This window comes from Adiantum capillus-veneris, chromosome 30 (assembly GCF_014529385.1).
Source record: "Adiantum capillus-veneris isolate H3 chromosome 30, ASM1452938v2, whole genome shotgun sequence".
Lineage (NCBI taxonomy): Eukaryota > Viridiplantae > Streptophyta > Polypodiopsida > Polypodiales > Pteridaceae > Adiantum > Adiantum capillus-veneris.
In genome coordinates this window covers 98,824,891-98,969,069 of record NC_140960.1, presented here as the reverse complement: position 1 = coordinate 98,969,069, position 144,179 = coordinate 98,824,891, and the positions used below count along the sequence as shown (strand labels likewise).

The 144,179-nt window shown below is 43.0% G+C and overlaps 2 protein-coding genes across 2 annotated transcripts; both read right to left on the bottom strand.

Moving 5' to 3' along the window:
* Nucleotides 1–3,563: 3,563 nt before the first annotated feature.
* LOC147418490 (pentatricopeptide repeat-containing protein At5g52850, chloroplastic-like) lies at nt 3,564–6,045 on the bottom strand. Its single transcript, XM_086507388.1, has one exon. It carries the CDS (start codon nt 5,780–5,782, stop codon nt 3,659–3,661), a length of 2,124 nt encoding a protein of 707 aa, XP_086363514.1. The 5' UTR covers nt 5,783–6,045; the 3' UTR covers nt 3,564–3,658.
* A 44,538-nt stretch (nt 6,046–50,583) lies between these two features.
* On the bottom strand, nt 50,584–94,060 carry LOC147418489 (large ribosomal subunit protein eL20z-like). Its single transcript, XM_086507584.1, has 4 exons — nt 93,681–94,060; nt 92,968–93,052; nt 58,698–58,812; nt 50,584–50,796 (listed from the first exon to the last, which is right to left on the bottom strand). The coding sequence occupies exons 1-4, from the start codon at nt 93,871–93,873 to the stop codon at nt 50,743–50,745; spliced, it is 447 nt and encodes a 148-aa protein (XP_086363710.1). The 5' UTR covers nt 93,874–94,060; the 3' UTR covers nt 50,584–50,742.
* Nucleotides 94,061–144,179: the final 50,119 nt, after the last annotated feature.

The following is a 144,179-nucleotide window of genomic DNA, read 5'->3' as shown; positions in this document are numbered from 1 at the left end:
TCAGAAGCAACTGACCCATCGGGCCTCCGCAACTGACTGACCTTGGCATGCGAATGCCGAGGTCCCACTGCCTCAAAGAAAGCACCAGTCGCTCTGTCGCCCACCTGTGTCCACTGAGATGCCTGTCGGTGGAAAGCAAACTCATGTCGCCTCTCCTCTGTGCTAACAAGCTCCTGTCGAGCCTGTTGTAGCTGCTCCTCCAACCAAGGACTGTCTGGATACTGCTCCTGCATCCTGTGTAACGAAGCAATGCCTCGTCTCAGACGCTGCTCCTCTCTCGCTACAGCTCGGCGAGCCAAAGACTCCTGGAGAAAGAAACGGCTAATCTGAGCTAGTCCTAAGGCCACTCTGTCGGCAGGAGAATCCTGCCTGTCCAAGCTCTCTGTCCAGAGAGCCTCTACTCGCTCTTTGAGTGCAGAGTCCAACAAGACCCTCTCTGGGATGCGAAGCATTGTGCTCCCTCCTCTGCCTGTCTGCCACTGTGAAAATCACTGGTGCATGGTACGAGAAGGAAGTCCCTGCCAGAATGCCAACTGTCCCTCCCAAGTCACTGAAATGGTCACTAGTGTAGAAGCGATCTATCCGCGATAGATTTACTCCTCCCACTCTGTGGTCCGAACGAGAGAAGGCAAGGTTGTCTGGGGGCCTCACAAAACTAGAGTGCTACCAAACATCCGAGACCCTCAAAGTCATACAAAACCTCTCCCAAGCTGCCAGCTCAACTCCATGCACAGTAGCATGGCTACCACCAATCCTGTCAGAAGGGTCCTTCAACATGTTGAAGTCCCCTCCTATGCACCAATGTTCTGCATGCAGGAGAGACTCAACTATCCGTGACCAAAACTCTGCTCGAGCACTCGTCACATTGGACGCATAGATGTTCAGAAAGCCCACAAGGCAACCCTGAACCTGCATAGTCATCTAGTGAGCCCTGCCTGGCACAATAATCCCTCTGCCCACAATGGCCTGCTGCGAAGAGTCTGCAATAGTCATACATACCCCACCCTGGATGCCTCCAAGTCCAAAAGCAACTGACCAAACAGTATCATATCGTCCACGCAAGAGCTGACCACAACGTCTAATGCGGCTCTCACACAGATGGTGCTCCTGAAGCATAAAGAGATCAATCTCTCCTCCCACAAGGAAGCTCCTGACACAGTCGGCCCCGCTGACACTCAAACTGAGGCTCACCAAGTCCCTGCACGTTCCATGAGACGATCCTCATGGGGAGCGAGAGAGAACAGATGCTGCCGCAGCAGCTAAACGGGCTATCTTCGAGGCTGGCTTGAATGGGGAGTAATCCGCATCCAAGCGTCCTCTAGATAGGCGTGACTGCAACGAGTGCCTGGCCCAAGCCAAAGCAGAGCGAGCCGTACATAAAGCAATCTCCTCTGTCCAAGAGTCCTCATGAATGTGTACATAGCATGGCAAGCACTGTGTATCGGCAAAGAAGTAACCACAATGTGTCTACATCCTGCTGTATCTGGAGGTGTCACCGCAAACTTGGCAATGGCCACAAAGTCTGAAGCATGTCTGTAACTCCTAGTTCTCCCATGTGGTGAGAGAACTCTGAGACCTGTGTGTACAACCATCCCAACACTGAGTCGAGAGTCCACTCAGTCTGGTCCCTGCCGCAAAGGGGAAAAGAGAAGCCAACTGCTGAGTCCAAGACCTCTGTCCCCCTAGCTGCAAGGAACAGAACATGGACCCTAAAGCAGACTGCCTCATGGTCTGCTAAGGGATCACCGAGAAAACGAGTAAAGTCGTAGTCGAAGAAGTCCCATCGGCGCCGGATGTCGATGCTCGTCAGACCACGAGGGATAGTTGCAAGGGGAGACGTCTGTACCTGTAGAGGGGATCGTAAGAAAAGCTGTCCCTCTCTCGCCAAGCAACTCATGGCAAAGGCGCTGCCAAGAGATCTCCTAGTAGTCGGAGAAGGCCCTGCCCCCTGGGTCGACTGTGGAACTGAAGCGGGAGGGGGGGGGAGTAGGAGCAGGGGGGAGCGGTGGAGAAGAGGGGCAGGGGGGAGCGGCAGAGATAGAGGGACAGGGGGAAGAGGCGGCGGGAGCAGGAGGCAGGGGGGAGGATGATGAGAAGGGGGGGAACTCTGGGGGGGGGGGGGGGGGGGGGGGGAGGGGGAGGGACTGTCGAGGGTGAAGCTGGGGTGGGGGCTGGAGTAGGGACCTCATCCTGCTCAAGAGGACCGAACCGGTTCACCGTGGGAACCCACTACTGCTGGGTAGGCGCCTGAGGACCACTCTGAGTGCAAGGCTGTCGCTATGGCCCCTGCCATCGTCGACCACGGACCTGCTACCATCTCTCCTCCGCTGGACCCCCAGGCTCAGAGGGTGACTCTGCATGTGTGCGTTGTGTCTCTGTCTGTGGCTGCTGGCCAGTCCTTGCAGGCTGGGGCTGAGTCTGTGGTGTAGGTCGAGGCCTCCTTCGTGGATAGGCCTTCGCAAGATGGCCAATCTGTCGACAAATGAAGCACTGGTTCGGGAGGCCCGAATACTCCACACTCTGTCTAAACTAACCCCCACTCACCTGAGGCAGAAGAATGACCTTCGGGAGCGTGTGAGTGTCTCTGACCAAAACACGAACTGAGGCAATGTCAGCCGCCTTGGCAGCTACTAAGGATACCGTGCGAGGTGTCTCCAGGACAGTCCCAATGGTTGAGCCTATCCTGGACAAAAGTGGTAAGTACTCCCTCCGCAAACCCAGAAAGCAGACGGAGATGGGGATGTCTGCCTCCTCTACCAGAACATCCGAAGTAGGGTCAAAACCATGTCTCCATTGTCGAAAGGTGGGCTCGTACTGCTCGGATGGTCAATGGACTCATGGCGATGACCTTGGACGTCATCTCGGAGGTCTCAAAATCGATCTGATAGTAACCTCGTCCGAATATCTATACGTCCAAGATCTTGCCCACCTCTGCGAGAAGGCGGGCCTGGAGAAGGTCACACAACTGTCCTCTGCTAGTTCAGGTGCCGAGAATCTTGCAGATGATAGAAATCGCCTGCAAGCGCTCTACCTCTGCGGCTAGGCTCGCTTGCTCTATCGGTGAAAGAGCAAGTCGAATGGTAGGCTCAACGGGGTCGGGCGAGGGGGCTTCGGACGAGTCCCTTTGTAGCGGAGTTGGAGCCTCCATCTGTGTCTACTGCTGCGGCGAAGAAGCGGACGGAGAAAAGACTCTGCAACCGAGCGCGCCGAGCACTGTCCAAAGAACAATGCTGCCAGAGCCAATTGCACGGAAACTTCGGGAAAGAGGAAGGCGGGGGGGGGGATAAGGCGGGCAAGGGGGCGGCAGCTGAAGAGGCAGTGGGCGGGGGGGTAGCGGCGCGAGAGGGCAGCGGGCGAGTAATGCAGCGCGCAGCCCCGGGGGGGAGGGGGGGGGGGGTGTTAGCAGTAGCGAGCACGCTCTCACAATTGTACATTTTAAGGGTTTTTTGTCTTACCTTATAAAAATGAAGTAGCCAATGTGAGAGAGTTCCCTTTACTGTCACACGGGAGATGAACAAGTACACGCATTGGTCACCAACATAATAGAAAAAGACACAGCTATCTCAAAAAAAAAAATCGGTACTCTATATACTCATTAAATTTAAGTATTACACTTTAACTCTGCATTACCTACAATTTCAGTTTACATGAGAGTGCATTACTGTGTAAGCCGTTGAAAGCATTTTTGTCCTAGGTATGCTTCTCCATGAAAATTGCATGCTGTGAGCAATGTTGTCAATACAGGGGGGCAAGACATGCCTTCCACATACTTTTCAGCTTCATACAAATGCCCTGACTTTGCCAGCAGATCCACCATGCATGCATAGTGTTCTACACTAGGAATAAAACCGTGCTTCCCTCTCATCGTGGAAAAGAGCTCTTGACCCTTTACTGTCAGGCGTGCACGACTACATGCAGAAAGAAGACATAAAAATGTGATATCGTCCAACTTTACACCTTCATCCTGCATGCTCTCAAAACACTTAACAGCAGTACATCCCTCGTGGTTCATGCCATATCCCCTTATCATGGTGCTCCAGGAGACAACATCCCTCAAAGGGAGGGCATCAAACACCTTTTGTGCTTCCAAAAGTGAGCCATAGTTTGCATATACATCTACCAAAATGCCGCAAACCAAAAGATCTTGCTCGTATCCTCTTTGAACAATATCACTATGCAGTTCATGGACGATAAACAGCGCTCCAACAGTTTTGAAGGCTTTTAGAAGGCAGACAAACATGCCAGGGTCAGGAGAAATACCCTCGGCTTGCATCTTGGTATAGCAATTTAGTGCCATCAAACAAGATCCACGCTCGGCATACCCGGCAATAAGTGCAGACCAAACCATAACTTGTCGACTAGCCAAGTTGTCAAAGATCTTCTGAGCATCTACAAGCATCCCAACTTTGGCATACATGTCCACCAAGGCACTGCCAACGATCGTATTCTGCTCACATCCTAAAAGAGTCAATCCTCTGTGCAGGTATTGCCCCCTATCTAGAGCTCCTCCCTTGCCATTACATGCCTTCAAAGTACTAATGTAGGTGACTGGATCCGGCGCAACATGATCTTCCTGCATCTTCTCAAGGCATCTAAAAGCTTGCTCACCCAACGCTTCTTCAGCATATCCTAGAATTAGAGCGTTCCATGATACTACATCTCGTGAAGGGAGCTTCACGAGAGCCTGATGTGCATCATCCATCATGCTGCATTTAGCATACATGTCTACCACAGCATTTCCAATAATGTGATCTTCGAGTCCTTTTGCTGTAATATCTGCATGTATTATCTGGCCCACATCTAAAGCTCCCAGGCTGCCGCTTGCTTTCAGTGCACAATTGAGCGTTACTGCATCAGGGGAGACACCCTCAAATTGCATCTGCTCATATGCTTTGAGCACATCTTCACAAAGATCATGTTCAGCATAACCAGTAATCAATGCATTCCAAGAAATGTGATCGTGAAAAAGTAGCTTGTTGAAAATCTCTTGTGCACATGAAAGAGAGCCACATTTGCCGTACAATCCGATCAATGTGTTTCCAACAGCTTGATCTCCTTCAAAGCCGCATAACACAACCTGGGTATGAACTTCAAGACCCTTACAAAGTGAGCCGGTACCTGCAACAGCTCTCAAAATGCAAACAAAGGTCACCGCATTGGGTGAAACACCATCTTCTTGCATCACATCAACGCAATTCACTGCTTCTTCAAACTGCCCATGTTCTACATAGCCAGTTATGACTGCAGTCCAAGTCACAACATCCCGGCCTTGCAATATTCTAAAGGCTCCCAATGCATCCAAGAATGACCCACACTTTGCGTACATGTCAACGAGAGCATTGCCGATAAAAATATCTTTTTCATAACCAGTATATACAATCTCTTTATGAATTTTCTGACCTTTGGCCCAATCTTTCAACCCAGCACAAGCTTTCAGAGCAACAACAAGGGTGAAGGTACTGGGAGTGACATGATTGTGTTGCATTTTTTTGTACAGGGTGAGTGCATGCTGCGGCTCGCTACGGTCAATATAACAGGACATGAGAGCCGTCCAAGAGCGCTCATTCCGGTATGATAAATTGTCAAAAATCTGGCTAGCCTCATCAAGAGCTCCACAGTCTGCAAGCGTGGGGACCAGATGATTTCCAACAGTTGTCTGAGATTCCATGCCATATTTGCGGATATGGGCATACAATTCTTTGGCAGATGCCAAGTCCTTCTCTTTTCTGCACTTTTGCAGAAAAGAAACAAGGCCACCAACGGTTGTGGGCAGCCCAGCCATTGAAGGAGTAAGAAGCTTTCAAGTTTCATTTTTTCACCGAATAGGAAAGGCGAAGGGAGGCTTGGCTACGCCGGCTAAAGATCTGCTAGAAAGATAGACACATACATTGGGCGAGTTGTGCCATCCTCCCTGCCGTGCAAATTCACATGTTCAAGGAGCCAAAGAAACCGCAGGTCGTTGTGTGTCAGAACCCGTCGTTGTCGAAGGCCAACTCATTACCTGCATTTGTATTTGCAGTTGGCTTCAACTTCAAATGCATAAGCCCCTCTCTGAAGAAGGGACATTTGGAATTTTCCTTATTTCTTGGCCTAGTAGTATGTGGTACCCAATCATTTTAAAATTTTTATTAAGAAGAATCGTCAAAGATCCCCGCTGGCAAACATAACTAGGGGTGCTGCAAGGCGGGCTCCCAAGCACAATGCTGCGCAGGAACTGGAAGGAAAGGAAATGGAAAGAGGAGAAGGGGGGGGGGGGGGTCAGTGACGAAGCAAGAGCAGAGGCGGGGATCAGGCAGGGCAAGGAACCCATGTTTTTCTTTTTTTAAATAACGAATCCCCACTCACTGCAACGTCGAGCGCAAAGGCACCTGCGCTCCCATTTTAGATGAGGTTCTCCTTAGGAGGAAAGTATTGGATTCAAGGGAATCTGCTGAAGAAATTGAATATAGTAAAGACGAGCCCGTAGGAGTATACTACATGTGAAATTTTATAATAAAAAATAGCAACCCTGAAATAGCCAATCAAGTTTGGCGTAGTGGTCACTAGCTATATCTCAACCCTCTCCAGCACGAGGGTGAGGGATCAAAGCTCGTCCACAAAAACCCACCTGCATGTTCGGAGGTATGAGGCCCCCTGGTTTTGCATGGGTCCAAAAGCCCGTGCACCTTTTTATCAACCACTTGTTCAGTGCCACCTTAGTGCGTTTCCTTTACGGGCAGTCTTTGGCGTGCAATCTGAATGCCCCTTTCGTAGTAGACTCTTGAACTCTTCGGAGCAATTGTGGGTGGTCTTTGGCGTGCAATCTGAATGCCCATTTAGAAGTAGACTCTTGAACTCTTCGGAGAAATTGTGGGCGGTCTTTGGTGTGCAATTTGAATGCCCCTTTAGTAGTAGACTCTTGAACTCTTCGGAGCAATTGTGGACCATTGGATTGAGCTTGTTGCGAGCAATTTTTCGTGAACTGTTGGATTACACTTGTTGAATTGGACCACATGGCAAAGTCAATGTTTTTTCCTTCTTTTTATAGAGTATTTAAGAGAGGAATTAACTAGGGGCTACACTCTGTCTCTATGTCTTCATTGCTTAATGTTACAAAGGAGTAGGTCATGTGCTTGTGTGCATGAGGCAATAGTGCGCGCACACGAGACAAACAAAAAGAGATGCACACCTCAGTGATGAACAACATTGTTGCCTCGTGCACACAAGCGCATGACCTTTACAAAGAGAAGAATGTGCAATCACTTTGTGTGTGCGCGCACGCGAGAGAGAGAGAGAGAGAGAGAGAGAGAGAGAGAGAGAGAGAGAGAGAGAGAGAGAGAGAGGTGGTCAAAATTGTTATTTTTATAATTATCAACTACAATAACCTTTCACTTTGGAAATGAAAGTATCTTATCCTAATCAAGAAAAATACAAATTAAAGATGTGGGTACCCATTCTCTCTCATCATCTTATGGATTGTTGAAGAGGGGACATTAACTTGGGGGCACACATATTCTCTCTTCATCTTTTTTTACTATTCTTCTTCTATATGTGAGTGGAGCAACCTCAAGAAGTAACTCAAGTGAGTGAGGTGCTCCTTATTCTTATGTATAGAAAGAATAAGGAAGTGTGTATACACAGTGGGTGGGCGATCGGACACCGGACATCCGGCCCCAGGCAAAGACGTAGCGCCTTTATTCCAACAATCTCCCACTTAAAGGCGATGCGCCGATAAGTGAGACCTGCTAGCTAAACTACTAGTATGTACAAGAAACTTTGTGAGAGACTCTCTCAACCTATGCCCATGGGCTCACTCTGTCGATCTGCACGCAGCCGTATCGGCTCTAGTGGTAGGCGAGTGTGCGTACTTATGCTAGAGCCTGCATGTAAATCCTGGAGACAACTTTGTATGGACTGCAAAGCTCCACGAAGCATCATGCTAGTGTCAGCCACCATATGACTCACTATCCCTGCTGCAAATGCTCCCATTGCAGCTGCTAGGTCGGGTCTCAACACAAGTAGGTCGCACATGACGCTCGAACGCTGAAGAAATATGTGCAAACATGGTTGTCCTAGCCTCTCTTGCACTATGTGCATGTACTGCATCATCAGGACTACTCATCGCGTATGGATGTGTCACTGCCGACAGTGGGGTAGCTACGTCCCTCTCATCCATAGGCCGAACTGTGTATCCTGACATCAACTCATCAGCCTCTAGCATGAGCATGTCGAAAAACTCCATATCTTTCATCTGTGTCTATGTCTCAAGGGAGCAGACATGGTCTACCTCTGACTGCACAAACTCTGACAACGCCTATTGTGTCGTGCTAGAGCACTATCGCTCTACCTCTGTCTCTATAGAGTCTACCTGCACATCCTGCACACTATATACTCTGTCTCTTGAGCATGATATAGATCATTGGCAAAGAGAAACGTCTCGTCTCTCAGTGAACGCATGCCAGCAACAAAACTGACTACGCTGTCTCAAACCTCAAACACATGCATAGGATATACCACGCCGCTGCGGGCTCCTCTGGAAATTACTACTGATCCGCAATGTATCTGGAAAGATTGCTCTCTAAGCAATATCTGACAACCAAAAATTGCCAACTGTCTCATTGAGATCAAGCTCTATCTCAGCTGAGGAACGTAGCACACATGTCGTAGCGTGTATGACGCACCACTAGGCAAAGACAAAAAAACGTCTCATGCACCTACAATGTCAAACACGAAACCATCGGCAAGTCGCACACAACCAAGTGTCCCACTAGAAAAAGTGCTAAACCACTCACGACATGGTATGACGTGGAAAGCAACATCGAATCTGGGAAAAATCCAGCAGAGTTTTTCCTAAAAATTAAGCAAAAACTCAAGTACAATCTCTACCACAAACCATAACACTACTCAATGCCAATGAGTAAAAATTCCAAAATGGCTCCACATTTTCACATACAATGGCAATCCGCACTCAACGTACATCAACGGAGTGACCACACATACACAAGCGTTGCAATCCGGAAATTTGATCAATGCGAAAACAATGCTCTTAGGAGAGCTCACCGACACTCGAAAGTGCTCGCCAAAATGCATATACAATAAGCATCAACCTTGTGCCATCACCATATGCAAACCATGCGCAAAGACGATGAATCCAAGCACAAAATCACTACCAAATTATCCTGTGAAAACCTGTGAAAGAAGCTCCACCTGTGTGCTCCAAAAACCGTCTCTCTCAAGAGACCGTTTTGTTAGCGAGTAAACGCCTCCGTACTTCGTTGCCCAAATCTACCAAAAACCCTCAAACCACAAGCTCTGCACAAGCTTAAATTTCATCTTCAGGTCAAAATTTATGCACCCACTTGGAGCATATTTCGTGTTTCCAAAAGTGCATCAAACTTGCACACTATGTGAAAACAGAAAACCTGCAATTTTTGTATACAGTTAGTCTAAGCTGAATATCAGCAAAACGGTAAGGAATTCACAAAAACTTTCTTCTGCAAAGTTGTAGGCCACGTCGAAACAAATGGGAGTAGTGAGTGGAATGCTCAGATCTGCATTCTATAAGGAGAAAACCGAATCAGAAAACAATGCTACTGCGTGCATAATTTTTAGGACAGCACCTTCACTTACACACAATCTTCCACACTCCTTTTTGAGCTTCCACAAGAGCATACATCACTCTCAATTGAGCTCACAAGCTCCCATTGCATTCTCACAAAGCTTCTAAGCTTTCTTGATCTCTCCACTACCGCCAAGCTCAAGCCGCCATAGCCGAGCTCCATCGCTTCCATCTCGTCGGAAAGCCGTTGCGCACGCCGCTCACTATCGTAGCTCTAATACCAATTGTGAGTGCGTGTGTGCGTGGATGCGTGCATGCATGCACGGTGTGGTGCGTGCAAGGAAGGGGAGGAGTACAATTTGGTGGAGCAACCTCGGGAAGTAACTCAAGTGAGTGAGGTGCTCCTTATTCTTATGTATAGAAAGAATAAGGAAGTGTGTATACATAGTGGGCGGGCGGTCGAACACCGGACGTCCAACCCCGGGCAAAGGCGTAGCTCCTTTACCCCAACACTATACTTATTAGACCTACCCTTGCATGTGAAGCATTTAAACGTTCTTTGTTTTTAGGTCAAAACACGAAGAATTTCTTGGTTTTAATACAAATGTTTACAGTTTTAGCGGTTTTAATACAAATGTTTAGAGTTTTAGCGGTTTTACAATTGAAGTAAGAAGATATATATCTTTACGAAAAATTACCAAAATACCCCTCTAATTTTGTGTGAGGGGTATTTTGGAAATTTATGACAAGATATTGGGGGCATTTTGGGAAATTTCCACAAATTAGAGGGGTATTGAGATAAAAAAGAACACTTACATCTAAGATTCTCGTCAGTTTTTCCATATCATGTTTTCAATTATCACTCGACCTTGTGTACTCTTGTCATTTGTCTAAGAATGTTACTTGCTACTTGTTATGTTGTGGGTTTGTTGGTTTGACATTCACCGAGTGTATTTTGAAAAGAAACATAAGGTATGGATTTTATGTTTCTAGGTTCATGGGTTCAAAGGCGATCAAGCAATCATGTGCACTCATAAGGACATTTGTATTGATTTGCATGGAATGTGTGCAGATTTTTACAAAAAAAATGATATGTTTTCCAAGTGTAGAATCCTAGAATATGTATTACTTGTGGAGAGGGACCCGGAGTGGGAAAGAGCGACATCAAAAGTGTACCAATGGTAGCGAGATAGATAGATAGATAGATTTTATTATCGTCCTCGGAGGTCAAATATGAATTATGGGACCAAAGTTACATGTGATGTAGTATGTGTATGGCTGGTGAGAGTCGCAATGAGAGCCCACACTTTGGTTGGGAGAGGAAAGTGTGGAGGTCTAAGTTATGGCTGAAAATGTGAGAGAAACAAGTTCGGATGTGACCAAAAGATGAGCACTCTCGTAGTGTGTGGTACTCAGACTCTCGAACTTGCAGTGAGCATAATGTGCATAGTCGATTTGACTCTTCTCCATTGCCCCAACGCCCTATCTTGCATCGAAGGAATGGGAGCTAAGCCGAATGGCTGTGATAGTGCGTATCGCCGACAAGGGGATAGGCTCAAGCATGTAAGTGTGAGTACGGTTTCCTCTTTCAGCGAAGAACATGGTTTTGTAGTTGGGGGCAATATAGGTGGTGTAATGTATGAAGCGTGACCCACCGGATTTCTCCCAAGCCGTAATACATTGGCGTTGTAGAAAAGCTTCATTCACTTGGGAGTCAATTGAAGCATCATGTAGCAATTGTAATGCATCCCATCTCCCAAACCACTTCTTTATGTCTTGCAATGGTGCTATGGCATCGACGAAAACCCGCTTGTCACTTTGCACGCTTGTCATTATCTTCAGCCCAATCACTCAATTTCATCTCCATTATGCACCCAAACAACTTTGCCATAAGAGACCCAATCATTATAGTCTGGTAGTTGTTTATATTCTTTACATCCCCTCCTTTGTGCAAAGGCTTAACCCAATTAGTACTCCAATCATAAGGCATACCATGTTGAAGTGCAAGGTTGAACATATCACACATCCACTCATGAGTAAAATCTCCCGTCCATTTGATCATCTCCGGCTTGATACCTTGAAGATCTCCCGCTTTACGAGCAGCCAACTTTTCAAGCCCACCACATACATCCTCAATAGTAAAAAAGGAGGACATACATGGGAGTGAACCATAAAATGGCATTTTTTTAGCATTTGTTTGCTCATATAATTGCCTATAATGTGTGTACATATCCACAAGACTCAAGTTACCAAAATTCTCAACTCGCTTGCCCCTCAAGTTTCTCCAAAATCTTCCACATGCACGTGCCTTTTCTTGGACTTGAAAAATTTATTGCTTTACTTCCCATCTTCTTCTCTTCTTTTGAATCAATGCCTTGCATGTATGCAAATGACTTTGATAGTTGTCTTTGTCCATAGTTGCATCAAGCTTTATCAAGGACTTTCGAGCATCTTGACCTTATTTATCAAACCACCTTTTGTGTGATCTATCTTTGTTGATACTATGGAGATGCTTTACAGAAAAGCATTATTTGGCACAAGAACAAATAACTTTCTTGAAAGCTTCTCATTTAGTTTCCAATGGTGCATCATATTGAAGCTTCTTCATCCATAATTTTTGCTCAACCATTTCAATGTACATTGGTGCCCGTTTGAAATCCATACATAGTGATAATTTCTCTTTCCTTTGGCTAAAAAATTATCATGCTTAGTTGCTTCTCCACATGAAAGGTCAATACATAAGGTGCGATGGTCGGATTCCGGGGTCCATTGGCCAAACACAAAACTCTTTATGTGATACATGATAGCTTCGGAGAGTAGCATTCACACTATCCCCATTATGTCTCCTACATGTAAATCCATTGCTTCCACTCCACAAAGATACACCATTGGCAATGAGCATACCCGTGCTATTACACATGTGTAAAAGTAACTTTCTATAGTGATCCGGCTCTTTCTCATCCATTGAAGAACAATCATACAAGTGAACTTCCTATTCATATCCCCAAATACAATAACATCACCTTGACCTTTAAAATAAGCAATGTCCTCTTCTAAATCAAAAAATGGCTGATCTCTATCCATGCAAGTATAAAAGGGAGAATCATGATGAGGAATGTAGCAACCGGCTACAAAAATGGGTGCTCTTTTTGGTGTCATAATTTTTAGCCATACATAACGTTTGTACTTGTCATCTTTCACAATTGATACAAAATCTTCCGATCCTTTCTTAACCATACATACATGCTACCCGTCCTTGTCCTCTTCGTTGCTTAAGGTTCTTTGACCACATCAATGAATATTATAATTCTCCAAGCCGTTAATCCTTTGTGTATCATGCTCCCAAGTTTCAACAAGAAGTACAACATCGGCTTTGCTTGTTAGTTCATCAATGCCAATCCCCGCATTCCATGGGTATCCATTACAATTCCAAAAGCATATTTTCAATTGTAACTCGGTCTCATAGGTCACACATCCCTATTTGCTCGAGGGACTTGCCTCCTCCTTGGACACATTTTCTTCATGAGAGATCTCCTTGTTTTTCTTATTCTTTTCCTCATATGCCTTATGATGCACATTTTGTTGCTTAATAGTGTGATCTTCACATACAAAACATTTTGTATCCCTCAAATAGATCCAACTATTATCAAGGATAATCTTTCGCTTGGTCTCATCCGGCATGGTGCATACAATTGGCCGTTCTCCTGAGCGAGGAGCTCCTTGCTTCCCCACTCTGTGTGCTCCATAGACCATAACTTCGGACATGCCAAAGTGGGTTTTGAAGAGATCTTCAATAACAATGGAAAGAGAAGGACGTGTCTCTAGCTTCTCTTCGGGAATTCCATGAATAACAATGTTCTTGGAATGTCGCTCCCGTTCCTTCAACTCCTCCACATCCACATTCTCAACATTCTTTGTTTTGCATGAGTGAAGAATTAGAAGCCACATTACTACCACATACATCAGCCCAAGACTTGTTTTCTTGTTTTCTTGCATGGGAGAGTAGGCATAGTCAGTCCTTCCCATATTTTATAACACACAGAAGAGATGCATTCCCATAACATAAAGTTTTCAATACATTCGGGCATGGGATTGGCATTTCTGTATCAAAATTTTTGCAAACTTGGGGAATGTCCTTGCAAGTTAAAGATCTTATACTTCTACATAGATTTCGTGAAGTATGTTGTTTTTGGTATTTTGCAAGGCCACCTTGCCTTCAGTTTATAGCAGTGGTATCATAGCTAATGTTACGCACTTGGGAGTTGTGGCAATAACGGATATGGAGAACTTTAACGATCAAAGCTAAGTGTTGCATCGTTTTTCTTTCTCTTTCCCTAATTTTTAATGTTATGTCTTATCGCTAGCATTAAATGTTTATGCTTGCTTTGTATATGTCTGATTGCCGATTCATAGCTAGATATAGCTATTTAAATAGCATAATAGAAAGATTAACTACTTATAGAGAGCAATTGATATATATATAATGTTGATATAGTAAATATATTAGGATCAATTTGTGTGCATGTGATCGCATTACGAGTAGCATATACATAAATGGTCATAAATGCATATAGTAGAAGGAATAGGGAAGAAGAAGAAAAAAAACAAATACAATTTTCTGGCCAAGTTTTATGAATTAGAAGGGGACAAGGCGCATTCGCTTCACCATTGGGGGAAACCCATCCCCAAGGGGGAGGATTAAAGAGTTGTAAAACGAGCATGGCTAAGTTGAGAGAAAAAAAAGAAGAAGGGAATTGCAATTGCAAACGGAGTCGAAGAAGCAGACAGAATGGGTAATGACGTGCGTGAGGCTACTTTGGTTGAAGGCACTGAGACAGTGGCATTATGGCAACCACCTATTACCAGCGGCCAAGCAAAGCGGAGCAATCACCTACCTTGGGCATGGGCTTCTTGAGAGCCTAGTTTGACACTTGAATACCCTTAGCTTGTTAGTTTGATGCCTTCGCACCCTCACCCTCAGTGCACAATAGCGGTTGCAATCGTCAGCTAGCAACTTGTTTGACGCTTTTTTGTGGTGAACAACATTCAACCAACATGCAGTTGCGGCACACCAACCACTGCAAGACACACACACACACACACACACAGAGTTCTACTTGAAGGTTGTGACGTGCAACTACTGCATGCAAAACTTCTACCCCCCACTATCCTCGTCTGCCTACGTAACCTCATGTGCTCACATCTCGCTCTTTTGGCCAAAGCAGGCGAGCTTTTTCTTCTCTACCTTTTGTTAGTGCACACCAACTGGTAGGATAACTCTCTCTCTCTCTCTTTCTCTGGTCGAATAACGACCACACCACAGCCTTGTCTCTTTCCCTCAGTTCTCGCCCACCATGCAACCACACACCCCCGACCTCTGTCACGCTTTGCAACTACCTCCTACCACCGAAAGGCACCCACACATGCATATGATCAATTGCAACCACCGAGTATGTGCCAACTCTCTCTCTCTCTCTCTCTCTCTCTCTCTCTCTCTCTTGCTAGGCCACCTACAACGTCCACAGGTGGTGCATGCACCTCTCACTCTCCCCCCTCTGATCTCACTTAAAAAGCAACTCCAACTCCTGTGGTGTGCTACACACACACACACACACACACACACACACACAAAAACGGCCGTCTTTCTCTACAGCTCGACTAACACTCTCTCCCTTTCTCTCCCTCGTTCTCATGCAACCCCCCTACTCTCTCTCTCTCTCTCTCTCTCTCTCTCTCTCTATATATATATATATATATATATATATATATATATTATTTTTATTTTTTTCTCAACCTTTGATAGACCCCTTTTTTCCGACTCCAACTATCAGTTTCTCTCTCTCTACAGACGTTGCAAGACAATCTCCCTTTGTAGCCATAGAATACGCAACTACAAACTCTCTCTCTCTCTCTCTCTCTCTCTCTCTCTCTCTCTCTCTCATGGAGTTACTGTGGTCAATGGTGGCAAGCTTTCTAGCAAGGATGAACACTCTATCGCATGAAGCCACAATCATTAGATTGTCAAAAGATATGTGGGAGCGTCCTATTGACATCGCAAACACCCTCACGGATGATCACCTCTCAGACATCCTCTTTTTGCACGAACTTTAATCCGACCTCTAATGAGTTGGGGAACAAGAAAATCATATGGGAGCAAAAGTCTGGAGTTGATAAAGAGGACGCATGACTAGCATCACAACACAAGATGCGCCTGATGGTGATCAACTATTCAATTAACTAATTTCATACCATTTCATGTCAACTTCTTGGATGCTGAGAGTCCCTACGTATTTCCCAAGGCCATGTTGCACTCTTTATCCATGCTAGGCCTTGAATTACTCGGTGATGATAATATTGGCAATAAGCGACCTCTGTTGGAAGACAATTGTAGTTGTGCCTACTCACCATGTGCACCTCCTCTTACACTCCTATATAACTTCCACTAGATGTAGTGCTAAGTAGAAGCTTGTGGAAGCTCTGTCCAATCGCGTTGTGAATTGAAGGGGATCGGGGAGCATGACAGACGGAGAGTGAGAGAGAGAGAAGGAGACACACACACGATGTGGGTGGGGAGACTGTGAAGTGGCAGCTCCCCCTATACAGTATACTCACTATAAGTATAGGGTAACAGTGGGCGCCCGCCCATGACCTGGGCGACCGGTCAAAGCACATAGACCTTAACCCCAACAACCTCCCACTTAAAGGCCAATGTGCCTTTAAGCAAGATCTACTAGTGGACAACTAATAGAAGGTGAGATATTCTCTCAACCTATGCCCACTGACTCTCGATGAGCTAGTGCATCCAGCTCTACTGATAGACAAACATCCTGCTGCGGAAGCCACACAGAGCTAGCTCCAAGCTGTGCAAAGAGTCTACAAGATCTCATGCACTCCTGCAAGTATCGTTCCAATACCTGCAAACCTCCCCTATGCTCTATGCCGAGATCAGTCATCGAACAACTAATCAACCATGCTGCAAATGCTCCCACTGCAGCTGCTATGTCGGGCCTCGAGATCAGCATCTCGTACATGAGGACACCAAATGTTGATGCAACCCTGGAAACCTCTGCCACCTCCAACTCAGAACTCAACTCATGGCAATCCTGTCCCCTATCATAGAGACCATGGCACTCTGACTCCGAGCTCTGGAGTGACTCCTCGTGCCTACCACATATCACATGTGTACCAAGAGTATCCATCTGTCCTGAATCTGCATCAAGCTCTGGCATAAGCATATCAAGAAATGACTCCACAATAGCCGACATCTCAACATCCATGTGAGTCATCTCTGTCATCACCTCTGATGACTCATCCTGCTGTGACTCACTAGAGCTGTCCCGCTCTACCTGTGCATCCCGTAGACGCAACCTGCACAACAAGGTCACTGCTTTGCACTCCATGCAAAGCATCCTACAACCCACAAGCAAAAGAGACTCGCCTAGTATCACACTGCAATCTGTGAGCTAATCACCAAGCCCACACTGTGCGGTATCGATGCATACACACGCACAAATCTCCCACCTGCAGAGAACACCGCACGCAAATGCTGAGTGCAACCCGCAATCTCTACCTAGATCGCGTAAATGATACGCATAAAACTCCTTGGAAAATTTTGCCAGAGTTTCGTCAGTAAAACGGCCACAAAACCAGTAACCAAACTGAATGCACACTCAAAACCATGAGCAACCAAAGCGCATCAAACCGCACTCCAAATGCATGCACCAATCTCCACACTTTGCATACATCATTGCAAACACCTGCAAATCTAGTACACAAATATCTGCTCTACCTGTGACTACCAAAAAACATGCTCGAGGCATACATTGCCGAGCTCAAAATGCAATCACATTAGTCTCCCTGAGCATCAAACCACATAAGGCATACATCGTATCCTCCCACCTGTGAGGAAACTTGCAGCAAATATCACTCTCACATCTGAGAGCAAACCATGTGTGGAATCCTCGACACACAATAAATAACTGCTGTTATGCTGCTGCAAAAAATTCAGCGTTCAGAATTTTAAAATTCTGATATGACGAGCGCGTCCGGAGCGTGCCAAAACCCCAAGGTAGATTCCTGGATCACATGTATCCGAGTCCGGGTGTGAAAGCTATGCCAAAAACCTCCGTTTCGACCCAAAAACGCAGCATAAACTGCCAAAAGAGGGCTGAAAAATGCAGCTCCTCAACCGTAGCTCGGATGAGGTTTTTGATGGCTCGAATGGCTTCGAAAGGGGGGGAAAACGCCAGGACATCTACTAGAAACGCTCTCGAAAAGCTGAATTTGCCGATGCCGAAGTCGAAACCCTGTTTGCACTCTTGAAAGTGCGCGCGTGCGGACACGATTTCGGGAATGAAACTGGCTCTCCACTGTCGTCGTGATTGTGCACACATGCGCTCCCTCCGCACCTACGCTCTGATACCAATTGAAGGGGATCGGGGAGCACGACAGACGGAGAGTGAGAGAGAGAGAAGGAGACACACACACGATGTGGGTGGAGAGACTATGAAGTGGCAGCTCCCCCTATACAGTATACTCACTATAAGTATAGGGTAACAGTGGGTGGGCGCCCATGACCTGGGCGACCGGTCAAGGCACATAGGCCTTAACCCCAACATGAATAGCTTGGCTCAAAACTTCTTTCGATGACTACTCCATACTAGTCAATAATATCCTCATGTTTAGTCCAGGCCTTAAATTCACTCACTTCTGATTATTGGAGTACTTTTAACAATTCTATTTGTAGACTTCGTGTATGTATCATCCCTTTTTCCTAATTAAGTTGTGAACAACTTTAATTTGAAATGTACCGATGCTTTCTTTAATTAAAAAAATTGTTGCTCAAAAGTAATGTATCATGTTTTCTTACTGTCTGCTTGTCCATAGATCAAGTTTTTTTTCTTAACTTTAAAATAGCACTCTAAAATTTTCTTAAATCATCTTTTAGCATCAACTTGTGCCATACGATTTTGATGCCCCACCCTCACCATTGATAGCAAGGGGACTTTGGCAAATTGTTCTACTCTCTCTTTGTTCCTCTCTTTTGTGGTTTTCAATAGTTGTGTAAGTGTTGCAACCCACAATAATTGTTGACCCATGGGTCAACATTACGGCATAACTCAATTTTCATACCAAAGTCTTATTTTTTGAGATTATGGAATGATGCAGATTATGGTTAAAGACATCATTTGTAATGAGTAGCTATTCTAGTTGCAGAAGCCAGGGTGTGATGGCACCTCTAGATTGTAAATACAAATCCATTTGTCCCATTGAACTTTATTTTTGGTTTGACTTATGGTAGCCTTAGTATATAAGGTACCTAGGTCATTTTGTAAAGAGAACTTTATCTTAATTAAAGTTTTGAGCTATGATCGACTGTGTGTGTGAGAGAGAAAGAGAGAGAGCGTGAGCTTCATCCTGGCACTACTTCCTGCTCGCTCATCACATTGAAGATTCGACAGCACCATTGTAATAGACTCGGAGAGAGCTATGCATCAACACCAAGCATTCCATGTGAAACGAAGCACATGTGCTAATGCATCTACAAGATATTTGTGGTCGTAAGGGTATCAAATGATGTCTATTTTTTGTGTGCAAGTAGTCATTAGAATTGTGGTGACATAAGCTACGCATGGGTACTCATAGATTTAAGTTTCGGGCACTTACAAAATTTTGCTCTGTCTTCATTCGCATTTTTTGTAGATGGGTTTGGAGTGAGGATTTTGAGTGTAGAGGCTTTGGGGCATGTGTATCCTAGGGGATGGTGTTCCTTGAGTTTCGTATGATTCTGTTATGATTTGGTGAGTTTCCTTTCGTTTGTGTCTATGTAGGTTGGGTGGTGTAGTTGAGAGTAGTGAGATTCCTGATTTTGGTTAAGTTGGCCTTCCAGAGTGTTGTATGTATGGGATGGTCTCAGCCTGACAAGCTATAGAGATTGCCTCCGTGCGCCTATCGTGTCATATGTGTCCTTGATTTACATTATGTTGATCTAGGTAGTGTTGCATGCACTTTATAGGTGGTGTGATTCGCTCCCGCAACAATAGCCAACAACTAGGTAGAGACTCCACAAAAAAAAAAAAAAAAACCAATATTAATGTCTATGAAGAAAGGTAAATATTTTAGCAACCATCATAAACACCTATATAGCAATTCTGATAGAATCTTATTGATTCTTTTATGTTGTCGTTGTACTTATAAATTGTCACTTGTTATAACATGATTTTCATGACCTTTTTCCACTAAGAACGCAACATGAAATTTTTCAATCCTTTGCTCATTTTAGAAATCTTGTCATCATCATAGTCGATGTTGGTTAATGCTTTTGTTTAGGACAAGTGGTTACCTATTAAATACTTGTTTAATTTGCTTACCACCTATACTTTGGTTTATTACATGCATACCATCAAGACTAAGCACACTTGCAGAGAACCAATCCGGTAAGTCCTCTCCTCGCTCTACTTTCTTTCATTTTGTAGAAACAATGTGTTCATAAGGAACCAATCAGAAGGTGCATTGTATACATCTAACAATAGGATTTATATAATACACTATCCTAGTGTTTATTTTACTTTCATATCTCCACATGATCCACCACCTCTTACAACATCTTCTTATACAAAAATCCCCTAGTTCAGTGTACTCACTTGATAAACACCATTGATAAATGCCATACATTTTAGAATACACAACTCTTTTACTTGTCTACATTGTGTTATAAACTACACAATTAATTATTTCTAATGTCATTGCTTGTACTTACATCGGTTGAAATCTTACTGAGATGATTTTTTATACAACCCACTCATATAAGCTCAATTGATTTGGAATGATCATCAACATTTGGTACATACTTCAGCATTCCATCCTAATACAATTTGGTACCAGGTAAATGTTTTGTAATTTTCATGTCTCGTCTAGTCCATTGGTCACTCGCACACAAATTCATCAATTTAGGTAGTGCATAAATGCTCACCTGGTGTAGATTTGCTGATCTAGTCAACACCAGTTATACGTGCACATCCGCTGCCGGTTTAGGCAACACAAGTAAAATTTTTCCGATTTAATCAGCATGTCTCATTGGTGTAGATTCACCGATTGAGGCAACACTGATAAAAAAATCATGCTGTAGTGGCTAGCCACCACTATTCCTAGTATGCTTTTGTTACCCGGGTATATAAAATGAAAGATATTTTGGATTTGGACTTATATAGTCAAATTGACATTGGATTTGGACTTGGTATATAACGATTTTCTGTTGTGACAACGTTTATGAAATTGGAATCAAAATTTCTAAAGATTGATTTTTGAATGATGAGTGTGGTTAATGATATTCCGATTCCTTAGGATATTACATATACTACTTATTCAAGTGTATGGGACACTAGAATATGTAGTATGTGGATGATGGCATGCATAAGCATTGTTGTTTATTTAAATTTTTAAAAATATATGATACTTTTGATACAGAATACTGGCCATTGTTTTTGGCAAGTATGGTTTGCAGATTCTTATCTTTGCAGTTGAGGACAGTTGCTTGCTAACGGAGGGGTATATAATGAATATTTATATTTTGTTATTTACTACAACTCACATGTGGAAAAGCTTGATGAAGTTATGGACTATGCAAAAGGATATACATTTTATTATTCAAGTTCTCTTTATGAGCTATAAATATTATTATGTCCGGCCGAGCAATTTGTACTCACTTTGAGCATTCAAGAAATCTATAAATAAATACGTGCAAGAGGAAAATGCTCACTCTTGCACGGGGGGAGATTGCACCCAGTGCCTGTGTCTTTTTTTCTCTCCTCTCCTCTCTTCTCTCTCTCCATGCTAGTGTAGCACTCCGCTCTAGGAGATGCACCTGCACATGCTGTCTTGCTCTTTGTCTCTCTCTATTCATGCTTGTTACCATATACATGTGGTAGTGATGTGTGTGAACACACTAGGACCGCCGGGGCATTTTTTCCCTCTTTAGGAGGTTTTTTCCCCCGTGCATTGTATATACGCCCATCACTCTAGGGCTAACTATCTTTACATTGCACACTAAGTAACACACTCTCTATTGTGTGCCTTGAGCTTCCTTCGTCTTCTCCAAGCTGTGTGTGTTTCTCTGCGACCCTAATTCCAACAATTGGTATCAGAGCAGGTCACGTCCTCCCGGGCTTAGTCGCCAGCTGCTCCAGCACACGCCTGTTCACTTTCTCCGATTTCAGTGAGCTTTGGCGAGCGTTCGCAGGTCAACGAATATTTTGGGATAGCTCAAAGAGCTAGGTCTGCTCAGAATTTTGATTTGGGCTCATTTCGGCCTCCGTTTCCACTACGGGCAGTACTGCACAAGCTATTTCGTCATTTTGTGCAGATTTTCTGTCAGTGCTGTTTTCTGCATAACAGGTGCCTTATAGTCTTCTACGGTTTGTGCTATATAGCACAAGTTGTTCCCGCTCCATTTCTCCTATTTTCGGGCAGTTTTCACATCAGGTGCAGCATTTACCATGGCTGACAACAACAACACAGATGTGTTCAAGATGTTTGCTGCTGAGGACAGGTTGGATGGGGACAACTACCCTATGTGGGCTTATATGATGCAACATGTTCTTGTGTCAAAAGGTGTCTGGAACATTGTGCAGGGCATTGATGTACGTCCTGGTTCTGAAGATGTAGGCGATATTGAGGATGTTGCAGGTCTTGCTGCAAGGATTGCAGCTGTTAGAGTTGTTTTGCCTACGGCAGAACAAGCTCGTTGGGATGTTAAGGATGCGCAGGCTCATGCATTAATTGCGTTGTCTATGAAGCGCACCATTATTCCTCACATCCGTTCAGCAAAATCTGCAAAACAGGCTTGGGATATTCTAGCAGGTCTTTATGCAAGCCGCAATGAGGCTAAAATTGCTTTGTTGCGTAAAGAGCTAGAGTCGAAGATTATGCATGAGGATGATGATATGGACACTTTCCTTGCTAGTGTCAAGGATATCAATGAGCAACTCATTTCTGCAGGTGAAGTCATTTCGGACAGTTCCCTTGTGCAGACTGTTCTTGATGCCTTACCAGATTCCTACCAGACTTTTGCTAGTACTTGGAGACTGATGACCCAAGGAAATCCTGAAGTCGTCAAGTTTGATGCATTATGCACATTGCTGTTGCAAGAGTCACTTTCTAGAAAAAACAAGACTAGGCAGCGTGCAGTTGAACAGGCTTTTATTGCTTCTCAAAGAAAGGGTGGTAACAGTAATGCAGCCACTTCTTATGGTTCTGCTGCGAGTGGCAAAAATTCTGTTCCTAATGCTTCTGCTGGCAGCACTTCGTCTGGCAATTCTGGTGATAAGGGCAAAAAGAAGATGCGTTGCCATTATTGTAAAGCCAATGATCACTTGATCAAGTCGTGTCCTAAGTTGAAGGCCAAAGAGGCTAAGAAGAAAGAGGATGGTTCCACTACAAATGCTGGATCCACTACAAATGCAGCCATTGTTGAGTCTTCTGTGAAAGGAGATTGTGATGCTGATGTTGATGCAGAATGGGCTTTTAGCACAGAGTGCACTTACAATCCTGCTGTCCATGATGCATGCTTGTCAGTTGCTGCAGATTCACATGTGTGGTATTTCGACAGTGGTGCTACAAAGCACATTACCTCACATCGTGAATTGTTTACCTCTCTCGAGTCTGTCCCTCATCGGAATTCAGTCACTTGTGCCAACAACGCCTCTTATCCAGCTCAGGGAGTTGGAAAGATTGTGCTCACTGCTGCTAATGGCAGTTCCTTCACACTTGTTGATGCACTTTATGTACCTAGGATCAAGAAGAATCTCTTGTCTGTATCCGCACTTGCTAGACTAGGACTTGTAGTCAAATTTGTGGATGACAGATGTACAGTTCATGATCTCAGTTTTGGTGATGAAATTGTTGCATCTGGGCTTTTGTGCCGTGGGCTGTATAAGCTCACTTTGTATGACAAGTGTGGACAAAATTTTGCAAATGCTGTTGCAGATTCAAGGGCTATTTCAGATGCAAAACTTTGGCATGCACGTTTTGGTCATCTGAATTTTGCCAGTTTGCTGCGTTTGCAGAAATCTGATATGGTTGCTTCTTTGCCGCCTCTTGAAGCACCTGTCAAACATGTTTGTGAAGGCTGTATTCTGGGTAAAATGCAGCGTTCTAAGTTTCCAAAGGATGGTTCAGTTAGGGCCACATGCAGGTTGCAGCTTGTGCATAGTGATGTTTGTGGGCCCATGCAAACTCCGTCCTTGGGCAATTACCTGTACTTCATGACTTTCATTGATGATTACTCCAGGCATGCATGGGTATTTCCACTTAAAGCGAAGTCCGAAGTTTTTATGTGCTTCAAACAATTTTTGGCTATGGCTGAAAATGTCTCAAAATGTACTATGGGCACCCTCCATTCCGATCGAGGGGGGGAGTATATGTCTCATGAATTTAATGCATTTCTGGCTAGTCGTGGGATAAAACACCAATGTACAGTGCCTTATACACCTCAGCAAAATGGTGTTGCTGAGAGGAAAAACAGGTCACTAGCGGAAATGGCACGATGTATGGTCAAAAGTCAAGCTTTGCCGCATTCTTTTTGGCTTGAGGCCATCATGTGTGCCACTTATGTACTTAACAGGTGTCCTACGAAAGCTTTGCAGTCTATTACTCCATATGAAGCATGGCATGATAGAAAACCTTCTATTGAGCACATGCGTGTTTTTGGTTGTTTGGCATATGCTTTGGTGCCACAAGTGCAGCGCAAAAAATTGGATGATAAGGCTGTCAAATGTATTTTTGTTGGTTATAGTGCTGAAAGCAAAGGTTACAGGTTGTATCATCCGCAAACAAAACGTATTCTGGTTTCACGGGATGTAGTGTTTGTGGAAGACTCTGTTCAGCCCTTGCTGTCATGTACTAGAGATAGTAATGTAAGCTCACAGGACATTTATGACACTTTGTTGCCTCTTTTCAGTGGTGGAAATACGAATGTAAGTTCCAATGAGGCAAATGTACAGCCTATGGGGGTTTCTGAAAATGTTTTAGAACAGCCTATTACTGATGCAGATGTACATGATGTACTTGATGAGGAAAGGGCTGAAAATGAGCAGGCTAGAGGTATGCCAAAATGGCTGGTGCACACTTTGCGTGACAGTAAATTGGATGCACCTTTATCTAGTCGTACTCGTTCAGGCTCTCGCCATGCATCTTATGCATCAGATTGTTATGCTTTGGCTGTGTCTAGTTTACATGATGTTGAGGAGCCTCTGTCTTTTGATGAACCACAGAATTCAGAAAATTGGATTGCTGCCATGAAATCAGAATATGATGCACTTATGGAGAATGACACATGGACTTTATGTGATTTGCCTCCTGGCAAAAAGGCCATTGGTACGAAGTGGGTTTACAAGTTGAAACGCAAGCCGGATGGTGAGATAGATCGCCATAAGGCTCGACTTGTTGCAAAGGGTTATGCACAACAAAAAGGCATAGATTATGAAGAGACTTTTGCTCCCACTTGTCGTATGACTACTGTGCGTTTTCTATGTGCATTGGCAGCTCATTTTGGTTGGGATGTACATCAATCAGACATTGTTACTGCTTTCTTGAATGGTGACATATTTGAGGAAGTTTATGTAACGCAGCCTCGCGGTTTTGTCATAAAAGGACAAGAGGACAAAGTGTGCAAATGTAAGAAGGCTTTGTATGGGTTGAAGCAATCTCCTCGTGCTTGGTATGAGAAAGCTGACACTCATTTGGTTAAACGAGGCTTTCGTAACAGTCCAACAGAAAGCACATTGTATGTAAAGTGTGAGGATGATGTATTTCTCATTGTGGTTCTTTATGTTGATGATTTGCTGATCACTGGACCAAATGAGAGACATATTGCTGAATTTAAGGCTGATTTGAATGCTACTTTCAAGATGAAAGATTTGGGGCTGTTGCATCATTACTTGGGTATACAGTTTAAGCAGTGTGATGGTGGTATTGCCTTGTGTCAGAAAAGTTACATAGAGACATTGCTATGTAAGTTTGGACTTGAGGATTGCAAACCTATTGCCACTCCCATGGAAACAGGTTTGAAGTTGAGTCTACATGATGTTGGCGATCCTACTCATGTCACTCTTTACCAAACTGCTGTTGGCTGCCTCATTTATGTATGCAACACGAGGCCAGATATTCAGTTTGCAGTCTCGCAGGTCAGCAGATTTATGCATAGCCCAGAGTCTAAGCATTGGCAGGCTGTCAAGAGGATTTTCCGCTACCTTAGTGGCACTTTACATCTTGGCTTGTTTTATCCCAAGGGAGGATCATTGCCGCCAGACTTACATGCTTTTTCGGACTCAGATTGGGCTGGTTGTTTTGACACGCGAGTGTCCACAAGTGGTTTTTGTTTCATGCTTGGCAGTTCATGTATATCATGGTTGAGCAAGAAGCAACCTACTGTGGCCACTTCGAGTTGTGAGGCTGAGTACAGGGCAGTCTTCACAGCTACGGTTGAGTGTGTATGGCTCAGACACCTTATGGCTGACTTGGGTGTTGAACAGGACACTGCCAACACTATCTACACTGACAGTCAGAGCGCATTGGCAGTTGCGAGGAACCCAGTTTTTCATGCTCGCACAAAGCACATTGAGGTGCATTACCACTATGTCAGGGAGAGGCTCTCAGCAGGAGAGATCAGCTTGGCTTATGTGCCAACACAGGACAACCTTGCAAATCTTTTCACAAAGGCATTGTCTCGTGAGAAGCTTGAAGCTTTCCGCAAAGCTTTGGGCTTACTCCCCTTTGTGGACTGATCCTGTCCTCAGGGCATGGCACTTCCCTTTACTCACGTGCCAGCTCTCGTTCACCGCATCACTCCAGGGGGGATTTGTTACCATATACATGTGGTAGTGATGTGTGTGAACACACTAGGACCGCCGGGGCATTTTTTCTCTCTTTAGGAGGTTTTTTCCCCCGTGCATTGTATATACGCCCATCACTCTAGGGCTAACTATCTTTACATTGCACACTAAGTAACACACTCTCTATTGTGTGCCTTGAGCTTCCTTCGTCTTCTCCAAGCTGTGTGTGTTTCTCTACAACCCTAATTCCAACAATGCTCGATTATACGCTCGTGGGTTTCAATCTATAAGTTTATGCCGTGAAGTATGTTGTTTTTGGTATTTTGCAGGGCCACCTTGCCTTCCATTTGTAGCAGTGATATGCACGATGAGACAGACAGTTTGATTGGTAGGTAAGAAATAAATGTGTCGCTTGGAATGTAATAATAACTAATATCTAATTCTCCTAAATGAGTTTCTCATGTTAAACTGATCATTTAATATGGGGAAGTACCAGGGGAGAAAAAGCTAGATTATTAGTAAAGCTAGCAGACTGGTCACAGTAGGGGGCCCACAGTAGGGATCCAAAGGGGTACCATCTGCACAAGAGCAATGTGTAATGTGCAATGAATGGGCTCCAAAGACCTTAGGGTTCAGCCCATTAAGACTTCCAAAAGGTTAAGTTCAAAATTTCAAAGTGTAAAATCCAATGGTCAATTGTAAATGGATTTGGATGCTTTGTGTGGGTGCAAAAGGCCAATAAGTTAGAGGACAAAAGCAAAAACGTTTTGGGAAGATGAAAAAGCTTAATAAGTGACTAGACACACACACACACACACACACACACTATACACCTAAGCTTACCCTTTTCACAAAGTAAAGAGACCCCCAATTCTTGCCTGAATCCTATTGGATGGTCACAGAGGTGGACCAATGAGAAGTTAGCTAGTGTAAACTAAAATTTTATTTTTATAAATTCTCAAAAAAATAACCAATAAGAAATAGTCTCCCTAAAAGACTATTGGACAGTCAAAAGGCGCAATGATAATTAAGCAGTTCCTAAAATTGCTTAATTCCTATTGGCCAAAGGACTAAAAGGTCCAATAGCAAAGAAGATAATTAAATTAATTATTTGGCATTTAAAAAATGGAAAAAAGGATGGACACTTGTCACAAGGCTCTTGACTGGGCCTCTCAAAGGCTATTGGCAAAATTATTTACGGGCCAATAGGAAGCCAGCAAGAGTAAAACTCATACTCAAATACTATTGGCTAGGCTTTTCAAGGGCCAATAGAAATGCATCATGAGTAATTGGCAAGGGGGGTCAACCAAGAGGAGAGAGGGGATTGTTTTGAAGGGCATTATTCCACACACACTCACACAACTCATGTGTAGAGCAAGAAAATCCTTCTCCAAGCTTTAATGGAAAGCTCATCTTCTTCTCCAAGTCTGAGAATGGAGGTCTACACCAACAACTCTTGGATATGGAATACAAATCCAACCAAGAGCTAAGCTTCAATGCCATGCTTCTCTCCTTTATTATCGAATTACTAAGCTAAGCAAAGCACAAGACTAATTAAGTGAGGAAACACTTCTTTCTCGTAAGAATACTCCTTCTTCCTCTAGATCTACTCTCATACCCCGCTAGCTCTCACCATCTTCGAAGGTGTGTGAGGTCTTGGGTCTGAGACCAACGAGTAATTGATGTTATGTGTTATCATGTGTAAGTTTGGTGCATGAAGCTTCCATCTTCATAGCACCGACGAGTTTTTACCAAGGAACACAAAGAATTGTATTGTACAAAGTCTCTCTCTTAATGGGAGAAGTTATAATACAAATGCCTAATGGAGGGGTGATCGGTCCATGTAAATCCGATCCTCAATAGTTGTCAATTGTTCTATTTCTCTCCCTCTTTCAAGTATTGTTATGCCAAACTAATTAGGTGTTATGCTAATGTTGTTATCTCCAACCAAGCACTCTTCTATGCTCATTAGGAATTTGCTCTTAATGAAATTCTCACTATGTTAAGTTATTTTCCGCTATTTACAAGCTTTATAGACCAGTAATTGTTACATTGGTATCAGAGCTATTGGTTTCTGTTTTCTTGCTCAAGAAGAGAGGTCCTCAAGCTTGCTACAAACGGTTGGTATTATTAATTGCATGAGGGTAAGGAGAACAGGGATTTATTATCCTTAAGGTGTGCCTGCTTCGTGCAGTTAACGGGGTATCACCGTCGAGAGCTATGGTCTTAATAATGGAGTCCGAAGGGGCTTGCCTACGGCTTAACCATTATTGAGCTATTAGAAGCTTGACAGGAACCGATACCGAGTGGGCTATGATATACCCTCTCTTCTATTCCTTGCAATTAATGATATTCCGAGCCACGGGTATAGATGCTTGAGTGCTTATCTTTGAAAGTAAAGAGGAGTAGCAACTAGGGCTTGAAGTGCCAAAGTACAAGTAAAAATTTACACCTAAAACTTAGTTATAATGGCTGAAAATAGTAGAGAAAGTGAAATTAATGTTGATGGCTTTGATTTTACTAATGGTCAAGCTACTAATGATGCCCCTATTCTTGTGAACTATCTTGTTACTAGGCTTCAACAAGACATGGGCAACCCATCCCTCCAAGGTGAAGTACAATAGCAATTACGCATCCATGGGATTCTCCAATCTCCTCACCTAGAAGAGGGAGTTCCTATGAAATCTCCTAGTGAGATTTCTAAAAGAGGCCTCTCTACGGTGAGAGAAGAGGAGGACCCATACGAAGGACCCAAAAGCTTACAAGTTGATGGGGCAACTCCCTCACCAAGGAGAGCCCAAATCTAAACAGTAGAGCCCCCACCGAAAGAACGAGAAAGAAGTGAATCTCCCGCCACCTCGGCGGAGATGGCACCACGAAGAAGGTGGGCAAAACGCTCTCCAACACCCCCTAAACGGAGAAGACCATCGGATAGTCCTTCTCACCGTAATTCAAAGAAGGAAGAAAGGAAGTATGAGAAGAAAAAGGCGAGAAAGAGGTCACCCTCTTCTCCATCTTCATCCTCCTCCTCCTCTTCTGAAGGAAGTGATGGTGCGGCTCCCAAAGAATTCAAAAGGAGAGGCCATAGGAAATCCTATGCCGCTTGGAAGAGGTCATCCAAGCTCAAATAGTTCAAAGAGGTCATCCAAGCTCAAACAGTTCAAAGAGGGAGGAAAGAGTATCTCTTTTCTTACCTACGATGGCACCTTTGGTGCTACGGACAAAGTCTTGGCCTTTATTCAACAATTTGATGCGGCATTTGGAGATGAGGGCTTCACGGAGTCCTCTAAGATACGTCATGTAGCCATGCATCTCCAAAAGTCTTCCAGGCAATGGTGGTCTAGCCTACGAGCAAACGGTGAAGCTCCACGAACATGGAAAGCTTTAAGAGCTTCCATTATGAAGCAGTTTTTGGCTAGCGATGCCAAAGACAAAGTGCTCACCGAATGGCGAAGCTTGAAGCTCTCTCCCTACGAATCTATTCACAAATACGTAGACAAGTTTTGGGATTTACATCTCAAAGCCACTGTCTACAAAAAAGATAGATTTTGGAGAGCAAAAACAACAATTTTGTGCGGGTTTATCTGAAGATATGGCGGAGTATGTCAACTCCCAAAGGCCTCGCACTATTTCAATGGTCATGCACCATACTATGGTGGCTTCACGAATCCACTTCCAACAAGGGGCTAAGAATAATCTTAAGCCCATGGAAAGCAAAGACCGTAATGAGCCTAAGGGGAAGGACCATGTCCAAAAGTTTTCCAAGGGCAACTTCAACAACAACAAAGCTAAGGAGAAGGGAGTCTACAAAGGCAAAAATAAACTCTCTCTTGAAGAGCTAGAGCGTTATCGCAAGGATAACCGTTGTTTCAAATGTGGGGAGCAAGGGCATGCTTATTGTGCTTGCCCACAGAAGAACACACGCAATGAATCTCCTAGAGCTTCCATAATTGAAGTTAAAGAAGAAGATGCTCATCACAAAGGATCTCCTCTATGCCATGCTTGGGGGAAGGTGAGAGAACATGATGCTTTCATTCTCTTCGACAATGGCTCTACTCACAATTTCATATCCACGGAGTTGGCCACTAAGCTAGGCATCCAAGCCTTTGAGATGGGAAATCCCCTACCAGTCGATAATGCTTTCAAGGTAGAAGAACTCCCACTTACTCCCTTGATTGGGAAATTGAGGCTTCATGTCCAAAGTTATGTGGACAAAGAGGATTTCTTCATCTCTCCCCTTAAGCATGAGGATGTAATCCTAGGGGCACCATGGTTTGATCGCATGGCGGCCAACATCAAGTTTCCTGAAAGGCAAATTTATTTTAAATACAGGGACAAAGACATGTACATATATGCTAATGAGACAGATAACACTATACCTCTTGTACATAAGCAAGCTTTTGATAAGTCAATAAAGAGCTCTATTTTCGTGTACATGATATTTGTAAAGACTCTCAAAATGAACCTAATGTTCTGTCAAATAAAAATAAAGGGAATAAAAAAGAATTAGGGTTATCTAATTTCCTTAATGAATTCCAAGATGTTTTTATTGACGACATTCCTAATGAATTGCCTCCAAAACGAGGGGATGATGACCATGCAATCGAGCTTCTTCCAGGAAGCTCACCGCCTAATAAACCTCCTTATCGAGTTTCTCAAGCTCAACAAGAGGAAATTATGCGGCAAGTGCATGAGTTGGTTGAGAAAGAAATGGTTAGGCCTAGTTCATCTCCATTTTGTTCACCAGTTTTATTAGTGCAAAAGAAAGATGGTACATATCGTATGTGTGTCGACTATAGAGCACTAAATAGGATCACTATCAAAAATAGGTTTCTCGTTCCGTAGGTAGAAGACCTATTTGATAAGCTACAAGGATTGACCTAATTCAGTAGGATTGACCTAAAAAGTGGCTATCACCAAATAAGGATTGTTGATCAAGACATTGTAAAGACCACATTTCGCACTACGTTTGGCCTCTGCGAATTCATTGTCATGCCTTTTGGCTTGACCAATGCACCAGCTACATTCAACCGCATGATGGAGAAGCTCTTTAGGCCTCACTGCAATTACACCGGAGTGTTCTTTGATGATATAATCATCTACTCCAATTCCTTGGACGAACACAAATAGCACATCCAGGTAATTTTTCAAGTTTTGCGAGAGAATAAGCTTTATATAAATCAAAAGAAAAGTGAATTTTTCTTACAAGAGATTCAGTATTTAGGTCATATTATCTCTAAAGATGGCATCCAAATGGATCCATCAAAGTTAGAAGTAATAAAAGCATGGTCTAACACAAAGAATCTGCATGAATTAAGAAGCTTTATAGGTATGTGTGCATACTATAGACGCTTCATAGAAAAATTCTCACTCATAGCAGGACCACTGCATGACCTAACAAAAAAGAACGTTAAGTATGCATGGACTACCAAGGAGAACACTGCTTTTGAAAAGCTTAAAGAGAATCTTATCTCTCAACCTGTGCTTACACTACCGGATCTCTCAAAGACATTTGAGGTCCAATGCAATGCTTGTGGTGATTGTCTTGGAGCCGTGCTGCTCCAAGAAGGGCACGCCATAGCATATGAAAGTCGAAGGCTCAACCCAGTTGAGCAAGCTCTAGGCATATATGAAAAGGAACTCCTCGCAGTTCTACATGCCTTAGACGCGTGGAAGCACTACTTATTGGGGACTCCTTTCATTCTACGGACGGATCACCAAAGCCTCAAGTACTTCATGACGCAGACCAAGCTCTCCGACAAACAAATGAGGTGGGCAAATTTCCTTTCGTAATTTCATTTTCATATTGCTCACATTGCTGGCAAGCATAATCTAGTAGCTGATGCACTCTCAAGACGACCGAGAGTGAATGCGGTTTCCATAGCAACTCACAATGATCTATCTTCTATGATAGATGAGTACGCTATCGATTCCGATTTTAAAGATGTGATGTCAGCCCTTGCACTAGGGAAGAACGAGGAACCATTTACCTTACAAGATGAAAATGGAATTGGATGCTTTGTGTGTGTGCAAAAGGCCAATAAGCTAGAGGACAAAAGCAAAAACGTTTTGAGAAGATGACAAAGCTTAATAAGTGACTACACACACACACACACACACACACACACTATACACCTAAGCTTACCCTTTCCACAAAGTAAAGAGGACACATGTCAAGCATGCAAAGAACCCCCCAATTCTTGCCTGAATCCTATTGGATGGGCACAGAGGTGGACCAATGAGAAGTTAGCTAGTGTAAACTAAAATTTTATTTTTATAAATTCTCAAAAAAATAACCAATAAGAAATAGTCTCCCTAAAAGACTATTGGACAGTCAAAAGGTCCAATGATAATTAAGCAGTTCCTAAAATTGCTTAATTCCTATTGGCCAAAGGACTAAAAGGTCCAATAGAAAAGAAGATAATTAAATTAATTATTTGGCATTTACAAAATGGAAAAAAGGATGGACACTTGTCACAAGGCTCTTGACTGGGCCTCTCAAAGGCTATTGGCCAAATTATTTACGGGCCAATAGGAAGCCAGCAAGAGTAAAACTCATACTCAAATACTATTGGCTAGGCTTTTCAAGGTCCAATAGGAATGCATCATGAGTAATTGGCAAGGGGGGTCAACCAAGAGGAGAGAGGGGGCTGTTTTGAAGGGCATTATTCCACACACACTCACACAACTCATGTGTAGAGCAAGAAAATCATCTCCTTCTCCAAGATTTAATGGAAAGCTCATCTTCTTCTCCAAGTTTGAGAATGGAGGCCTACACCAACAACTCTTGGATATGGAATGCAAATCCAACCAAGAGCTAAGCTTCAATGCCATGCTTCTCTCCTTTATTATCTAATTACTAAGCTAAGCAAAGCTACAAGAGTAATTAAGTGAGGAAACACTTCTTTCTCGTAAGAATACTCCTTCTTCTTCTAGATCTACTCTCATACCCCACTAGCTCTCACCATCTTCGAAGGTGTGTGAGGTCTTGGGTCTGAGACCAACGAGTAATTGATGTTATGTGTTATCATGTGTAAGTTTGGTGCATGAAGGTTCCATCTTCATAGCACCGCCGAGTTTTTACCAAGGAACACAAAGAATTGTATTGTACAAAGTCTCTCTTAATGGGAGAAGTTATAATACAAATGCCTAATGGAGGGGGGACCGGTCCATGTAAATCCGGTCCTCAATAGTTGTCAATTGTTCTATTTCTCTCCCTCTTTCAAGTATTGTTATGCCAAACTAATTAGGTGTTATGCTAATGTTGTTATCTCCAACCAAGCACTCTTGTATGCTCATTAGGAATTTTCTCTTAATGAAATGCTCACTATGTTAAGTTATTTTCCGCTATTTACAAGCTTTATAGACCAGTAATTGTTACATGGAAGCTACCAATATGTAGAATATGTTTGCTTTATACAAGTGAGAATGTTCATAAGTTTGTTATTGAGATATCAAGCATCCACAAAGCAGATCTACATACATGGCGAAACCACAAGCATGTAATCGAGCATGAATAGAGAGAGACAAAGAGCGAGATAGAGCGAGAGAGCACGTGCAGGTGCACCTCCTAGAGTGGAGTGCTACACCAGCATAGTGAGAGAGAAGAGAGGAGACGAGAGAAGAAAAGACACAGGCACTGGGTGCAATCTCCCCCCATGCAAGAGTAAGAATTTTCCTCTTTCACATATTTATTTATAGATTTCTTGAACGATCAAAGTGAGTACATAAAGAGAACTTGAATAATAAAATATATAATGTATATCTTTTTCATAGCCCATAACTTGGTTAGGCTATTCCGCCTGTGAGCTGCACAATAAATAACAAAATATCAATATTCATTACAATCACTAGCTGCATAAATATTACATATTGAGATATAAGTTGCTATGGTATATCGGTCCAATTGTATTTCTTCTAAGGTGAACATCTTAGTGTCAAATGTCAAATTTATCTTTTGAACAAGCATTTAGTAGAAACTGCCAAATTAAAGGATGATCAGATGATGGTATCTTTTTCACCATAGCTTTATAAAAAAACCTTGCTCGTAGAAAACCATGCGAGAATTCTTCTTGGCATAATGCATTGCCATGTTTTTTCATTGTGTTTTATCAAAATACAGTTGGCCCTTGTCCAATAGATCAGAGTGACTATATGCATTAACAAAAGTGATGGAAATTTGGAGCATGTAGCCCCTTTGGTGCATTCATAAAAAAAGGCCAAGTGTTTTTTCTGTTAGCCCATGCTCAACAATACTACTCCAGACTTGATATTGAGCTTTTTTAGTTTTGACGAGGGAAAGGGCGACTAATACTTGCATGGTGCTAAGCTTAAGCACACACGATCAAATTGGAAACCAAAAAAGTTTAGCCAACTTACAACAAGTGCAATTTTCCTTGCCAAAATATTATTAGTGCATGATCTTTATGTTGTGTTGACCAACACCATCAACAAACAAAGTGTTGGAAATAGGGTTGCAGGGAAACACACATAGCTTGGAGAAGATGAATAATCTCAAGGCACACAACAGAGTATATTGCTTAATGCACAATGGAAAGATCAATTATCCCTAGAGTGATGGGCGCATATAAAATGCACGAGGGGAAAAACATCCTAGTGAGTGAAAAAATGCCCCGGCGGTCCTAAGTGCGTTCACACACATCACTACCACATATATATGGTAACAAATCCCCCTTGGGAGTGATGCGGTGAAAGAGAGCTAGCACCTAGTGTATAGGGAAGTGCCATGCCCTAAGGAAATGATCAATCCACAAAGGAAAGTAAGCCCAAAGATTTGTGGAAAGCGTCCAAATTCTCACGAGGCAATGCCTTTGTGAATAGATCTGCAAGATTGTCCTATGTCGGCACATAAGCCATGCCAATCTCTTTTGTTGAGAGCCTCTCTTTGACATAGTGATAAATAACCTCAATGTGCTTTGTGTGATCATGAAAAAATGGACTCCTCACAGCTGCCAATGCACTCTGAGTGTCACTATAGATGATCTTGACAGTGTCATGTCCAACACCCAAATCAACCCTAAGGCGTCTTAGCCATACATTGTAGCTGTGAAGATTGCCATGTACTTAGCCTCACAACTAGAAGTGGCCACAGTATGTTGCTTCTTGATCAACCATGATATGCATGAACTATCAAGCATGAAACAAAAATCACTTGTGGACACTCGCATGTCATAAAATCCAGCCCAATCCGAGTTTGTAAAAATATATATATATATCCTCTAAGAGGGAGATGCTACGAGGAAGAAGAAAGCACAAAGGAAGAGATCACTAAAGGCAGAAAATTTAAACCCTAGTTCAAAGACCAACATAGGGACCAATGATGACCCATGTATATGAACGATCCTGAAGATGATTCCAATTCAATAAAAACCATGGAGACTAAAACTATGACCATAAGGGAAAAAACCAATGAGGATCACCACGAGAGGAAATCAAGCAAAGACACGATTAGGAGAGAACATAAGGAAACCACTCCCATACCACCGATGATGCAACAAGTGTCTTCAAGGCTAACCAAATCGGGCAAGAATCTCCAAGAGAAGCAACAAGGACCAAAACCGAAGGAAACCATGAAGAAAATCGAGACTTACCCAAACCCTGTAAAAGAGATTGAGTGAGTCAAGAAATTAAGGAATTTGGTAAAGGACACCCAAAGAGGGCTTGAGCCAGAACCTAGGTGGATTAGGATTGCGGATACAGTGTTCCACACAACCCTCAAGTAGATCCCAACCCGTTGGCCATACCTAGTATCATTTGGGAAGAAAGTGAGTTCAAAACATCGGAAAGTGGGCATACTCCTTTCTTAATTGAAAGAATATCTAGTGAGGGAATACATGACCCCATCAAAGAAATGGAGATCCCATCTTCACCAAACTTAGGTCATGGACTAGAATCTCAAAAAGTGCCCTTGAATATTTCCAAATTAACTGATTTCATGTCTTCTGAAGTCAGACCAGTATCATGTCTAAATTGTACCGAGATTTAGAGCTATTCCTAGCTCTTGAAGCATTCCTCAATGGAGAACTGAAATTCTACCTACCATAATTTTCATAGATGAATAGGCCCGACGAAATCGTAATTGAGGAGCGTTTGGACGCACAACCCAAACTAGATGAAAGCTCACTTGTTGAAATACCTATTAACAAGTTGGGGCAATACTTTGAAGGCGATGAATCTAATGCAACCCTACCAATTACTACTAAAGGATTAACTGTGAAGGGAATCCTTGATGGTGGTGCGAGAGTCAACGTTGTAACAAAAAATTGTTTGGAATCTATGGGAAGACCTCATCTAGAAGTCACAAACGTAGTGGGAAAAGTGGCCAATAGATCTATCATTATGCCTATTGGAATGCTGAAAGATCTCAAGATCAAGGTCCTTGGACACAAGATAAGGCATACCTTCATCGTTATGGATTTTTCTCCAAGCATCCTATGTCATTTGAGACGATCTTAGGCGTTCTTCATGAGGGAAGAAAACATGGTGCATGACTGGTTCAAAAAACACGTTTACTTACAGTTCCAAGACTTTGTCATTCAAGTTGATCTTGTAAGTGATCAAGCACATCCTTTAGGAACGGGTTTATAATTGACAATCGATCGGACACCACAATTCACGCATCTCCATTGAAGTATTGTTACACATGTAAAAAGGACACGGATATTGGAGAAGGGTCTACTTACATGGATGTCCTACATGGAATGGCTGAGTCAAACAACATTGATTGAGTACACCTCGCAGTAACCATAGACACTTGGGGAAATAGGGAAACAACTTGGGTAACACCTGTGAGGGACAAAATACCATAGGTTGCACCAATGAATATGTTAAGTTCAATGTATATACCTTCTGAGCATACAAAGAGTGAAGACCTAAATGACATCCAAGCTACTAGTGCCTCGGAAGATTGTGACCAATGTGACTCAGAGACTGAATCACTCATAAAAATTGATTCTAAGCTTAAAAGGAATCTGACTCGCATATTAGCTTAAATCATAAAACAAACCCCTCAAGGCCATGCACCACATCCTATAACGATGTATCTTGGAGTGAAAAGGACACAAATAAGGACAAGTCCAGTGATTCAACGTGAGAAGCAACCCAAAATTGAAAACTAGACAAGAGGAGTAAGAGATATAAGAGGCGACAATATCGAGTGAATGTACGTGCTGGGATAAAAGAAAAGAGATCCACTGCAAAATGGATCGGTTATGTGGGGGCATGTGATGCTCATCGAAAGTTGGTAGACAATTGAGGTGAATATCTCCAGAGTGTTATGTAGTGCAATCCACGACACCTTGCCCTTGCACAATTAGAGATTACAGAGAAGCCAAAAATGAGTCGTTTTGTAAGAAGACATCAAAACCAAGAGTTAGTTTAACAACAAAAGGAAGTGAAAATTCAAGCAAAGCCCTTAGCACAATAAGAACCCATAGACTTACATCCTATGCCTGAACATTTTAAATCTTATACCACAGGGGAGCAAAAAGTTATGTATGACAAAGCCCAATGAATGCCTAACGATGAAAGTAGTGGATTCTATGATGGTCCGATGGTAGTTAAGGAGATATAATTAGTAGAACCAGGTGAGGAGTCTAAGCCAGTTATTTTTGCTCAAGACCTTACTGAGACTGCAGAGGTTGTACTTAAAGAGCTTCTCAAATAATTCAAGGATATATTTGCTTGGACATATCATGATATGAAGAGCATCCTACCTTTTATGGTGCAACATACAATTTTCATGATTAGCATTGCTAAACCAGTCAAGAAATGACCCTACCCAATGATATGCAAAGATTGTTCAAGAAGAGATTGAAAAACTTATCCAATGTGGAGTCATATACCCTATGGAGCACTTAGAATGGATTTCTCCGATAGTCATTGTGCCAAAAAAGAATGGGAAACTCAAAGTATGTGTGGACCTCAAGAAGGTTATGCAACCACTAGGAGAGATCATTATCCCTGTGCCATATTTGGAACATGTGCTTGAAAGAGTTGCAGGTTAAGGAAGCTTATATCTTCTTAAATGGGTACTCAAGTTATAATCAAATTACGATTTCACTAGAGGACCAAGCCAAAACTGCTTTTATAATACAATTATGAGTGTTTGCAATTTGTGTTATGGCCTCTGGCTTGACAAATTCCCCTGCTACATTCCAACGATTAATAAAAATTGCATTCAAGGAATATTTAAGGGAGTTTTGTGAATCTTTCCTAGAGGACCTTTGTGTTTATTCCTGTTGGAAGAAGTATCCATCATGTTTACAAAAAGTGTTTGAAAGGTACAGATTGTATCACATTTCATTTAACCCTTTCAAATGTCAATTATGGGTTAAACATGAAGTCATTTAGGGCATATAGTATCCAAGAATGAGATTTCCATAGACGAGAGTAAAATTAAAGCCATTGCCAATTTTCCACCATCTACAAACTATAAGGGAGTTCAAAGATATCAATTGTTTATTTTAAACTTCATTGAGATAGCTCGTCCATTGTACAAACTTCTTATCAAGTTTCACTAGACCGAGGAGTGTGACCATGCTTATGAGTTATTAAAAAAGGCCCTGACAAATGTAATTTTCCATGTGCATATTGATGAATCAAACTTTGTTATTAGGTGTGTTCTAACTCAACCAAGATAATATAAATTAGACTACACTATTAGCTTTGCAAGTCGCCAATTAAATGATGCCAAGATGAACTACACCACTATGATTTATATTGTAAAGAAAATTTAATATTACCTTCGTGCTACCAAGTTTGTACTTTACGTCGATCATCAAGCGTTGTTGTATCTAGTAAGCAAACCATGTTCCATGGGAAGAAGTATGTGATGGTTATTGATTCTTCTCGAGTTTGGTTTCACTGTTGTTGTGAGGCCTGACAAAAAACATGTTTTGGTAGATCATTTGTCTTGCATACCCAATGGTGAAGCCCCTTCTAGCATTGACGATGAATTGCACGACACTTTCCTATTTATAGTCGAGACAATGCATGAATGGAGTAAAAATATTGTGAACTTTTTAGTTAATGGTTTTCCCCCTAAAGAGCTTCAAAAGGATTTAGCTCAAAAGTTAACCAAGGGATGCAAACCTTGTTGCTTGATTTCCGGAACTCTCTATAAGTGAGGAAAAGATGACATCCTTAGGCGTCAGTGCCCGCGAGGATGAATATTTGTACATTTTGCAAGAAGCACACATGGATGTAGCTGGTGGTCACTTTTCAAGAGAATTAATTGCTAGAAGGGTATTACAACCAAGCTATTGGTGGCCACTTTATTTAAGGATGCATCACTCTTTACAAAAGGATGTGATGAATGCCAACGTTATGCAAAACTACAAAGAAAAGATAAGATACCTCTACATCCTATTAAGGTACCCAAACAATTTGAGAAGTGGGGCCTAGACTTTGTAGGTCCAATAGTCCAGCAGCCCGTAATATTTAATCTCGGTATATCATCATTGCCACTGACTATGTGACAAAATGGGTTGAAGATAAAGATACATGCAAGGCCGACACAGGAACAAAAACTAAGTTTTCTCTTTGAGAACATTGTTACACGATTTGGATGTCTCTTTGAGATTGTGAGTGACAGTGGTACTCATTTTATAAATAAAGTGATAAAAGACTCACATAAGATTTCATGATATCCCATCATAATTCTACACCTTACTATTTATCCACAAGCGAATGGCCAAGCTAAGAGCCAACAAGACTCTAATTTCTATCTTGACTAAGATGATAGAGGCTCATCGTACAGATTGGGACTTTAAGCTTACATTAGCTCTATAGGCTTATTGTACTGCTTATAAAGTGGCTATTGATTGCACACCATTTCAAATGGTGTATGGTCAAGAAGCAATAATGCCATAGAATTTCGTCATTCCTAGTCTTCGAGTAGCTTCTCAAGAAGGTTAGGATGGTAACCCATTAGTTGGGCGTTTATATATCTTTGAAAGGCTACAAGAAGCGAGGCAGTTGGCTGTGCAGAATGCCCTTGTGGAGAAGGATAGGAGAAAGAAGTGGTTTGATCGCCATTCAAAGACCAAGTACATCAAAGTAGGTGATAAAAGTTCTTATGTACGGAGTGCATAACGAAAAGAAAAAGTTGAAATACACTAGCAAAGAGCCATATATAGTATGCAAAATTATCCCACAAGGTACCCTTCATGTGTTGATGGGACAAAGGATACATCTCAATGGGTCCCCAAGGCATTGTTATCGAACCCTCTTACACTTCAAGTTCATTTACAAAAGAAAACTCAAAAGAATACGCCCACTCAGATTAAGAAATACAAGGTTACGTTGCGTTGGGTTCTTAACAAATATTAGAAGCCCAGGGCTACTATGACAAAAATGATCAAATCCAAGTACCTAAACATAAATTATGTTCTTCCCTGTCACCTACAGATCCATGAGTCAAACCTTGTAACTCCAAAGTCTATTGAAGACCGTGGGAAGAAAAAGATCACTGAATACTACACACCAGCTAGTTTGGGCTCTAAAGTAAGACCAATCTATTTTGTCTAGTTCAAGAAGGAGGGAGTCACATGAAGCTTCTAGCTCCTTATGTAATGCATCCATATATGTAAAACCTTTTACATCCATAGATGTAAAATCTTCTACACAATCTCCACCTACCATTGTGATTCCCCACAAAGCTACAAGAGAATCTACACCTTCCATTGTTAAATTATTTCCTGATGAACCACGTCAAGTTCGTTCATGGGAAAATATCTTGCCACCCTTGCAACTCGATGAGGCACCTAAGGTAATAGAAAACGATTGGTTAAAATCCTCACCTATTATCAACTAGAATAATTGGTTTCAAGGGGTGACGACATCTTTTTAGAAGGTATGATTTACCCAAGGAAGGAGGAAATGCAACTTATCATGTATCTTCTTGTGAACTCCCACTCATCCTTCCTTCCCTAACCTTTTAACCTCCAAATCTTAAGGAATGTATACATATATGCTTATACTTAGACTAGCCAAAAAAGTAAAGAAAGAGAGGAAAAAAAGTAAAAGAACAAGAGCCACCTATAACAAGAACGTGACATCAAAAATCCCCAAAATTCACAATATCACATCATGCACACCAACGCTCTAGAATTACTCGAACCTAATTAAAATCTATTTATGTTCACATATAAGAATAGTTCACCATAGTCATCCACTTCTACACTTAATGAGAGGTACTCTTTTTAGTTTTCTCAAGTGTTTCGCATGATCTACCATGTGCTTACCTCTATGGGATTTGGTAGCTAAACTAGCATGTGATGAAAATTTTGAGGAATAAGAATGGGTGATACATCTATTGATTACGAGTGATCCCTACTTGATAAAGAACGTCTCTCCAATTGCACAAGCTTATTCTTTTAAGAAAGATGAATATCCACGTCTAGTGAACCTATGTACATGGGATGATGAGGAAGATTTATCAGATGAACCCATGGTCTCACTGAGGATGACTTTATTTATCTTGAAGATGATGAGGATAGAGATTTAACCTTAGGACTGTCGATCAATCCGTACAATATCCTCTTTCCTTGATCTTGCAGTGTGGTGCAGATAGATAGGTTAGGATTCTATATTTTATTTTAATATTGTTCAATAAATGGTTAATGTCTTCTTCCATTGATGAGCCTTTTGGAGGTATGTGGTATAGTTTTCTAATGGGTATAAAAAGACTTTAGTGGCTTAATTCCTCTTGACCTTTAGTTTAAGTATTGAAAAAGAAGTTTAACTATTGTGATGAGTTTGGGAAAGGTAACAGCATCAAGATGACCCCCCAAAAATACACAATTGAAAATTGACGAAAGGCAAAACTACTCAAAAAAGAAAACAAAAAGAGCCCAAAAAGTCAATTTAAGCCCTATGCGGCAACAAAGTCTATAGCAAAAACACTGGGGGGAATCAACCAAAGGAAATCAATTCGGCCGATGATTTCATGTGTGATTTCATTTATCATATCTTAACTTGAGGTTTTTTAGGTATAGCCTTTAATCAACCCTGAGACATGAGATATTTTCCTCTCGTAATTAAACAACTTAACTGAATATGGAGAATTAAAAGAATTGACTATAGGATTAACAATTGACATTTATTGACTTACTGATAGTGAAACTAGTAAAGCTAGAGTCCTTGATTTGTTGGCCTCTACAAGTGCTAGTGAGTTTAATACGATTTTAATGTATATTGCTTAAACACACGTGTTTAAAATTTTGTCACCGATTACTCTTACACTTACTCATTGCATATAACTTTTAATTTATCATATTCCTACGACAATGCAATAATTGTGTTATTCTCTTGATGATTTTGCAAGAATCGAGTGCAATTGGGGAGTCACGATATTGCAGAGAACATGGTCATGTCCTTCAACCTGAACATCTTGATTGTGACTACATCCATGGACCACTACTCTCAACAAGATATTCACTATTGCTTACAATCCTTCATAGGTGCTCTAGTTGCCACACTCATAGCTTTCGAGGACAAAACCTGTATCAAGAAGAGGGACATGTTAACCCATGATGCCATTATTATTATTTTTTCATATTTTTAGTCATGGACAGAGCTTATTGGTCTCGTAGATTTATGGTGAAGGATTGGTGATCGCCGATGAGAGACACACCAAACTTATTTAGCGTCGACTGACCAAATATGGGCATCCATATGTGAAAGAGACGGACCCACGGTAGATAAGGATTGTAAACAAAGTTTTTTCTCATTCGGAACGTGCTCTTGCCTTATCCTCTTGGAATGTCTATCTGTGAGCATGAGAGAGAGAGAGAGAGAGAGAGAGAGAGAGGGCGTCGATTAACAACAAGTACTACAACGACGAGGAAGACGAGCAACAGTAGCGGCAATCTCAAATACTAAAGTGGGCATGCTTACTTGGAGATTGGACTTATAAAATAACATTTGGGTTTGGTCACATCTTTGCTGCAATCGAGGACAATGTATAGATACGTTTATATTTGAAAGGTCCATTTGTCAAAGTTGTCCTCTTAAGTGCTCTTTTGTAGCCATAGCAATTCTTCCAATGCATAAAGACATGGATCATTTTGACAACACAAATTGTCATGGGCTGGTGGTTTCCCGTCAGGAAAGCGTTCTGATTATATGCTTTGCAATTTTCATAGATACTGTTACCTCTTATCAATAATCTTGGAGTTTGTAATGCAACACATTTGAAAACATGATTGGTGGGACAAGCACAGGTTTTCCATTGTACATTTCAGTCCTTGTGGGCTTTTCTTGGGGCCAAGTTTTCCTTCCATGGGCAATCCCATTGACATAGTAAAGCGGGCGGTCCGCTAAGAGCACGAAAGAAAGATTTATATAAACGTCTTTTAGAGGCCGAAATCGGCGTATGGGATAAATCAATGTACAATTGTGAGATCTCCTCCAGTATCCAATGAACAGAACAACAGAAAGCTGAAAACTGAAACTGAGAGCTAAAGCATTATGTCTAACTACCTAGCTCCATCCCATGCCAAACTCAGCGTGCTGGATATCATGCATGAGTGATTAAGGAGTGAAAAGTCCATGGAGAGTAGCGGCAGGGTCTGATTCGACCTGCTCTATCTCCTCCTCTTTGGCCTGCTGGTGCCGTACCCGAATCTCTCCAATCTCCCTCTGATGTACTCTCGTGGCTCTGTATCGTACTCTCGTGGCTCTGTATCGGAGTGCCCTCTCGATGGTAGTGCAACACTAGCTCGCTAAAAGAAGTTGATCTGAGACTGTCGTCCTCCACACGAGAGAAATGAAATGACATGAAATGTAATATTAACGTCTTCAAAAGGCCAAAATGACCTATGAGACCAAAAGGTTATATGTGGAATCTAATACCAGGTCTGGGTACAAAAAGTACAAAGAACTGGAAAGAAAATAGTGGGTAGGGGGGATGGGGTGAAAGCTGATACAAGGGGAATACAAAGGGTGAGTTGATACAATGGAGCTCTCTGACAATCGAGGCATCATATACATATACATCAGTATCCAAAAGGCTATAGAGATTCAATGTCCTCCAAGGTAGGCACTCTGTCGGGACGGCTCCTATGTCGTGCCAGTATGGTATGGATCCTCTGTCTCAGTTTGCGTCGATGTCGAGAGGGCCCCCTCATCCGTGGGCGACGGGACCGCCACAACTCTATTGCCCGATCAAGCAGTATGCCTCTGGTGCCTCTGATGTTGTTATGCTGTTGGGGCTGCTCGGACTCCTCTGTCTATGACTGAAAGGAATCTGTAATCTTCCGCTGTTGCTGGATCTCTCTCATTGTGCCCCTCTTCAAGAGGTCCTCTCTGTGTTTGCGAATCTCCAATAAGTATAATCCAAGGCATCTCTGATCCTGGTATCTCATGACTCTAGAAAGTGGTCCAAAACCCTCTCTGAATAGACAGTGAAAGCGGTCTCGTATCTCATAGTATACTGGGCAGCGACATATGTAATGTAGCTCTGTCTCTGGCTCTATCTGGCACACCTGACAAATCCTGGACTCAGTGGGTACTCCTCTAAAATCTGCCTGTCTCTATCTCTAGCTGATGTGAGGATATGCGTATCTGACCAATAGCACATCGTATTCCGTGGGATAGATGAGTGTCCATGTATCCTGGTCTAATCACAAAACCATCCTCCGTGAGTTGGAGAAGATGCTCTCTATAGAAAGTCATCTTCGTACCTAGCTCATGTGTACATGTCCTCTTCGTATCCAGCTGAATCAATTCATGTCTGATGAACCTGGTAATCTCTGCCCTAGTGAGGGAGATGGAGGATGCATCCAAAGAATACTGAAATGGGGGTAGCCGATCGATACTAAGGCCATGTAACTGAAACCAAGATGCCATCTCTACATACCAACATGATCTATCCCCCTACAACGAAAGCTGTCGCGAGACTCTAGTGCTAATCGAGCATATCTGTCTCTAGGGAGGGTCCAAGTGCTATGCACAAATGAAACTGATCGAGTGAGTGCCTCTACTACCAATGGAGGTGCAGCGAGCTCCATCCTAACAATGTCATGTGGTACTGAGGCCTTGGTCCTAATTATCCGAGAAATCATAGACACCAAGGGCTTCTCCATACATCTCCATCCATCAGTACTCCCAGATCTGCTATGATAATCAACTGAGGGGCGCCATATCTCCACTCCGTACAGCATGGCCGAAGTGACCAAAGTGTTAAAGAGCCAAAGCTTTGTCCGAGGTTCCTAGAACTAAACCTGCGAACATATCCTCTCAAGTCTCCCCAATGCTGCATAGGCTTTGGTTAATCGCATATCTGTTGCACGCCTCAGGGAAAATACAGGACCACTGAAAACCGCCCCAAGATAAGTGTATGTACTTGCATACTCCACAGTCTCTTGACCATATGTAGAAGTGGGGGCGGACCTTACCCACTGCACCGTGGTGTTAAACACCATTACCTCGGTCTTACCAAGGTTCACAAACAATCCACTGTCCCGTGCAAATCCATGCAATGCATCCAAATGACGTTGCATCCCCTCTCGAGAATCGGAGATCAGCACAATATCATCAGCATATAATATAATAGCAACGGAATCCATGTCCATGCAAGCTGGGCACCTCTATCACCCTCTGTATGTACATAATCTGAAAACTCATCTACATATATCCCAGAGAGAGTCGGAGATAGGCGACAACCCTGCTTCACCCCAATGGTGGAGTGAACCATGTCGGACATGCCTTGAGTAGTGCGTACCTGTCCTACCATGGTCATGTATAAAGCTAAGATCCCCCAGATCAACTCTGTGGGCACCCCCATGTCCTGCAATCTGCATATGAGTCTGGCTCGTGGCACTGTATTAAAGGCCTTGCGGAAATCCACAAAGCTACAATATATTCTCCTGCCATGGTGTCTACCCTCCTCAATAATGGCTCTGAGTGTCAAAATCTGGTCAAGAGTGGAGAAACCTCTCCTAAACCCTGCCTGTCCTGCTGCCCGTATGCCCTCTCTCTCTGCCCATCTACGCAGCTCATGCTCAAGAATTGATGCATATAGCCTAGCCAGAGTGTGACCAACCATGATGGTTCGGTAATGTAATTCCCGGGAAGCATAGGATCTCCCGACTTGAAGATAGGCACAATAGTGGACATACTCAAGTCTTAGGGAAACCCTCATACATGGCTCTATTAAACATCATAGCAAGATGCCCTGCAAGCATACCTCTGGCATGGATAAAGTGCTCTGCTACCAGACCATCATGATCTTGTGCTCGTCCTCTCTTCATCTTATCAATGGCTTTCCTTACCCTCTCAGCAGTAAAGTACATGTTTCTGGGCATGCCTCTGGAGGTCAGGCAAGGTGGCTGCCCCGGTGCTGTGTAGAGAGATGTAGCATATTCCCCCCATGTCTCTGTGGAAGTGATGGCTGGCGGTGGAGAGTGCTCATTGAAAAGCCTCCATGCTTCACTAGAGTCCTGACTCATAAACAACTGGTATAGATCATACTCTAATTGAGATAGGTACGCCCTCTTCTTTCGTCGCACTAGGCGGAGGAAGATAATCCGTGACCATCTATGTGTAGTAGTACCCATGAGCACCTCTCTCTGTAATCTGATCCTCATCTCTCAACACTCATCATACCAATTGTTCTGAGGCATGCTCCCAGATCGTCTGCGTGTAGGCTGGCTGTGGGGATATGCCTCTGAGGCTGCATCATGTAGCGTCTCTGTCAGAATCTGGGTGAGCTTATCTAGTGGTCGTCCTGGCTCCTGAGTGCATAGCTGCTTGTATATCTCGTCAGTGTACACGTGATCCGTCTCCCTCATGAAGGTATACTGAGTATGGCCTCTCCCATTGGAGCTGTGCTAAACTGGAACAATAGAGTGAAAGACAAGATAGCATGATCGACTGCTATCCCAACCGGCCTAGTTTCCACCACGAAATCCTGAAAGGAAGGAATGAGTCCTGGCGGAGCCATAACATAATCCATTGTACTAGCGCCATGCCGGTGTGGAAAGCATGTAAAACCACCAACTAATCTTTGTAGGCCATTCAAAATGGCCAATCCATGTGGAGTCCCCATATCATTCAAGTATCTGCCATACTCAATGTGCTCCTCATCCTATGGTAATCTAGACAGGCCCATTTCTGTAATATCAAGCTCCCGCATCAACTCCTCTGAGGTATCATAGAATACTGTCTGGTGATGGGCAGCCCTAGCATTGAAATCCCCCAAGATAATAATGTCGCCATCTTTGGAAAACTCCCATATATCATCATCTAAAATAGAGAAGGGGGACTATCCTCTAGGTGATGCATAAACTAACGTACTAGGAGGGAAATAGCAAATAGCGATGTAGAGATATTTGCCTGTCTCTGCCTTCAGTCTCACCCACATGTACCTAGCATGCTCCTCCCTATGAGCTATATGTATCAGAGACTGTAGCTCTTCCCTGAATAAGACTGCCACTCCTCCTGAACCTCTTCCTCTGCGCTCTGATCGAGTCTCCTGTCTGCAAGTTGTCTCCCATCTGTATCCGCTCACATGGGGCATGGACTGCCCCGGGGCCTGATGCGTCTCAAAGTAGAAAATGATGTCTCTCCCTATGAAACTATCCTCAAAGGCCCCTACATCAAGGCGCAAAGATCCATTACAATTCCATGTAGCCACTTTGAGTGTGGTCCCATAGGTCTCGCACCGTCATGCGGAACGCTTCTCCAGAATAACCATTCGTCCATCCTTGTAGAAGGCCACTTTCCCCTTCTCTCGAGCTGTCATTATCTCGGGCATAACTTCTTTCATATAAGCAAGTTGTGTGAGTGTGAGGTCATCTCCAAGGAATATGCCCGTTTTCTTTAGTGTAGGACGCTTCTTCAAGAAGTCCTTTGCCTCCATGGATGGGAAGCGCATGATTAGAGCTCTTTCTTTGCAAGTCTCCCCATTTCCTTGTGTCTTCTTCCCTACCCTCCATGCCTTTGTATGAGTAGCCTCACTACCCATCGTGCGGAGAAGTTCTTTGACTTCCCCTTCCACATCATCTCGGTCTTTTAGACCGGTTATTCGTATGTGCAAAGCTCTAGTCTTCCTTCGCTGCTCTTCTTCTAAAGTCATGTGATGATTGTAGGAGTGGGGATAGATGTGGATTCTTTCCTTGTCCCTTTCTTAGCGACTTCTATCCATTTCTCGGCCTCATCCGCCTTCTTCTGTGTCTTCGTGATTACATCCACCCACGAAGACGTCTTTGCCCCATTCTCTTTCTCTTCCTCTTTGATCATGCGTACTTGTCCTTGATGACCTTGATTTCCTCTATCACCGAGGGCTGAAATTCACCTTCCTCTAGTCCATTGCTTGCTCTATCAGCAAGTTCTCGCTTGAGGGCTGAGACCTCTTCTTTGAGTGCTTGTGAATCCGCCTTAAGTGCTTGTATCTCTATGTGCAGGTCCTCTTTCTCCTTCTTCCATTGCGTGCCTTCGTTGAGGAACATTTGAAGAAGGTTTGCCTTCTCCTTCCACCATCCTTCAATCTCTACTTTCCACTCCTTCATCTCCCTTTCCACTTGTGTTATCCGCTTGTTTGTAAGCATGAAGGTTGCCTTCGTACGGGACTTGCAAATTGGTGAAGCGGTCATGACCTCCATCCTAACGGCCCCTGATTTCTATTTCTGCAAGCCCCAAATCTACGCGAGTACCCTTTCCTTTGCGAGCGAGCTCAACACATTCGTACAGCGAGCTTCAGCCAACAGCCCTAATGCTACCATCAGACGCAGAGAGAGAACCCTAATTTCTGCTTCAGCACCTCAGCGCAAACCCTTCAAATTGTCTCAGCCCACCAGCGTGAACATTTAATTCGGCACCAAATGACTCACGTGAAACTTCGCCAAGGCACATTCGCATGCATGCATTCACATAAACCTTAATTCCCGCTTTCTCCCCCTTGTGCGCAGCCCTTACCTGCCCCAAAAAACTTTGTGCGAAACCCTAATCCGAAGCACTGTTCACGCTGCAGCAACTCTGTCCGCCAATTTTCTGCTCACCCAACATTCGCACGTGCTCAGCCTTCATTATTCAGAGGCCCTGCAACAAGCGCGCGCCAGCCTGCCTTACTCACACTTCTCTTCAGTTCGTGCCAGCCTGCTGCAAGGCTGCTGTCCACCTCTGTTCAAAAGAGAGAGAGAGAGACTCAGACTCTGCGCATCCCTGCACGAAAACCCTAGGCGCAGACCCTGTCGTGCGCTAGGGTTCGTTGCTATCTGCAGGGACCCCTTCAGCCTCGCGCTCCTTTGCCACGCCCTATTGTGCAGTGTGACCCTGCTTTGAGTTCTCTGTCACGCCGTTTTCTGCAGCGCCAGCCCTCTTGAGCTCTGAGCTGCAGCGCCCCTAAGCTGCGGCGCTGCCCTGTTGAACCTGTACGCGGCCTGTGCGGTGCTGTTTCGCCGCCTGTTTTCGCTCGCCAACTACCCCGCTACAGAGAGAGAGAGAGAGAGAAATGAAATGAAATGAAATGTTATATTAACGTCTTCAAAAGGCCAAAATGACCTATGAGACCAATCAGTTACAAAATAGTGAATCTAATACCATGTCTGGGTACAAAAGAACTAGAAGTGGAACAAAATACTACTACTACTACTACAATCTAAAACTACGTGGGTGTAGCAGCTGATACAATAGGTACCCGGTAAACTGGATGTAACAGTGTGAGAAACAAAGATGGAAGAAATGGTGAGGATCCATCCTCATCTGCACTCTGGATGTCGAGAGAGTATGGCTCGAATCTTCTGTTGTAGTCTCCGTCGATGCTGTGTAGCTCCTCTCCTCAGTCGCGGTCGTCTGTATCTCTGTAGCTCCAATGCTCGGTCGATGAGAGTGCCAGTAGTGGTCGAATGAGTGTGGGACGAGCTCTGCAGTGGTGGCTGCTCCTCTGGCTGTCCCATATCTAGTGAAAAGAAATCTGTAATGTGTCTCTGGGACTGCCTCTCTCTAGCTCTCCCCAGTAAAGTGTCTCTATACCTGTGTCTAGAGCGAGAGAGAGAGAGAGAGAGAGAGAGAGAGAGAGAGAGAGAGAGAGAGAGAGAGAGAGAGAGAGAGAGAGAGAGAGAGAGAGAACATTGCAGAGCTTTAAGAAAAAATTAGGTCTTTATTTCAATAACACAGATTATATATAATAAAGAATTTCTTGATTCTCCAACACAAATAGCACGAGTTACATCACAGAGCTGAAATGAACTCTTATTCTAAGGTGATCCACTTTTTGTCAATATTGTCTCTGATTGTCAAAAACACATGATGAACAGTCTTATGTACAAAGCGCAAACTAAGCTCAACCAAGAGTCTGCAATGGGCACAGATCAAAGTTGCACAGCATACAATTAGTTGCGACCGATCAATTCAATATCTTGCCCTTGAGCCACCAACTGCTGCTGCAATGAGGGATAGGGTTGCCTGCAAAGATTTCAACACAGAGTACTCAAGGCTTCAAAGAGCTGAGGGTTAGACAAAACTTCAAACCACCCAAGATACACCAGTTCAAAATGAGGATCATCAGGAGTAAAAAAGCTATGTGCAATCTTTCAAGATGAATTCAAGTTGTCCTCATTATAGCGTCTAATTTTAGCTCCTCTCTCGTGAAAACTAAACCCAAGTTTTGATCCTAATATGAAAGCTGATTATCCAACACTTGCATACCATGATCAAGGAGGAGATTGCACAAAGCTAGGGGACACAAACAGAGGACCTTCTCTCTTGAGTCTTTACCAAAGCTTGGAGGGCAGTGAGGGGCTCCCACTCGTTCTAGATGAAATGTCATGAGCATGCACATAGAACATCGCAACGCAATCATGCCAAGGGTGCTACCGGTGAGAAACTAGTGGAAAAGCCAGGATAAGGGGAATTGGTATGCTTTCCTCAAGGGGAACACGCTGTTATGTGGTCATTAGAGGCTGGCAGCATTGCTGAATCCTTCAGTTGCCTCCCCCCCCCCCCCCCCCCCCCCCCCCCCCCCCCCCCCCCCCCCCCGGCGCACACGCACAAAAAAAAAACCGGTGATACAAGCTCCTACCACACACATACCACAATCTATTTTCACACGATCTGCTGGAATATCTTTGCTTGATTGCCTTTTGCTTACGGATCCTATGACACCTATAGATGCTATTACTATAAGTTGGCATCCCTACTTAACTTTATCATTCGAGCAGAGCTAGTTGCCCCTCCAATGGACATTGAGGCGCTTACCAGATTAGTCTCCTTTGTGCACAACTTGTGGGATACTACTAGAGACAGATATGCTAGACTGGCCCTTGAGTCTTCCAAACAGTTAGCTCTTCAAGGGGACACTTCATGCTGGTATGCACAGATGACATCATGGTTTCAGATGCATGGCTTCACCATGGACAGGCTGCCCCCTTTCCAAAACTCTCTTCAGACACCCTCGATGTCTCTTACACGGGTGAAGATTACTAGACTCATTCGTCAGGACCAGATCCAGTTGGATACCAGGAGGACGTGGATAGAGCCGCCACAGGAGTTGGGCACGAAGATGGCTTTCTATAGAGAGCATCTTCTCCACCTCACAGGAGATGGGTTTGTGATTCGACCCAGCTACATGGATACACATATGTCTCATGGTTTGCGGTGTGCCATTGGTCAGATACGCACATCCTCACATCAGCTGGAGATTGAGACTAGTAGATTCAGAGGGATACCACCAGACAAAAGGATATGCCACTTATGCCAGCTAGAGCCAGAGACAGAGCTACATTACATATGTCATTGCACAGTGTACTATGAGATTCGGGGCCGTTTCCACTACTTATTTAGAGAGGGTTTCGGTCCTTTCTCTAGGGTCATGAGTTATGAGGATCAGAGATTTCTTGGGCTATATCTACTTGAGTTACACAGATATAGAGACACTTTACTGGGGAGAGCCAGAGAGAGACAGTCCCAGAGACAGATTACAGATTTCTTTTCACTAGATATGGGACAACCGGAGGAGCAGCCATTACTGCAGAGCTCGGCCCACACTCATTCGACCACTACCGGCACTCTCATCGACCGAGCACTGGAGCTACGGAGATCCAGACGGCCACGATTGAGGAGAGGGGCTACACAACATTGACGGAGACTACAGCAGAGGATTCGAGCCATACTCTCTCGACATCCAGAGTGCAGATAAGGATGGATTCTAGTAGTAGTAGTATTTTTGTTCTAGTCTTTTTGTACCCAGACATGGTATCAGATTCACAATTTTGTAACAGTTTGGTCTCATAGTTCATTTTGGCCTTTTGAAGACGTTAATAAAACATTTCATCTCTCTCTCTCTCTCTCTCTCTCTCTCTCTCTCTCTCTCTCTCTCTCTCTCTCTCTCTCTCTCTCTCTCTCTCTCTCTCTCTCTCTCTCTCTCTCTCTCTCTCTCTCTCTCTCTTCTCTCTCTCTCTCTCTCTCTCTCTCTCTCTCTCTCTCTCTCTCTCTCTCTCTCTCTCTCTCTCTCTCTCTCTCTCTCTCTCTGGTGCCGAGGGCAAGGGCGAGCAGCCTGAGGCGAGGGCGAGGGCGAGCAACCTGAGGAACGAGCAACTGGACGAGGGCGAGGGCGAGGGCGAGCAGCTTGAGGCGAGGGTGTGGACGAGGGCGAGCAGCTTGAGGCGAGCAGCTGGACCAGGGTGAGCAGCCTGACGAGGGCGACCAGCCTGAGGAGGGCGAGCATTATGTGGCGAGCAGGCTGACGAGGACGAGATGTCTGAGGGGAGGAGACTGAGGCGAAGGCGAGCAGGCTGAGTCAAACCCTCTCGCACTGCCTTGCTGGACGAAGGACGAGCTCGTCGCGCTGCCAACTTGCTGGTCGAAGGACGAGGGACGAGCTCTCTCTCTGCTGGACGAGGACGAGGGACGAGGGCGAGCTGCTGGTCGAAGGCAGGGGGAGCTGCTCGACCTGGTCGAGGGCGAACAAGTGGACCTGGTCGAGCTGCTGGTCCTGTGTCAAGAGGGCGAGCAGCTTGCCAAGGGCGAGGACAAGGGCCCTAACCTCTGAAGGACGAGGGCGAGCTGTGCCAAGGGCGAAAGCTAGCTGCCTACCAAGGGAGAGGGCTAGAGGAGCCAAGAGCGACCAGATGAGACCAGTGCCAAGGCGAGGACGAGAGCAGTCAAGTCAACCAGGACGAGGGCTAGGACTTGGTGACGAGGGCAAGGCCAACCAGGGCGGAGGCCAGACCTCAGCTGGTGAGGGCCTTGACTCAGTGCTCGCTTTGTTCTTCTCTCTCGGATGGACCAACCAGTCGAGGATGGTGAAGCAAGTGGCTTCACCACGCCACAAAAAATGAAAGCGACATTCAAGCGGAGGAACAAAGATAGCATACTCTCGCCAAGCTCATTGCGGGCAGGGAAAACCGTCAGAATCCAAGATGATTTAATGATGGAGAGGGTTCAAGTGATGATTAAATCTGAGCTCAGCTTTATGGGAGATGACATCAGGAAAGAGATGTACGCAAACGCAGAGAGTTATAAGAATTCTATGTATGCAGATATGAGGAAAGAATTCGATAAAGCGATGCTAGATAAGCATGATGAGATGTATCTATCTGTGAAAGGGGAGATGCAGGCTCTAATGCGGGTAGAAGTGAATGTAATGGAATGTATTATGCAGAAAAAGTTGGATGAGGCAATTGCAAGCTTTGAATCTTGGAAAACCAATGTGGAAAAGTGCATGAAGGAAAAAGATGCAGTGATTGAAGAACTTAAAGGGGAACTTGCAGCGTGCAAAATTATGCCCAAAACGGAAGGGGGAAATCAGCCCTTGATGTTAAAGGAGCTCGAAGATAATAAGGAGCAGGTGAAAACTCTGCGCGAAGGGGAAGAACTAAACTCGAAAGAGGCTTCCTCATGGGCGGAGCGCCTTTCTAAAACACAGGATAAAGTTGACGCAGCAGAAAAATGGATTGAAGGTGCAAAGAAAGGAAACGCCCAGATGCCAGAACCGCACAGACTTCTATCATCATCAATATGACCATTGAGGACGAACAGAAGAGGAGGACTACAGCCCTCCATGTGCGTATTACTGGTATCAAAGACACCCAAAATGTAGAAGACGAAGTGAAGGAACCAGCGCATGCGCATCCCGGAACCTATGCACACAGGTGCTTGGAGAGTAGGAAAGAAGGGAGTGGATGAGAAGGGAAACGTCAAAGAGAAAGAACTTATTTTGCGTTTCCCGACTTTGGAAACAAGGAAGGAATTCCTGAAGAAGAGACCAGCACTTAAGAAAACTGGAATATTTATGGGGGATGACCTTACCTTAGCACAAATAGCACATATGCAAGAGTTGATGCTAGAGATCAAGGCAGCAAAAGAGAAGGGAAAAATTGCCTTTTACAGAGGAGGGAAAGTAGTGGTTTTGGAAAAACGCACATCATGACGGTGCGAGACATATGGGACCACACTCCGGATGGAGGCATGGAATTGTAATGGATCATATAGGCTGGATGTGGGTGCCTTTGAAGATAGCTTCAGAGATAGAGACATTGTCTTTTACTCGGAGACACATCAAAAATCTGGACAGTTGATGCCAAGTGTGACTGGCTATTTATGGGAGACAGCTTGTCGGACAGACGCCAGATCCCAGCATGGAAGTCGAGGTTCAGGAGGGGTAGCAGTCTTATTCAAGGAAGAGTTGCAACCGCTATTACAGATTGTCCGGAGAGATGACCAGGCGAGATACATGTGGGTGAGACTGAGAACTGAGACAGGCAGATTCTTATACATTGCTATGTGTTACTTTCCCCCTAGCACATCAGTCTATACCTCACCTAGAGGGCAATCCCCTTTCTCTATACTTGATGATGACATATGGGAGTTCTCTAGAGATGGAGATATCATTCTCTTGGGATACTTTAATGCCAGGACGGCCAACTCCCAAACGGTATTTTATGATACCTCGGAGGAGATGCTTAGAGAGATGGATATATCGGAGATGGGACTTGACAGACACTCACAGGATAAAGAGCACACAGAGTATGGGAGATATCTCATGGAGATGACAACTACGCATGGTCTGGCCATACTTAATGGTCTAGAGATTTTTCCTTCGTCTGGGGGATTCACATGCTTTCCACACAGACATGGGGCCAGTACAATGGACTATGTCATGACTTCACCGAGCTTCATCTCTCATATTCAAGATCTCAGTGTGGGCCCTAGGCCTGTTGGAGTAGCAGTGGACCATGCTCTCTTGACTTTTTCAGTCTCTTTCCAATATAGTGTCTCTCAGACACCACGGAGGATTGCACACACACGGTATACTTTTACACCAGAGACGGATTCAGTTTATGTGGAAGAGATTTACAGACGGATGGGGGCAGCCGAGCCTGTATATACAGTGGAGGAGATCACCACTTCATTGACGGAGATCTTGCATGGGTAGGCAGCAGAGGCATACCCACACACTCAACCAGATCAGAGAAGACGTTCTGGGAACATGCCTCAGAATAGTTGGTATGATGAGGAGTGCAGAGAGATGAGACTTCAGATTCAGAGCGAGCTTATACTTGGAGTCATTACATATAGACAGCCTCGGATTGCCCTTCGGCATTTAGTGTGACGGAAGAAGCGGGCCTTCTTAGCCCAGATGGAACGTGATTTGTATCAGCTCTTTTTGAGCCGAGATTCAGGTGAGGCCTGGCGTCTCTTCCATGAGCACTCACCTCCTCCAGTGATTACCTCTCCCGAGATTTGGGGTCAATATGCAGTATCATTATATACAGTACTTCGGCAACCACCATTACCAGACCCTCTAGAGCTATGTCCAGCCACTAGTACCTTCTTTACCACTGAGATGGTGAAGAACGCCATTGACAGGATGAGGACTAGGAGAGCATATGATCATGATGGTTTGGTGGCAGAGCACTTGATACATGCTAGAGATTTACTGTAAGAGGTTCTTGCATGGTTGTTTAACCGTGTCATGTGTGAGGGACTACCCGAGTCCTGGAGATTATCTACTATTGTACCTCTTTTCAAGGCAGGGGACCCCACGGTACCAGGGAACTACCGTACTATTATGATAGGGCACACATTGGCACGGTTGTATGCATCCATTCTTGAACAGCAACTAAGTAAATGGGCAGAAAATGAGAGCATACGAGCAGCAGAACAGGCTGGGTTCAGGAGGGGTTTCTCCACTTTGGACCATATTCTTACAATCAGAGCCATTATTGAGGAGGGTCGGGCACATGGGAGACGGATGTATTGTTGCTTTGTGGACTTCCGCAAGGCATTTGACACAGTGCCGAGGGCCAGATTGATGCACAGGCTACTGAAGTTGGGAGTACCCACAACGATCATATGGGGGATCATGGCTTTATACGGCTCAGTGACTGGCCAGGTAAGCACTCCTGAGGGGATTTCTGACATAGTTCATTCCACTATTGGAGTGAAACAGGGGTGTCCTTTGTCCCCTACACTTTTTGGTATGTATGTAGATGAGGTCTCTGACTACATTGACAGAGAGGCTGACAGAGGTGCTCAGCTGGCAGGGACATGGATCCCTTTATTATTATATGCTGATGATATTGTGTTAATGTCAGAGTCGCCAGAGGGCATGCAAAGACATTTGGATGCATTGCACAACTTTGCAGAGGATAGTGGACTATCTGTGAACCTTGGTAAAACCAAGGTCATGGTGTTTAACACCACACCACAGTGGGTCAAGAGATCGGCACCTACACTCGTATATGGCCAAGACATTGTGGAGTACACAGATGAATATACATATCTGGGGGTGGTATTCACGGGACCGAGGTTTACCCTGAGGAGAGCAGCAGAGACTAGACTATCCAAAGCCTATGCGGCATTAGGAGGGCTAGAGAGGATGTGTTCGCAAGTTCAGTTTCAAGAACCACGAACAAAACTATGGCTCTTTGATACTTTGGTTGCTTCAGCTATGCTTTATGGGGTCCAAGTTTGGGGACTATCTGTGAATCATGACAGTTGGAGGAACATGGAGAGACCCTTGGTATTTATGATATCCCGGATGATTAGAGCCAAGGCTTTTGTACCACATGCGATTATTCGAGCGGAGGTAGCCGCCCCTCCTATAGAGATTGAGGCTCTTACCAGATCAGTGTCCTTTATGCACAGTCTATGGGATACACATAGAGGCAGATATACTAGACTGGCTCTTGAGTCCTCTAGACAGTTAGCGATGCAAGGAGATGCATCATGTTGGTATGCACAGATGACCTCATGGTTTCAGAGACATGGTTTCAGCATGGATAGATTGCCTCCCTTTCAGTATTCCCTGGACGCACCCTCCTTGCCAGTCACATGGACGGAGATCACTAGACTCATTCGTCAGGATCTTATACAGTTGGACACCAGGAGGACATGGGTAGAGCCGATACAGGAGTTGGGCACGAAGATGGCTTTCTACAAAGAGCACCTTCTCCAACTTTCAGGGGATAGGTTTGTGACTCGTCCGAACTACATGGACACTCGTTTATCTCATGGTCTATGATGTGCTATTGGTCAGATTCGCACATCCTCACACCAGCTGGAGGTTGAGACGGGTAGATTCAGAGGGATACCACCAGAGTCTAGGATATGTCAACTATGCGGTAGAGAGCCAGAGACAGAGCTACACTACATATGCCATTGCACTGTGTATTATGAGATACGAGGGCGCTTCCAGTGCTTATTCAGGGAGGGTTTTGGACCCCTAGATAGAGTCATGAGATATCAGGACCAGAGATGCCTTGGCTTATATCTACTTGAGCTACACCGACATAGAGACAGTCTGTTGGGGAGACATGGAGTACGACAGTCACAGAGACAGATCACAGATTTCTTTGGATCGAGGGAGCCAAGAGACCAACCACCAGCAAAGGGTTGTACCCGCATTCATACCAGACGCACCCTCATTGACAGGGCGATTGAGCTCGGGAGATCGAGACGACCACGACCGAGACACAGGAGCACACTACATCGACGAAGACTCCAGCAGAGGATCAGAGGCATTCTAGCACGACACCCACATTGTCATTGAGGGCCTATTCTACATTTTCACATTTCACATTTCACACTTCATTTCAGTTTTCATTTTTATTCTTACTTTCAGTACTTTTTGTACTTGTACTTCAGACATTGTATTAGATTCACCACTTTGTATCTGATGGTCTCATAGGTTATTTTGGCCTTTTGAAGACGTTAATATATCATTTCATTTCTCTCTCTCTCTCTCTCTCTCTCTCTCTCTCTCTCTCTCTCTCTCTCTCTCTCTCTCTCTCTCTCTCTCTCTCTCTCTCTCTCATTTCATTTCATTTCTCTCTCAAGAATGAATAGCTAGAAAAATTCCTTACCGCTATAGTGCACAACACAAGACCAATGCGCTCTCTATAATCCTGTCTAGTACATACAAAAAGAAATGCTCCAATAAACCAAGGAACCGTAGCTAGGAACCATCCAACGATGAACCTGTAAAATACAACAAGCATCAAAGTTTTATATCTGGAAATCCCTCACTTAAAACAAGAGATAACGTCCAATCACCTTCGATCAAGATTCGATTCGTGAATGTCTACCATCAAAATATTACTTTATTGGCATTAGATATAAGTGATATAGACAAAGGAATGTAGCTATCTCATAAATAAGCCTGGTGGGTTCTGATTCTCCTTCACTAAACTAGCTGCAGGCTACGCACAAAACACTCCTGAGGCACTCATACTGACAGGCATATTTTAGACAAGCAGGGATGACAAAAACAACTTCTTTCCCAGTTGAACTAAATGTCAAGTGTACAAGAAAAGCACAAATTTAGTCATGCATACAGAAACCATAGGTGATAGGCAAAAAAGCAAGAACACTTGATGAGCATATTCATTGTTGACTGAATAAAAATTTGCACGGAATGAGCCTGCACGCACTTTTTTCGTGAGACTATGTAACTGGTGGGAAATCTCGAAAGCAGGGAAAACCCACAAAGAAGATATGTGAAACAGTGGCTAGTGGCGGCACTAAGAGAGCCAAAAAAGACCTCAAAGGGACGGATGTTGTCAAAGGAGAAATGTAGCCAGAAGAAAAGCTATGCAAGGGGGAAGAAACGGGGGGGGGGGGGGGGGGGGGGGGGGGGGGGGGGGTGTCAATGAATTTCTCTTTTTTAAGCTATTCACATCATATTACTAGAACATAACATGATTTCTAAATCTCATATGGTCCCTAGAGTCCAACAGTAAAGCCATAAAAGGAAGACACAAACCAAAAGAGAATTTGGAGGCACTCCAAACATCCAAAAGTACTTCCCAGAGGTGATGGAAGAGAAGTGGCCAAACACTAAGAAATACAAGGTAAATCTCTAGAGCATCGACAATACCATAACAAATGGGAGAGTGCCTCTACTAAAGCCACATATCAAATACAATGAGCAGACAAGCAACGAGAGGCTAGGAAGGCTGAAGCACCCCCCATGTAATGTGCCAACAGGATGCACCACATAATCACCCTTTTTTATATGCGCAACATTGATTCTTCAGAATCCATGTGAGGCAGTTATGCAATCAACCAGTGGATTTAGCCAGGTTCCAAATCTGATTGTGATGCTCAGCTATGGATTTTTTGGGATAGCTGATGATAAATTTCGAGTGCTCAGCTGAGCTGGCACTCGAAGTCCTCATGCCATGCTGGCATCTTTGGGGAGTCGAGCCCAAGTAGTAGCTTGCGGTGTACCCTTGTCGGCACGGCTGGCAGTGTCCATTAAGTAACTGCCTTCGTCGTCCTCCAGAACCCACGGAAAAGTTGCCAAGCCAGTTTATATGGAGAGAGAGAGAGAGAGAGAGAGAGAGAGAGTCTAAGACTGCAGGCCTCAAAAAAAAACTTGAAAACCCTCCATTCAAAAAATTTAGAAGGTTTTTACATTTTTTGTAGGTTTACTTCCCCTTAAAATAGTATTTAGAGGAAAATTTCAAAATGTGTAGGTGGGATTTTACTAAAGCTAGGTATTTTTGAGGAGAAAGAGAGATTCCAGAGAGAAATTTGCAAAGAGATTGAAAATGTGAAATCGGCATGTCCACATAGCCTGATGTCACAATAACAATATAGTCATGACAAATCATTGAACCCTTGTTGATCAAACCATTCTTGTGCAGCTCGAATTACGTTCAGGATCATCAAGTTCACAATCATTAAAACCTACATGTAAGTGCTACTTATGGAAGAACAAACACAAAACACACACTACCTTGACAATGGAGAAAATGGGAGTGGGTTGCAAGACCCAAGGAACATGGTGATATTGGGATTCTCAATCAAGAAGTGCATGCGGAGGCCCAATGTGCCAAGTTTGTGGTTTTGTTAGCAATTCAAAGCCAGGCTTGGGCCATTATGGCTTGGGATATGATGATCATAAAGGAGCTTCATTCTCACGGTGGTTCATGAAAGAGGTAAAAGCTCATGAAAAATTATTGTCTCCGAGCTGGAGATTTTTGAACATAGGAGGGTGCACAAGGGAGGTGATACGAAAGTGCAACAAAGTGGCATCCACTCTGGAATGGGGAGAGATTGTTAGGTATTTCAAGTACTCCATTTCGCATTGGTCACCATGGCTCTCCAAGTTAGGAGGAGGAACCTTGAACTTCTTATGGAGAGAAGTTGCTAGAAAGCCCAATAACGAAGGGGTTAGTAAGCTGCCACACCTCTGGGACATAAACGACTTTTGCTGGAAGGAAGTTGACCAATTGGTGGAGCAGGATAGTCTAACATCAAACGAAAGGCTCTTAGCCAGTAGAGTGTTAGAAGTCTTGAGCAAATCTCTAGTGCCTACCGTAGGGGCAGCCCTTGATTGGCTATTGTATAAGGCAGAATGGTTTGCTTCGCTAATCAAACTGTGGGTGTGAATTGGTCAGAAGAGGAGTGACGGAAGTGTACAAACAACATATGGGGGGCAAAGTGGCCAAGTTCAATGAAGATTTTTAAATGGGGAGCTCTCCCAACGAGGAATAAGATTCAAGCAAGAGGGATCGGCAAGACACTTGTTCTGGGTGTAAAGTGGCTTTTAGGATCCCTTGCACTTATTTAAAGGCTGTCCCTCCAAAGACCCCGGAAAGGTCTATAAATGGGTACAGAGAACGTGGAAGGTGATATTCGGCAGGTCGTCGGAGGGAGAAAATTCCAAAACCAAGCGACTCGGAGGAGGGTGATGTTGGTGGGATAGAACGCGACTCAGGCCGGGCCCACAACTTAGAAGTTGACATGACTTCACCCGGTCTCGTGTTGGATGGCCCTTTCAAACAATGCCAAAAGTGATTCTCCTACTGTCTTTCATGGAGAGGACATTGCTCCTTCTCCATCTCTCATTGCTAATATGCAGGACAAGGTTGAAAGGATTCGGGATAAGGAGATTCTCTCAATCTCTTTTTCTCCACAGCATGACACGCAGGATTTGTATGATTATGAGAAGCATGATGATTTGAAGGATAATGATTTGCATGATGATTTGGATGACAATGACAAGCATGATGATTTGCATGATCAAGATGTGATTTCTACAAGCATGATGAGTTGCATGAAGATGATGTGATTGTTCACAAGGATGATGTGTTAGTGGATGCTTTTTCTAGCAAAGCTAACCTCGTTGTAGATTCGATCAATCACGAAGAACCGATCTTGGCTTTCAAGTCGAGGTCCAAAGAACCCTCACACGACAAGTCGATCCCTCAGGAAGAAGCGATCTTGGCTCTCGAGCCTAGGTCCAACGAACCCTCACAGGAAGTATTATGTGTTCGCATGATTGATAAGCACGCATTGTTCGAGTGTTTCATTCGTGATCGTTTCCTGTATTTCAATCAACATCGTTATGTGATCCTTTTCCTAGGCATGACATATTGTATGTTGAGCACGTTTCTCTCATGGATGAGCACGAATGTATGCGGATTTTTCATGAAAAGCTGAAAAGCATGTATGTCAGGAAGTCACAGTCCATGTCTCTTCCTTGGCATGACACAGTTTCCGAACGAGCACATGAAAGTATGAGCACCAAGCATGGGCATTTCCGTTGTGAAATGCCACAGTTGATTGATTTGGATCACCAAGAAAAGATTCGATCTCATTGTTTGCGTATGTTTGGTGAACGGGTTGTCACTCCGTCTCTATGTTCATCTACATTGCATACACAGTCTTTAGAGAAGACAATATTTTTTTCCTTCACTTTACATGGAATGGGTATGTTCATGGTTTTGTGTTGGTATGGTTTCAGGAATTTTCAGCCATGGAGATTCTTGAAGACGAAAGAAGCAGGACTCTAGACGAAGTTGAAGCAAGGAAGGAGCCACAAAAGACTTTGTGTCGCTTTCGGCGCGGCCCAAAGAAGCAACCGTTGCAGACCTTTAGGAAGTTCAAGTACCGCACGACCACACAACAGAGTGGGCCAGCGACGAGTCCCTTCCAGGATTCTGGATGCTATTGGCCATCTCCCTCGACGCCATACAGTTCGGTACCAGTAACTCACTTTGAAAAGGAGGGGATGTCACGTGACACATCCCAACCCTATGTGTCCGTGGACAAGCTACACCACAGCAGGGTTCAGTCAGTTCAGTCGAGTCTAGATTAGCAGTGGTCTGGCACTTTTGTGAGTCTATTCGTAGACCGTGCATGCCAGTCACTGAGTGTAGATGCATATCCTCTGGTTGCACACAGCATGATCATCAGTATTCCCTTCAGAATCCATCAGATGTAGTCAGGGGAATTTTCCAGTGCATTTAGCCTATTTTCCCTATTTTTAGTATTTTTCACTTATTATTTTTAAGTGACTTTCCAACAAAAGTAGGTAGGGCAATTTTGCTAAGTTAATATATAAGCAAACCCAAGTTAGCACTTTCTGGCAGAAGAGGCAGCAGGAGCTTCCCGCTCAACAGGCAACTTCTCAGCAGTATCCCCCTAGCACCCCCAATGTTTTTGGATCCCCATCCTCGCCAGGCAATTTCCAGATCCTTGGCGTTTCCTCATTTGCAGACCATCGTCATCACTGTCGTCGTCATCGGCATAGTCCAAGTTGCATCAGTCCATTGCATACGCATTGTACCACTTTGTGCAATCAATAAGTAGACCACTCTCGCCGACGAGAGTGGGGCCTTCGGAGGAGGGTTTTACAACGTCTCTATTGTCGTATCTCTCTTCTCTCTCTATCTCTCAGTCTCATTCACTTGCACGCACAGTGTCCATTCACTTTGTTCGTGATCATAGCACTTTCCATTAAGAACGGAAGGCTCTCCCTTCCATAAGAACTAAAAGGAACCCTTGAGCACAGTTCGGAGCACTCATCTTGAGCAAAGCGCAAACAATCATTCCGCTGCACCTAACATAGAGGATCTTGAGTTCTGGAAGGAGCTCAAGAGTCTAGACACACAGATAAAACCGGTGGTTCATTTGCTTCGAGTTCTCGATGGCATGGACCCTTGCATTGGCAAGGTTTATGAGGCTATGGACCGCATGATCGAGCAGTTGTTATGAGCGCGTATAGAGCTAAAAGAGAGCAAGAGGAGGTACTCACAATGTACAAGAACTTGGACTTGATGATAAGCTTAATATTGATTATAAAACTTAATACTTTATTAAGAGAGCTACATACAAGACTTGGATTACATGACTTGAGTACAAGACAAGGCTTGATTGCAAGGACAAGACTTGAACATAAGAACTAGAAGAGGGATTTCCTCATAGGAGCCTCACAACTGGTGTTGGCAAGACTAAGGGGCTTGTGGCCCAAGACCACTATTTATACTAGTGCTTGAGGAGGTTAGGACTTTCTAGGTTCTTCTTGAGGAGGTTAGAATCTTCTAGAACCTTCTGGATCCTTCTTCAACTTTCTAGAGCTTTCCAGAAACTTCTAGATTCTTCTGGAATCTTCTCCAAGCTTCTAGAAACTTCTTGATCCCTCTAGTTCTTCTAGAACCTTCTAGATCCTTCTTCAACTTTCTAGAGCTTCCCAGAAACTTCTAGATTCTTCCGGAATCTTCTCCATGCTTCTAGAAACTTCTAGAATCTCCTTGATACTTTTAGAACTTCTAGAATCTTCTAGATCCTTCTAGATTCTTCTAGAGCCTTCTAGCGATGATGTAGGCGATGATGCAGGCAGCGACTGACTCTCAATCATCCATGACAGCAAGTTGAGCCGAAAGCAGAGCGATATGAGGAGATATATGCGCTTTGCAGCTCGAGGTGAAATTCATATGCCTCTCCTTTACACGGGGCAACCTACATGGTGGATCCAGAGCTCCAAGAAGCAGGACAAGAGACAGATAGAGAAGTCATGAACCAGTTTATTGAGATTTTAAACAAGATGGTCCTAGACAAAGATGGGTGATGCATTGTCAGAGATCAGTTGAGACAGTACAGAGAGATGCAGGGATCATTTGGTAGTTTAGATGCTCAAATTGATCGCAAGAAGATAGGCTCAGTGCTATGGTGGGAGGACTATGGCTATGATGGCCCTGAGCTTCAGAGATTGGCAATCCGTATTCTCAGCCACTCAATTAGTACCTCATGCTTGGAGCAATTGTGGAGTATCTTTAGCCACATTGCTTCCAAGAAGAGGAATCGGCTTGGAGTGGAGAAGGCAAATGATCTTGTCTTTGTCAGCGCAAATTTGAAAATGCTTTGCAAGAGTGCATGTAAACAGACAGATCCTTTTACACAGTGGGAGATGGAGCAAGAGGCTCCTCAGGCAAGTGGAGATACAGAGGCATTGACACCAGGTACTTCATCCATGGCTGAGGTCGAGCCGAGCCTAGAGCTCGATGATGAGGAATGGGAGGAAGTGCATGACGTACAACCGACTACTACGAATTGGAAGGCTTCTCAAGCTAGAGGCTCTTGAGTCTTGAGACTCGAGAGTCGAGACTTTAGGACTTCCATAATCCATTATCCTTACCTTTTTGTATTGCAGCTTGCCCTCTTTGTAGCATCTTTATGCCATATGGTATTTGTCACCTTTGGTCTTTTTGTATTGTCATTTGCCCCCCTTATAGTCTCATTATGCCATATGGTATATGTCTGATGTCACCTTTGGTTTTTTTGTAGCGCCTTGGTGGGCCTTGTTAGCCAAAATTAAGCCAAAAGTGTATTTTGCTCAATGTTATGGCTCAACTTTCAAGCCTTATCTCTGACTTCTACTCTTGCAATTATTTGAGAGCTCTAATCTGTAATTGCATGTGTTATTGTGTATGGGCATTGTGTATGTACCATGACCGCAGCGCCACATATCACAATCAAGTCATAATAAAGATTGAATGGTCTTCAAATTGTGTTTTTTGTGGGTATTAGAGTCAAAGGACTCTAGTACTACTTGTATTCAAACACATAACGCTAAAAATTGCATTGTTTGGGCGTTTTTTAAGCCTCCCATTCTGCACCGTTCCCATTCCACACCAGTTCCCGTTCCCTGTTCCGCAGGGAGGCTTGTCGCCGTTCCCGTTCCGCGTTCCAGGTAACTATGCTTTAGTGAAGTCCATGATGGAGATGATGCTACAGCTGGAGGCTCTGCAGGCTGAAGCCGACAAGGAATACAGAGCTCAACATATAGCGGCTGAAGAAAAGAGGGCAACTATGGAGCTACAGCATGAGGCGCTGCAAGACCTCAAAGAGCAATTTACTAAAGGAGGCCGGCAAGTCATCACGTAGACTAGATCGAGACGACGACTCCAATAATCGCGTCACTGAAAAGTTGACTTTCAGTAAGTATGATGGTAGGATGGATGCATCTGTGATTTATTCTTGGATGCATCAATTTAACGCTTATTTTTCTACTAACAAGAAAAACAGTAACTGTAAAGTTTTGACTGCTGCAATGTATTTGTCGGGTGATGCCATTAATTGATATTAGGCCTGGCAAGAGACACACATCGCGGGTGGGCATGCCACGGATGGCGAGCCACTATCTTTCAGTTGGGTCGACTTCCATGATAAGCTCAAGGCTCGTTTTATGCCATCACAGTACTACGAGGAGCACAAGCGGCATTCGTCTATGCTACTCCAGTTTCCCAGAGCATCCAGGCTCCAGCTAAGTATGCAGAGTTGTTTACGAAGTTTAAACATCTCTTTTTGCAGGATGATCTTCCACCTCGTCTCCCACCCGAGCGACCGGAGGACCATCGCATCGAGCTAATGGAGGGAGCACAGCCTGTCAGTAAGACTCCCTATCGATTGAACAAGACACAGGAGGAAGAGTTAGAGCAACAACTCACAGAGTTGGTGGCTAGAGGATTCATACACCCTAGTGTAAGTCCTTTTGCTGCTCCTATTTTGTTTGTTCGCAAGAAGGATGGTTCGTCTCGTTTGTGTGTTGATTACAGGGCATTAAACAAGATGACCGTCAAAAACAAGTTTCCGATGCCTCACATTGAGTATATCCTCGATAGGCTCAATGGGGCAAAGGTTTTCAACAAGGTTGATCTCAAAAGTGGATACCATCAGGTACGCGTATTCAAAGGCGACATTTTCAAGACCGCTTTTCGCACCGAGCGAGGGCAATGGGAGTATATTGTTATGCCTTTTGGATTGACAGGTGCCGTGGGTACATTCAATCGTCTCATGGTAGGTCGTTTCGGCGATATGGTCAGTGTATGTGTGTTCATCTTTTTAGATGATATTCTCTTTTTTTTCTGCATCGTGGGAACAACAAGAAAGAGATGTTGAAAGGGTACTAACTCGTTTGGATAAGTGTCAGTTGTACATTGCAGCTAAGAAGTCTGAATTTTTTCTTACTGAACTCACTTATTTGGGTTATATTATTTCTGCAGAAGACGTCAAGCTAGATTCCGCGAAGGTGGAACAGGTTCGTAATTGGGATTTGCCCAAAACTGCATATGATGTGCGTTCTTTTCTTGGTTTATGTCAAGCATATAGTTCGCACATAGAGAATTTTGCACGCATTGCTGCACCTATGACTGATGTTTTGAAAGGGGTAAAGACTCGCCGTCAGCGCGTAGACTTACCCGAGGCAGCCATTGAGGCTTTCGCAGCTCTCAAGGTTGCGGTGACAGCAGCACCGTGTCTTATCCTTGCCTCTTGGGATGCTCCCTTTGAGGTATGGACAGATGCGAGCAATGTCGCCATAGGCGATGTGCTTCAACAGCATGGTGACCCTGTAGCTTTTCTTAGCCGGAAGCTCAATAGTGCGGAAAAGAATTATTCAGTTTATGATAAAGAACTTTTGTCTGTCATTCACTCTCTTAAGCATTGGAAGCATTTTGTTAGGTGCAGCGGAATGAATGTTTGAACTTTGCTCAAGATGAGTGCTCCGAACTGTGCTCAAGGTTCCTTTTGTTCTTATGGAAGGGAGAGCCTTCCGTTCTTAATGAGAGAATGCTATGATCACAAACAAAGTGAATGGACACTGTGCGTGCAAGTGTATTAGACTGAGAGATAGGGAGAGAAGAGAGATACGACACCAGAGACGTAAAACCCTCCTCCGAAGGCCCCACTCGTCGGCGAGAGTGGTCTACTTATGATTGTACAATCTGGTACAAACGGTATGCATGAGACTGATGCAAGTGTAGACTATGTCGACGACGACGACGGGGATGACGAGACCGACACTAGGACTGAAATCTGCAATCTTGTATCTGCTGTCCAAAAACGCTATGGACTGAAATCTACGACTAGTCCAAAAATGTTGATTTGGGGGCTGTTTCTGTGGGTCTTTGACGCTGAAAAGCTGCAGGTCTAGGGCTGAAAACTGAGGTTCTTCAAGGCTGAAAACTGCTGGTCTTTCCGGGCTGAATCTGCTACTCTTTCTACTGCTGAAAATCGCCAGGCTGAAGACTGCGAAAGCTGAAATCTGCAAACGCTAGGAAAATCCAAAAACGCTAGGGAAAGCTCTGCAAAAACGCTATCTGATGGAGTCTGTGGCGATGGTATCTGGATGCAAAAACGCCAGGCTGATGCACTCCAGAAACGCTAGGTTGCTGAAGCTCCTTCAAAAACGCTAGGCTTAGGCTGTTGAAGAAAACGCTAGGGATGGTTCTTCTTGCTTGGAGAGGGAAACCGCCAAGGGGTCTTGTTGAGAAGTTGCCTGCTAAGCTTGGCTCCTGTTGCCTCTTCTGCCAAATAGTGCTAGCTCTAGTTTGCTTATATACAAACTTACTCAATTTGCCCTACCTACTTTCCAACAAAAGTCACTTTAAAATAATAAGTGAAAAATATCAAAAATAGGTAAAATACGCTAAATGCACTGGAAAATTTCCCTGAAGGATTCTGATGGGAATTCTTATGATCATGTTGTGTGCAACCAGAGGATATGCATCTACACTAAGTGACTGGGCATGCACGGTCTACGAATAGACTCACAAAAGTGCCAGATCACTTCCTATTCTATACTGACTTGATGGACTGAACCCTGGTCATGTTGTAGCTTGTCCACAGACACATAGGGTCGGATGTGTCACGTGACACATTTTCTTTATGGTAGAGATTTTATAGTGCGCACAGATCATCAAGTCCTCAGTGGCTCCAATATATGCCTAGTGCACATTGGAGTGATCGCCAAGCACGGTGGTCACAATTTTTTGAGCAATTTGGAGGTTTGATTGAGTATGTGCCTGGAAAAGCTAACCCTGTTTTGCAGATGCATTGAGTCGCAAAGGACAGATTTTGGCTCTTGAGTCAAGAACCACATTTTCTATTCAGGGTGAGTCTTTTGACAGCATGAAGAATCAGTATGCAAATTCCGAGTTTGGTAAGCATTGGTTGCAGGCTCTTGCTTCCCAAGAGCCAAGCAACTATCTCATTCGTGATGGATTGTTGTTTTTTCGTCAACGTTTATATGTGTTGCCCTCTCTCAAGCCAACCATATTGCATGATGCACATGATTCTCTCATGGGTGGGCACAGGGGAATGAACACCACTTTGGAAAAAATTGAAAGATTCTTTTATTGGCCTAAAATGCGAAAAGATGTGTTTCGTTATGTCACACAGTGCACTATATGTCAAAAAGTAAAAGCTCCTCGGGGTAAGCAACAAGGCCTCTTGCTTCTGCTGCCTATTCTCGATGGACCTTTTCAGGATATTTCCATGGATTTTGTGACTAACCTACCACCAAGTTTGCATTCAAGGAACACTCAATGTTTGACAATTGTTGATCGTTTCAGCAAGTTTTGCACGTTGATTCCTTGTAAAGCCACAGTTACTGCACAAGATGTAGCACGATTGTTCATTAAGCATTGGTGCCCCCTCTGTGGTTTGCCAAAATCAATTGTTTCAGATAGGGATGTTAAGTTCATGTCCAATTTTTGGCGCACACTCTTTGAAAATTTTGGCACTAAGTTGAATTTTTCATCGGCTTTTCATCCACAGTGAGATGGTCAAACAGATCAATTGGCTTTTGATGTTTTAAAGTCATATGTGCACGACCAGCAGTCTCAATGGGAGCTCTATCTTCCAATGGTACAGCCTATTTTGAATGACTCTTTTTCTTCTGCTGTCGGTCGAACTCCGTATGAGGCAGCTTTTGGCCATCCGTTCCAGTCACTTTTGACTCGCTCGATCGGTCAAATGCCTAATGCCAATGCTGAAAGTCAATCATTAGATGAGATTTCTGAGAGTGTGAAGCTTCGGCTAAGCAAGGCTCGGGAATCTTATTCACGGCATGCTAATAAGCATCGTCAGGATAGTTCGATCAAGGAAGGAGATTGGGTGTATTCAAAAATCATGAAGCAACGTCTTAAGCAAGTTGGAAAGAAGTGTCCAAAGTTGTCTTTTCGTATGTATGGTCCATTTCCAATCATTAAAAAGATAAATGCGGTTTCAATGAAATTGTAGTTGCCTAACTCATGGTCAATGCACAACGTTTTCCATGTTTCTTGGTTGAAAGTGTTTCAGGGAACACCTCCAAAGGACATTTCGGAAGAAGAAGAACCGAAGATCATCGATGAAGTTGAAGTCATGGAGCCAGAGCAAGTGTTGTTGCATCGGTTTCGACATGGTTCGAAGAAGCAAGTGAGACAATACTTTTTGAAGTTCAAGGATCGAGGAACCCACGAAGCGGTGTGGGTAGACGAAGAGTTTTTCAAGGATTATCCAGAGTTGTTGGCAGACTACAAGGAAGCCATGCAGCTCGGTACCAGTACCTCACTTTAAAAAGGAGGGGATGTCACGTGACACATCCAACTCTATGTGTCCGTGGACAAGCTACAGCATAACAAGGTTCCGTCAATCCAGTCAGTCTAAATTAGAAGTGATCTGACACTTTTGTGAGTCTATTCGTAGACCGTGCATGCCCAATCACTTAGTATAGATGCATATTCTCTAGTTGCACACAACATGATCATAAGCATTCCATCAAAATCCATTAGAATCAGTTAGGGGATTTTTCCAATGCATTTAGCCTATTTTACATATTTTTGACATTTTTCACTTATTAATTTAAGTGACTTTCCAACAAAAGTAGGTAGGGCAATTTGGGTAAGAAAACATATAAGCAAACCAAAGTTAGCACTAAATGGCAGATGAGCCAGGAGAACAGCAGGATGATTGGCGACAAGTCCTCCCCTCTCTCAGCAAGAACCACCAAGCACCCTTGCCTTGGCGTTTTTCCCATCCCTCAGCCTAGCGTTTTTGTTGCATCATTGCCAGTCCTTACCCTTGGCGTTTTCAGGATTTACCACACAGTTCTCCCCCCTTGCAGCCAGCATTTTCATCATCGCTATCAAGCTGCAGAATCCAGCGTTTTCAGCATCAGATCAGGCTGCGTTTTCAGCCTTGAGTCGCATCAGGTCAGGCAGCGTTTTCAGCCCTAAACACAGTAGCAAATCAGCATTTTCATCAGGGCATTTTCAGCGTTTTTCAGCAGGCCCAAAACAGCCCCGAAATCATCACTTCATTCGTAGCAAATTTCAACAGTTAGCGTTTTTAGACAGCAGTTAGAATCATTCCATTTTCAGCCCTATTGTCATCATCGCCATCCCGGTTGTCGTCGTCGTCATAGCCTAGATCTGCATCAGTTTTATGCATCATCATTGTACCCGTTTGTGCAATCAATCGTAGACCACTCTCGCCAACGAGAGTGGGGCCTTCGGAGGAGGGTTTTACGTCTCTGGTGTCGTATCTCTCTTCTCTCTATCTCTCAGTCTCATACACTTGCACGCACAGTGTCTACTCACTTTGTTCGTGATCATAGCACTCTCCATTAAGAACGGAAGGCTCTCCCTCCCATAAGAACTAAAAGGAACCTTGAGCAAATTATGGACCACTCATCTTGAGAAAGTACAACATTCATTCCGCTGCATCTTACAAAAAGCATTAAAAGTCTCACTCTTGCTTTTTAACAAATGCACCCATCCTTTCCTAGTACAGTCATCAATGAATGTAACAAAATACAATGCACCACCAAAAGACTTAACAAGCATAGTGCATACATCGGAGTGAATAACATCAAGTGGATTAGCTTTGCGAGAGACACCAGAGTAATAAGAAGATTTCTTTTGCTTTCCATAAAGACAATCGTTACAAAAATCCAAGTTTTTGCCTTTTACATCAACCCTCTTCAGAAGAGAGGAAAGCATATCAATACCCTTTTGGCTCATATGGCCAAGTCTCTTATGCCACAATTCCGTGTGTGAAGCAACTTCAGCAACAGCAAGGAACTTGCCAAGCAAAGCTTTGCATCGAAGATAGTACAAAGTACCTCTTTTAGACCCTTTTGCAACAAGCATAGAGCCCTTAAGCAGCTTCCATGAACCCCCAGCAAAGATGGTAGTATAACCATGTACATCTAACTGGCCAACAGATAGCAAACTTTTCTTAATGCCTGGCACAAACCTGACATCATTCAACACAAGCTCTTGACCATTGTTAAGAGCCAAACGCATAGTACCCATTCCCTCAATATTGCAAGCAAAATTATCACCAAGGTAAACCTTGCCATAATTGCCTGCAGTATATGTAGCAAAACACTCCAAAGATGGAGTCACATGGAATGAAGCACCAGAATCCACTATCCATGACTGGGATAGGCCATCATTAGCATTGAGCAATGCATCAATGATATCTTTCTTCGAGATAAAGATGTCTTCTGCATTAGCTATCCCCAAATTTGAGGGGCATGAAGCCGCAACCAAGATTTCCTCAACGTCTGACAACTCCTCAATGACCACACTAGAGGATACATCTGCATTCTCAGCATCCTTGGAGGAATCACCTGCTGATTTTTCCCCTTTCTTCTCATCTTTCTTCTTCTTATCTTGCGTTTCCTTCTTCCTTTCCTGCTCTTTCTTTAAATACCTGCAATCGGGTTTCTTGTGACCCTTTTTGCCACATTGATAACAAGTGACATCCTTATCCTTTGTCTTGCTCTTACTTCTATTTTGAGTCCTATTGGCTGCATCACGCTTTTGATTTCTACCTCTTGCATTGTAGACAGAACTACCACCTTCCCCACTAAACTTGCGTCTAATCTCTTCATTGAGAATAGACCCTCTCACACCGTCATACATGAGGGTGGGACTGTTGCTCAAAGAGACAACCAAGGTTTCCCAAGTATCTGGCAATGTCATAAGCAAGAAAATAGCTTTCGGCTTATCATCAAATTGATGGAGCCCACTATCCTGCAACTAACTCAACACACCTGTAAAAACACTCAAATGCTCAGAAGCTGACTTCGAGTCATCAACCTGCATATTCACCAACTTTCGCATCAAATGCACCTGGTTCACAGACGTGGTGTCTTCATAATTGGACTTTAGCTTTTGCCATATTGCATAAGCAGAGTCCAAACGCTTGATGTCCGTCAAAATGTCATCATTGATAGCCATTTTGATGTAGGCCATAGCCTTCTTATTCAACCTGGCCCACTCTTTGTCAAAGAAACCTAGCGGCTTATTCTCTTCCAATGCCTCTTCACAATCCTTTAAGAAAAGGATACCTTGCATGCGTTCTTGCCAGAGGTCGAAGCCTTGACCATCGAACCGTTTGATTTCCGTCAAACTTTTATGTCAGATGCAGAAGAGGAAGAAGCCATTTTAATTCAACCACAAGTGTGTATACAAGAGAGATGCAATAGGCTGAAAATTTCAGTAAATAGGAGTTGTTGGGCTCCGGTTGATTCGGAGCTCCCGGGGTGACGGTGGGACGGTGACCACCCGATCTCGGCTAGCCGTGGCACGGGCCGCGGGGACGCGCGATGGACCCGGTTGGAGACGACGGACGATGGGACATAGTCCTGACCTATATTTTCTCCTCACCACACCGTCTAGGAACTACGGACGCGTATGGGGGTTTGAGAGCGCCCGGTAACAGGAGTGTCCCCCTCCACTTCATAACGTGGAGGTAATCGGGGGAGTCCGCCACGCACGGGGACTCCATGACCCAGTTTCGGGGCCGTCGGCTCGTAGTCGGCGGGTCTCTTCGGCAAGCGTCGGCAAGGCGTCTCATGCAGACAGGTGATCCGTTTTGGACGTTCAAGTACTCCACGCGGAGGTCTTGACTTCCTCTACAAGCTCATCTATGCACATTCACGAACACGCGCCCGAGGCGCTCCTCGTTCGCAGACGAAGGCTGCGGCAGATTCATAGTCGGTTCATTTCGGCGAGCGTCGGCTTGGCGCTACGCGTGGACAGTATGTCCGATTTGGACGTTTAGGTGCTCCACGCGGAGACCTCGACTTCCTCTTCGAGACCAGCTATGCACACTCATGAACGCGCGCCCGTGGCGCTCCTCGTTCTCAACCGACGGGCTGCTGGCAGGTTCAGCCCACCCCGACCCGAGGCGGTCCAGGGCCTATTTCGGCAATTTTCCAAGATAGCCCAAAGTGGCCTTAGAGAGTTCCAAAGGGACCTCCCAGATATGCGCTCAAGGCCCGAATAGCCTCGTTCGCTCAACTTGAACATAAAGACGCTTCCGCACTCAACTAAACTTCAACTCCGCGCGGTGCCACCAAGGCTCCCGCGCGCGCCAAGCTAAACGTGATCCCAGGTCGTTTTCTGGACGAGCCCATCAATGAGCCACCAAAGGGACTAAAGTCAGTGGATGCGAGCCTCCCAGCATGTGAGCTCTAAGTTGCGGGCCCTTGGCCTCTTGGTGAAGGTGTTCATCTTGAGTGTCCTGGGAGTCCCCGTAACAAAGGCAAAGACAAGCCGGGAGGGAAAGGCCGCGCTAAATCAGCGTGAGGTCGAGAGTACCTCTTGAGGAGAATTCAATCAGCAAGTGAAGGCAAGAAGACCGGATCCTAGCCCCAGTCATCAGCGGGTGAGCCAAGCAAGGCAACAACTCAATCAGACGCAAACAGCAACCAACAAACAGATCATCAAAAGCAGGACCGAGTGCCTGTGGACTATCAGGCTACAACTAGAGCCTCAAAGCAGCGAATTGAACTTCAAAAGCGGGACAAGTGCCTGCGGAATATCAGGCTACCGTAAGAGCCCCAAACAACACACAAAGACAAGATCTTCACAAGCAGGACATGTGCCTACAGACTATCAGGCTATGTAAGAGCCCATTAGCATCAGGAAAACCTGTGGACCCGATTTCGACTCGGGTGGACCGTGCACCAACCAACCAGCGAAGCCGGGTACCCGCAGTGGGCAGACCGAGCACCAACCCGAACAGCAAAGCCGGGGACCCAACTCGACTTGGGTGGACCGAGCACAACCAAACCTTTGAAGCCGGATGACCCTGAAGTGGTGGACCGAGCACCACAACGAAGCTGGAGGCCTGCATTCAGGCGGGCCATGCATCTTTTTCCTTAGCACTGCTCATACACACAAGCCAACATCAGCCCAATTAGAGTGGGCACATCTTCAGCAGAAGAAGGCAATCAAGGCTATGTCCACCCCAACGGTGGCATAGACCCTTAAGCAAAGACGCCTACATCCGGGCTCAGACAGGAACCCATCCAAGGTAAAGACAGCGAATACGCCTACATCAAGCTCACCAGGAGCCATAGAGGCACCATGAAGAGTACACCTACATTCGGCTCAGACAAGAGCCTCAACAGGTAAACAAGCAACCAAGCCCAACATTCGGCTCAGGATGGAGCCTCGAAGGGCACACACAAAAAGGAACGTGGTGCGACCACATCGGGCTCAAGAGGAAGAGCCCCACCATCAACCCTTTTTTCTTTCAACCGAGCTTCAACCCTTTATCCAGATCGCAGCGGATCTAAACAAGGGAAACACGAAGACCCAAGATGAGTGATTCTCAGGTTTGTTTTCGTCGGCCAACGAAGACAGGTTTGTTAAGAACAAGTCAAAGTTCTTCCAGAACTACACAGATATATGTTAGCACTCAGGCTCAATCAAGTGACAAGCTTCAAGCAGATAACAAGGAACAGAAGCGGATCGGCCAATCTTCTTCTCTACGAGTTACCTACTTCAAGTCTTGCCCTCAAGTTTGCAAGACTCACATCCGAACTTTCAGGTTCAAACGAGTCCTGAAGTATGCCTAAGCTTCAAGGTATCAATGGGATTGTCCCTCCGGCAGTCTCAGGAAAACCTTGGTTTGTATGCCAAGGAAGTTATCAGCTAGGCTTCATTTTTTTTGGTCAAGGGACGGACCGGTGCTCAATAAGCCTAAAAGGTACCTTCTACAACGTACCTTACTTCATCGAGCAGGTAAGCTCACCTTCGTCGCCATTCAGGAAGGACTCAGCACGAAGTCAGACAAATCAGCTTCCCAGAAGCAGTGGGGATCAATGCGACTTGGTTCTCACACAAAAAGACGAAAGCTGCATCGTCACTGCAGCTACAGGTAAAACATCCGGAACAGACAGGTTCCTCGGCATGGATCACACAGCCACTTGATCTATGCCCCCAATGTACATACATCTATCATTCAAGCCCCAACAAAAGTGCCAAGCGGACTTGGTACCCACAGCTTTTTCTGCATTCAGCAAGCACGACTGTTTGAGATAGACACTGCCTCATCGGTAAGACCGCTCATGCAGCCCATTTTGGATTTCGTAGATGCACGTAGCTCTACACCCTCCAAAGCATTAACCAAGGAAATTCCAGCCCTAACAATGCTACTCTCGGGACAAGAGTTCTCTAAGGGGGGGGGTGTATGTTGGGATCCGGTTGATTCGGAGCTCCCGGGGTGACGGTGGGACGGTGACCACCCGATCTCGGCTAGCCGTGGCACGGGCCGCGGGGACGCGCGATGGACCCGGTTGGGGACGACGGACGATGGGACATAGTCCTGACCTATATTTTCTCCTCACCACACCGTCTAGGAACTACGGACGCGTATGGGGGTTTGAGAGCGCCAGGTAACGGGAGTGTCCCCCTCCACTTCATAACGTGGAGGTAATCGGGGGAGTCCGCCACGCACGGGGACTCCATGACCCAGTTTCGGGGCCGTCGGCTCGTAGTCGGCGGGTCTCTTCGGCAAGCGTCGGCAAGGCGTCTCATGCAGACAGGCGATCCGTTTTGGACGTTCAAGTACTCCACGCGGAGGTCTTGACTTCCTCTACAAGCTCATCTATGCACATTCACGAACGCGCGCCCAAGGCGCTCCTCGTTCGCAGACGAAGGCTGTGGCAGATTCGTAGTCGGTTCATTTCGGCGAGCGTCGGCTTGGCGCTACACGCAGACAGTATGTCCGATTTGGACGTTTAGGTGCTCCACACGGAGATCTCGACTTCCTCTTCGAGATCAGCTATGCACACTCATGAACGCACGCCCGTGGCGCTCCTCGTTCTCAACCGACGGGCTGCTGGCAGGTTCAGCCCACCCCGACCCGAGGCGGTCCGGGGCCTATTTCGGCAATTTTCCAAGATAGCCCAAAGTGGCCTGAGAGAGTTCCAAAGGGACCTCCCAGATATGCGCTCAAGGCCCGAATAGCCTCGTTCGCTCAACTTGAACATAAAGACGCTTCCGCACTCAACTAAACTTCAACTCCGCGCGGTGCCACCAAGGCTCCCGCGCGCGCCAAGCTAAACGTGATCTCGAGTCGTTTTCTGGACGAGCCCATCAATTAGCCACCAAAGAGACTAAAGTCAGTGGATGCGAGCCTCCGAGCATGTGAGCTCTAAGTTGCGGGCCCTTGGCCTCTTGGTGAAGGTGTTCATCTTGAGTGTCCCGGGAGTCCCCGTAACAGGAGCGACCACAAGACTTTGCATATGATAGACCACAATTTCTTTACATGAAACTGTCCAAATCTGAAATTTCAGCTGAAAAGTGTAATTTCAAGCACTTGTACTCAGCTTTTCACTCAAATTTGTCGCGACAAACATCAATACATGGGTCACAACTTTGGTACACCTGCGTATTGCTGTTTTGACATGTTATAACCTGTAAATCACCTGTTTTGACCTAAAAACAGCCTGTTTTGGTAGTTTTGGTGACCTTTCCGACTCCGGAAGAAAGGGGCTTCGCAATGGAAGCGAAATTGATCGCGGGAGAGCAATTTTAACTCGCTGTCCAGCAGACTGCGCAAGGCTCTTTTGAAACCCTAGGGCTCTGATACCAGTTGAAAGCGCAAAGCAGAAGGTACCGGTAGGAGTGCGTCGCGATGTAGTGCAGGATTGGGACAAGAAGCAGGAGGCGGAGTGCAGCAGAGAGGAAGCGCTAGGGATCGAAGCAGAGAGAGAGAGAGAGAGAGAGAGAGCTCACGTTTTTGGGGAAAACTCAATAAGTGAGTTTCGGGTTTTCCTACTTTTATTTTATGTGACTTTAAAAAAATGTGTCCAAGTTCAAGATGAACCAGGACAAAGTATAAAAATGTACAAAAAGGGGTTATTTAGGTCTTTAACCCAGCACAAAGAACCCCCTCAGGAAGAAGCGATCTTGGCTCTCAAGCCTAGGTCCAAAGAACCCCCACAGGAAGTACTATGTGTTCGAATGATTTGTCAACACGCATTGTACGAGTGTTTCATTCGTGATCGTTTCCTGTATTTTAGTCAGCGTCTTTATGTGATCCCTTTTACTAGGCATGATATATTGTACGTTGAGCACATTTCACTCATGAATGAGCACGAATGTATGCGGATTTTTCATGAAAAGCTGAAAAGTATGCATTCAAGGAAGTCACATTTCATGTCTCTTCCTTGGCACGACGCAGTTGTAGAAAGAGCGCATGAAAGTATGAGCACTAAGCATGAGCATTTCCGTTGTGAATTGCCACATTTGATTGCTTTAGATTAGAAGAGAAAGATTCGGTCTCATTGTTTGCGTGTGTGTGGTGAACGGTTTGGCACTCCGTCTCTTTGTTCATCTACATTGCATGCACAGTCTTTTAGGAAGACAAGATTTTTTCCAGTCACTTTACATGGAATAGGTATATTCACGATTTTGTGTAGGAAATGGTTGCAGGAATTTTCAACCATGGAGATTCTTGAAGAAGAAAGAAGCATGACTCTAGACGAAGTTGAAGCATCGAAGAAGCCTCAGAAGACTTTGTGTCGCTTTCGGCGCGGCCCGAAGAAGCAAGCGTTGCAGACCTTTATGAAGTTCAAGTACCGCACGAACAATACATCAGAGTGGGCCGGCGAAGAGTCCCTTCCAAGATTCCGGATGCTATTGGCGACCTCCCTCGACACCATACAGTTCGGTACAAGTACATCACTTCGAAAAGGAGGGGATGTCACGTGACACATCCAACCCTGTGTGTCCGTGGACAAGCTACGGCATGATCAAGGTTCAGTCAGTCAGTCTAGATTAGAAGTGTTCTGGCACTTTTGTGAGTTTGTTCACACACAGTGCATGCCCAGGCACTTAATGTAGATGCATATCCTCTGGTTGCACACAGCATGATCATAAGCATTCGCATCAGAATCCATCAGAATCCTTCAGGGGAATTTTCCAATGCATTTAGCCTATTTTCCCTATTTTTGACATTTTTCACTTCTTATTTTTAAGTGACTTTTGTTGGAAAGTAGGAAGGGCAAATTGAGTAAGTTTGTATATAGAAAACCTAACGCTAGCACTTTCTGGCAGAAGAGGCAACAAAAGCACTCGCTCAAACAGGCAACTTCTCAGTAGAACCCAAGAGGCCTAGCGTTTTCTGCATCAGCAAGACAACCCTAGCGTTTTTCATCTATCCGTGGACAAGCTGCGGCATGATCAGGGTGCAATCAGTCTAAATTAGAAGTGTTCTGGCACTTTTGTGAGTCTGTTCGCAGACCGTGCATGCCCAGGCACTTAGTGTAGATGCATATCCTTTGGTTGCACACAGCATGATCATAAGCATTCCCATCAGAATCCATCAGAATCCTTCAGGGGAATTTTCTAGTGCATTTAGCCTATTTTTCCTATTTTTGACATTTTTCACTTATTATTTTTAAGTGACTTTTGCTGGAAAGTAGATAGGGCAAATTGAGTAAGTTTGTATATAAAAAAACCTAGCGCTAGCACTTTCTGGTAGAAGAGGCAGCAGGAGCACTCGCTCAACAGGCAACTTCTCAGCAGAACCCAAGAGACCTAGCGTTTTCTGCATCAGCAGGACAACCCTAGCGTTTTTCATCTACAAGACCAGCCTTGACGATTTGTGCACAACAGATCAGCCCGGCGTCATCACGACACACCAGATCAGCCTAGCGTTTTGCATTTGCAGGACATCCGGCGACAGCAAAACAGTTTTCAGCCCTAGCATTTTTGGTTTGCAAATCAGCCCCGGCGTTTTGCAGATTCACCGTGACGGAACACCAAGAAGCATCAGCGTTTTCAGTTTTCAGCCTTTAGACATCACAAAAGAAGTCCCGAACCTCGCAGATCTCACCTTCCCGCAACAGTTCCTCGCCGCACGGTCAGTTTCCGCAAGGTTTACAGTTTCAGCCCGGAAAATGCAGATTTCAGCATCTGCGTTTTCAGCGCGTCGTTGTCACATCGTCGTCATCGACATCGTCACCGACATAAAGTCAGAATTCAGCAGATAAAGATTTGCATATTTCAACCCCTTAGCACTTCCAGATTTCAGCCCGTCTCGTCGTCGTCGTCGACATCGTCGGCAAGTCCAAGCATTGTAGAGATTTGTGCAATCATAAGTAGACCGCTCTCGCCATAGAGAGTGGGGCCTTCGAAGGAGGATTTTACGTCTCTGGTGTCGTATTCTCTTCTCTATCTCTCAGTCTCATACACTTGCACGCACAGTGTCCATTCACTTTGTTTGTGATCATTGCATTCTCTCATTAAGAACGGAAGGCTCTCCCTTCCATAAGAATAAAAGGAACCTTGAGCACAGTTCGGAGCACTCATCTTGAGCAAAGTTCAAACATTCATTCCGTTGCACCTTACATTGGTATCAGAGCTTTGGCATGTTCTGTATCACTCAAGGAAAGAACCACAAGAATCACAAGAATTTTTTTTGCTTGTTGCGGTCGCACGAAGCCAAGTTCACTTGGGCGTGTCGATTCCTAATCGTGTTTTGAAGAGTGACAGGAATCCCAGGAAAGAAGGGCTTGTCCAGCCTCCCCTTGTGCCTCTTTTCACTCATTGAGAGCGGACCATGCACTTAGTGGCCGGCCAATCGACGTGAGGTGGGAAAAAGCAACCTTGGTGTGAGCGCAAAGCCGCCAAGGGGTGCGCGGGAAAAGAGCAGACCTCGGGTGAAGAGAAGATCCTTCTCTAACACAGATTGCAAGCTAAAGAAGAACCTCAAGACCCACAAGAACCTCAAGGACTCAAGAACCCCAAGAACCAAGATCCCCAAGAACCCAAGTTCCTCGTGAACTTAAGAACCCAAGACCACAAGAACCCACAAGAACTCACAACTTCGGTGGATGGTCATCACTCGAAGCGGAATGGATACTTCGCTTAGAGGTGATGAGCATGAGAGGCAAAGAAGAATTTTCCCCACCAAGAGGTTTTTCCGACCCTCCCCCTTCCCCATCTACGTCAAGGATTGCACTAACTCCTATGGAGGCTTTGGACCACATGTTTATGGACAGGAAGTTAGAACGCGAAGCAAGAAGAGCAGAAAGAAAAGCAAAAATGGAGCGCGAACACCAAGAAAGAATGGCAGCCATAGCGCGTGAGAGCAAGAGAGCACGCTTGGAAGCCAAAGAAAGACAAGCCGAATTGAATCGCGAGAAGCAAGCAAGAAAGGCAATGAACGACCGACACATGGAAGAGATGTTGCGACTTTTTCCTCAAGTGCAGGCGTACTTTACACAGAATCAGGAAAAGGAGAATCTCTCAGTCTCTACTTCTCCAAAGCATGACACACATGATTTGCATGATGATGATTTGAATGACAATGATAAGCATGATGATTTGGATGATAATGATGAGCATGATGATTTGCATGATCAAGATGTGATTTCTCGCAAGCATGATGATTTGCATGATCAAGATGTGTTTTCTCACAAGCATGATGAGTTGCATGAAGATAATGTGATTGTTCACAAGGATGATGTGTTAGTTAATGCTTTTTCTAGCGAAGCTAACCTCGTTGCAGATTCGATCAATCACGAAAGATCGATCTTGGCTCTCGAGCCTAGGTCCAAAGAACCCCTTCAGGAAGAACCGATCTTCGCTATCGAGCCTAGGTCCAAAGAATTCTTACAGGAAGTACTATGTGTTCGAACGATTCATCAACACGCATTGTACGAGTGTTTCATTCGTGATCGTTTCCTATATTTTAGTCAGCGTCTTTATGTGATCCCTTTTCCTAGGCATGACATTGTACGTTGAGCACGTTTCACTCATGAATGAGCACGAATGTATGCGGATTTTTCATGAAAAGCTGAAAGGTATGCATTCAAGGAAGTCACATTACATGTCTCTTCCTTGGCATGACACATTTGTAGAAAGAGCACATGAAAGTATGAACACCAAGCATGGGCATTTCCATTGTGAATTGCCACAGTCGATTGCTTTAGACCAGAAGAGAAAGATTCGATCTCATTGTTTGCGTGTGTGTGGTGAACGGTTTGGCACTCCGTCTCTTTGTTCATCTACATTGCATGCACAGTCTTTTAGGAAGACAAGATTTTTTCCACACACTTTACATGGAATAGGTATGTTCATGGTTTTGTGTTGGAAATGGTTTCAGGAATTTTCAGCCATGGAGATTCTTGAAAAAGAAAGAAGCATGACTATAGACGAAGTTCAAGCATTGAAGGAGACTCAGAAGACTTTGCGTCGCTTTCGGCGCGGCCCAAAGAAGAAGGCATTGCGGACCTTTATGAAGTTCAAGTACCGCACGACCCACACATCAGAGTGGGCCGACGAAGAGTCCCTGCCAAGATTCCGGATACTATTGGCGATCTCCCTCGACGCCATACAGTTCGGTAGCAGTACCTCACTTTGAAAAGGAGGGGATGTCACGGGACACATCCAACCCTATGTGTCCGTGGACAAGCTACAACATGACCAAGGGTTCAGTTCAATCAAGTCAGTCTAGAATAGGAAGTGATCTGGCACTTTTGTGAGTCTGTTCGTAGACCGTGCATGTCCAGACACTTAGATTAGATGCATATCCTCTGGTTGCACACAGCATGACCATCAGATTTCCATCAGAACCCATCAGGAGCATTTTTACAGTGCATAGGCCTATTTTTGACATTTTTCACTTATTATTGTGACTTTTGTTGGAAAGTAGGTAGGTCAATTTTGCTAAGTTGTATAAATAGAAACCTAGCACTAGCACTGGCAAATTCCGCCCGGAAAACACAGATTTCAGCACCTGTGTTTTCAGCGGGTCGTCGTCGTACGGCCGCCATCGACATCGTCACCGACATAGAGTCAGAATTCAACAGATAAAGATTTACAAATTTCAACCCTTAGCATTTTCAGATTTCAACCCGACTCGTCGTCGTAATCATCGTCAACGACATCGTCGGCAAGTCCAAGCATTGTAGAGATTTGTGCAATCATAAGTAGACTGCTTTTCGCCATAGAGAGTGGGGCCTTCGGAGGAGGGTTTGACAACATTCTGGTGTCGTATTCTCTTCTGTCTCTATCTCTCAATCTCATACACTTGCACGAATAGTGTCCATTCACTTTGCACTCTCTCATTAAGAACGGAAGGCTCTCCCTTCCATAAGAACAGAAAGGAACCTTGAGCACATTATGGAGCATTCATCTTGAGAAAGAACAACATTCATTCCGCTGCACCTTTGTATATAAAAAACCCAGTGCTAGCACTTTCTGGCAGAAGAGGCAACAGGAGCACTCGCTCAACAGGCAACTTCTCAGCAGAACCCAAGAGACCTAGCGTTTTCTGCATCAGCAGGACAACCCTAGCGTTTTTCATCTACAAGACCAGCCTTGACGATTTGTGCACAGCAGATCAGCCCGACGTCATCACGACACAGCAAATCAGCCTAGCGTTTTGCATTTGCAGGACATCCGGCGATAGCTAAACAGTTTTCAGCCCTAGTGTTTTTGGTTTGCAGAGCAGCCCCAACATTGTGCAGATTCACAGCGACGGAACACCAAGAAGCATCAGCGTTTTCAGTTTTCAGCCTTTAGACATCGCAAAAGAAGTCCCGAACCTCGCAGATCTCACCTTCCTGCAGCAGTTCCTCGCCACACGATCAATTTCCGCAAGGTTTACTGTTTCAGCCCAGAAAACGCAGATTTCAGCATCTGCGTTTTCAGAGCGTCGTCGTCATCGACATCGTCACCAATATAGAGTCAGAATTCAGCAGATAAAGATTTGCAGATTTCAGCCCCTTAGCATTTCCAGATTTCAGTCCGTCTCGTCGTCGTCCTCGTCGTCGTCGACATCGTCGGCAAGTCCAAGCATTGTAGAGATTTGTGCAATCATAAGTAGACCGCTCTCGCCATAGAGAGTGGGGCCTTCGGAGGAGGGTTTTACGTCTTCTCTGGTGTCGTATTCTCTTCTCTATCTCTCAGTCTCATACACTTGCACGCACAGTGTCCATTCACTTTGTTTGTGATCATTGCATTCTCTCATTAAGAACGGAAGGCTCTCCCTTCCATAAGAATAAAAGGAACCTTGAGCACAGTTCAAAGCACTCATCTTGAGCAAAGTTCAAACATTCATTCCGCTGCACCTGACATTTGCGTTTTTGCAGCCATCTTTCATACCTTCATTCCTCTCACATCGGGAGCGCAAATCAACCCCAGATCTACCCCTTGGTGGCCATCAGCAATCTCACATCGAGACAAGAAATTCAAAGGTGCCCCAAAGGTGGTGCATCTCGAGGAGCGACATTCCCCATTCGAGTCCGTAGAGTCTGCACTTAAGGTATTGCATATGTACATCCCATTTACACAATCTAAAGCAAATAGCACATCGACAGCGGTGTGGGGGCCCTTGAGAGGGTTGGTTGGGACCCCATTGGGTGTCATACTCCTCCTCTCTCCCTCTCTATCTCCCTCTTCATAACTCTACCTCTCTCTCATTCCCTCTCTTCAAGGAAAAGTAAAAGGAACCATCATTCAAGCTAAAATCAATCACGAATGCAAGGAAAAGAAGTAAAAGATTTGTGGAAGTGTAAAACCTAGATCTTCACCATTTTAATTCCGTTGCACCTGACATAAAAAGAGGAAAATGGTATACCCTTTCTATCACCCACGTAGTAGATTAGTTATGCCATTTCCCTCTTGAATAGCAGGTCTTGAGTTCAACTCTCGTCGGATAGATCTCTGAGATCGCTGGGATAATTTCCTACGTATTAAAATTCTCTTCTTCCGGTGTGGGGGTGTGTGTGTGTGTGTGTGTGTGTGTGTGTGTGTGAATAAAAAGAGGGAAATGGTATAACCTTTCTATCACCCAAGTGTGGTAGTTTGGTTATGCCATTTCCCTCGAGTAACAAGTCTTGAGTTCAACTCTCATTGGATAGAATTCTCTTGAGATAGTTTCCTAGACGTTAAAATTCTCTTCTTCTCAGGTGTGTGTATGTGTGTGTGAGTGTGTGAGTATGTTAATAAAAAGTGGAAAATGGTATAACCTTTCTATCACCCAAGTGTGGTAGATTGATTACGTTCCAACTCTCGTCGGATAGATCTTTGAGGTCTCTTGGGATAGTTTCCTACGACATTAAAATTCTCTTCTTCTCGGGTCTATGTGTGTGGGGGTGTGTGAGTGTGAGTGTGTTAATAAAAAGAGGAAAAAAGGTATAACCTTTCTATCACCCAAGTGTGGTAGATTGGTTATGCCATTTCCCTCTTGGACAACAAGTCTTCAGTTCAACTCTCGTCAGATAGAACTTTGAGGTCTCTTGGGATAGTTTCCTACAACGTTAAAATTCTCTTCTTCTTCTTCTTCTTCTTCTTCCTCTCTCTCTCTCTCTCTCTCTCTCTCTCTCTCTCTCTCTCTCTCTCTCTCTCTCTCTCTCTCTCTCTCAGCTACGAAGGCGAACAGCTGAGGGCGAAGGCGACTAGCTGGCCTAAGGGCTAGGGCGAGGGCAAGCAGCTGGCCTGAGGGCGAAGGTGAGCAGCTGGCCTGAGGGCGAGGGCGAGGGCGAGGGCGAGCAGCTGGACGAGTTGCACCTGCTGGACGAGGGCGAGCAACCTGAGGCGAGGGCAAGCAGCCTGAGGCGAGCAGCTGGACCAGGGCGGGCAGCCTGAGGAGGGCGAGCATTATGTGGCAAGTAGGCTGACGAGGACGAGCATGCCTGAGGGGAGGAGACTGAGGCGAAGGACCCTCTCGCGCTGCCAACTTGCTGGACGAAGGACGAGGGACGAGCTCTCTCTGCTGGACGAGGAACGAGGGCGAGCTGCTGGTCGAAGGCGGGGCGAGCTGCTCGACCTTGTCGAGGGCGAGCAGGTGGACCTGGTCGAGCTGCTGGTCCTGTGTCAAGAGGGCGAGCAGCTTGCCAAGGGCGAGGACAAGGGCCCTAACCTCTGAAGGACGAGGGCAAGCTGTGCCAAGGGCGAGAGCTAGCTGCCTACCAAGGGAGAGGGCTAGAAGAGCCAAGGGCGACCAAACGAGACCAATGCCAGGGCGACGACGAGAGCAGTCAAGTCAGCCAGGACGAGGGCGAGGACTTGGTGACGAGGGCAAGGCCAACCAGGGGGGAGGCCAGACCTCAACTGGTGAGGGCCTTGACTCAGTGCTCGCTTTGTTCTTCTCTCTCGGATGGACCAACCAGTCGAGGATGGTGATGCAAGTGGCTTCACCACGCCACAAAAAATGAAAGCGACATTCAAGCGGAGGAACAGAGATAGCATACTCTCGCCAAGCTCATTGCGGGCAGGGAAAACCGTCAAAATCCAAGATGATTTAATGGTGGAGACGGTTCAAGTGATGATTAAATCTGAGCTCAGCTTTATGAGAGATGACATCAGGAAAGAGATGTACGCAAACACAGAGAGTTATAAGAATTCTATGTATGCAGATATGAGGAAAGAATTCGATAAAGCGATGCTTGGTAAGCATGATGAGATGTATCTATCTGTGAAAGGGGAGATGCAAGCTCTAATGCGGGCAGAAGTGAATGTAATGGAATGTATTATGCAAAAAAAGTTGGATGAGGCAATTGCAAGCTTTGAATCTTGGAAAACCAATGTGGAAAAGTGCATGAAGGAAAAAGATGCAATGATTGAAGAACTTAAAGGGGAACTTGCAGCGTGCAAAATTATGCCCAAAACGGAAGGGGGAAATCAGCCCTTGATGTTAAAGGAGCTCGAAGATATTAGGGAGCAGGTGAAAACTCTGCGCGAAGGGGAAGAACTAAAATCGAAAGAGACTTCCTCATGGGCGGAGCGCCTTTCTAAAACACAGGATAAAGTTGACGAAGCAGAAAAATGGATTGAAGGTGCAAAGAAAGGAAAGGCCCGGATGCCAGAAGCCGCACAGACTTCTACCATCATCAATATGACCATTGAGGAGGAACAGAAGAGGAGGACTAGAGCCCTCCATGTGCGTATTACTGGTATCAAAGACACCCAAAATGTAGAAGACGAAGTGAAGGAACTCTTGCAGCACATGGGCATCCGGAACCTATGCACACAGGTGCTTGGAGAGTAGGAAAGAAGGGAGTGGATGAGAAGGGAAACGTCAAAGAGAAAGCACTTATTTTGCGTTTCCCGACTTTGGAAACAAGGAAGGAATTTCTGAAGAAGAGACCAGCACTTAAGAAAACTGGAATATTTATGGGGGATGACCTTACTTTAGCACAAATAGCACATATGCAAGAGTTGATGTAACATTTAATGGCCTAATAACTTATGTGTAGCGGAAATTAGCATGAACATAGTGGGCATTTCATTAGAATAGATTCCTAATGAGAATTACAAGAGTGCTTGGGTGGAGAGAGCAACAAAAAACATAACACCTAGTTAGATAGCATCGACAATACTTTCAAAAGAGAGAGAAATTAAGCTATTGACAACAGTTGAGGACCAGATTTGCATGGAGCCGGTCCCTCCTCCAAAAGGCTTTGTATTATGGTTTCTCCCATCAAGAGAGACATTGTACAATACAATTCTTTGTGTTCCTTCAAGACTAGCTAGTGCAATGAAGATGGAAGCTTCATACACCAAGCAAAACACTTAATCAAACACAACTTGAATTATCCCCGTTCTCAGACCCAAGACCTCACACACCTTCGAAGATGGTGAGAGCTAGCAGGGTATGAGAGTAGATTGAGAGGAAGAAGGAGTATCTTACGAGAAAGATGTACATCTCCTCACATAATCACTCATATTAGCATAGCTTAGCTTAGTAATTAGCTTGGTAGAGGAGATGAGCATGCATTGAAGCTTGGCTCTTGGTTGGATTTGCATCCATATGCCAAGAGAATGTTGATGTAGGCTTCTATCTCACAAGCTTGGAGTAGGTGATGAGCTCTCCATTAAAGCTTGGGAGGAGATAGAGTATTCTTCCTTCACACATGGTCAAGTGTGAGTGTGTGTGTCAATGCCAAGCAAAAATCAGCCCCCTCTCTCTCTTGGGCGAGCCCTAGCTGCTAATTTGGTCTGGCTTTTGCCTCATTGGACCTCCCCAAGTCAAGCCAATAGGTATTAAGCAGCATAAGTGATAGCCTTCTGACATGTGTTCCCCTTTCCTCTTTTGTGAGAGCTTTAGGTAATTAAATAATTAAACTAAACTCTCATTGGACCCCTTTGTCTCCTGGCCAATAGAAATCAGGCAAGCCATGGGGCTTCTGAATGCTCATTGGACCCTTTGGGAGACTGCCCAATAGTCTTCTATGAGACTTAATTCTCATTGGTTTCTTTTATTAAATGTTTTTAAATTAATTAAACTAAATTTACTCTAGCTTAATTCTCATTGGTCCACTTCAAGGGTCTTCCAATAGGGATTGGGCACACCTTGTGGGCATCTGGCCTAGGGAGCTGACATGTGTCCCTCATTCCCTTTGTGTAAAGGGAGCCTCTGTGTGTGTGTGTGGCTCTCTCTCTCATCCCCTACCTTTGGGGCTCGCCCCCTCCCATGTAGGGATGTGCAAAGACTTTCAGGGCACACACAAAGCATCCAATTTTCCCTAGGGTTGACCTTTGGACACAACCTTTGAATTTTGGAACCTTAGCATTTTGAAAGTCTTAATGGGCTGAACCTTAGGGTCTTTTTAGCCCATTGTTGCACATGGCTCTTTTGCAGATGGCCCCCCCTTTGGATCCCTATTTTCCCTCCTTTGGATCCCTACTGTGGCCGGTCTGCTAGCTTAACCAATATTCTAGCTTTTTCTCCCTTGGCACTTCCCCACATTAAATGATCAGTTTAATATGAGAAAATCATTTAGGAGAATTAGATATTGATTATTATGACAGTTGATGCCAGAGTCAAGGCAGCAAGGGAGAAGGGAAAAATTGCCTTTTACAGCGGAGGGAAAGTAGTGGTTTTGGAAAAACGCATAGCATGACGGTGCGAGACATATGGGACCACACTCCGAATGGCGGCATGGAATTGTAATGGATCATATAGGCTGGATGTGGGTGCCTTTGAAGATAGCTTCAGAAATAGAGACATTGTCTTTTACTAGGAGACACATCAAAAATCTGGACAGTTGATGCCAAGTGTGACTGGCTATTTATGGGAGAGAGCTTGTCGGCCAGACGCTAGATCCCAGCATGGAAGTCGAGGTTCAGGAGGGGTAGCAGTCTTATTCAAGGAAGAGTTGCAGCCGCTATTACAGATTGTCCGGAGAGATAACCAGGCGAGATACATGTGGGTGAGACTGAGAGCTGAGACAGGCAGATTCTTATACATTGCTATATGTTACTTTCCCCCTAGCACATCAGTCTATACCTCATCTAGAGGGCAATCCCCTTTCTCTATACTTGATGCTGACATATGGGAGTTCTCTAGAGATGGAGATATCATTCTCTTGGGAGACTTTAATGCCAAGACGGCCAACTCCCAAACGGTATTTTATGATACCTCGGAGGAGATGCTTAGAGAGATGGATATATCGGAGATGGGACTTGACAGACACTCACAGGATAAAGAGCACACAGAGTATGGGAGATATCTCATGGAGATGACAACTACGCATGGTCTGGCCATACTTAATGGTCTAGAGATTTTTCCTTCGTCTGGGGGATTCACATGCTTTCCACACAGACATGGGGCCAGTACAGTGGACTATGTCATGACTTCACCGAGCTTCATCTCTCATATTCAAGATCTCAGTGTGGGCCCTAGGCCTGTTGGAGTAGCAGTGGACCATGCTCTCCTGACTTTTTCAGTCTCTTTCCAGTATAGTGTCTCTCAGACACCACGGAGGATTGCACACAGACGGTATACTTTTACACCAGAGATGCATTCAGTCTATGTGGAAGAGATTTACAGACGGATGGGGGCAGTCGAGCCTGTATATACAGTGGAGGAGATCACCACTTTATTGACAGAGATCTTGCATGGGGCAGCAGCAGAGGCATACCCACACACTCAACCAGGTCAGAGAAGACGTTCTGGGAACATGCCTCAGAATAGTTGGTATGATGAGGAGTGCAGAGAGATGAGAGTTCAGATTCAGAGCGAGCTTATACTTGGAGTCATTACATATAGACAGTCTCGGATTGGCCTTTGGCGTTTAGTGCGACGGAAGAAGCGGGCCTTTTTAGCCCAGATGGAACGTGATTTGTATCAGCTCTTTTTGAGCCGAGATTCAGGTGAGGCCTGGCGTCTCTTCCATGAGCACTCACCTCCTCCAGTGATTACCTCTCCCGAGATTTGGGGTCAATATGCAGTATCATTATATACAGTACCTGGGCAACCACCATTACCAGACCCTCTAGAGCCATGTCCAGCCACTAGTACCTTCTTTACCACTGAGATGGTGAAGAACGCCATTGACAGGATGAGGACTAGGAGAGCATATGATCATGATGGTTTGGTGGCAGAGCACTTGATACATGCTAGAGATTTACTGTAAGAGGTTCTTGCATGGTTGTTTAACCGTGTCATGCGTGAGGGACTACCCGAGTCCTGGAGATTATCTACTATTGTACCTCTTTTCAAGGCAGGGGACCCCACGGTACCAAGGAACTACCGTACTATTATGATAGGGCACACATTGGCACGGTTGTATGCATCCATTCTTGAACAGCAACTGAGTAAATGGGCAGAAAATGAGGGCATACGAGTAGCAGGACAGGCTGGATTCAGGAAGGGTTTCTCCACTTTGGACCATATTCTTACACTCAGAGCCATTATTGAGGAGGGTCGGGCACATGGGGGACGGATGTATTGTTGCTTTGTGGACTTCCGCAAGGCATTTGACACAGTGCCGAGGGCCAGATTGATGCACAGGCTACTGAAGTTGGGAGTATCCACAGAGATCATATGGGGGATCATGGCTTTATACGGCTCAGTGACTGGCCAGGACGCACTCCTGAGGGGATTTCTGACATTGTTCATTCCACTATTGGAGTGAAACAGGGGTGTCCTTTGTCCCCTACACTTTTTAGTATGTATGTAGATGAGGTCTCTAACTACATTGACAGAGAGGGTGACAGAGGCGCTCAGCTGGCAGGGACATGGATCCCTTTATTATTATATGTTGATGATATTGTGTTAATGTCAGAGTCGCCAGAGGGCATGCAAAGACATTTGGATGCATTGCACAACTTTGTAGAGGATAGTGGATTGTCTGTGAACCTTGGTAAAACCAAGGTTATGGTGTTTAACACCACACCACAGTGGGTCAAGAGATCGGCACCTACACTCGTATATGGCCAGGACACTGTGGAGTACACAAATGAATATACATATCTGGGGTGGTATTCACGGGACCGAGGTTTACCTTGAGGAGAGCAGCAGAGACTAGACTATCCAGAGCCTATGCGGCATTAGGAGGGCTAGAGAGGATGTGTTCACAGGTTCAGTTTCAAGAGCCACGAACAAAACTATGGCTCTTTGATACTTTGGTTGCTTCAGTTATGCTTTATGGGGTCCAAGTTTGGGGACCATCTGTGAATCATGACAGTTGGAGGAACATGGAGAGACCCTTGGTATTTTTGATATCCCGGATAATTAGAGCCAAGGCCTCGGTACCACATGCGATTATTCGAGCGGAGGTAGCTGCCCCTCCTATAGAGATTGAGGCTCTTACCAGATCAGTGTCCGTTGTGCACAGTCTATGGGATACACATAGAGACAGATATACTAGACTATACTAGACTGGCTCTTGAGTCCTCTAGACAGTTAGCGATGCAGGGAGATGCATCATGTTGGTATGCACAGATGACCTCATGGTTTCAGACGCATGGTCTCAACATGGATAGGCAATGTCTCAGCATGGATAGATTGCCTCCCTTTCAGTATTCCCTGGATGCACCCTCCCTGCCAGTCACACGGACGGAGATCACTAGACTCATTCGTCAGGATCTTATACAGTTGGACACCAAGAGGACATGGGTAGAACCGATACAGGAGTTGGGCACGAAGATGGCTTTCTACAAAGAGCACCTTCTCCAACTTTCAAGGGATGGGTTTGTGACTCGTCCGAACTACATGGACACTCATTTATCTCATGGTCTGCGATGTGCTATTGGTCAGATTCGCACATCCTCACACCAGCTGGAGATTGAGACGGGTAGATTCAAAGGGATACCACCAGAGGCTAGGATATGTCAACTATGCGGTAGAGAGCCAGAGACAGAGCTACACTACATATGCCACTGCACTGTGTATTATGAGATACGAGGGCACTTCCATTGCTTATTCAGGGAGGGTTTTGGACCCCTAGATAGAGTCATGAGGTATCAGGACCAGAGATGCCTTGGCTTATATCTACTTGAGCTACACCGACATAGAGACAGTCTGTTGGGGAGACATGGAGTACGACAGTCGCAGAGACAGATCACAGATTTCTTTGGATCGAGGGAGCCAAGAGACCAACCACCAGCACAGGGTTGTACCCGCATTCATACCAGACGCACCCTCATTGACAGGGCGATTGAGCTCGGGAGATCGAGACGACCACGACCGAGACACAGGAGCACACTACATTGACGGAGACTCCAGCAGAGGATCAGAGGCATTCTAGCACGACACCCAGATTGTCATTGAGGGCCTATTCTACATTTTCACATCTCACATTTCACACTTCATTTCAGTTTTCATTTTTACTTTCAGTACTTTTTGTACTTGTACTTCAGACATTGTATTAGATTCACTACTTTGTATCTGATGGTCTCATAGGTCATTTTGGCCTTTTGAAGATGTTAATATATCATTTCATTTCATTTCTCTGTGTGTGTGTGTGTGTGTGTGTGTGTGTGTGTGTGTGTGTGTGTGTGTGATACACAATACAAGGTCAATAAGCCTTACAGAAACCATCCAATGCCTATGCCACAACAAGGTAAACGTTGCAGCTCTCTGTCCACCACAGGGGTTCCTTCCACAACTGGGTACCCTGCATTGTTGCATCATAAGTCAAGTTAGCAACGGCATAGTGCATGACTGTTTAGAAAGTAATCTGCTGAAGTGAGATATGTTTTGATTTTAAGACTTCAAAAAACTAAGTCTATATAAATTATGCTACATATATCTGCAGCAGAAGAGGACCTATTTATTAATTCATCCCTTCCAAACATCCGCCTAGTATCATGGGCAGTAAAGGATAGCTGCATCTGTGACCAAGAATAAGGTGTGAGATGCCATAGATTGGGTTGGGAGCAAGATAGCTCGAATCCATGCTATGGATGCCATCAGGAAGATTTGCATATACTTGTCTTCAAATTAGTTCGAGGGAGCAAGCATGCAATTTTCTGTGCAGATGTCAGCTGCACTTCTACTACAACACAATATCGTGCTTTATTTCATCCCCTGCCAATTCCAGCGGCAGTGTTGAACCTTAAAATTCATTTGCGGGTTCAAGTGCCAGAAGCTAATACGACCGCACCAATCACTGCGATGATGTCATTTATCTGACAAACAAAGCGTCTTTTTCCTTTGGATGAGTGCATACCAATGATGGAAAAAAATAAATGTACATGCACCACATGCATGCAACCCTAGCGGAGGAAGGAGAATATGAGCACCTTGAACTGTATGATAAGCGTAGTGTTGGCTAGGATTACTGGGCTGGGGGTAAGAGGGATTGCCCTGGAAGGTGCCATAGTAAGGGGGGGCACTTGGTTGATTGAGAAGGGCAGTGTCCTTCTCTGCAAGAGCCGCAGTAGAAGGATAATAGTAGTGACTCCTCTCTTCAGAAGAGCTGCCGCTCTGCTTCATCACCTCTCTTGTTTCTGTACTCGGAAATGTAGAGATGAGCTCCGCAATGCAAACCTGCTGACGTTTTGAGTGTTGACTTTGCCCAAACTGCCCAGGAAATCAGCAGATCTGCACACTTCCGAGTCCCATTTGAAAATGGGAGCGTGTCCAAAATATGGCATCTATGGTGGATTGAGAGGAGAAAACCACAAATCTCAGCCGTTCGATGAGCCATGTCACTAGACATGGTGACAATGATTAATCGCCCCGTTTTTAACACCTTCCCCAATCTTGAGATACGGTGCCCTTTTCTTCGTCATGGATCCCTCCTCTCACTCGTGTGTTATCTATAAACGAGGGGTGGATTTGAGCATGGGCACATATTTGTGAATAATGGGAGAAAGGAAGTTCATTGGTGGTAAACAAATGGCTAACGCTATGCCATATTTGGGCAACCTTAGACCCCTTCCAAAAGTCTTTGGAAAATGGTGCCTTTATGGTTGCCATCAAGGAAATGGCGTGTCAAGTTGAGAGTTCAAGCACAATTGATTCTATTAAAGCGAACCTAGGAGGAAGTGTGTCATGTGTGAGTAGGTGTGCATATCCTCTCCATGCCACTACAACCAAAGTCGATTCCCCACTTGGCAAAAGCTCTTGTCCCCATCATAAGTCGAAAAGGCCTTTCATCTTGGTTTGCAGGCACTTTGGTGCACTTGCATTTATCACATTGTTTGACATAAGCTTTAACATCCATAAACAACATAGGCCACCAGATACCAACAACTACTACTACTTTGGTTGTTTTGTCTACAAAAAATGGACCTTCTACTTGACTTGCTTGAGCTTGTTTGAGTATCAGCACATATTCACTTTTTGTTGCCTATATTTGCAATTGCCCATCTTTACCTCTTTTGTAGAGATGATTAGAAATCAACTCATAATCTTGGGCTTCTATTTCGATTGATTTGATCCTTGGTTTACTCAATCTCTCCGAAAAGGTTTTAGTTGTCAGGTATTCCACAAGGTATTCCACAATGTTAATTGCTCCACTTGGGTGCCACTGTGATTTGAGACATGGTCATGTGGTTAGAACTACATGGCATACATTTGTTTCTCTGATATATATATGTGTGCTCATGAGCATTAAAAACTTATGTATATTAAGGCGACAAGAAAATTTGTTGTCTTAAGAGCTAAATCACTCCAAACTAGGGGTGTCCACACGTTGGAGGTGGGACTCTCTCTCTCTCTCTCTCTCTCTCTCTCTCTCTCTCTCTCTCTCTCTCTCTCTCTCTCTCATCATAAAATCTAATATCTAACCAACCCGAATGATTTTCTCATATTAAATTGGTCATTTAATGTGGGAGAATAAACGGAAACAAGGGTTAGAATATAGACATGTGCTTACAGATCTATCTCACCATGGGGGCCAATGGTAAAGAGGTCCAAATGAGAGATGGTATGTCAAAGAGCAAGGCTAATGAATGGAGCTTAAACGACCTTAGGGTTAGCTTCATCAAAGACCTCGAAGGGTTAGTGTTAAAAGTCCTTTGACCTTAGGTAAGCTAGGGTTGAGCTTGAGGTGGGAACCCGGCCCAAGCTTGAGGTGCTTGTCGTGCTTGCTGACTAAGGTGCTTGAGGTGCTTGTCATGCTTGTTGGCTAAGATGCTTGAGGTGCTTGTCATGCTTGTTGACTAAGATGCTTGAGGTGCTTGTCGTGCTTGCCGACTAGGGAGCTTGAGGTGCTTTGACATGATTTTGCTGACTAAGGTGCTTGAGTGTAAGGTGTTCCACAAAGCTAACAAAGATCCCTACAAGGAGGGGGCGATCCCTACAAGAAGGGGCTAGAGAGAGAACACACGCACCCTCACACATGGCAAGCTTGGTACAAAGAAAGCAAATAGGACACTTGTCAAGCTCCTCCTCATGTTGCCCTCATGGTGTGCCTAAAGCCTATTGGTTGGCTTCCCAAGGGGTCCAATGATAAATTAGTTAATTTAATTAATTGTTTTTGTATTTATCAAGTCCTCTCTCTCAAAGGGGAAAGGGGAACACTTGTCCCAAGACTACCCTTGTTGCTTGTTATGCATCTTGCATGTGATTGGCCAGGTTGGCAGGGGTCCAATGAGCATCAAGCATGAGCTCCAAGGGGGGGTCGACCAAAGCAAGAAGGGGAGCTACTTGGGGGGTATACTCTCCCACACTCACTCATACACACTCTCATTGTGGAAGTGCAAAGTGCAAGATCTCCATCTCCTTCTCCAAGCTAGTAGAGAAGTCGAGAGCCTACACCAACACTCTTGGCTATGGAATGCAAATCCAACCAAGATCCATGCTTCAATGCTTAAGCTTGCCATCTTCTCCATCTTTTTTGCTATGCTATCATGTATGCTAGCAAGAAGAGTGATGATAAATGAGGAACTATTTCTTTCTCCGATGGAATTTTTCTTCTTCCTCTTCCCTACCCTCATTCCCCGCTAGCTCTCCCAAGTTAATTAAGTACTACGTTTATGTTGCTACCATCAATTAAGTTCACCCTCTATGCTCTCAAAGTAACCTCACAAGAATGCTTTTTCTAAGTTTCCTAATTCCGCTACTCTCAAAGTACAATTCCATTACATGGGTATCAAAGCGTTTGGTTTCTCTTTTCTTGCTTAAGAAGAGAGGCCCTTAAGTAGCCTATTGATGGTTGATTTTGTTAATTATATTAGAGTAAGTGGAACTAGGATCTATTACTGGTTTTGTTGAGCCCACTATGTGGGATATGGTGCACACCTCGGGAGCTTTGGTCTTAATAACAGAGTCTTTTTAGACTTGCCTACGGCTTTGCCATTATTGATCCATAAAAAGTCCGAAAGGAGCTATCCCTCGAGAACTTTGCAATAATAGACCCACTCCACTACTCTCTATAATTAACCAATTCGAGCCGTGGGTGTAGATACTTAAGTGTTGATTCTAAGGTTTTGAATTGCCAAAGAATACACTAAGTAAACACATAACTTTGATTAACACATGGTTGACAATAACCAAGAGAGTAAAATGAACATTGATAACTTTGATTTTGCACATGAAGGTGCTAGTGATGATGCCCCCACGTTTGTCAATTATCTTGTTACTAGGTTGCAGCAAGCTATGGGCAACCCTGCTTTGCAAGCCGAAGCTACTCAACAACTTCGTTCTTATGGGATTTCCCTTCCTCTCCAAGAGGAGAGAGAGCTTAGGAGGCCTCTTGAAGAGACCCCCAAAATAAGACTCTCTCCCATACGATAGGAGGAATCCAAAGAACAAGAAAGTAATGGATATTTAAGTTCCTCGAAAGATGTGGCTCCATGAAGACTGCGGTCTAGACGATCGCCAACTCCTCCCAAGAGGAGACGATCAACACACGGTTCTTCTCCTCGTCACTCCAAAAGGGAAGAGAGGAAACAAAGGAAGAAAAGGGCAAGAAAGAGGTCACCCTCTTCTCGTTCTGCTTCACCTTCCTCCTCTTCAAACGAAAGCTATGACTATTCTCCTACAGAATATAAGAGGGGAGGACATCGTAAATCATACCCTACATGGCGAAGGTCACAAAAGCTCAAGAAGTTCAAAGAGGGAGGAAAGTGTCACCTATGTGGTGACACCTTTGGTGCTACCGACAAAGTATTGGCCTTCATCTAGAAATTTGATGCGGCCTTTGGAGACAAGGGCTTCACGAAGTCCTCCAAGCTACGCCATGTAGCTATGCACTTTCAAAAATCGGCTCGTCAATGGTGGGCTAGCCTTTGTGGCAACAGCGAAGCCCCAAAGACATGGAAAACTCTACGAGTTTCCATTCCTTGCAAGCATTACAAAGGACAAAGTGCTTACCAAATGGCATAGTTTGAAGCTTCTCTCCCATGAGTCTATTCACAAATATGTGAACACGTTTTGGGATTTACATCTCAAGACTTCGCCGAGCAAAAGCAACAATTTTGTGCGCGATTACCTGAAGAGATGGCCGAGTATGTCAACTCTCAATGGCATAGTTCTATCACCGAAGTAATCCACCACACCATGGTTGCTTTGTGCATCAATTTCCAACAAGGGACTAGACGAAATGTCAAGCCCATGGAAAAAAAAAGACAAAAGTGATGCTAAGGGAAAAACCAATGCCTAAATTTTTTCCCAAGGCAATTCCAACAACAACAATTGGTCCGAGGAGAAGGGAGTTTACAAAGGTAAAAATAAACTCTCTCCTAAAGAGCCTGAAGATTTTTGCCAAGGACCATAAGTGTTTTAAGTGTGGGGAGCAAGGACATGGCTATTGTTCTTGCCCCAAGAGAAATGCCCGCAATGAGACTCCTAGAGCTTCCACCATTGAAGCTCCAAAAGAGGATGCTCATTGCAAAGGATCACCTCTCTGCAAACTAGTGAAAACCCCTTAGCCTTCTGGGACAAAGAAGAATAATGGTGTTATGAGACTGGGCACCCTCCTGTTGTAGTGGTTAGTTGCAATTAGGATAGCTGGGCGTAATGGTTAATTATGTGCTGCCTATTTTACTAATTGAGTTGATGATGATTTTGTAGAGTGGAATGTGGGGAGTTGATGAAGAGGCGACGGCAATTACTCTTGGCCATTTTATATTTGCACAGTATCTTAGAACATCATTTCAATAAGCCACTATGGCTCTGTAAATAGTTGTAGTGGGAACTCCCCTTATGGGTCATGCAAGAACTAATGAGCTTCACTCATTTGCAAAAGTAAAGTGGTTGTAAAAGAGGGGCCTCAATTTTTGGCACCTTAAACTCAAAGTAATATATTAAATACCCACTCCACAAGAGAGGTGCAGTGGAGTTTGGGGCTAGATTTAGGCCTTTCTCTTGCAGATTCTCTTCTCTACTCTCTTAAGCTATGGTTAATTTGCTGTGTACTCTCTAATGTAGTCTCCATCTCTTACACCTCTCTTACACTCTCTTACAAGTTTGTCTATGTCAATTCTATGTTTACTGTGTTTGTGTGTCATAGTCTAGGTGAGTGTGTGTGCTTGGAAATTGGAAGAAGAGGTGGACAGTTTGATGGTGATGGCTTGAAAGCTTGTGTTGAATATTATAAGCGGTCGATCTCCCTTTGTTCTCCCAACAGTGGTATCAGAGCAAACAGGTTCGAGTAAATTGGCATCGGATTTCAATTTCAAGAAGGAAATTTCTCGAATCGACAACCTCGAAATTGCAACTTATCAAATTTGCAATACAAGATTCAAGGATTCGTGGAAATTCAAAGCTTAATCGGTGGAATTTGCAAAACAAATTTTGCTTGGTCGTTAATCGACGGTGCATCGGCAACTAATCGACAAGCGGCTTTTAGTTTCGACTTCATGATATTCCGATACGGTAGGAAAAGTCTCAATTCTCAAATTTAATGCCTAATTAGTGCGGATTGTGAAGGCGAGAAAGAGAGGAAAGAAAGAAGGAGTTAATTGCCTAATTTAATTGACGACGAAGCGATACGATCGACACGACTACGGCTCCATTCGGGAAAGATTGAAGCTTTGAAGGATTTTGAGGAATTGTGAAGCCACGACAGAATTACAAGCTTTCGAAAAATTCAAGGGGGGACTTCAAATTCTACACTCGGCCCGATCCTCCTCGAGTTAAAAGCTCAAGTTTGCAAACTGCGAGAACAACTCCTTGGTCAAGTTTTTCCCTTCTATTGACCACCATAAAAAAAGGCTGCAAATTGTTACCAACAGGATCGCCCTGCTTGTCCATTAAATTCTCCCACTGGCTCGGCAGTCGAAACCTCTTCTGTAGCCTGCTAAGGGGCTAACAGTACATGGCGACATCTTCTTTGAAAAGCCTCCACACTATCATGCAAGTGCCTTCACACTTTTTTTGACAAAAGGTGAGGCCTTAAATTAAAAGGTGAATCTTCTTTTGACAAAAGGTGAGGCCTTACATTAGAAGGTGAATGGCGGGCCACCCATGGAAGTACCTAGTGGTCATAAACTAAAAGAAAAGTCATCCACCCATTACCTTTAGTCTACAACCCATTAAGCTTTGAAAGAAAACATACATCTAAGCAGTCATTCACCCCCCCCCCCCCCCCCCCCCCCCCCCCCTTCTCAACTCCTTAATCGGCCGTGGACACCATATCATCAGTCTTCGCAACCACCTTCTAAATCTTTCGGTTGACCACCAAACGCTCAGGCCATTGCCTAACCCCAAGTCGCATCCATTACATAACCTTTCATTCAGCTCGCAACTACTACGAACCATCCCTTGAGCAAGCCATCGTCCATTACTTCAACCACTAAGAAGCTTCACTACCATAGCCAAAGGCTTTGAATTGCCGATTGCCATTGTTTTTGGGACAAGGGAGATCGGGTGCCACGAAATTCAACCGACTTGCAGATGCACCGTCGGACCGCTCATTTCTTTGGCAATTTCCTAGTGCATCGCCATTCTGGACTGGACGCCACCGCTCTTTTTGAGCTAAGTACATTACATTTCTGTTATTTATTTTATTTTATTCCGCATATTGCATCTATGAATATCACCAAATAGCCTTTTTAAGCATTACCATTTAATTATTTATTAAAAATTTTAAAAATATTTATTTTTAAAAAAAAGACAAAAAAAGCACGCAATCATGGCACATCTTCCTCATGCACCCACAATTGCAGAGCAACTTCAAAATTTGCAGCAGTCACTCACATATGAACGCATGCGAAGGCAAGAACTTGAAGATAAATTATTGCATTCTGCACGCACCGAATCTGCACCGGCATCCAAGAAAAACAAAATTAGCAGAAAAGCCTTCACTTTCAAAGATTTTGATGGCACTAAAGATGCTAGCACGGTTCTAGCATGGGTTAGTCAACTAGATGACTATTTTCATGATGAAGACTTTCCCGAGCGTGAAATGGTAAATTGTGCATCCAATCATCTCACTAGCAGCGTTGCATTGTGGTGGAACGCCACCAAACAACATGGAAGAAGACCACGCACATGGAATGCATTTAAAAAAGTGTTCTTATCCCAATTTTTGCCCACACAGTACAAAGCTAAAGCACGACGTCAATGGGATTTAATTCGATAGGGTAGAAATGAAGATGTACAGGGTTACACTGACCGTTTTTGGAATTGTCTAATTCAATTGCAAGCTATTGAACATGTTAGTCGCAGGAAATTGAAGCGAAAGTACATATCAGGCTTGACGCTACAAATTAGTGCTGAGGTAGATATGTTCGAACCAGATTCTCTGTCAAAGGCCATTAACTTGGCTCTCAACGCAGAAAAGAAGAAAGGTGGACATTCCTCTCACACTGATCAACTTGCTAACACTAACCGCAACAAGAGACCTCCTTTTTCTCCTAACTTTGACAGAAGCAAACACCAAAGCCATACCTTTTTCAAAAGACAAAGATTTGACAATCCTCCTACCACTGCTCAACCTCATAAGAGCAACAACCACAACAACACTCAGCAACGAGGCAACCAACATCCTTTCAACCAGCGTTCTCCTCCAACTTCTAATGGTAACAATAAAAGGTGAAGTGTTTTAAATGCTTTCAATATGGTCACTATGCAAACAAGTGCCCAAATGGCCATGCTAAGGGCAATGGTCAATCCAATAGCCTTTCCAATGGAGTCAACAGAAATTCAAATAAAAAACCCTTCAACAACAACCGCCCCAACGGAGCTACTCTTAACCTCATCGAAGATGCTATACCTGACCACAACGAAGTGGAAGTTAACTACGGTGAGGGATATGATCCTGATTATGATAACGATGACAACCCATCCTCAGGTACTCCTATATCTCCTCACACTTTGTTTAAAGTGCAAGGCACTGTTAAGGGTGAAAATGTCACCATTCTGCTAGATGATGGTAGTAGCCATGATTTCATTTCCATACGATTGGCACAACAACTATCACTCTTTGAAATTTCATCACCTCATAAGGTCAAAACTGTTTTTAATAATCAATGTTTTAATTGTAAAACTCAAGTCATTGTTGAAGTTTGCATTGGTGAATTCACACAAGCACGTACATTTTTGGTAGCACCATTGCATGGTCTTGATATGATTTTGGGAATGCCATTTCGTCATGAACTTGACCCGTTGATTAATTATAAAATACGTACAATGTCTCTCACTCATCATTATAAAACTTTCTCCATCCAAGCAACACTGACACAACAAAATTTCCACTTCTCTCTCATACTCAAGCCAAACGAGCAATTCGAAAACAGGGGAAAACATATCTAGTATTGGTAAATCAAATTTCTGCTGAAACTGAAACTTCACGTCATTCCACACACGATGAATTTATTTCACAATTTAAAGATTGTTTCATGCATGATCTGCCACTTGGAATTCCACCATCACGCCCCGAAGACCACAAAATTGACATCATACCAGGTAGTGAACCTCCTTGTAGAGCACCTTATCGTGTAAATCCTACCGCACACAGGGAAATACAAACTCAAATCACTGATTTACTTGACCGAGGCCTAATCCGACCTAGTAGTTCACCATACGGAGCTCCAGTACTTCTTGTCAAGAAGAAAAATGGAACCTTTCGTATGTGTATCGACTACAGGGCTTTAAACAAGATCACCATTAAGAATAGGTTTCCAATTCCTAGAGTGGATGACCTATTAGACAAACTAAAAGGGGCACACATCTTTAGCAAAATTGACCTTAAATCAGGATATCACCAAGTCAAAATGTTTGAACATGACGTCTACAAAACTGCTTTCAGAACACAAACTGGACACTATGAATTTCTTGTCATGCCATTTGGTTTGACAAATGCACCAGCTACATTCACACGTATGATGAATCGCATTTTCATTGACCATCAAGATTCTGTGATTGTATTTTTTGATGACCTTTTGGTATTCAGTAAATTTGAAGAAGAGCATAAGCAACATTTAACACGTGTATTTGATCTGCTTGCATAAAATCACTTGTATTTGAATCCTGAAAAGAGTTCATTTTTCCAATTTGAAATTGAATATTTGGGACATATTGTATCGGGTAAGGGAATACATGTCGATCCAAAAAAAATTTAAGCCATTCAATCCTGGCCTAGACCCAAAAACTTGCATGAGCTACGATCTTTTATTGGTCTTTGTAGCTATTACAGGAAATTTGTTCGTAATTTTGCTTACAAAGCACATTATTTGACTCTCTTATTGAAGAAAAACACGCCTTATGAATGGACTGATTTGCAAGAAATCTCATTTAATGCACTTAAACATGCTTTGACTAATGCACCTGTATTGCAATTGCCTGATTTTGAAAGACCATTCTTTGTGGTAGTCACTGATGCTAGTGGGAAAGGTATCGGTGCAGTCCTTATGCAAGATAACCATCCAATAGCTTTCGAAAGTCGTAAATTCAAACCATCTGAAACAAAGTTCAGTACTTATGATAAAAAGTTGACTGCTGTGGTACATGCATTGAAAATCTGGAAACACTACGTAATGGGTACTGACTTGATCATTAGAACTGATCAACAAAGTATCAAATATTTACTTTCTCAGCCCTTAATAGATGATAGACATATTAAGTGGGCCGATTTTATTCAAAGTTTCCAGCCCAACATTCAATACCAACCTGGTAAAGAAAACGTTGTAGCTGATGCTTTGAGTAGAAGACCCTCACTTAATCATCTATCAACCATTACGGGAACTTCCTTTGGCACTATGCCTGACACTTATGCACATGATGATGACTTCAAAACGATATGGTTGCACATGCTTGATAATTCTATACACACATTTCTCGAATACACTATTCAAGAAAACTTCCTTTATTTCAAACAAAAATTGTGTGTGACTAAACCTTTTCGTACATTAATTATTGAAGAATTGCACAAACCACCTTATGCTGGACATAGAGGATTTGCTGCAACTTTTCAAAATTTATGTCGTGATTTCTATTGGCCTACTATGAGAATGGATGTTAAACAGTATGTTTCAACTTGTTTGATTTGTCAAAAAATCAAAGCGGCTACAGGTAAGAAATTGGGACTTTTACACCCTCTCCACATTCCTGAAAGACCTTGGGAGCATATTTCCATGGATTTTGTTACTGGTTTCCCACTCACAACACACAAACATGACATGATATGGACTATTATTGATCGTTTCTCTAAACAAGCGTACTTTGTTCCATGTAAGAAAACACTCACAGCACATCAAGCTGCACTTTTGTTTCTAAAGACTGTTTTTCCACATCATGGTTTGCCTAAAGTGATTATTTTTTATTGAGACTCAAAATTTTGTAGTGCTTTTTGGACTACTGTATTTGAAAATTTTAGCACTACACTTGACTTCACTTCTGCATTTCATCCTGAATCTAATGGTCAAACCGAAGTCACTAACCGTACTATTATTGACTTGTTGAAAGCTTATGTTTCTTCTCAACCTAAGAAATGGGATGATTACCTGCATATTTTGCAATTTGCATACAACAACACCACTCACACTGCCACAGGTAAATCTCCATTTGAAATTGTATATGGTCACTCACTTCCTACTCCTGCTTCACGTCTTTCTAATGTTGTGCCTGTCGCTGATGATTTCACTACTGACTTTCATGATATTTATGCAAGTGTGCATTCTGCCATTAAACACTCACAAGACCCTCCTATTGTAGTGGTTAGCTGCAATTGGGATAGCTGGGCGTAATGGTTAATTATGTGCTGTCTATTTTACTAATTGAGTTGATGATGATTTTGTAGAGTGGAATGCGGGGAGTTGATGAAGAGGCGACGGTAATTACTCTTGGCCATTTTATATTTGCACAGTATCTTAGAACATCATTTCAATAAGCCACTATGGCTCTGTAAATAGTTGTAGTGGGAACTCCCCTTATGGGTCATGCAAGAACTAATGAGCTTCACTCATTTGCAAAAGTAAAGTGGTTGTAAAAGAGGGGCCTCAATTTTTGGCACCTTAAACTCAAAGTAATATATTAAATACCCACTCCACAAGAGAGGTGCAGTGGAGTTTGGGGCTAGATTTAGGCCTTTCTCTTGCAGATTCTCTTCTCTACTCTCTTAAGCTATGGTTAATTTGTTGTGTACTCTCTAATCTAGTCTCCATCTCTTACACCTCTCTTACACTCTCTTACAAGTTTGTCTATGTCAATTCTATGTTTACTGTGTGTGTGTGTGTGTGTGTGTGTGTGTGTGTGTGTGTGTGTGTGTGTGTGTGTGTGTGTCTAGGTGAGTGTGTGTGCTTGGAAATTGGAAGAAGAGGTGGACAGTTTGATGGTGATGGCTTGAAAGCTTGTGTTGAATATTCTAAGCGGTCGATCTCCCCCTCTTCTCCCAACAAATGGGTCTCACTACCCGGTACCCCACAACCCGCAAGTTTAAAGGCTACTCACCTAGGAATGTCTTTGGAAGACACAAAGCTATGCAAGGAAGAAATTGATCAGCTATTGAAAACTGGTTTAATTGTCCCCTCTAATAATGCTTTTGCTTGTCAAGCGTTTTATGTAAATAATCATTCAGAGCAAAAGAGAGGGAAGAAAAGGCTAGTCATTAATTATAAACCAATCATTGACTGGCTAGAGGCCAAACGTTTTCCTTTACCACTAAAGGATGATCTGCTTTGCCGAATCAAGGACAGTCAGGTATTCTCCAAATTTGATTTAAAGAGTGGGTTTTGGCAATTTAAGATCAGACCTGCTAATCGATACAAAACTAGTTTTGTTGTCCCCCAAGGAATGTTTGAATGGACAATCTTACCCATCGGACTAAAGCCTGCTCCCTCACTCTGTCAAGAAAGAATTGAGGTTCTTTTCTCAGATTGCCGAGAATTCTTCCTGCTGTATATTGATGATATCTTGGTCTACTCCAAAGATGTTGAAAGTCATATTAAACATCTTAAGCGGTTTGTGCAAAAGCTTCAAAATACTGGATTGGTTCTTAGTCTCAAGAAAATGGAGCTTTGTCAACCTCATACTACTTTTTTGGGGGTGGAGATCTTCTCTGGCTGTATCGAAATGCAAGAACATGTTTTAAAGAAGTTATTGGAATTTCCAGATCAGCTGCAGGATCGTAAACAGGTTCAGTCATTTGTAGGATGCCTGCAATGGATCGCGCCATAATACCCACACTTGGCCAAGGATCTGCTACCCTTCAAGCAGCTGGAACGAAGCAAGGAATTCTTTTGGTCTGAAAATTTGTCTATGGCTGTGCATACAATCAAGGACATATGCCAGAAATTACCTCCTTTGCAAATCCCTACGCACAATCCTATTATTGTATATTCAGATGCATCTAAAGAGGCATGGGGAGGAATACTATGTGAATAGGTGAATGATACGCCTATCATTTGTAGATGGGCTTCTGGAAGATTCAAAGATGCTGAGCAACGATATCATTCAATCCAAAGAGAATTGCTAGCTGGAGTGAATGATGTGCTATCATTTTGATTATTTTTATTAGGAGTGCCATTCACCCTACGAAGTGATTTAAAACATTTTGATAAATTCCTACAGGAAAAGAATGCAGGAAAGGTGGGAAATGCTCGCATCTATAGATGGGCTTACAAGCTAAGTCATTTTGATGTGACTTATGAATATGTGCTTGGGTGCAAAAATAATATTGCCGATTTATTATCGCGTGTCAAAGCTACCTAAGCCATGACGTCACATTCCACTTTCTGAACAAATGGATTCAATCTCAACTGTAACGCAAAAGATATTGTATTTTTTGTATATATATCTGCACTCATCTTCAATATCGACACCTATAAAGAGATTCGAACTCTACAATCTCTAAAATAACCTGTATGTGCTGGACACCCTGTAAAGTGACAAGTGCACCTACCATGCACTATCTCTAAAAAAAGTTGCATGTGCTGGACACCTTGTAAAGTGACACCTACACCTACCAAGCACTAGCGTATGACTGAAGCCATCCACACACCTCTACTATAAAGAAGAGAGAACTCAAAGGAGAAAATACCTTTCATCCAGAGCGCATAAGCTTCTCACCCATAGAGTCCTCACGAGTCTAGTAATCTTGGCAGCTTATCCCTGCACAGTTTGTAATCTTCCGCAATATCTCTACCAAGCTTGTAACTACTGGTTTTATTGCTTTCTATGATAAATCAACTACTGGTTTTTGTCTATCTTGTATACTGCTCTCAAGTCTTGTCTATCTGTATTACTCCGTTCAAGTCTTTTTTATCTATATACTGCTCTCAAGTCTTGTCTATCTGTATGACGCCGTGAATCCTGTCCTAAATTGGTATCAGAGCCAAGTCTAAGATGGTTTTGAATGCTTTCTGATAGCCAGTGGTAACTGTTGAAGCTAATTAACGAGTGCCCTCATATTAGTGAAATTGGAAGCCCTTAGCTGTTTTAGTCGCCGTCGCTAGGCTTGGTGCCGCTCAGACATAGACGCTGTCAGCTCCTTATACCTTCCAATCAAGTTCACTACCAGGTGCGCTGCACCTTCGTACTCCAATCAAGCTCAACCACCATTGACTACATACCGCTCTAACCTCTATCATTATGGCTATGATAATCTCTTCCTTTAAGAAGTTGCTTTCCGATCATATCAAATTCGATGAAGCTAATCCCTCTGGAAAGTGGAGCTTACCAAAGTATCTTCTGCTCAAATCTATAAACATCATAAGGCTTTTTCCCTCTCTGCTAGTACCATGTATCATGAAACACATGCAAAGCTTACTGTAAGAGATAGTGAGACAAATAACCATATTATCCATCTCTTTGAAGAGCTTTCTGAGTTCAGGCAAAAGGCCTTGAAGAAAGGTCATCAGTTTATGCATATAGGATATATAGCTATAGGCATAATCCCTTTGTTCTGTAAAGGTTTGAATGTCTCATGCATTGGAGCACTATTGGACACTAGGCATAAGAATCTGACAGACCAGACTATAAGTGTCCTACAAGGAAGCCTGTCAAACGATTAAATTAACATTAAACAATCAGGGGTTTCACAAGGTGCTTGTCCAATCCCTTTTGCATTCTACTATTTGTCGAAGACTAGCTTGGCTCATTATCTTGAACTTTGGAGGACTTTTTTAGTTGTACTTATGTAACTTAACAAAAACAATGTTGCAAAATGCATCATTGTCAAAAATAGCAATGCATATATGCTTGTAAGTCATGACATTCGTAAAGCTTGACTTGGTATAGTGTTGCATTTATTCCTTCATTCTTTTCTTCCGTCTTCTCTGCTTTCTTTGAGTCAATGATAGCAAATCAAGTGTAGCATCGATCAATCACCAAAAATCTCAAGCAAAAGTGTGTTCCTTATATCCATTGAAGGCTTGGAATGGAAGCCATTCTCCAAAACTTTTTCAAAAACCACCTTTGCAAAAAATATACATGACTCATATGTGAATTCAATCAACAATCATAAAGAGTGTATGCTTGGAAGAACAACATGACATAATCCACTTAGTATCACTTCCATTTCTCAACTTTGCCTCTTATGTTCGCAATATGAGGATCTAAGCGTTGAATTTTATAACACAAACCACATTATACCATTATACATTCACACGTGCTCAAACACTGATCCAACATGGACCTACATGGCACTAATCATTTGTATAAATTCTTGAGCTTTGGAATGACAATTTGGCACAAATAATGCTCCTTCTACACATGCACAAGCACATTCAGAGATCTAGAGAGATGACGAGAAGAAGAGAATGCTCGATGTTGTAGGAAAAATCTAAAGAGGGGCCCAAAAGACCTCATAGATACATGAGAGTGTAATGGAAATGGCCTATGTACTTTGAGAGTAGCGAAATTAGGAAACTTAGAAAAAGCATTTTTATGAGATTACTTTGAGAGCATAGAGGGTGAACTTAATTCATGGTAGCAAAATAAACATAGTACTTAATTAACTTGGCATGAATAAAACTTTTGCAAGAGAGAGAGAGAGAGTTTAGAAAACATGAAAATAGTTGAGGACAGGATTTATGTGGAGCCGGTCCCCCCTCTAATAGGCATTTGTATTATAGATTCTCCCATTAAAAGAGACTTGGTACAATACAATCTTTGTGTTCTTTGTGACCTTAAGTGATACAATGAAGATGGGAAGCTTCATGCATCATGAGAATAACATAAAATTTGCAAAAAGCATTAACTACCCCAAGCCTCAATCCCAAGGCCTCAAACACCTTCGAAGGTAGGGAAGAGGAAAAAGAAATATTCCATAGGAGAAAGGAATAGTTCCTCATTTATCATCACTCTTCTTGCTAGCATACATAATAGCATAGCAATGAAGATGGAGAAGATGGCAATCTTAAGCATTGAAGCATGGATCTTGGTTGGATTTGCATTCCATAGCCAAGAGTGTTGGTGTAGGCTCTCAACATCTCGGTACTAGCTTCGAGAAGGAGATGGAGCTCTTGCATTGTTCACTTCCACAATGAGAGTGTGTGCGAGTGTGTGTGGGAGAGTATACCCCCCAAGCAGCCCCCCTTCTTGCTTTGGTCGACCCCCCCTTGTAGCTCATGCTTGATGCTCATTGGACCCCTGCCAACGTGGCCAACCACATGCAGGATGCATAACAAGCAACAAGGGTAGTCTTGGGACAAGACTAGTGTTCCCCTTTCCCCTTTGAGAGAGAGGACTTGATAAATGCAAAAACAATTAATTAAATTAACTAATTTATCATTGGACCCCTTGGGAAGCCAACCAATAGGCTTTAGGCACACCATGAGGGCCACATGAGGAGTAGCTTGACAAGTGTCCTATTTGCTTTCTTTGTCCTCAAGCTCAACCCTAGCTTACCTAAGGTCAAAGGACTTTAACACTAACCCTTGCAGGTCTTTAATGAAGCTAACCCTAAGGTATTTTAAGTTCTATTGGTTAGTCTTGCTTTTTGATATACTATCTCTCATTTGGATCCCTTTATTATTGGCCCCGTGGTAATATAGATCTATAAGCACATGTCTATATTCTAACCCTTGTTCCCGTTTATTCTCCCACATTGAATGATCAACTCAATATGAGAAAATCATTTGAGTTAGTTAGATATTAGATTTTATGACATTACCTCTCTCTTGAAATCATAGTTGTCCTCGACTATGAGGTAGAAGAGATAAAGCCTTAGTCATTAGTCGATGTTTCTTAGTGGGTACAGGATCCCTTTTTACCCTACGACAGGTTTCCAAGATGGATGGCTAATCCATTTGGTGCTTGGGAGACATGGCTACCGCAAGCATGTCTGCTCTTTAGTCCATTTTATTCTCCCAAGTAGAGTGACAAATTCTACTTGGTGTTTGAGAGACGCCATCATCACTAACATGATTCTAAGTATGCATACTACTTAAATTTGTGCACAATTGAAAGAGAACTAGTTTTATAAGACGAAAACATTGGTCATTCAAAAGAAATTTGTACATTTGCTTACTCTAATGTAGCATCGTAAGCATTGACAAGGTTCATACTATGCTTAAGCTGTATTTCTTACATCCATCTAGCATCTTCAAAAGGATAATTTTTGAACTTAATGATAACGTTGGATAATCTTACCATGTTGTAGTACCTCGTCTTCATGCCTAAGGATAGCTTTGGGTTGTAGCACCTCTTCTTGGTCTTCGATTTTGGGAGGGTCTTCAATAATTGGTTCACTTGGTGGCTCTCCTTTGTAGGGCTTAAGTAGGCTCACATGAAAAGCATTGTGTATGAGCCAATGGTTGGGCAATTTGAGTTGATAAGCCATCTCATTGATTGACTTCAAGATTTGAAAAGAACCATAGTATATTTTTGCTAATTTATCATAATACCTCCTTAATCTTTTGAAAAACTTCTTGTAGGTCACGGCTATACTCATCAGTAGCAGTGAAGATCTTCCCATGTACTTTAAGTAGCAAGGGACTTTTAGGTCTTCCCTCAATGATTTCAAAGGGTGTTTTTCCCGTAGAAGTATGTACAGTATTATTGTACGCATACTCTACAAGAGGTAAGTACTTTTTCCATTGTGAGTGTTGATCTACTTTTGTAACATAAGTCTTTAGTAGATCGAGTATTGTAAGATTGGCTATCTCACTTTGGCCATCCGTTTGTGGGTGATAGGCCGAAGAAAAATTCAATCTTGTACCTAGATTTTCAAAGAGACCTTTCCAAAAATTAATGGTCATTCTAGGATCTCTATCTGACACAATGGATGTTGGCAATCCATGGTGTTTGAAAATTTGTGATATGAAGAGAGTTGCCATTTGTGGTGCCTTAATAGTCTTTTTGATAGGAATAAAGTGTGCTTGTTTGCTAAACTTGTCAACTATTATCCATATTCCGGTATTCCCATGGATAGACTTGGGTAATCCAAAGATAAAATCCATGGATATACTCTACCATGGTGAATTTGGGATAGGCAATGGCTGGAGTAATCCAGGTTGCCTCCCTCTATCATACTTGGTCTTTTTGCATTCCACACATTTTGAAAACGCCAATAGAAGTACGTGCTGCAAACAGAGGCACGACTGCCCTGCAAAATACAAAAATAACATGCTATAATCCATAAACGAGCGAATCAGCATACCTGACGTCTCGCACAACCACGTTATCCAAGCTATACGAAAATGAGAGAAGAGAGGAGAGGAGAGAAGAATAAGACGATGCTGGGTGCACTCTCCCCCCATGCAAGAGTGAGCATTCCCTTTTTGCACATATTTCATTTATAGATTCTTCAATGCTCAAAAATAAATACACATTGGCCGGCTGACACAAATGACCATAGCTCCTAATGAGCACTTGAGTAATAAATATACATATCCCTTATCCATAACATACTACGGGGTTGAAAAAGAAACTGCCCTCGCGAGGTGCAGAAGTGGTGGAGTCGAGTGCGAGGTACAAAACTTTCAGTACCTGCCTGCATAGCACAATGAGTAACTAAAAACCAAAAGAGTAACAATGATTAGTAGGAAGCAATTTAAAAGTGCAAAGATGTGTAACATGTGTATGGTGTGATGGGAGTGCATAAAATGAAGTAAATGTGCATAGGTGCGGAGTGCAACCTTGCGTAGAATTTTTGTTCCAAATAGACCTTGATCTGTCCAACTTTCCATACCAATTCATCATATCCTTTCATATCAATCCATACCAAATGTGGTGGGCCAGTTCCACATATAATGTAACCACGGAGAGTCCTACCTGACCAGGCGTAGGCACTCTCGTACACATGTATCGACATCCATAAATTTTCCATAACAGCTTAGTAAAGCGGAGAGGCGTGCCTCACAGGCAGAGGCACTCTAAGACATGTGTCAATAACGATAAGTTTCCATAACAAGGTGTGGAGCGGAGAGTCCTGCCCTCTTCAGACGTAGGAGCTTTTACACATGTAGAAATTGTGCCATTCCAATTTAGGTCAACACATAAGATGCTTGCCAAAAAATTGTACATTGTCTCAGCTAGTGTGCTGGGTAATGGGCTCAAGGGTTTGTGTGAGATGAGGGTGTGATCGATGAGGTGGACCGTATATGTGAGTAAGTTTTAAACCACTGATTGTTGTTGCAAGAAAATTAGAAGTAAATGGATTGCACATTTTTAGAACGTACAGTCTTGGCACCTGGACTCAAAAATTGCAAAGGTAAAATTAAATTAAGGTGGAACACAAACAAAAAGGGAAGCATAACCTCGTTGAAACTGAAATGTGAGACAATTGAGTGGGAAGAAAAACGTTGTAGTTCACCTTAATAGCGTAGATCAAGTTTAGTCACAAATAAAGAGAGCAACGCATAAGAAAGCAAAGTTAATGGAGCAGTTATCAACAAACGAGAATATGAGATCGAGAGAGTATGTTATAGAAATAAGAAATACACTTGTTAGAGATATATATCCAAATACTCAGGCATGATATATATATACCCTTAAAATTCACCTAGAAATTAAACTGATAAGAAATCTATGTAAGCGAAGTCTGTGTACAAATGTAGTGTGACGAGGGGGAGTAAAATTTTGTACAAAAGGTAAGCAAGCCAAGTTTACATTTGCAACAACAAGGTCTAAAACGCTCGCTTAAGGTCAGGTCCCTAGATTAAAGGAGGCCTTGGATCCCATCTCCCATGTCCATGGGAGATGTCACGTACTACTACATGAGTGCTACATTAGCTTAGGGGTTAGCGTTTAATGCATTTTTCATAGCTACTAAGAAGCATTCAAAAGTCATAATACAATTCTACTTTCTTGTAGATATCCTCCTATGGAAAATAATTTCGTGGACTAGGATGCAAGCTAGTAAGGGTTGGGGTTAAAATTTGAAGCCTTTGTCAGGATTTATGCTCAAACTTGTAAAATTTCACCAGTGTTATTTAAACTAGCTACAATTGCAAAACGTTGGCTAGATTCCAAGCTTTCCTTCAAGTAAACCGGAAGAGTTTTACAAGTTTTAGTGTGAATACCTGAAAATTCTTTGAATTGTGACCTAAAAAACAAAAGAGCATTAGGTGTGCCCTTATTTCTTCAATTAGAAAAATTATCTTCGGCAAGGCCGAACTCGATCAACAAATTTTGCTATGATTACTTTGATCCAAAGTTTGATTTCCACCATTGCACTCTCAAAGAGAATTTCTCTTGAAAAATTTTGTAGGAACGACTTTCAATGGTCATCTTTGAATGGATACAACAAACACTGAAATACCAAGAGACATAGCAGCGCTTATCTCTACCTTAAATATAGACACACAAATATCAAAGCCAAAAAATAAAATTTAAAAAAAGGCACACACCGGCAAGGTTGAAAATTGCAACCCTTCCCACCTGGGGAAAGTGTGTCGCAGCTTCCAATCATGTTGCTTGAAAATTCAATTATGTAAAAAGAAGAAAAATGCAAGTCATTCTTCTAAACTTTCCCCTTTAAATGCATGGTTAGGAAGATGATTTGTCTCAAACACTACTTCCCACCACAAGCATGGACAAATATTGTAGCTCTCCCCACCACTGACGTGCAAGGTGCTCTGCAAGCAATTTTTCTAGGAAAAGAACCCTACACAATGAAGGGTTCATCTTTTGGAAGCCCTTCAAATATTAACTCTTAAATTATATGAATTTATAAATGGATAATAGTTATATAGTCGTGTGGACGACTACAATGCGTCTGATATAAAAAGAGAAGAAAACCAGGCAAAAAACAACCCTAAAAACAGTGTATATTAGAAGCACAGGCCCGAGCTTCAAGTTGCAACTTGCATCTACTGATATCGACTAACTCCTGTATTTACCAGAATTGAGAGAAGCACATTTTGAGTTGCCAACGCCTATCTCAACTACCACAACTTTACAATCAGTAGGTTAGGAAATGTCATATCTATAGTGACAATGAATAGTAGTTATCTTTCAGTCGCTATTGATCTCTGCTTGTTCATGCGCCACCATGCAAGAGAGTGAGAGATTGTGTGTGTTAGCATGCGCAAAGAAAGAGGGAAAGAGAGTTGACGGGCTGCACCTTACAAGCTGGAGAGAGAGAGAGAGAGAGAGAGAGAGAGAGAGAGAGAGAGAGAGAGAGAGAGAGAGAGAGAGAGAGAGAGAGAGAGAGAGAGAGAGAGAGAGAGAGAGAGAGAGAGAGTGGAAGGGGGGGGGGGGGGTTGTTCGCTATAGCACGAGAGAGAGGGTTCACTGTTGAAGAGGGTGTGGCGAGACAATTTCATGCTTCATTGGTTGGGCCATTGCTATGGAGACAATGACACAAGTTTGATGTGGTGCTCATTATGCACGCCTGGCCTTGCCAGGAGCACCCTTATGCATCCTTGCGCTTGTGCATGTATTACTGCAACATTACCAGTTTAGAAGGAGCTGCCCAATACCACAATCCATAGACATGAGCTCATCCAAATCCTTTGTGAGGAAATCGACAAGGCAATGGATGTGCTTTCCGATATTGAAAGTCCACTAGCAAACAACTTGGACCTTTCTCTCCTTAGGGACTGTAATAAAAGCTAATCCCACCATACATGATGCTAATAACAACTAATTTTTGGTGGGAGACTACTGAGTGATGGCACTGGCAAAATGTGGTGCCCTCGAAGAAGCATGCTAGTTATTTGGCACTTTGTGTTGGTGAACTGTGTACTCCTAGACAACTGCTACTTTTGTGGACTGTGACCGGGTGCATGAGGCATTGAACACCTATTCGTGTATTTTGTAACTCTTTTTGGAGCTAGTGGCTGCATAGGGGACCTGAATGAGGGTGAGAGATTACATGCTGAGATTATAGGCTGGGGATCTGAACGCTTCGTGTGCAACACTCTGGTGAGTATGGATGGAAGGTGTAGCTTGAGGGGTGTCAAGAAAAAGAGTGGGTGCTGTTAGAGAGAGAATGAAGCGTGTGAAGGATGCAGTGAGAGAGAGAGAGAGAGAGAGAGAGAGAGAGAGAGAGAGAGAGAGAGAGAGAGAGATTGAGAGCCACTACATGTGCTACAAGGCTCCAGTAGAGTGTGTGGTGTTTTTTTAAAAAAAAGGCGTCCGTGCATGGCTGGAGCTCTATGCCGGGTCGGTGGCTATCGGTGTTGCACGGGGGGACTCACATGGGTTCATGCAAACTCCCTAGCTCTCTACCACCCGCTACTGCCAGTCAACTATTGGTGGGTAGGTTGGTGGATGCATGGTGGTGCCAGTACTGCGACCAACTAGGGTACCGAGGTAGAGCTGGACAAGGCCCACAATAAGCAATAACTATTTCTCATGCCGTATAAGAGGCTTGCTTGTCATGACGCACTGTACCTCTATCGGATCAAGAGATGTTGTGTGGCGTTAATATACCATGCAGGTTATAGAGAGCTGACCTCCCATCCAAGCCATGCGTTGTCGGTTCCACATGGTGCATCTCACAAGTGCCTACCCGAACTGCCTGCGCATGCGCATTCCGTTGCACCATTCTCGCGAGCTCTGCGAGCCAGAAAACCTTCGACTAGGCCCCCATCCATAGTCTCTACACCTATTATTATTTCTATTTTACCTTCTCTTCTTTTTAACGCGGTCTTTAAGATATCTTCATCCACTATCCTTATTTGATGATAGCCACGTTTAAGGTCAATCCTACTGAAGTAGGTAGAGCCTTGTAGCTTATCAAACAGATCTTCTACCCGAGGCACATGAAACGTGTTTTTGATAGTGAGATGGTTTAGTGCGAGTTGATAGTCCACACACATATGGTATGTACCATTTTTTGCACTAAAACTCTTGGAGAATAAAAGGGAGAGGAGCCAGGCCTCACCATCCCTTTGTCAACCAATTCTTGTACTTGCCTCATGATCTCCTCTTGTTGAGCTTGGGAAACTCGATAAGGAGGCTTGTTAGGCGGTGAGCTTCCTGGTAGGAGCTCAATTCGATGGTCATCATGCCCTCGTTTTGGAGGTAAGTCCATAGGGATATCATCGATGAGCACATCTTGGAATCCTTTTAGAAAATTAGATAAGTCTAACTCTTCTTGATTCCTACCATGTACATTTGATGAAACATTAGGACCTTTTAGGGACTCTTTGACAAAAATCATGTACGCAAAAATTGAGCTCTTCATCGATTTATCAAAAGCAAGAGGATTTACAAGTGGTATAGTACGACCAGACTCACTAGCATCTACATACATATTCTTTTCCTTGTAGGTGAAGTAGATTCTCCTTTCAGGGAACTTCATGTTGGCAGCCATGCGGTTGATTCATGGTGCCCCTAGGATAGCATCCTCATGTTGGAGAGGAGAGATGAAAAATTCTTCTTTGTCGACATAGCTTTGGACATGAAGCCTCAACTTCCCAATCAATGGAGTAACAAAGGCTTGCTGTCCCTTGAAAGCTGTGTCAGCCGTTACAATATCTCCCATCTCAAAAGCTTGAATGCCCAACTTGGTGGCCAACTCCGTTGATATAAAGTTGTGAGTAGAGCCAGGGTCAAACAAGATGAAGCATCATGCTCCCTTACCTCCAGATGATTGTTGCTTCTTTTGCCTAGGAAAGGAAAAGGGTTTCCTTACCATATTCTGCATTCGAGGCTCGCTGTCGTCAGAGAAAATAGGTTCCTCTGGAATTTTTGAAGTAGATGAATTTTCAGAAGAATCTAAAGTAGATTCTTCATCAGCATCAAAATCAATGTACTCAGCAATAGGGAAGTCCTTCTTCTGCAAGGTATTACAATAGATTACCTCGCATTCGTAGCGATCCTTTAGGATAGCATTCCCAAATTTCTTTTTTCTTTTTGGACATTCAGGAGCGATATGTCCTGGCTTGTTGCAGATGTAGCACTTCACTTGCCTCCTTTCGTCTTTACTCAATTTCCTTTTTCTGCGAACCACTTTGAATTTCTTACCAAATTTATTTCTGCGAGCTTTGACTTTACAGTTGCATTCTTTGGCTGTTCTGCATCCAAAGGCTTTAGCTTTTGTTTCTTTTTCACAGAAACTCGTATTGAATCCTTTTACCTGCTTTATTTCTTTCCTTACTCTTATTCTAGCACATTCTAAGTCAGTGACTTCATCAATGAAGGAATTTATCTGTGCTAGAGAAAGATTTTCATCTACATGCCAACCTGCAGTTTTAATCCTTTCTTTAATTAAATTAGAGAAAGGCTCGGGGAAAGAATTCAGGTAGTATTGTTTGTACTCTGTTTTGAAATAACCCCCAGGGAAATGATACATTAGTTGTGTCATATGCTGCTGATATTTCTTAACCTGGGTCAAATCATAGAGTTTGCTTCTGAAGAAAGCTTCCTTATTGCGCTCCTGTATCTTATTAGTGGATCCTAAAAACTACATAACAAGAGCTGCAAAAAATAGTGAAATTACATTGTCAAAATTCTCTCGTCCTTCACGCCCACCCTGCATAATGTAGGCTTTACTGTCCGGACTGAGATCATCCCACCACGCTCTTAACATCCCTTAAAAACCTGCTATAATCATGGACACAGATTGCCTCTGTGTTAGATATTTATAATTAATTCCATAGTGGGCTGAGTTGTAGATGAATTCAAACACTTTCCAAATCTGTTCCTGGGAAAGACCGTCAATATCAAGTATGGTCATATCTCCGATCTTTGTTACTCCCCTTAAATTTGAGGATGTGGATGAAGGTGATTCAACCTTGACTCCTTCAGTTTCCATTTTGATAGGATTTATTATCCTATCTTCTTCATCAGAAGAGAGCAGATTTTCTGAGTTGATTACTGACTCATCATCAGAGGAGGCTTCCAGAATAGGAAATATTTGGGGTAACAGCACATCTAACTCATCCAATTCTTCTTCTTGATATTCCACACATGCATCATCATGAAATATTGTCCAGTCACTATCCTCTGGTAGGATAGTTATGACAACTTCTCCCTGTTGTTGCCTCTGTTCCCAAGTCTGGACTTGAGCATTAACCCCCCATCTAATATTGGGATTAAACCCAACATTAGGGTTAAACCCATCCTCTAAATCTTCTGGGGCAAATGGTGACATGTTTGCAGGCAACTGGGTTACTAATTCGATGGTGGGTTCATGTAGAACAACTGAAAACATCCTTGGGAAATTCTTGTCACTGGATTGATTGTCGTATTGAATCAATTGTATAGGATGCATAGGTGTTACTTCCTTTCCTTCCTTTTTATCTTTCATGTCTTGATATATTACCCCCCGGGGAAAAGAAGGTAAGGACGAAGTAAGCAAAGAAAGTTTGTTGAGTACCTGATATTGCAGAGCAGCAAGTTCTTTCAGAGCATTAGTGTGCCAATTTGAAGAGGACTCCAAAGGCTGTAGCCTGGTAGTAGGTGAAGGCACAATATATGGCATACTATGAGACAAATCTTTATCATGGATGTCCTTAGCATTCAAGAGTTCAATTCCATTAGCAACATAGGCAGACGCCATGATGCGATTGCATAACTTGCACCGAAATAAACCTTCTGAATCTTTGTAGCTTTCGGGGTGAAGAGAGGCCACAGACGGTGGTGGCCGTATGGCTGCAGGAGATTCGATAGAGCTTGAAGAAGAGGCATAGTACTGGGGTTTAGCAAGTACAACATCTAACTGCTTCCTTGACTTTGAGCGGCCCAATATCTTGTACTGGTCTGTAGATCCAAGCCTTTGCACTTGGAGAGGAGAAGGGGCAGTGACTTCATTTAACAGAGTTTTAGAAATATCTAACTGCCATTCATAAGGGAATTTAACTTCTTGCCAGGCAACCATTTCAGGTAAGGTGCCTTGAGTGGTCTCATCTACCTTCATGACAATATTCTGTCCTTTGACTAGAGATGCATCTTCCTTCAGATACCCAGAATTGTATACAGAAGGTAAACATGTGTTTATAGTTCGAATAATCATACGATATGCAATCTGGAGATGATCTGAACTATGCTTAAGATCTAAACCATGGGTTTTGATCAATAGAGACACAATCTCATCAAAATATTTATCTGTCAAGCTACAAGGGAAATTAGGAAAAATTCTATGTAGATGGGTCCGTTTGACAGGCTTCCTTGTAGGACACTTATAGTCTGGTCTGCCAGATTCTTATGCCTAGTGTCCAATAGTGCTCCAATGCATGAGACATTCAAACCTTTACGGAACAAAGGGATTATGCCTATAGCTATATATCCTATATGCATGAACTGATGACCTTTCTTCAAGGCCTTTTGCCTGAACTCAGAAAGCTCTTCAAAGAGATGGATAATATGGTTATCTGTCTCACTATCTCTTACTGTCTCTTACAGTAAGCTTTCCATGTGTTTCATGATACATGGTACTAGCAGAGAGGGAAAAAGCCTTATGATGTTTATAGATTTGAGCAGAAGATACCTTTGGTAAGCTCCACTTTCCAAAGGGATTAGCTTCATCAAATTCAATATGATCAGAAAGAAACTTCTTAAAGGAAGAGATGATCATAGCCATAATGATAGAGGTTAGAGTGGTATGTAGTCACTGGTGGTTGAGCTTGATTGGAGTACGAAGGTGCAGCGCACCTGGTAGTGCACAGTTTGTTTATGGGCCGAGTAGGAATCCAATCGGTACGGGCTTCATTAGCAATATCAGTCATAGCAACTACATCAGACAGATGGTTAGCTACTTCATAAATTTAATTTTAACTTTGCAATTTTTGAGTCCAGGTGCCAAGACTGTACGTTCTAAAAATGTGCAATCCATTTACTTCTAATTTTCTTGCAACAACAATCAGTGGTTTAAAACTTACTCACATATACGTTCCACCTCATCGATCACACCCTCATCTCACACAAACCCTTGATCCCATTACCCAGCACACTAACTGAGACAATGTACATTTTCTTGGCAAGGATCTTATGGGTTGACCTAAATTGGAATGGCACAATTTCTACATATGTAAAAGCTCCTACGTCTGAAGAGGGCAGGACTCTCCGCTCCACACCTTGTTATGGAAACTTATCGTTATTGACACATGTCTTAGCGTGCCTATGCACGTGAGGCACGCCTCTCCGCTTTATTGAGCTGTTATGGAAAAGTTATGGATGTCGATACATGTGTACTAGAGTGCCTACTCCTGGTCAGGTAGGACTCTCCGTGGTTACATTATATGTGGAACTGGCCCACCACATTTGGTATGGATTGATATGAAAGGATATGATGAATTGGTATGGAAAGTTGGACAGATCAAGGTCTATTTGGAACAAAAATTCTACGCAAGGTTGCACTCCGCACCTATGCACATTTACTTCATTTTATGCACTCCCATCACACCATACACATGTTACACATCTTTGCACTTTTAAATTGCTTCCTACTAATCATTGTTACTCTTTTGGTTTTTAGTTACTCATTGTGCTATGCAGGCAGGTACTGAAAGTTTTGTACCTCGCACTCGACTCCACCACTTCTGCACCTCGCGAGGGCAGTTTCTTTTTCAACCCCGTAGTATGTTATGGATAAGGGATATGTATATTTATTACTAAAGTGCTCATTAGGAACTATGGTCATTTGTGTCAGCCGGCCAATGTGTATTTATTTTTGAGCATTGAAGAATCTATAAATGAAATATGTGCAAAAAGGGAATGCTCACTCTTGCACGGGGGGAGAGTGCACCCAACATTGTCTTATTCTTCTCTCCTCTCCTCTCTTCTCTCTCACAGTGTTGGCGTAACACTCTAGGAGGTGCATTTACACGTACTTGTTGACTAAGATGCTTGAGGTGCTTGCCTTGCTTGTTGACTAAGATTCTTGAGGTGCTTGCCATGCTTGCTGACTAGGGAACTTGAGGTGCTTGTGGGAACACTACCCAAGGTTGAGGTGCTTTGTCATGCTTGCTGACTAAGGTGCTTGAGGGTAAGGTGTTCCACAAAGTCAACAAAGATACCTACAAGAACACACACACCCTCACACAAGGCAAGCTTGGTACAAAGACAGCAAATAGGACACTTGTCAAGCTGCTCCTCATGTGGCCCTCATGGTGTGCCTAAAGCCAATTGGTTGGCTTCCCAAGGGGTCCAATGATAAATTAGTTAATTTAATTAATTGTTTTTGCATTTATCAAGTCCTCTCTCTCAAAGGGGAAAGGGGAACACTAGTCTTGTCCCAAGACTACCCTTGTTGCTTGTTATGCATCCTGCATGTGGTTGGCCACGTTGGCAAGGGTCCAATGAGCATCAAGCATGAGCTACAAGGGGGGGTCGACCAAAGCAAGAAGGGGGGCTGCTTGGGGGGTATACTCTCCCACACACACTCGCACACACTCTCATTGTGGAAGTGAACAATGCAAGAGCTCCATCTCCATCTCGAAGCTAGTACCGAGATGTTGAGAGCCTACACCAACACTCTTGGCTATGGAATGCAAATCCAACCAAGATCCATGCTTCAATGCTTAAGATTGCCATCTTCTCCATCTTCATTGCTATGCTATTATGTATGCTAGCAAGAAGAGTGATGATAAATGAGGAACTATTCCTTTCTCCTATGGAATATTTCTTTTTCCTCTTCCCTACCTTCGAAGGTGTTTGAGGCCTTGGGATTGAGGCTTGGGGTAGTTAATGCTTTTTGCAAATTTTATGTTATTCTCATGATGCATGAAGCTTCCCATCTTCATTGTATCACTTAGGGTCACAAAGAACACAAAGATTGTATTGTACCAAGTCTCTTTTAATGGAAGAATCTATAATACAAATGCCTATTAGAGGGGGGACCGGCTCCACATAAATCCTGTCCTCAACTATTTTCATGTTTTCTAAACTCTCTCTCTCTCTCTCTCTCTCTCTCTCTCTCTCTCTCTCTCTCGCAAAAGTTTTATTCATGCCAAGTTAATTAAGTACTATGTTTATTTTGCTACCATCAATTAAGTTCACCCTCTATGCTCTCAAAGTAATCTCATAAAAATGCTTTTTCTAAGTTTCCTAATTTCGCTACTCTCAAAGTACATAGGCCATTTCCATTACACTCTCATGTATCTATGAGGTCTTTTGGGCCCCTCTTTAGATTTTTCCTACAACATCGAGCATTCTCTTCTTCTCGTCATCTCTCTAGATCTCTGAATGTGCTTGTGCATGTGTAGAAGGAGCATTATTTGTGCCAAATTGTCATTCCAAAGCTCAAGAATTTATACAAATGATTAGTGCCATGTAGGTCCATGTTGGATCAGTGTTTGAGCACGTGTGAATGTATAATGGTATAATGTGGTTTGTGTTATAAAATTCAACGCTTAGATCCTCATATTGCGAACATAAGAGGCAAAGTTGAGAAATGGAAGTGATACTAAGTGGATTATGTCATGTTGTTCTTCCAAGCATACACTCTTTATGATTGTTGATTGAATTCACATATGAGTCATGTATATTTTTTGCAAAGGTGGTTTTTGAAAAAGTTTTGGAGAATGGCTTCCATTCCAAGCCTTCAATGGATATAAGGAACACACTTTTGCTTGAGATTTTTGGTGATTGATCGATGCTACACTTGATTTGCTATCATTGACTCAAAGAAAGCAGAGAAGACGGAAGAAAAGAATGAAGGAATAAATGCAACACTATACCAAGTCAAGCTTTACGAATGTCATGACTTACAAGCATATATGCATTGCTATTTTTGACAATGATGCATTTTGCAACATTGTTTTTGTTAAGTTACATAAGTACAACTAAAAAAGTCCTCCAAAGTTCAAGATAATGAGCCAAGCTAGTCTTCGACAAATAGTAGAATGCAAAAGGGATTGGACAAGCACCTTGTGAAACCCCTAATTGTTTAATAATGTTAATGAAACCTTGCATTATGCTCATCTCAAGTCTCGAGCTATCACATGTGGATGTTCCTATGTATGCCAAAGTAGGAGATAGAATAAGTGTGGACCCGTAATGGCCTCGGAAGCTCGAACCATACATACGTTATACCCTAGGTAGGTATGGAAATATCAAAATTGTGAGCCCTAAAACTCTCAATGTGTGAGAGATATCTCCTATGTGTGTGGCTAAGGTTATGCGTCCCTTAAACTTCTCCATAATCATTGAGTTGTAGCTCTAATAATAATGTTAGCTTCATAATGTCTCTCTTGTTTCATAGTTAGATTGTAAATCTTGCTAGTTTCCCTTCTAAACAGTCTCTTGTCATTATCGTTTCATTGTGATTTAATAAGAAGTTAATATGCATGGACTTGTATGGCTTAATTAGTGTCTAAAATTTATTGTTGCTATGCTTAATTTGTGTGTGCTTGATTAATGATATCCATGTGTTGATACCTGTGTAGGGTATAGATATGCTAGATTCGTCCATTATTGATATATGTGTGAGGATTGAGTTAGTAGAAGTATATAGAAGTGGTTTGGAGTATGAAAATTTATGGAATTTATTTTCCATTGGTATTGAACGCCTCATAGACTTCACCTCTTTTACATTGCATTGATAATTTAGCTTAATCATATCCATGTGTTGATACTTGTGTAGGGTATAGATATGCTAGATTCGTCCATTATTGATATATGTGTGAGGATTGAGTTAGTAGAAGTATATAGGAGTGGTTTGGAGTATGAAAATTTATGGAATTTATTTTCCATTGGTATTGAACGCCTCATAGACTTCACCTCTTTTACGTTGCATTGATAATTTTGCTCACTAATTGTCTACAAGTGTTTCCATGATCTATTCATGTTAACAATCCATGGATTGAAGAGTATGTTGGATTCCTATATATATATTTAGCCACTGCACTTACATTTGGCACCATCTTCCAAATTGGTGGCCAAGCTAGTGTAATCAAGGCATTTTAGCAGAGGGTTTGACTCATTTATTCTAACTAGATTAGGATTGGTATGTTTGAAGGACGATTTATGTACTTAGGATGTGTGTGCAATGTGTATGCTAATCAATTTACCCTTATTACCCTCCATTTTCCTCTAAGTTCTTGCTTACACACAAAGATTTATCACCAACCATTCACTAATTTCACCATTTTTGGCTAGTTGATCTGGTAAGTTTTGACTAATTGGACTAATATTTTTTTCTTACATGTAGATACTATTTTAATTAAAGGCTTCAATTATAGTCTAATAGTGAAGTTTTGATTTGTTGAATGTGTGAATGCATTTGCAAAGAATTTGGAGCTATTTGATGTCGGAGTTAGTGTTGCACCAAGGCACACACAGCTTGGAGATGGAGAAGAAGCTCAAGGCTTACAATTGAGAATATATTACTTGGTGGGCAAATAAAAAATAAGGATTTAGAGTGATGGGCATATATACAAAGCATCGTGCAGGGGGTGGGAAGTTCCCGGGCGGTCCTAAGTGTGTTACACACATTGCTACTATATACATGGTAACAAATCCCCCAAGGAGTCATACTGTGAACAAGAGATGGCACATAGAGTGTAGGGAAGGCCATATGGACATGATCAGTCCACAATGGGAAGCATGCCCAAAGCTTTGAACTTCTCACAAGGCAATGCCTTTGTTGTAAGGTTCGAGGGCTTTGTCCTAAAGCCATCATGGAGAATATTCCTAGTCAATTATGCATCCTAGGTGGCATATAGCATGTATAACATTGCCATAAGAAGCCTTGGTCATAGACTACTACATGTGGATATACACCCATCACTAAAGGGCTATATATATTTCCATTGCACACTAAGTAATACACTCTTTGTTGTGTGCCTTGAGCTTCCTTCGTCTTCTCCAAGGTGTGTGTGTTTCTTACAACCCTAATTCAAACAATTGGTATCAGAGAAGGTTGCATCCTCTCGAGCTTAGTTGCCAGCAGCTCTAGCACACACCTGCTCACTTTCTCCAAATTCTATGAACTTTGATGAGCGTTAACTGGTTGAAAAATAATTCAGATAAGCTCGTAAGCTTGGTCTACTTAGATTTATGATTCGGGCTCATTTCGGCCTTCGTTCCCACTACAAGCAGTGTTGTGCGAGTAATTTCGTCATTTTGTGCAAATTTTTTGTCAGTGCCATTTTTTGCATAACAAGTCCCTTACAATCTTCTACAGTTTGTGCTATATGGAAAGTGTTGTTCTCGCTTCATTTCTCCTCTTTTTGGGCAGTTTTCACATCAGGTGCAACATTTGCCATGGCTGACAACAACAGAGATGTGTCCAAGATGTTTGTTGTTGAAGATCGATTGATGGGACGATTACCCTATATGTGGGCTTACATGATGCAACATGTCCTTGTGTCAAAGGTCATTTGGAATATTGTATAGGGCCTTGATGTACATCCTAGTTCTGAGGATGTAGGCGATATTGACGATGTTGCAGGATTTGGTGGCAGGATTGCTATCGCCAGAGTTTTTTTGCCTACGGTGGTTGAGCAAGATCTTTGGGATGTAAAAGATGCACAAGCTCATGCATTAATTGCATTGCATGTGAAGCACACTATTACTTCTCACATTCGTTCAATGAAATCTGCACAACAGGCTTGGGATATTGTGGCTGGTCTTTATGCAAGTCGCAATGAGACAAAGATTGTATTGCTACGTAAATAGCTGGAGTCAAAGATTACGCATGAGGAAGATGAGATGGAAACTTTTCTTGCTGGTGTTAAGGATATTAATGAGCAACTTATTTCTGTAGGTAAAGCTATTTCTGACAGTTCCCTTGTGCAGACTGTTCTTAATGCTTTGCCAGATTCTTACCAGACTTTTGTTACTACTTGGAGACTTATGACCCAAGGAAATCGAGAATTTGTCAAGTTTGATGCATTATGCACATTGCTGTTGCAAGAGAGTCACTTTCCAAAAAAAACAGGGCTAGACAACGTGCAGTCGAACGGGCCTTTGTTGCTCCTCAAAGAAAAGGTGGCAACAACAATGTAGCCACTTCTCATGGTTATTCTGCGAGTGGTAAATCACATGTTCCTAATGCTTCTTCTGGCAACCATTCATCTGGGGATTCTAGTGAAAAGGAAAAAAAGAAGTTGTGTTGCCATTAATGTAAAGCTAATGATCACTTGATCAAGCAATGTCCTAAGAAGGAAAAAGAGTCTAAGAAGAAAGAGGTTGGTTCTACTATAAATATTGGTTCCACTACAAATGCAGCTATTGTTGAGTCTTCTGTGAAAGGAGATTGTGATGCTGCCGTTGATGCAGAACGGGCTTTTAGTGCAGAGTGCACTTATGATCCTTTTGTCCATGATGCATGTTTGTCAGTTGATGCAGACGCTCATGTGTGGTACTTTGACAGTGGTACTACAAAACACATTTCCTCTCATCGTGCCTTGTTTACCTCTCTTGAGGATGTCCCTCATGGAAATTTAGTCACTTGTGCCAACAATGCCTCTTATCCGATCAAGGGAGTTGGAAAGATTGTGCTTACTGCAGCAAATGGAAGTTCTTTCACAATTGTTGATGCATTGTATGTACCTGGGATCAAGAAGAATCTTTTTTCTGTATTTGCACTTGCTAGACTTGGTCTCGTAGTCAAATTTATGGATGATAGATATATAGAACATGATCTTAGTTTTGGTGATGAAATTGATGCATCTGGCATTTTATACCGTGGGTTGTATAAGATCACTTTGTATGACAAGTGTGGGCAAAATTTTGCAAATGATGTTGTGTATTCAAAGGCTATTTCAGATGCAAAACTTTGGCATGCACGTTTTGGGCATCTGAATTTTTCCAATTTTTTGCGTCTGCAAAAATCTAATATGGTTGTTTCTTTGCGGCCTCTTGAAGCACCAGTCAAACATGTTTGTGAAGGTTGTATTTTGGGTAAGATGTAGCGATTGAACTTTCCAAAGGATTGTTCAATTAGGGCTTGTGCAAGTTGCAACTTGTGCATAGTGATGTTTGTGGGGCCATCCAAACTCCGTCCTCCGGAAATTACCTTTACTTTGTGACTTTCATTGATGATTATTCCAGGCGTGCATTGGTGTATTTGCTTAAAGCGAAGTCCAAAGTGTTTTTTATGCTTCAAGAAATTTCTAGCTATGGCTGAAAATGTCTCAAAATGTACTATGAGCACTCTCCATTCAGATCGAGGAGGGGAGTATATGTCTCATGAATTTAATGCATTTCTAGCTAGTCGTGGGATAAAACACCAATGTATAGTGCCATATATGCCTCAACAAAATGGTGTTGCTGAGAGGAAAAATAGGTCACTTATAAAAATGGCATGATGTATGGTCAAAAGTCAAGCTTTGCCGCATTTGTTTTGGCTTGAGGCCCCATCGTGAGTGCCACTTATGTACTTAACAACTGTCCTACAAAAGATTTGCAATCTATGACTCCATATGAAGCATGGCATGATAGAAATCCTTCTATTGAGCACATGCGTGTTTTTGGTTGTTTGGCATATGCTTTGGTGCCACAAACACATCACAAAAAATTGGATGATAATGTTGTCAAATGTATTTTTGTTGGTTATAGTGCTGAAAGCAAAGGTTACAGGTTGTATCATCCGCAAACAAAGTGTATCTTGGGATGTTGTGTTTGTGGAAGGTTTTGTTCAGCCCTTCCTGTCATGTACTAGAGACAATAATGTAAGCTCACAAGACATTTATGACACTTTGTTGCCTCTTTTCAGTGGTGGAAGTTTGAATGTAAATTCCAATGAGGCAAATGTGCAGCCTATGGGGATTTCTGAAAATTGTATAGATCAGCCTATTACTGACGCAGATGTACATATGTACTTGATGAGGAAAGGGCTAAGAATGAGCAGGCTAGAGGTATGTCTAAATGGCTGGTGCATACTTTGTGTGACAGTAAATTGGATGCACCTTTGTCTATTCGTATTGTTTTAAGTTCTTGCCATGCATCTTATGCATCAGATTGTTCTACTTTGGTTGTGTCTAGTTTATGTGACGTTGAGGAACCTCTAGCTTTTGATGAACCACAGAGTTCAAAAAATTGGATGCTTGTCATGCAATCAGAATGTGATGTACTTATAGAAAATGACACATGGAATTTATGTGGTTTGCCTCCTGGCAAAAATGCCATTGGTACAAAGTGGGTTTACAAGCTGAAACACAAGCCAGATGGTGAGATTGATTGCTATAAGGCTTGACATGTTGCAAAGGGTTATGCATAGCAAAAAAGAATAGGTTATACAGACATTTTCTCCCACTTTTTGTATGACTACTGTGCGTTTTCTATGTGTAGTGGTAGCTCATTTTGGTCGGGATGCACATCAATCATACATTGTTAGTGCTTTCTTGAATGGTGACATACTTGAGGAAGTTTATGTAACGCAGCCTCGTGGTTTTGTCATTAAAGGGCAAGAAGATAAAGTGTGCAAATGTAAGAAAGATTTGTATGGGTTAAAGCAATTTTCGCGCGCTTGGTATGAGAAGGCTGACACTCATTTTGTCAAATAAGGCTTTCATAGCAATCCAATAGAAAGCACATTGGATGTAAAGCATGAGGGTGATGTACTTCTCATTGTTGTTCTCTATGTGGATGATCTGATGATCACTGGACCAAATGAGAGACATATTGCTGAATTTAAGGCTCATTTGAATGCTACTTTCAAGATGAAAGATTTGGGGTTAATGCATCATTACTTGGGTATACAGTTTCAGCAGTGTGATGGTGGTATTGCCTTGTGTCAGACAAGTTACATAGAGACATTGCTATGTAAGTTTGGACTTGAGGAATGAAAACCTATTTCTACTCCCATGGAAACAGGTGTGGAATTGAGTCTTCATGATGCTCGTGATCTTGTCGATGTCACTCTTTACCAAACTAGTGTTGGCTGCCTTATTTATGTATACAACACAAGGCCGAATATTCAATTTGCAGTCTCACAACTCATCAGATTTATGCATAGCACGGGATCTAAGAATTGGCAAGCTGGCAAGAGGATTTTTTGCTACTTGAGTGGCATTTTACATCTTGGCTTGTTTCATCCCGATGGGGGATCATTTTTGACAGTCTTACATGCTTTTTAAGACTCATATTGGGCTGGTTGTTTTAACATGCGAGTGTCCACAAGTGGTTTTTGTTTCATGCTTGATAATGTGTATGGCTTAGATGCCTTATGGATGATTTGGGTGTTGGACAAGACACTGGCAACACTATCTACACTAGCAGTCAAAGCACATTTGCAGTTGCAAGGAATCTAGTTTTTCATGATCGCACAAAGCACAATCATATGCTACACTGGAGCTTTTTTGGAGCATAATATCACATGTAGGTGTCATGTAGATATGAATAAAACCCCCTAAATAAGAAAATTTGAGTTTGGCTCTTAGATTAGCTTGTTCCAAGTTGTTGTGATTGAGGTAAGCAAGAAATGCCTCTCTAGTTCTATATGGGATAAAGGGCCACGTGCCCATCCGCAGCCTTTTTGGGTGGTTGTATTTTTTCCATCCTTATCAGGTGGTTTTATAATCCTACACTATATCTATCAGAAAAAATCTAAAGAGGTACAACTCTTTTGTACCCAAAAACACTATGTCGAAGCTATCCTCTCCATCTATAACTTATATTCATCTTTTGTGTATGCATATCCATCACTTTAATGATGTGTCTTATTTTGTAGTACAATCAGAGTGATGTGTCCAAATTTTGCAGACTGCTTAGTTTGAATCTGCAAATTGAATAGACTACTGAGTCTGCATCTGCAATTTGAACTTCACTCAATCCTTACAAACTGGTATTAGAGCTGTGGTTTCAGAAGCTTGTGTGGTGAGCGTGTATCAGCATCAGAGCTATGTTTTGGAAGTAGTAGAGTTTTGGTTCAGCATCAAAACTATGGTTCAACATCAGAGTGTGTAAGCAATCTTTGTCCACTGCAATAGTGTGTGAGATTTAGAGCAAGGTCATCTTGGTCTTGCAAGTAGATCAACAAACCTACGTGAGCTTCAAGCTCTCAAATTTGTAAGCTTGGTAACTCAGTTTTGAGTTAGGCAAGTAGTAATGGTTTCCCAAAGTGTGCTAGAACCTTTTTTTGGTGCTGGTTGGACCTTATTTTCAATTTATTTGGAATTACTCAGAACTATTATTCCAAAAGTGTAGAAGATTGGAATCTGGATTGCTAAAGTTGAATCTGAATTGCTGAAGATGAATCAGATTGCTACATAATTTGAATTCTATAGATTTTTTTGAGACTGGCTCAAATAGTCTGTGCAGCTGACCTTGTGCTTCTTTGTCAGCGGCTATTAGTGTTACAGACTGAGTTTAAGATTCAGGTCAACAGAGGCTTCAATTTATTTTTTTGGGCTAAAGTCGTGGCAAGCAACAATGATAGTAGTGCACATAAAGAAGCTTGAGGGTGCACACAAATTTGCATATGGCAGAAACAGTGCTACAATTCCTTGGTGCAGAAGAAATAGGTGAAGTCTATCAAGATAAAAGGGGTACAACCAAAAAACATAGAGCAATTGGATTGGGAAGATCTAGATGAGCTTGCACAATCTATGATAGGGCTTTCAATTTGCGACTCTTTGCTATTCAACATAGAGAAGTTGAATTTTGCCTATGCTATGTGGACTAGACTTGAGGAGTTGTATGATGAAAAAAATGATGCTAGCAAGGTTTATTGGTTTGAAGAAGTTGATGGACCTTCAAATGAAGGAAGGTATAGCCATGACTGTACATCTTAACGAATTCAACTCTATTTGCAGCCAGCTGGTTGCTTTGGTGAATTCAAAGCTACTTTCCTACTATACACTTTTTTTGAAAGTTGGGATACATTCAAGACAGCCATGACCAACTCCAATGCTATGCTGATGTATTATGATGTGGAGAGCTCTTTGCTAATGGAAGAGTTGAATAGATAGAATATTGCAGCTAATAAGTCTTCCAGTGCATTGTATTCCAGAGGTAGATCTCAACAAAAGGGGAAATTGAAAAACAGAGGCAACAACAAATCTCGTGGGAAAGATTTTGAGTGCCATCATTGTGGCAAGAAAGGACACTTTAAGCATGATTGCTTTAAGTGGAACAAAGAGAAAGGCAAGGGTTAGAAGTCTGATAATGATAGGGATGACAAAAACGATGGTCAACCTGAAAAGAAGAGCACGATTAAGACAAAGGAAATCAATGTAGTCAGTCATTTGGATAGTGGCAAGGATATTCTCTTTGCTTCTTCTTTTAGTTCACAATCTTTGGTTGTTGATTCTAATCATGACATGCACACTTGGATTTTGGGTTCAGGTGCTTCATTTCATGTGACACCACATCGAGAATGGTTCTCTAGCTACATTGCTGGTAGACATGGTGTTGTTCATTTGAGGGAAAACCATGCATGTGATATTGAGTGAATCGGCAGTGTGAAGTCAAAATTTCACCATGGATCAGATTTTACATTGCATCATGTGAAGCATGTACCCGAGCTCAAGAAGATCCTAGCACATAGTAGCTAGATGTTGATGGGTATCACACTACCTTTGGGGATAGCACGTGGAAAATCAGCAAGGGATCTAGGATCATTGCTAGAGGTCATAACTGAAGGTGCTTTCTCATTTGGGGTATCTACCATTTTTGAGGTATGCTGATTTTGACCATTGTGATCTATGTATCTATGGCAAGCATGCTCAAACTCCTCACAAGAAATATCTTTCATGGAAATCTTCTGCCTTGGAATTGGTACATTTCGATGTATATCAAAGGCCATGACTATCTCTAGGGGGAAAGCAATATTTTGTTAACTTTGTGGATGACGCTACGTGCAAGGTGTGGGTATATCCCATCCAACATAAGTATGAGGCCCTTGATAAGTTCAAACAATTTGTGACAATTGCTGAAAATCAAGTCAGCAGTAAGGTGAATTATCTGCGCTTTGACAATGGGGGTGAGTATGTGTCGAAATCTTTCTTGGAATTTTGTGATAGTAAAGGGATAAAGAGGAAGTTGACTACACCTCATAATCCACCCCAAAATGGTGTTGCAGAGCAGGAGAATCAGACTATTCAAGAAAAAGTCTGACATATGTTGTCTCATGTTGTGTTACCCCATGGTTTTTGGGGGCAGAGGGTGTTATTAAAGTCGTACATTTGATTAATTCGTCACCACATAGTTCTTTGGGTGGGGGAATTCCACCCAAGAAGCGTGGTTGGGAAAGCCACCTTCTTACACTCATTTAAGAGTGTTTGGTTGCAAAGCTTTTGTGCACATCCGTAAGGAAGACCGCAACAAATTGGAGCCAAATTTTTGTAAGTGTGTATTCCTAGGATATAGTGATGATGCTGAAATGGGGTATAGATTATGGGATCCCAAAAAGAGGAGAATCGTATGTAGCCATGATGTAATCTTCCGGGAAGATCGCATGCACAAACAGCCTCCATGGGATAAAGAAGTCAAGGGAGTTATTTTTTGAGAAGATGTACCTTTTGGACAACAATGTATGCTCAATGGTTAACAACAAATTGTTGATGATGTTCCCAAAAGTGCAGGGAATGGTACTAAAAATGCTCAACCAAAAATTAGCCATCGTAGTCGACAGTTGGAGAGCAGCACAATCAAGACTTGCATGTAGGAAAACATGCAAGACAGTCGGACTTTGAACACTCTAAATCAATTGGTGAGTTTGAATTTGGTCAGTATGAAATGATAGGTTAGAAAGTTGTAGAGTTGCACGCGGGACAGCTAGCTGGAAACATGGAGCCTTTGGTTTGGAGGTCAACTCGACCATCAATGCAGTCATATAGATTTATTCCTCGCATTGATTATGTCATGTTGATAGATTGTGGTGAACTGTCTTGCTTCAAGGAAGCATCGGCTAGTCCGGATAGTGGGAAATGGTATAGGCCCATGCTATCGAAAATGGAATCTTTAGAGAAGAATGAGACTTGGGATTTGGTGCATTTTCCAAAAACGCAAAAAGTTTTTCCATGCAAACGAGTTTACAAAAAGATAGTCACTTCTAGTTCCTTGATAAAGTACAAGGCATGGTTGGTTTTCAAAGGATACGAGCAGGAACAAGGAATTGATTTTGATGAGAGTTTTGCTCCTGTAGTCAAGATGACTACTTTGCGGATCGTTTTGGGATTGGTTGCATCAGGGGATTGGGAACTCATACAGATGGATGTAAAACTCATATTTTTACATGGTCATTCGCATGAGGAAGTTTATACGCAGTAGCCTGAAGCTTTTGTCACAAAAGGGAAGGAAAAGATGGCATGTAAACTCAAAACGAGTTTGTATGGGCTGAAAGAGGCACCTTAGTAATAGTATCAAAAATTTGATACATTCATGCAATCTCAAGGGTTCAACCGGAGTCAAATTGATCACTGCTTGTACACCAAGAGGGTAGTAGATGACAATCTAATTATCTTGGTTTTGTATGTGGATGATACGTTGATTGCAGGCCGGGATGTCATGCATTGGACATGTTGAGGCAAAGCCTACAAAAAAACTTTGATATGAAGGATTTAGATGAGGCCAATCTATTCTTAGAATGTGTATATTCAAGGATAGGCCAAAATGTCTCCTTTACTTGTAGCAGCAGGAATATGCATCCAAGATTTTGGAGCATTTCCATATGCAGGGGGGAAATCAACTGGTGTACCATTGCCTCCTTATGTGAAACTTAGTGCAATAGACATACCTACATCTAATGATAAAAAGGCTGAAATGGCCAAGATTCCGTATGCTTTAGTTGTTGGTAGTTTCATGTATGCTATGGTGGCAACATGTTCCGATATTGCATTTGCAATGGGAGTGGTTAACAGGTACATGGAAAATCCTAGCAAAAAGAATTGGGAAGTAGTGAAGTGTATTATGAGGTAGATTTTTGCATCTGCTTTGGCGAGTAGAAGGCATGTGTGGTAGGCCTTACATATGCGGACTATGCTAGTCATGCATACTACATGAAATCTACTTCAGGGTATGTTTTCACGTTCACATGGGGAGCAGTCTCTTCTAGGCTATAAAAGTGTGTTGCATTGTCTATAATAGAGGCAGAGTATGTTTTTGCTACGAAGGCATGCAAGGACTCTTTATGGATTTCACACTTGGTGGGAGAGCTTGGCATTTTAGAGATTTTGCTTCTCTTTTTGCGACAGTCAAAGTGCTATGATGGTATCTTGGACTCCTGTCTTTCATGCAAAGATGAAACACATACATGTGAAGTATCACTTTATCCTAGATGTACTTCACAACAAGAGCATTAATCTCATCAAGGTACATACGAATGATAATACTCTAGACCTTCTTATGAAGCGTCTTCCAGCTGAGAGGTTTTCTCATTCGACAGATGATGGGGCTTAGATAGATATAGGTGTTTTCAGCTTTGTACATAGCTGATTCTTTTCTCTACTTCAAGCACGTTGCATTTATGTGGGAGGTTGTTGGGATAAAGGGCCATGTGCCCGTCCTCACTCTTATTGGGCGGTTGTATATTCGCACCCTTATTGAGTGGTTGTATAATCCTACACTATATCTATAAAAAAAAACTAAAGAGGTAAAACTCTTTTGTACCCACAAACGTTGTGTCAAAGCTATCCTCTCCATCTATAAATTCTATTCATCTTTTGTTTGTGCATCTCCATCACTTTGCTCTTGATTCTAATTTTGTAGTACAATCAGACCGCTGTGTTTGAATTCTATTGATTGCTGAGCCTAAACTGCAGATTGAAAAAAATGTTGATTTTGAATCTCCAATTTGAGCTTCACTCAATCCTTACACTATATAAGCACCTCAATTGCACTCAACTTTCAATGCAATCTAGTTTATTTCATGTCTAAAATCTGGTCCAAATTCTATTGAAAAATTAATTAGCATGAATGCAATGCTCTCTTATCCAACCTAATCTCATTAGATGATATCAAATCCACAAAGTTTTCCTATGTCAATACATAAGACAACTGATCTCTCCACTTGAGAGTCTTTCCTTGATGTAGTGATAATGCATCTCAATGTGCTTTCTCTGAGCTCCAACTGCTACTAGTGTAGATGAGAGTGCAACTCCCAAATTATCCATAAGGCATCTGAGCCACACACATTCAACCATAACTATGAAATCTTCCCTGTACTTAGCCTCACAACTAGACATGACCACAATAGGTTACTTCTTGCTTGTTCATGATATGCATAAGCTGTTGAGCATGAAACAAAAACCACTCATGGACACGCATGTGTTATAGCACCCATCCTAATCCGAGTCAAAAAAATCATGTAAATCTGGCAGTAAGTATCCACCCTTGGGATAAAACGTAACATCTGCAAGATCTCTAACATCATATAGACTTAACTTCAAACCTATTTCCATAGGAGTTGCAATTGGTTTGCAATCATCAAGTCCAAATCGGGTTAACAAAGTTTTCACTTATTTTGTTTCACATAATGCAAAACTCTCATCACATTGCTTACACTTAATGGCCAACTGATGCAAAAGCTACAAATCAGATGTCTCAAATGTGGCATTCAAATCTTGTCCACAGATTTTACACACAAAGTGCTCTTGGTTGGACTATTGCAAAATCCACGTGCAGTCAAATGATTATCCATTTTCTCATACCAAGTACAATTGTTTTAAAACATACAATACTTTATTACATCTACACACTTTATTGTCTTGTCTTTGCTTGACAAAACCATGAGGTTGCATTACAAACACTTCTTCATACAAGTCACCATTCAACAAAGCAATTTTAATGCCCAATTGATGTACATCCCATCCAAAATAAGATGCCAATGCTTAAATGAAATGAATAGTAGTCATACAACACATGGGAGTTTCATAATCAATGCCCTTTTGTTGAGAATAAATTTTTGCAAAAATCCTTGCCTTGTAGCGATCAATACTACCATCGTGCTTATGTTTTAGCTTATAAATCCACTTTGTACCAATGGCCTTTTTGCTAGGAGGCAAGTCACACAATGACCAACATTGTTCTTTACAAGTGTATCATATTCATCTTGCATATCAACAATCCAATTTTATGAACTTTTTGCTTCATCAAATGTAAGAGATTCCTCCCCATCACACATACTTTAAATTGCCAAAGAATAACAATTTGATGCACAACAAGCATGATGAGAACCCAAAAAAATATGATTAAACAAAGGTGCATCCAATTTACTACCACACACAGTATGGAGCAGTCGTTTTGGCATATCCCTAGCTTCCTCATTTTCAGCCTTGTCTTCATCAAGTGCATCATTTACATCTTCATTAGAAGTAGGTTGATCTGTGACATCAATCAAAACCAATGTAGGCTGGATATTTGCCTCATTTGGACTTCCATTTGTATTCCCACCATTGAAAAGAGGCAACAAGGTATCAAACATGTGATGTGAGCTTACACCTCTCTGTTTAGTACATGACAACAAGGATTGAATTGCATCTTCCACAAAAAAAAAAAGATACATTTTGATTGCAGATGATATAAATTATAACCCTTGCTTTCACCTTTGTAATCAGCAAAGATGCACTTGATAGCCTTACCATCCAATTTCCTAAGTTGTTGTTGTGGCACTGGAGCATAAACCAGGCAACCAAAAATGCACAAGTGACCAATAGATGGCTTCTTCTCATGCCATGCCTCATATGGATTCATAGACTACAAAGCTTTGGTGGGACACTTCTTAAGAATGTAGATAGCACACATGACAATCTCTAGCCAGAAAGCATTTTGCAAAGCATGATTTTTGACCATATCCATAATTGACATGTTTAATTTCAACAACAACATTTTGTTGAGGTGTATAAGGCACTGTATGTTGGTGTTTTGTCCCAAGACCAAGAAACCCCCCCAATTACCGAGCAAAAAAAATTGAGCGTAGACAAATTTTGAGCGAACCTAAGGACAAATTAGAATGAGCTAGTTGTGAAATAACCCAATAGAATAGAGCCCTTTGTTGTGGAACTCTCTAGTAAGAGTTCCTCAACCCATCTTGTTGTTGACTCAGCTGCACTCATGGCCTCTCTAGCTAGCCTAATCCCCTCATATTTAGCCTTTACACAAATTATAAGCTCACGTTTCAAGCGTTCCATAACATTTTACTGGTTTGTAACTCCATAAGTGCCAACTCATACCACTGCTTTATAGCATCTATTTCTAATTGCGGCCAACCTTTCTTTTCCAAGAAAATTGCACTCTCCATCTCCACATAATGCACTTTGTCATTCTTACAAGCACCACCTATCCCATTAAGTTCCTATTGTCATCTTTTCCATCTGCAACTCTTTCCCTCATTATCAACTTCTGCTATAAAATAGTAATAACTTATGAGAAGCTTCTTCCTCTTATTTTCATGCGCTGTTTAAAGCACGTTTATACAACATATAGAATCATCTACATGAAAGGGACATGAAAATCATGAGTAGTGACTAGGATGAGCAGAAGCATCGAAGGAACAGAGGTTCCTAAATACAAATTTCATCTTATACACATGCACCTCATAACTATCTAGACAAGATTGAAATTCATTAGAGCTTTCTCATGATTTTGCAATTTTGCAAGCAAATCGATGATGCATAACAATCCTCAACATCAAAATTGATTTGGGAAAATGGATGCACTGACTCACAAATTGAAGTGCACACCCACATCTATTTCAAGGTAATCAAGCACGCAAACAAGCAGACATCCAATGGTGGTCCAATAGGAGGAGTGAATGGTTATAAACAAAGTGGAGGGTTAAGTTGGGGCTACGATGCATGAGATCGCTCGCAGATCCTTTAGATCCAAGCAAGGTTTGGATTCACTTTCAAAGGAAGAGGTGGAAGAGAAACGGGACCTCGGGGGGTGACCGAGGGGGGTAAAGTAGGCAGAGATAGTACCTCCTACAATGAAGAAGCAGGTGTACTCCATCGTCTTCTCGCTCTTTTTGAGTGCGTGCATGACCTGATCGATGAGAGTGCAAAAGAATGGAAGTAGAACGCAAAATGCAGTGTGCACCTTTTTCCTAAATAGGATTCCTTTCAAAGAAGCTTGCCAAAAGTGTGTGTGTGTGTGTGTGTGTGTGTGAGAGAGAGAGAGAGAGAGAGAGAGAGAGAGAGAGAGAGAGAGAGAGAGAGAGAGAGAGAGAGAGAGAGAGAGAGAGAGAGAGAGGGTTAACGAGAGCACTCACTCCCATCTGGCATCAAGATGCACACTTTGATGTCCCCACCACCTACATGCAAGCATGGTGCCACGACATTGAATATTGCTGCAAGTTGTAGTCGTCGGCAGCATCACAAGCCATGCATCCCACTATTGGTTTGCTGCTATAGCCAGCTTGCACCTAGCCATGCCCTCTATTGCTACCTCCATTGGCTACATCATGTGTCATATCACACTTTGGTTTGCTGATGTAACCAGTCCGCACCAACGCAGACTGGTTGTAGCAGCAAACTAGTAGATAGCTATCCTCGAAAGGAAAAATCACTGATTCCTTTTCTTAAGAAAAAATATAGGGGTAATTACCAAAATACCCCTCTAGTTTGTGGAAATTCCCAAAATGCCCCTCAAATTTTTAAAATTCTCAAAATACGTGGGCAATATTTTGTCATAAATTCCCAAAATGCCCTCCAAATTTTCCAAAATTCCTAAAATACCCCTGGTTGTGAGATTTAATATCTTCAAAGATAAAAACTTTGCAGCTTTTCATAAGAAGATTGATTGTCTATCAATACAAGATGCAAAAACTAAAATTTGAGTTGGTTATGTAGGCTGTGGAGATGAATTACTTCATTGTTTTCAAACATAATTGCCTTTTTTAAAGATAATTTGTGATAAATTACATGCTAATCACTCAAACATGGATCTCAATTGTAAAAAAGGAATAAAGATTAGAAAATATTTAACAATCCAACCAAAATAGATACAATGGTATTTTGGGAATTTCTACAAATTAGAGGGGTATTTTGGTATTTTTTTCAAAAATATATTTCTTGTCAGACAAAAAGCGGCCAATCTAAGATGGCGAGCCCTTGTTGGCTGTAAGAAAAGAAAATGATGGTCTCATCACCTTGTCAGAGGATCGCCTTACCAGCCTGACCATCTTTTATCTTGCGCACCAACACAGCCATTCTTCAAAAGTGGGAGTGCAAATGTAGCTTGTAGGCTTTGAGCCTTGGTAGTCAGCAAGAAATGTGCATGCCTTACCACTTGACCACGGGCCACTCGCTAAAAACCATGGCCAACATTTTGCTTATAGCCCAATGTGACACTATGAGGCTGCCTCTATCCAAAAGGAAATTGGGCGGGTTCTTTGACATGAGGTTTAACTGTGTGTTTTTTGCATTCTATGAATTTTGGGACACTTGACTTAAATTTAAAGCAAGAAGCTTGTTAGATAAGAACAAGTACATAGTTTTTGACCATATGGTTGATGATCCATCACCATTTGTAAATAGCCATTGTAGTTTCAAGTTTGTTTGACTAGTATTGGCATTTCTAAAGAGACTCGCTCGTTAATTTCTTTGCTAAAAAATACTTGCTCTCCACCTCGTATAACTCCCCAAATTAGAACAAAGGGTACCTACAGTACAATCGAATACATTTTCAGTCAACAACAATTTTTTTTGAAGCAAGTAAACGCTTTAAACTTAGCCTTAAGCAAATGTAACCATCAAGATAAAAGGCACAAAGTACAAATTGTTACTAAAAGAAGGAGTGTGCATCATGCCACAAACATAACTGTGAACAAGTTGCAACTTGTGGGGAGGAGCCTCACCGAACCTTATTTTAGAAAGAATGTTGAATTTTTTCCAAAATTCACCCTTTCTAAACATGCTTAGATGGTGCATCCAAAGGGGGGCAATGAGGCAACCATATCAGATTTTTGCAAACACATCAAACTAGCAAAATTCAGATGCCCAAAAAATGCATTCCATAGTTTAGCATCTTGAATAGCTTTAGAATCCGTGGTTGCATTTGCAAAATTTCCACAGACTTGTCATAAGAATTGCGCTTATATAGCCCATGAGAGAAGGTACCTGATGCCACAATAGTATCACTTGAACTAAGATCGTGAGTAGTGCATCTATCATCCACAAACTTTACAACAAGGCCAAGTATCACTAATGCAAAAATGGACAATAGATTCTTCTTTATCCCATACACAAAAAGGTACATATGAAGTGTGAAGGAACCACCATTAACTATAGTGAGTACAATCTTTCTGAATCCCCAAACTGGATAAGAGGAATTTTTGGCATAAATGATGGTATTCCCATAGGGGAAAACATCCGTAGAAGTGAAAAGTCATGATGCGATGTTATGTGCTTTTTAGTACCACTATCAAAATACCACACATGTATATATGTATACTTAGTCACACATGCATCATCGACAAAGGGTCATACTGACATTGCACATTAAAAGCCCATTGAGCATTAATAACAAAATTTGCAAAGTCTTAGATAATTTGGTTGCATTTGTGATGAAGATTCACTTCATATCTTACATGATTCTTAAGCCTTTATCTTAGGAGAATGCTCTATTAGATGACCAACAAGTCTGAAATAGATGCAACATAACTTTTTCTTTCTTCTTTCAAGAGATTTACCACATGCATTACTATTATGGGAGGAATTTGTCATAGATGGTTAGCTACGTGAAGAAGGAACCTTGGAAGTAGCAACATTTTTATTGCTATCGCTTCTTTATATGGCAACAAAAGCCTGATCAAGAACACAATGCTTAGCCCTATTTTTTTTTGGCATAGCCTCTTGTAACAACAAAGTGACCAACCCATCAAACTTAACAACATTGCCCTATGCAACAAGCCTCAAATTAGAAGCAAAAGTCTGATATAAATTTGGTAGTGCACCCAAGATAGTGTGCACAAGTGAATGGTTCTTTCCTTAAATGAACTTTCTTGTGGCAATGATAGCATTCCACAAGTAACGTCTACGACTCTTGCTATGAGAATTCTTGTGATCATGTGATTGAATGAAACTTTGACTACGACCTCTTTGCCTGCGATGACCATCACAAGCCGTATATGCATCACCATGACCACTAGTGTGTTGAGATACTCACGTCTAATCTCTTTTGTACTAATGGCAATATTAAATGTGTTCAAGGATGAAGGCAAAGACCATAGCAAGAAAATGGATTTCATTTCATCATCAAAAGTGAGTTCCTTAAATGTAAGCTACAAAAACAAGGTGTGGAACTCATTTAAGTGTGAACTGACATTGCTGCCCTCTTTCATGTTCAAACACATGAGTTTTTTCATAAGAAAAACTTTGTTTGATGCATTCTTGCCATCCCAAGCTGAGCATAACAACTCCCATAACTCCTTTGGAGTGGTCTTGTCCATTCATGAAGAAAATAGACTCACCATGGTGCAAGAGATATGAATGGTCAACATAGCATGAGCATCAAGGTCTTCCCACTGATTATTAGTGTAAACACCCTGTAAGAACTAGGGGACTAGACATAGGATCCTCCTCCCAACCCCCCGTTATATAGGTGGGCTCCTAGCCCCTTGCCCTAGACGGATCCCCTGTCCACACTGTCTAGCTCGGCCCCTGGCCGAAGTCCATGGCTGCCCTAGTCCTTAAGTTTGACCCTTGTCCTGACATTACTCCCCCCTTAAGGAAGAGTTTTCGTCCTCGAAAACACAAGTAGTAATATCTTCTTAAGAATATTGATGTTTTCTTTATTGATGTCCCATACGTGGGCCAGTTGTCTGAATGTCCGTCCGATAATTGGTGTAGTGAGAAGGTTCAATGAAACCAAGAGCAACATCTTGATTTTCAACATTGTTGTCCTTTTGTAACCACTTGTATTGAATTGGTAACTCAATTTGTAACTTACTTGAGTACTTGAAAGGAGTAACCACAACTAAGAGTTATCGAAAGACATAACCAGTTTTTAGATCTTTTGAAGGTACTAGAATAATGCAAGAAATCCTTGGTGTAATTTTCCATGCAGTTGTGAGCCAGATTTCCTACTCGAGTGAGTATCTTGAAGCTATTGAGGGATAGAATAGGGAGTGTCCTTACGTTAGACTTCTGAATAGTTTGGAACACAAAGAACTACATGTTCATCCCTAATGAAGGTTACTTGCCAACATACTTTGTCAGCACATCCTTGACTTATGAAACTATTGAAACCATATCCAACCCCACCACACAGGTGTTCCAAGTTGAAAACCTTACTTAAGCAAATTCTAGAATAGGGAGAGAATCACCTATTCAGAAATGCATTGTTTTAACGTATGCTCTTAGTGCATTGTGCTAACATATTCTCTTAGCAGATCTTTTAGCAAAAAATACTTGTAAGTTGCCCATCCAACACTGGATGAATAGCAACAGTAAGAGTGAGGTGCTTTTCCCCAACCACTTACAGACAGTCTTCTAGGACTATCGATAAACTAGGACTCAATCATTGAGTATCCAGCCATATATTTGATATGGAGTGGAGACAACCAACTAGGTTGAAAGCGGGTTGGACTGGAGAATCTCATAGGGTTTAGACCATCCAACCACCACAGACACCCATCCTGAGCCAGTACCTTGTATGGCAGGGTGTGAGCTCATAATAAATCTGCAGTAAAGATTGCACTTGCAGTGCAAAAAGGTGCAGAAAGAATAAAGTCCATGAATTTGCATGCCGCTCCAAATAAATCAATGTTAAACACTAGGGCCCATAACACCTAGTGTGCATGCATTTAACACAAACTTATCCAAACCGCAAGTCCATGACGAGACTTTCCACGGTGCATTCGGGAACGCCTGGCAACAAAAGTTGGACCATAAGAGAATGTGACAACCCAGTCACACCTAGGTACCAACCATGAGACGTTCTCATGAACGTAGCATACTAGGCTATATGTAAAAACAACCCTCCATTAAGGTGGTTTCATATCACTTGTAATTGGAACAAGTATGTACTTAGTACCTGGACAACTTCTGGCCACTGAAACTGTTCCTGATACGGTGTGCTCCAAATGGTCTAATAAACAGATGCGACCAGCACATAGAGACCTCGTCGCGACACATCATTAGGAATTAGGCACTAGTGTCTGTCCCAGAGACTCATATTCTCCACATGTGGAATTATGTCTCAAATAAGGATGGCTGCAAAAGCGACATCCATCAAGTACAAAATGGACTTGTGTGTGGAGGTAACTGCAAAACATTCCGCGACAAGAGTGAGAGGGACCCTCATTATCATTGCTCCACATTGGCTAAACTAAACTCCTTGAGTTCCTAGACCATGTTGTATCCCATGTGACAACATGTGCCAAATCGAATTCGACAAGTGGGTTCATAACAACATAATGTATATTGGACAATACGGCCCAAAATACTTTGTTCCGACATGCCCTTGGCATGGCTCATAAATATTCAAGCAGATTTATACGACTTGAAGAAACCAAGCAAAGCATACTAAAAAATGGAAGAGCACCAAATCAATAGATGCGTACCTGGAGATTTGAACTTAATGTTCACTTACCTGTATTCAAGTGCAGAGGAGTACGTTGTCCACCTATTGGAAAAAATAAGAAGCATTGCACTGGAAACCCTGGGTGTTGCCTTTGCAATCCAAACCTTGTGATTAGAATCTACGTAGTCAAACCCCTTGGTAAGACCCTTTGTAGAAACTGCTCAACTAGTAGGTAACAATAACCAACGTAGTCAACTGTGTACAGAATGATTGGAATAAACTGGAGAAGTTGAATTCGTTCGCTACCACGTGGTATATTGCAGACTTCTTTCCTTGAAAGTATAGCAAGAAAAAATCAGACTGTGATCCTCCATGACTAGGGGGTGATTTAGCAATCATCCGTCGGGTCTTACCCCAAAATTGTGCTGCCATAGACACTCGTAGTGCTATAGAGAGAGCAGGAGATCCACACAAGTAAATACCTAGCTCATACGGACAGCCATGCTATCTCAACTGATTGCTGCATCTATACGCCGTGTTATAGATTTGCCTATGTGAGTGGAGTTCATTCAAAACTCAACTCCATCGTCGCACCAAAACATGTAGTGCATACGAAATATCCAAAAGATTTGTAATGGCAAGACTCTTGCTTGGCCAGTAACATCAATGGGAACTCCAAGGGATAGATATGTTCAAGCTGGAGAACAATCAACCAAGAAATACTA

What these genes read in the sequence shown, in the direction of transcription:
- LOC147418490 (XM_086507388.1), bottom strand. Translation starts at nt 5,782, where the DNA reads ATGGCTGGGCTGCCCACAACCGTTGGTGGCCTTGTTTCTTTTCTGCAA.
- LOC147418489 (XM_086507584.1), bottom strand. Translation starts at nt 93,873, where the DNA reads ATGAAGCAGAGCGGCAGCTCTTCTGAAGAGAGGAGTCACTACTATTAT. An exon ending in CGCTTATCATACAGTTCAAG is followed by an intron (nt 93,053 to 93,680) that starts GTGCTCATATTC and finishes GCAACAATGCAG; the next exon opens with GGTACCCAGTTGTGGAAGGA. An exon ending in TTGTGTTGTGCACTATAGCG is followed by an intron (nt 50,797 to 58,697) that starts GTAAGGAATTTT and finishes AAATCTTTGCAG; the next exon opens with GCAACCCTATCCCTCATTGC.